The sequence below is a fragment of the Lactuca serriola genome, chromosome 2, assembly GCF_051521515.1.
Source record: "Lactuca serriola cultivar US96UC23 chromosome 2, Lser_US96UC23_V15, whole genome shotgun sequence".
Taxonomy (NCBI): domain Eukaryota; kingdom Viridiplantae; phylum Streptophyta; class Magnoliopsida; order Asterales; family Asteraceae; genus Lactuca; species Lactuca serriola.
The window spans coordinates 234,972,087-235,116,265 of NC_136409.1; positions in this window are offsets into that span (position 1 = coordinate 234,972,087).

The following is a 144,179-nucleotide window of genomic DNA, read 5'->3' on the forward strand; positions in this document are numbered from 1 at the left end:
TGTGAAGAATTGTATCAAAAAGAACCCAAACTTTTTGATCAATATTTTAGAATGACTAAAATAAATGAACCCGATACTGAATCAGAACAAGAAGATAATTTTAAAACAAATACAAAGACTGTTAAGTTCGAATATTCAGATATGGAAGATGATGAAGCAGAATCTTCTTATACAGCCACAAGAAGAGGCAATAAAAAGAAATACGAGTTCAAAATGCCTGTCCACAATGGAATTCCAAATAGTGGCCAAGGACCCAATACGATCAATGTACTCAATATTGATTGTATCCAAGATTTAAAACTCAGAGAAAGAGTTGTAGAAAAATGGGTTACTGAGATTTCACTAATCTTACAAACAAATCCAGATGAATTTGAAAAAGCAAAAAATGTTCTACTACTTTTAGAACACAAAACTGATGGAATCGTGCAGAAATTCCTAAGAAACAATAATTGGAATGAAGAACTACATGGCTCAGATCTTTTTGATAATCTCATAAATGTCATATACACTACTTTCTTAGGTCTTGATTATATTTCTAATAAAGACTTCACCATTAATAAGAAGGTTGACATAGCAAGAGTTTCAATGACTAAACTCCAATTACATGATATTAGTCTTCTCGACAAATACACATGTATGTATGAATCATATTTGTATGATATTCCACAGAGAAGTGAATATGCGCAATGGATATCTGCTTATCTCATGAAAATTCCAATTATTGGAGAAACCTGTACAGACAGATGGAAAAAAGAAGCTACTGGAGAAATCCAGCAAACCAGTCTTTCTTACGCAACAAAAATTGCAAAAGAAGAAATTGATAGAATCTGTCAAGACAGATATAAACAACAAAAGCTTAAAACTATAAGCAAAGATTGTTGTAGCATTCTCTCTGATTTCAAAAACTTTGATATTGGAAAGAAAAATTATACTAAGAAAAAGCATAAAAACAAAAAGAAATACAAATCTTTTTGGAAAAAGAAAAGAAGAAAATTTTCACCAGGAAAATACTTCAAGAAACCATCAAAAGAAACACCTAAGAAAACTACTTCTTGTCCGCAAGGAAAGAAAAAATGTAGGTGTTGGATCTGCAATGAAGAAGGACACTACGCAAACGAATGTCCAAATAGAAAAAAATACCCTGACAAAGTCAAGGTTTTACAAACCGCTAACAATGGAGGCTATGAAGCTCTTGAAGAAGAGTATGATGGTACGCAACATGTTTTTATATATCATGTTGAAACAGAATCTTCATCAGACACTGAAGAATACGAATCAACAACGGATGACTCAGACTAGTCCCATACATACCTCGCTTTTCAGGGAGGAGGAGATTAACCATTTTTGCGTAAACCTCCAGAAGATTGATGATTCCCTTATCATGAATCTTACTAATCCAAACTCTATTTATGTTTCTGCCTTCCTTAACTTTAAAGGATATAAAAAATTTAGAGTACATTGTTTTGTAGACACAGGTGCATCTTTATGTCTTGCAAGCAAATTCATCATTCCGGATGAACTCTGGGAAAACGCTCCCAAAGAAATTAGTGCCACTATTGCAAATGGTGAAACCATAAAAATTAATAAAGTTTGTAGAAATATTAATCTCGAACTTTCAGGAGAACATTTCAATGTTCCCACTATTTACCAACAAAATTCAGGAATTGATATCATAATTGGTAACAACTTCTGTCAAGTCTATGGACCATTCATACAATGGATAGATAGAATTGCCTTTCATCTTAATAATGATATGGTAATTATAAAAAAGGTTACAGAGGCCTATAGCAAAGGAAAACCAGGTTTTCTTGAAACTCAAGAAAAAGGTTCTAAAGAAAAACAAATTCCAGGTACTAATATAACTCATGAAGAGATTAATAAAGAAAGGATTATTTCTATTCAAACTACCAGGTTCAAACAGATTGAAGATCTTCTTGAAAAAGTTTGTTCTGAAAATCCTATTGATCCAAATAAAACCAAAGGATGGATGAAAGCTTCAATCAAGCTTATTGATCCCAAAACGGTTATTAGAGAAAAACCTATGGTTTACTCTCTACAAGATAGAGAAGAATTTTCCAAACAAATCAAAGAATTACTTGATATGAGACTAATTATAGAATCAAAATCCCCTCATATGTCTCCTGCCTTTCTTGTCAATAAAGAAGCAGAGAAAAGAAGAGGAAAGAAGCGAATGGTTGTTAACTACAAAGCAATCAATGATGCAACTATTGGAGACTCACATAATCTCCCCAATATGCACGAACTCTTGACTCTTCTACGAGGAAAAAACATTTATTCAAGTTTCGACTGCAAGTCAGGTTTCTGGCAAGTTCTACTTGATGAAGAATCGCAGCTTCTCACTGCCTTCACATGTCCTGATGGACTCTTTCAATGGAAAGTACTACCCTTTGGGCTTAAACAAGCTCCTAGTATTTTTCAAAGACACATGCAGAATGCTCTTCGAGGCCTTGAAGGTTTCTGCACTGTATACGTTGATGACATCATGATCTTCAGCAAAAATGAACAAGAACACTATGTTCATGTCACACAGGTTCTCAGAACTATTTTAAAATATGGTATAATACTTTCAAAAAAGAAAGCTCATCTTTTCAAAACAAAAATCAATTTTTTAGGTTTAGAAATAAATGAAGGTACCCATTGTCCTCAAAAACATATTCTTGAACATTTACATGACTTTCCAAATGTTTTAGAAGACAAAAAGCAACTACAAAGATTTCTTGGTGTTTTAACTTATGCTGAAACATATATTGAAAAACTTGCAGCCATGAGAAAACCTTTACAGGCAAAATTAAAAAAAGATGTCATTTGGAATTGGTCAAATGCTGATACAGACTACATCAAAAAGATAAAGAAAGTTTTAATCAATTTTCCAAAACTTTATCTTCCAAACATTGAAGACAGTTTAATTATTGAAACTGATGCTTCTGATGAATTTTGGGGAGGTGTTTTAAAAGCTAAAAACCCCAAAAACGAAGAACAAATTTGCAGGTACACCTCTGGCAGTTTCAAAGCAGCTGAGAAAAACTACCATAGCAATGAAAAAGAATTACTCGCTGTAAAAAGAGTTATTACAAAATTCTCTGTATATTTAACACCAGTAAATTTCCTGGTTCGTACAGATAATAAAAATTTTACTTATTTCCTCCGAACTAAGATTGCAGGAGATAACAAATTAGGCCGGCTAATACGTTGGCAAGAGTGGTTTTCACGATATACTTTCACTGTTGAACATCTCGCAGGAAACAAAAACGTACTGGCAGACTGCCTCACCCGTGACTTCAGGTATACCTTACATCATCCATGATCTCACTCGCTCCTCTCGAGCCCTATAAAAGGATATGATCCTCAAGACATATTTCCTCACAAAAACTTCACCTACAAAAAAGAGAGGGGGAGATTAGAGAAAAAAGTAAACAAAAATTTGAGTTTACAAAAATGGAAGACCTCAACACTTTGAGGATGAAGAAACAAATGCTCCTCATAGAGCTATCTGCAATTGAGCAGAAAATCAACTTGTATGAACAAGTAACAACGGTCACCAATGTACCGGAAAGCGAAAGCTCAAAAACAAAGGCTATTCCAGTGCAAACGGCACCTGGTAAAGAATCAACAAATCCGTTGAAAGCTGATGCTTTGCTAAAAAGCATAATAAAGGAGACAGCTACTCCTCTTCCTGATGGAAAAACTAGCTTGTTGGTTGATACCAATCCTTGTACTGAAGGAATCAGTAAAATGACAACCTTGTCACCCATTAACAAATCTGTGCAGGAGTTTACACCAGATTACAAAAAAGCTCTTAACAAAGAAGCTGAAAGATTTTATGTAATCTACAAAGGACCTCATGCCGGTGTTCATACTGACTGGGGAATTACAGAAACATTCTGTAAAGTTGATAAAGTTACTTGCAAAAAATTCAGAAATGAAGCATCTGCAAGATTAAGCCTTGCCACTTATCAAGACGATACAAGCAAGACTAACCAACCACTTCTTCGACCAAAAATTCATAAAGTCAAAGAAGCTCACAGAGACCAAAGGTTTGACGTTCCAAATAACGCTCAACAAATGGTTAACTATCCTGAAATCTCTTTCGAAGACTTCAGAACAATCTGGAAGAAAGCAAGAGCTGCATGCCCAGAAGACCTTGTTCATGAAAAGTTTTTCACTACGGACAAGAAAACAAAAAGTCTGTTCAACTTCCTCGAAGGATCAGATGCAAAATTAGTATACCAAGCCTTTCAAGCTGGACTAATCGACAATATCTACCCAAGTTGCAACCTTCAAGAACTCATTTTCTTCCCAAGCAACATGGTAGAATCCATTAAAAACTTTCGAAAGAAAGTACTTAAAGCAAAAGATAATCCGATCTACATCAGATGCATCTCTTCACTCCCAGAATGGATTCAAGAATCAACTCTTTCTCCATACCACTTTCTGGAAATTGGTCTTTCTAAAGCCAATAGAGATATTGAACAATCTCAACCAATGGAAGACAAAGATCTACCTTTTACAGAGATTCTTCATCCCAATCGCATCAATGGTTTAAGAAGAATATCAGAAAAAATCATCGAGATTATCTCTGGTTCAAAAAAGAAGATTAATTATACCGACTCGCATTGTATAATTACAAGCTGGAGTTACAACAACACCAGCCAAGAAGATCTTCGTCAAGCCTCCAAGTTTGGCGAAAAATTCATGAACAATAGCATGGAAGTATCCAATGCTACACGCCAACACTTCTGCCGACATGCAGAACAACTTTTTGAAGAACATCTTTGTCACTTTTGCGAAAGCAAAGATTCGGAGACAATGGAGGGACCCCCCTCTGAAGATGACAAATCATCATCATCTTAAAGAAAGATGCTTCACGTGTCAAATGGCCCCAGCCACTCGAAATAATAATGCCCTTCTTCATTATTAGAAGCTTTCTAGCTGTCCACAATAATGTAATCTTTAGTGGATAAAAACGTCATGCCTGACATTTTAGGCAAGGATCAGACCCTCTCAATGTATCTATAAATTGAGAGTTATGTTTTGTTTTAGGGACATCGGAATAACGAGTGCAAGAAAAAAAAAAAAAAAAAAAAAAAAAAACACTCTCTATCTAGTAAATTTTCAGTTCAATGTCTAGTGAGTAATTCCTCCCTTAGAAGGGGAAAAATGTAAAATATTGTAAGAGTCTTCCCTTTTTGGGAACTCTGTTATCAATAAATCTTTGTTTTGTTATTTTTGAGTGTTCATACAATTTAGAGTGATGAAACTTGTAAGTGACAGAGTGTCAGGTCGACGATGATTAACAGTACCACAGGCACCATGCCAACAGGGAAAGCAACCACACAGACCAATGAACGACACAGGCTGGCTTGAATAGTTTCTATCTATGTAAGTATAACACTCACTACATCACAATTACACATTTATTGATACAAGAGTCTTCTTTTCACAATTTTTATATTTATTCCCTTCTTTGTTAAAACATAAATTCCGTACACATCCACACACCCAAACTGCAAAAACATATTCTTGAACATTTACATGACTTTCCAAATGTTTTAGAAGACAAAAAGCAACTACAAAGATTTCTTGGTGTTTTAACTTATGCTGAAACATATATTGAAAAACTTGCAGCCATGAGAAAACCTTTACAGGCAAAATTAAAAAAAGATGTCATTTGGAATTGGTCAAATGCTGATACAGACTACATCAAAAAGATAAAGAAAGTTTTAATCAATTTTCCAAAACTTTATCTTCCAAACATTGAAGACAGTTTAATTATTGAAACTGATGCTTCTGATGAATTTTGGGGAGGTGTTTTAAAAGCTAAAAACCCCAAAAACGAAGAACAAATTTGCAGGTACACCTCTGGCAGTTTCAAAGCAGCTGAGAAAAACTACCATAGCAATGAAAAAGAATTACTCGCTGTAAAAAGAGTTATTACAAAATTCTCTGTATATTTAACACCAGTAAATTTCCTGGTTCGTACAGATAATAAAAATTTTACTTATTTCCTCCGAACTAAGATTGCAGGAGATAACAAATTAGGCCGGCTAATACGTTGGCAAGAGTGGTTTTCACGATATACTTTCACTGTTGAACATCTCGCAGGAAACAAAAACGTACTGGCAGACTGCCTCACCCGTGACTTCAGGTATACCTTACATCATCCATGATCTCACTCGCTCCTCTCGAGCCCTATAAAAGGATATGATCCTCAAGACATATTTCCTCACAAAAACTTCACCTACAAAAAAGAGAGGGGGAGATTAGAGAAAAAAGTAAACAAAAATTTGAGTTTACAAAAATGGAAGACCTCAACACTTTGAGGATGAAGAAACAAATGCTCCTCATAGAGCTATCTGCAATTGAGCAGAAAATCAACTTGTATGAACAAGTAACAACGGTCACCAATGTACCGGAAAGCGAAAGCTCAAAAACAAAGGCTATTCCAGTGCAAACGGCACCTGGTAAAGAATCAACAAATCCGTTGAAAGCTGATGCTTTGCTAAAAAGCATAATAAAGGAGACAGCTACTCCTCTTCCTGATGGAAAAACTAGCTTGTTGGTTGATACCAATCCTTGTACTGAAGGAATCAGTAAAATGACAACCTTGTCACCCATTAACAAATCTGTGCAGGAGTTTACACCAGATTACAAAAAAGCTCTTAACAAAGAAGCTGAAAGATTTTATGTAATCTACAAAGGACCTCATGCCGGTGTTCATACTGACTGGGGAATTACAGAAACATTCTGTAAAGTTGATAAAGTTACTTGCAAAAAATTCAGAAATGAAGCATCTGCAAGATTAAGCCTTGCCACTTATCAAGACGATACAAGCAAGACTAACCAACCACTTCTTCGACCAAAAATTCATAAAGTCAAAGAAGCTCACAGAGACCAAAGGTTTGACGTTCCAAATAACGCTCAACAAATGGTTAACTATCCTGAAATCTCTTTCGAAGACTTCAGAACAATCTGGAAGAAAGCAAGAGCTGCATGCCCAGAAGACCTTGTTCATGAAAAGTTTTTCACTACGGACAAGAAAACAAAAAGTCTGTTCAACTTCCTCGAAGGATCAGATGCAAAATTAGTATACCAAGCCTTTCAAGCTGGACTAATCGACAATATCTACCCAAGTTGCAACCTTCAAGAACTCATTTTCTTCCCAAGCAACATGGTAGAATCCATTAAAAACTTTCGAAAGAAAGTACTTAAAGCAAAAGATAATCCGATCTACATCAGATGCATCTCTTCACTCCCAGAATGGATTCAAGAATCAACTCTTTCTCCATACCACTTTCTGGAAATTGGTCTTTCTAAAGCCAATAGAGATATTGAACAATCTCAACCAATGGAAGACAAAGATCTACCTTTTACAGAGATTCTTCATCCCAATCGCATCAATGGTTTAAGAAGAATATCAGAAAAAATCATCGAGATTATCTCTGGTTCAAAAAAGAAGATTAATTATACCGACTCGCATTGTATAATTACAAGCTGGAGTTACAACAACACCAGCCAAGAAGATCTTCGTCAAGCCTCCAAGTTTGGCGAAAAATTCATGAACAATAGCATGGAAGTATCCAATGCTACACGCCAACACTTCTGCCGACATGCAGAACAACTTTTTGAAGAACATCTTTGTCACTTTTGCGAAAGCAAAGATTCGGAGACAATGGAGGGACCCCCCTCTGAAGATGACAAATCATCATCATCTTAAAGAAAGATGCTTCACGTGTCAAATGGCCCCAGCCACTCGAAATAATAATGCCCTTCTTCATTATTAGAAGCTTTCTAGCTGTCCACAATAATGTAATCTTTAGTGGATAAAAACGTCATGCCTGACATTTTAGGCAAGGATCAGACCCTCTCAATGTATCTATAAATTGAGAGTTATGTTTTGTTTTAGGGACATCGGAATAACGAGTGCAAGAAAAAAAAAAAAAAAAAAAAAAAAAAAACACTCTCTATCTAGTAAATTTTCAGTTCAATGTCTAGTGAGTAATTCCTCCCTTAGAAGGGGAAAAATGTAAAATATTGTAAGAGTCTTCCCTTTTTGGGAACTCTGTTATCAATAAATCTTTGTTTTGTTATTTTTGAGTGTTCATACAATTTAGAGTGATGAAACTTGTAAGTGACAGAGTGTCAGGTCGACGATGATTAACAGTACCACAGGCACCATGCCAACAGGGAAAGCAACCACACAGACCAATGAACGACACAGGCTGGCTTGAATAGTTTCTATCTATGTAAGTATAACACTCACTACATCACAATTACACATTTATTGATACAAGAGTCTTCTTTTCACAATTTTTATATTTATTCCCTTCTTTGTTAAAACATAAATTCCGTACACATCCACACACCCAAACTGGTATCAAATATTGAGGGCACTCTTAAGGAAACCAACATTAAGATCACTAATATACATGATCAGTTAAAACAACTAATAGGATGACCTCGATACCCGAGCCCAGTTTGGGTGTGTGGATGTGTACGGAATTTATGTTTTAACAAAGAAGGGAATAAATATAAAAATTGTGAAAAGAAGACTCTTGTATCAATAAATGTGTAATTGTGATGTAGTGAGTGTTATACTTACATAGATAGAAACTATTCAAGCCAGCCTGTGTCGTTCATTGGTCTGTGTGGTTGCTTTCCCTGTTGGCATGGTGCCTGTGGTACTGTTAATCATCGTCGACCTGACACTCTGTCACTTACAAGTTTCATCACTCTAAATTGTATGAACACTCAAAAATAACAAAACAAAGATTTATTGATAACAGAGTTCCCAAAAAGGGAAGACTCTTACAATATTTTACATTTTTCCCCTTCTAAGGGAGGAATTACTCACTAGACATTGAACTGAAAATTTACTAGATAGAGAGTGTTTTTTTTTTTTTTTTTTTTTTTTTTTTCTTGCACTCGTTATTCCGATGTCCCTAAAACAAAACATAACTCTCAATTTATAGATACATTGAGAGGGTCTGATCCTTGCCTAAAATGTCAGGCATGACGTTTTTATCCACTAAAGATTACATTATTGTGGACAGCTAGAAAGCTTCTAATAATGAAGAAGGGCATTATTATTTCGAGTGGCTGGGGCCATTTGACACGTGAAGCATCTTTCTTTAAGATGATGATGATTTGTCATCTTCAGAGGGGGGTCCCTCCATTGTCTCCGAATCTTTGCTTTCGCAAAAGTGACAAAGATGTTCTTCAAAAAGTTGTTCTGCATGTCGGCAGAAGTGTTGGCGTGTAGCATTGGATACTTCCATGCTATTGTTCATGAATTTTTCGCCAAACTTGGAGGCTTGACGAAGATCTTCTTGGCTGGTGTTGTTGTAACTCCAGCTTGTAATTATACAATGCGAGTCGGTATAATTAATCTTCTTTTTTGAACCAGAGATAATCTCGATGATTTTTTCTGATATTCTTCTTAAACCATTGATGCGATTGGGATGAAGAATCTCTGTAAAAGGTAGATCTTTGTCTTCCATTGGTTGAGATTGTTCAATATCTCTATTGGCTTTAGAAAGACCAATTTCCAGAAAGTGGTATGGAGAAAGAGTTGATTCTTGAATCCATTCTGGGAGTGAAGAGATGCATCTGATGTAGATCGGATTATCTTTTGCTTTAAGTACTTTCTTTCGAAAGTTTTTAATGGATTCTACCATGTTGCTTGGGAAGAAAATGAGTTCTTGAAGGTTGCAACTTGGGTAGATATTGTCGATTAGTCCAGCTTGAAAGGCTTGGTATACTAATTTTGCATCTGATCCTTCGAGGAAGTTGAACAGACTTTTTGTTTTCTTGTCCGTAGTGAAAAACTTTTCATGAACAAGGTCTTCTGGGCATGCAGCTCTTGCTTTCTTCCAGATTGTTCTGAAGTCTTCGAAAGAGATTTCAGGATAGTTAACCATTTGTTGAGCGTTATTTGGAACGTCAAACCTTTGGTCTCTGTGAGCTTCTTTGACTTTATGAATTTTTGGTCGAAGAAGTGGTTGGTTAGTCTTGCTTGTATCGTCTTGATAAGTGGCAAGGCTTAATCTTGCAGATGCTTCATTTCTGAATTTTTTGCAAGTAACTTTATCAACTTTACAGAATGTTTCTGTAATTCCCCAGTCAGTATGAACACCGGCATGAGGTCCTTTGTAGATTACATAAAATCTTTCAGCTTCTTTGTTAAGAGCTTTTTTGTAATCTGGTGTAAACTCCTGCACAGATTTGTTAATGGGTGACAAGGTTGTCATTTTACTGATTCCTTCAGTACAAGGATTGGTATCAACCAACAAGCTAGTTTTTCCATCAGGAAGAGGAGTAGCTGTCTCCTTTATTATGCTTTTTAGCAAAGCATCAGCTTTCAACGGATTTGTTGATTCTTTACCAGGTGCCGTTTGCACTGGAATAGCCTTTGTTTTTGAGCTTTCGCTTTCCGGTACATTGGTGACCGTTGTTACTTGTTCATACAAGTTGATTTTCTGCTCAATTGCAGATAGCTCTATGAGGAGCATTTGTTTCTTCATCCTCAAAGTGTTGAGGTCTTCCATTTTTGTAAACTCAAATTTTTGTTTACTTTTTTCTCTAATCTCCCCCTCTCTTTTTTGTAGGTGAAGTTTTTGTGAGGAAATATGTCTTGAGGATCATATCCTTTTATAGGGCTCGAGAGGAGCGAGTGAGATCATGGATGATGTAAGGTATACCTGAAGTCACGGGTGAGGCAGTCTGCCAGTACGTTTTTGTTTCCTGCGAGATGTTCAACAGTGAAAGTATATCGTGAAAACCACTCTTGCCAACGTATTAGCCGGCCTAATTTGTTATCTCCTGCAATCTTAGTTCGGAGGAAATAAGTAAAATTTTTATTATCTGTACGAACCAGGAAATTTACTGGTGTTAAATATACAGAGAATTTTGTAATAACTCTTTTTACAGCGAGTAATTCTTTTTCATTGCTATGGTAGTTTTTCTCAGCTGCTTTGAAACTGCCAGAGGTGTACCTGCAAATTTGTTCTTCGTTTTTGGGGTTTTTAGCTTTTAAAACACCTCCCCAAAATTCATCAGAAGCATCAGTTTCAATAATTAAACTGTCTTCAATGTTTGGAAGATAAAGTTTTGGAAAATTGATTAAAACTTTCTTTATCTTTTTGATGTAGTCTGTATCAGCATTTGACCAATTCCAAATGACATCTTTTTTTAATTTTGCCTGTAAAGGTTTTCTCATGGCTGCAAGTTTTTCAATATATGTTTCAGCATAAGTTAAAACACCAAGAAATCTTTGTAGTTGCTTTTTGTCTTCTAAAACATTTGGAAAGTCATGTAAATGTTCAAGAATATGTTTTTGAGGACAATGGGTACCTTCATTTATTTCTAAACCTAAAAAATTGATTTTTGTTTTGAAAAGATGAGCTTTCTTTTTTGAAAGTATTATACCATATTTTAAAATAGTTCTGAGAACCTGTGTGACATGAACATAGTGTTCTTGTTCATTTTTGCTGAAGATCATGATGTCATCAACGTATACAGTGCAGAAACCTTCAAGGCCTCGAAGAGCATTCTGCATGTGTCTTTGAAAAATACTAGGAGCTTGTTTAAGCCCAAAGGGTAGTACTTTCCATTGAAAGAGTCCATCAGGACATGTGAAGGCAGTGAGAAGCTGCGATTCTTCATCAAGTAGAACTTGCCAGAAACCTGACTTGCAGTCGAAACTTGAATAAATGTTTTTTCCTCGTAGAAGAGTCAAGAGTTCGTGCATATTGGGGAGATTATGTGAGTCTCCAATAGTTGCATCATTGATTGCTTTGTAGTTAACAACCATTCGCTTCTTTCCTCTTCTTTTCTCTGCTTCTTTATTGACAAGAAAGGCAGGAGACATATGAGGGGATTTTGATTCTATAATTAGTCTCATATCAAGTAATTCTTTGATTTGTTTGGAAAATTCTTCTCTATCTTGTAGAGAGTAAACCATAGGTTTTTCTCTAATAACCGTTTTGGGATCAATAAGCTTGATTGAAGCTTTCATCCATCCTTTGGTTTTATTTGGATCAATAGGATTTTCAGAACAAACTTTTTCAAGAAGATCTTCAATCTGTTTGAACCTGGTAGTTTGAATAGAAATAATCCTTTCTTTATTAATCTCTTCATGAGTTATATTAGTACCTGGAATTTGTTTTTCTTTAGAACCTTTTTCTTGAGTTTCAAGAAAACCTGGTTTTCCTTTGCTATAGGCCTCTGTAACCTTTTTTATAATTACCATATCATTATTAAGATGAAAGGCAATTCTATCTATCCATTGTATGAATGGTCCATAGACTTGACAGAAGTTGTTACCAATTATGATATCAATTCCTGAATTTTGTTGGTAAATAGTGGGAACATTGAAATGTTCTCCTGAAAGTTCGAGATTAATATTTCTACAAACTTTATTAATTTTTATGGTTTCACCATTTGCAATAGTGGCACTAATTTCTTTGGGAGCGTTTTCCCAGAGTTCATCCGGAATGATGAATTTGCTTGCAAGACATAAAGATGCACCTGTGTCTACAAAACAATGTACTCTAAATTTTTTATATCCTTTAAAGTTAAGGAAGGCAGAAACATAAATAGAGTTTGGATTAGTAAGATTCATGATAAGGGAATCATCAATCTTCTGGAGGTTTACGCAAAAATGGTTAATCTCCTCCTCCCTGAAAAGCGAGGTATGTATGGGACTAGTCTGAGTCATCCGTTGTTGATTCGTATTCTTCAGTGTCTGATGAAGATTCTGTTTCAACATGATATATAAAAACATGTTGCGTACCATCATACTCTTCTTCAAGAGCTTCATAGCCTCCATTGTTAGCGGTTTGTAAAACCTTGACTTTGTCAGGGTATTTTTTTCTATTTGGACATTCGTTTGCGTAGTGTCCTTCTTCATTGCAGATCCAACACCTACATTTTTTCTTTCCTTGCGGACAAGAAGTAGTTTTCTTAGGTGTTTCTTTTGATGGTTTCTTGAAGTATTTTCCTGGTGAAAATTTTCTTCTTTTCTTTTTCCAAAAAGATTTGTATTTCTTTTTGTTTTTATGCTTTTTCTTAGTATAATTTTTCTTTCCAATATCAAAGTTTTTGAAATCAGAGAGAATGCTACAACAATCTTTGCTTATAGTTTTAAGCTTTTGTTGTTTATATCTGTCTTGACAGATTCTATCAATTTCTTCTTTTGCAATTTTTGTTGCGTAAGAAAGACTGGTTTGCTGGATTTCTCCAGTAGCTTCTTTTTTCCATCTGTCTGTACAGGTTTCTCCAATAATTGGAATTTTCATGAGATAAGCAGATATCCATTGCGCATATTCACTTCTCTGTGGAATATCATACAAATATGATTCATACATACATGTGTATTTGTCGAGAAGACTAATATCATGTAATTGGAGTTTAGTCATTGAAACTCTTGCTATGTCAACCTTCTTATTAATGGTGAAGTCTTTATTAGAAATATAATCAAGACCTAAGAAAGTAGTGTATATGACATTTATGAGATTATCAAAAAGATCTGAGCCATGTAGTTCTTCATTCCAATTATTGTTTCTTAGGAATTTCTGCACGATTCCATCAGTTTTGTGTTCTAAAAGTAGTAGAACATTTTTTGCTTTTTCAAATTCATCTGGATTTGTTTGTAAGATTAGTGAAATCTCAGTAACCCATTTTTCTACAACTCTTTCTCTGAGTTTTAAATCTTGGATACAATCAATATTGAGTACATTGATCGTATTGGGTCCTTGGCCACTATTTGGAATTCCATTGTGGACAGGCATTTTGAACTCGTATTTCTTTTTATTGCCTCTTCTTGTGGCTGTATAAGAAGATTCTGCTTCATCATCTTCCATATCTGAATATTCGAACTTAACAGTCTTTGTATTTGTTTTAAAATTATCTTCTTGTTCTGATTCAGTATCGGGTTCATTTATTTTAGTCATTCTAAAATATTGATCAAAAAGTTTGGGTTCTTTTTGATACAATTCTTCACATTCTTCAGTTTCTAAAGATAAAAGCTGAATAAGCTTTTGGTCAGTTTTATCATAATCTTCATATTGAAGGTTAAAGAAATATTTCTCGAGACGTTCAGAGATTGTTTCTTTCATTTTTATTCTTTCTTGAAAATGTTAATTTTCTGGGAATCTTTTGAGCTTCCTAAGTCAGGGTTTCCAACACTAGGATTGGGAGGTGAGTATTTCTTAAGACCTGAATATTTTCCAGGCTTGGTTTTTTGTTCTATGATGGAGATATTCTTGATGTGCTCAAGTATGTCTTTATTACATGGGCAAGAGTCAATCTTTTCAGATAACTCTTTAGTAATGTCTGCAATAATTTTTGCAGATGCTACTTCCAACTGGGTAATGGTTACGTATTTATTGAATGTTAAGTCCATGTTTATAATCAGCCCATCAATTTTTTCATTAAGGAGATTGATTGATCTATTTATCTCGGGTATCGAGGTGATTGATTTATTGAGCTCGGGTATCGAGGTCATCCTATTAGTTGTTTTAACTGATCATGTATATTAGTGATCTTAATGTTGGTTTCCTTAAGAGTGCCCTCAATATTTGCCTTTTTGGCGACTTCTTCAACAAATTGGTTGTTTTTTAAAGAGTTTTCTAAAAGAATTGAATGTTTGTCAATAGACTGGGTTAACTTGATAGTTAATTTATTTTGTCTTTCAATAACTTCGAAGAATTTTTCAAAATCTTTTTTATCAAGATTGTTTTTAACCATAAAGGCTAAATCGTTTTTAAATTGGTTAAAAGGTATTTTATTTTTTGAAATATCTTTAGAAATATCTTTTGAAATACCAAGATAATGGCTTATTTTTGAAGTTTTTAAAAGACATCTTGCAATGATTTGGTTGAGATTATTGCAATGATTTACGATTGTTTGAACACCAGCTTTACCAGAAGTAGAGAAAACGTATTCTTTCTTTTCAGTATTATCGTCAAGAGTTTTAATTTTGACTGTTTTACCTTTTTTATAGAAATGAGGAAAATCAATTTTATTATTCATTTATAATGTCAGTGATTTGTTTGATATTCTGGCGTAGACTATCAATTTTTAAAGACATGTTTCTTATTAGGTTATTATCTTTTCTCTCCGAGCTTTCTCCTATGTGGAGTGAATCCATAGAAATTCTTGGTCTAAGAGTTTCTCCTAGAGCTTTTTTATTTCTAGCTATATTTAAAACCCAAGAGTTTTCTTGAGGATTTATGTCGCAGAATTGTTTATCTTTGACATGGCCTATTTCTGAAAAGACATCATCAAGTTCGATGTACTCGTCTTTCTTATAGTCTATGCTATGGTGACTGTTGGTCAGGGCATATCCTATGAGATATGTTATGGTGAAAGGTTTATCACCTGGACTCATTAGGTCACTTCTTTCAAAGTGATGTATAAAAGATAAGGTTTTATCTATATTTGCAGATTTTAAATCCAGAGCAAACTTTGGATAGACTGAAAACATAAACTTTTGGTAAGCAAGGTTTCCCTTTGCAGCACCTAAGATGCAGTCCTGTCTGTCAGTAATTCTGTTGTCAATTAAGGCCATTTTTATGGGAGAATTTATTCCTGCTTGGAATTGGGATTTTAACAAAATTTTTACAGCTCCGATATGGACCATTCTAATTTTTGATCTAATCTCAACTGGAATACTTTTTAAGTTATTATGTATTTGCTCCTTAGTTAAAAGGGGTAGAAAGACAGCTCCTATTGTATCTTTTATGTCTACGGACATTTCTTTAGTACTAACAAAGTAGAAAATTTCATTTTTCCTTTTAAGGGGATTTAGAATACTAAGTTTAGAAGGAACATTTTTGAAAATGTTTTCTTTCTTTATTTTTAAATCAATTTTCTTAACTCTAGAGAGAAGGTCTTGTTTTATTAAAAGATTTGCATGAAAGCCGTCTTCATCTTCAACATAAGTTAAGATTTGTTTTTCTTCTGAATTATTTTCTTCAGTGTTGTTGAAAATTTCATTATTCATTTTAAGAAAAGCTAACAGGTTAAAATAAACTTTCTGAGTTTTGAAACTAATTTTTTATTTCTATCAAGATGTTCTTGATGTACTTTTTGCTTATGCAGGAGATACATACGTATATTAACCAAGTTTGGTATATATTCGTTAGTATGTTTATTTTGTGCTTGTAGAATTCTGAAATCTATATGCACCAAGTCTTTTTTATTATTGAAAAGTATTTCTTTATGTTGAGAGATTTCAATCTCTTTATTATGAATATGTTCAAACTTTACTCTGTAAAGTGTTTTATTATAATGTAATGCCATATTTATCAAGGCTCTGATACCAGTTTGGGTGTGTGGATGTGTACGGAATTTATGTTTTAACAAAGAAGGGAATAAATATAAAAATTGTGAAAAGAAGACTCTTGTATCAATAAATGTGTAATTGTGATGTAGTGAGTGTTATACTTACATAGATAGAAACTATTCAAGCCAGCCTGTGTCGTTCATTGGTCTGTGTGGTTGCTTTCCCTGTTGGCATGGTGCCTGTGGTACTGTTAATCATCGTCGACCTGACACTCTGTCACTTACAAGTTTCATCACTCTAAATTGTATGAACACTCAAAAATAACAAAACAAAGATTTATTGATAACAGAGTTCCCAAAAAGGGAAGACTCTTACAATATTTTACATTTTTCCCCTTCTAAGGGAGGAATTACTCACTAGACATTGAACTGAAAATTTACTAGATAGAGAGTGTTTTTTTTTTTTTTTTTTTTTTTTTTTCTTGCACTCGTTATTCCGATGTCCCTAAAACAAAACATAACTCTCAATTTATAGATACATTGAGAGGGTCTGATCCTTGCCTAAAATGTCAGGCATGACGTTTTTATCCACTAAAGATTACATTATTGTGGACAGCTAGAAAGCTTCTAATAATGAAGAAGGGCATTATTATTTCGAGTGGCTGGGGCCATTTGACACGTGAAGCATCTTTCTTTAAGATGATGATGATTTGTCATCTTCAGAGGGGGGTCCCTCCATTGTCTCCGAATCTTTGCTTTCGCAAAAGTGACAAAGATGTTCTTCAAAAAGTTGTTCTGCATGTCGGCAGAAGTGTTGGCGTGTAGCATTGGATACTTCCATGCTATTGTTCATGAATTTTTCGCCAAACTTGGAGGCTTGACGAAGATCTTCTTGGCTGGTGTTGTTGTAACTCCAGCTTGTAATTATACAATGCGAGTCGGTATAATTAATCTTCTTTTTTGAACCAGAGATAATCTCGATGATTTTTTCTGATATTCTTCTTAAACCATTGATGCGATTGGGATGAAGAATCTCTGTAAAAGGTAGATCTTTGTCTTCCATTGGTTGAGATTGTTCAATATCTCTATTGGCTTTAGAAAGACCAATTTCCAGAAAGTGGTATGGAGAAAGAGTTGATTCTTGAATCCATTCTGGGAGTGAAGAGATGCATCTGATGTAGATCGGATTATCTTTTGCTTTAAGTACTTTCTTTCGAAAGTTTTTAATGGATTCTACCATGTTGCTTGGGAAGAAAATGAGTTCTTGAAGGTTGCAACTTGGGTAGATATTGTCGATTAGTCCAGCTTGAAAGGCTTGGTATACTAATTTTGCATCTGATCCTTCGAGGAAGTTGAACAGACTTTTTGTTTTCTTGTCCGTAGTGAAAAACTTTTCATGAACAAGGTCTTCTGGGCATGCAGCTCTTGCTTTCTTCCAGATTGTTCTGAAGTCTTCGAAAGAGATTTCAGGATAGTTAACCATTTGTTGAGCGTTATTTGGAACGTCAAACCTTTGGTCTCTGTGAGCTTCTTTGACTTTATGAATTTTTGGTCGAAGAAGTGGTTGGTTAGTCTTGCTTGTATCGTCTTGATAAGTGGCAAGGCTTAATCTTGCAGATGCTTCATTTCTGAATTTTTTGCAAGTAACTTTATCAACTTTACAGAATGTTTCTGTAATTCCCCAGTCAGTATGAACACCGGCATGAGGTCCTTTGTAGATTACATAAAATCTTTCAGCTTCTTTGTTAAGAGCTTTTTTGTAATCTGGTGTAAACTCCTGCACAGATTTGTTAATGGGTGACAAGGTTGTCATTTTACTGATTCCTTCAGTACAAGGATTGGTATCAACCAACAAGCTAGTTTTTCCATCAGGAAGAGGAGTAGCTGTCTCCTTTATTATGCTTTTTAGCAAAGCATCAGCTTTCAACGGATTTGTTGATTCTTTACCAGGTGCCGTTTGCACTGGAATAGCCTTTGTTTTTGAGCTTTCGCTTTCCGGTACATTGGTGACCGTTGTTACTTGTTCATACAAGTTGATTTTCTGCTCAATTGCAGATAGCTCTATGAGGAGCATTTGTTTCTTCATCCTCAAAGTGTTGAGGTCTTCCATTTTTGTAAACTCAAATTTTTGTTTACTTTTTTCTCTAATCTCCCCCTCTCTTTTTTGTAGGTGAAGTTTTTGTGAGGAAATATGTCTTGAGGATCATATCCTTTTATAGGGCTCGAGAGGAGCGAGTGAGATCATGGATGATGTAAGGTATACCTGAAGTCACGGGTGAGGCAGTCTGCCAGTACGTTTTTGTTTCCTGCGAGATGTTCAACAGTGAAAGTATATCGTGAAAACCACTCTTGCCAACGTATTAGCCGGCCTAATTTGTTATCTCCTGCAATCTTAGTTCGGAGGAAATAAGTAAAATTTTTATTATCTGTACGAACCAGGAAATTTACTGGTGTTAAATATACAGAGAATTTTGTAATAACTCTTTTTACAGCGAGTAATTCTTTTTCATTGCTATGGTAGTTTTTCTCAGCTGCTTTGAAACTGCCAGAGGTGTACCTGCAAATTTGTTCTTCGTTTTTGGGGTTTTTAGCTTTTAAAACACCTCCCCAAAATTCATCAGAAGCATCAGTTTCAATAATTAAACTGTCTTCAATGTTTGGAAGATAAAGTTTTGGAAAATTGATTAAAACTTTCTTTATCTTTTTGATGTAGTCTGTATCAGCATTTGACCAATTCCAAATGACATCTTTTTTTAATTTTGCCTGTAAAGGTTTTCTCATGGCTGCAAGTTTTTCAATATATGTTTCAGCATAAGTTAAAACACCAAGAAATCTTTGTAGTTGCTTTTTGTCTTCTAAAACATTTGGAAAGTCATGTAAATGTTCAAGAATATGTTTTTGAGGACAATGGGTACCTTCATTTATTTCTAAACCTAAAAAATTGATTTTTGTTTTGAAAAGATGAGCTTTCTTTTTTGAAAGTATTATACCATATTTTAAAATAGTTCTGAGAACCTGTGTGACATGAACATAGTGTTCTTGTTCATTTTTGCTGAAGATCATGATGTCATCAACGTATACCGTGCAGAAACCTTCAAGGCCTCGAAGAGCATTCTGCATGTGTCTTTGAAAAATACTAGGAGCTTGTTTAAGCCCAAAGGGTAGTACTTTCCATTGAAAGAGTCCATCAGGACATGTGAAGGCAGTGAGAAGCTGCGATTCTTCATCAAGTAGAACTTGCCAGAAACCTGACTTGCAGTCGAAACTTGAATAAATGTTTTTTCCTCGTAGAAGAGTCAAGAGTTCGTGCATATTGGGGAGATTATGTGAGTCTCCAATAGTTGCATCATTGATTGCTTTGTAGTTAACAACCATTCGCTTCTTTCCTCTTCTTTTCTCTGCTTCTTTATTGACAAGAAAGGCAGGAGACATATGAGGGGATTTTGATTCTATAATTAGTCTCATATCAAGTAATTCTTTGATTTGTTTGGAAAATTCTTCTCTATCTTGTAGAGAGTAAACCATAGGTTTTTCTCTAATAACCGTTTTGGGATCAATAAGCTTGATTGAAGCTTTCATCCATCCTTTGGTTTTATTTGGATCAATAGGATTTTCAGAACAAACTTTTTCAAGAAGATCTTCAATCTGTTTGAACCTGGTAGTTTGAATAGAAATAATCCTTTCTTTATTAATCTCTTCATGAGTTATATTAGTACCTGGAATTTGTTTTTCTTTAGAACCTTTTTCTTGAGTTTCAAGAAAACCTGGTTTTCCTTTGCTATAGGCCTCTGTAACCTTTTTTATAATTACCATATCATTATTAAGATGAAAGGCAATTCTATCTATCCATTGTATGAATGGTCCATAGACTTGACAGAAGTTGTTACCAATTATGATATCAATTCCTGAATTTTGTTGGTAAATAGTGGGAACATTGAAATGTTCTCCTGAAAGTTCGAGATTAATATTTCTACAAACTTTATTAATTTTTATGGTTTCACCATTTGCAATAGTGGCACTAATTTCTTTGGGAGCGTTTTCCCAGAGTTCATCCGGAATGATGAATTTGCTTGCAAGACATAAAGATGCACCTGTGTCTACAAAACAATGTACTCTAAATTTTTTATATCCTTTAAAGTTAAGGAAGGCAGAAACATAAATAGAGTTTGGATTAGTAAGATTCATGATAAGGGAATCATCAATCTTCTGGAGGTTTACGCAAAAATGGTTAATCTCCTCCTCCCTGAAAAGCGAGGTATGTATGGGACTAGTCTGAGTCATCCGTTGTTGATTCGTATTCTTCAGTGTCTGATGAAGATTCTGTTTCAACATGATATATAAAAACATGTTGCGTACCATCATACTCTTCTTCAAGAGCTTCATAGCCTCCATTGTTAGCGGTTTGTAAAACCTTGACTTTGTCAGGGTATTTTTTTCTATTTGGACATTCGTTTGCGTAGTGTCCTTCTTCATTGCAGATCCAACACCTACATTTTTTCTTTCCTTGCGGACAAGAAGTAGTTTTCTTAGGTGTTTCTTTTGATGGTTTCTTGAAGTATTTTCCTGGTGAAAATTTTCTTCTTTTCTTTTTCCAAAAAGATTTGTATTTCTTTTTGTTTTTATGCTTTTTCTTAGTATAATTTTTCTTTCCAATATCAAAGTTTTTGAAATCAGAGAGAATGCTACAACAATCTTTGCTTATAGTTTTAAGCTTTTGTTGTTTATATCTGTCTTGACAGATTCTATCAATTTCTTCTTTTGCAATTTTTGTTGCGTAAGAAAGACTGGTTTGCTGGATTTCTCCAGTAGCTTCTTTTTTCCATCTGTCTGTACAGGTTTCTCCAATAATTGGAATTTTCATGAGATAAGCAGATATCCATTGCGCATATTCACTTCTCTGTGGAATATCATACAAATATGATTCATACATACATGTGTATTTGTCGAGAAGACTAATATCATGTAATTGGAGTTTAGTCATTGAAACTCTTGCTATGTCAACCTTCTTATTAATGGTGAAGTCTTTATTAGAAATATAATCAAGACCTAAGAAAGTAGTGTATATGACATTTATGAGATTATCAAAAAGATCTGAGCCATGTAGTTCTTCATTCCAATTATTGTTTCTTAGGAATTTCTGCACGATTCCATCAGTTTTGTGTTCTAAAAGTAGTAGAACATTTTTTGCTTTTTCAAATTCATCTGGATTTGTTTGTAAGATTAGTGAAATCTCAGTAACCCATTTTTCTACAACTCTTTCTCTGAGTTTTAAATCTTGGATACAATCAATATTGAGTACATTGATCGTATTGGGTCCTTGGCCACTATTTGGAATTCCATTGTGGACAGGCATTTTGAACTCGTATTTCTTTTTATTGCCTCTTCTTGTGGCTGTATAAGAAGATTCTGCTTCATCATCTTCCATATCTGAATATTCGAACTTAACAGTCTTTGTATTTGTTTTAAAATTATCTTCTTGTTCTGATTCAGTATCGGGTTCATTTATTTTAGTCATTCTAAAATATTGATCAAAAAGTTTGGGTTCTTTTTGATACAATTCTTCACATTCTTCAGTTTCTAAAGATAAAAGCTGAATAAGCTTTTGGTCAGTTTTATCATAATCTTCATATTGAAGGTTAAAGAAATATTTCTCGAGACGTTCAGAGATTGTTTCTTTCATTTTTATTCTTTCTTGAAAATGTTAATTTTCTGGGAATCTTTTGAGCTTCCTAAGTCAGGGTTTCCAACACTAGGATTGGGAGGTGAGTATTTCTTAAGACCTGAATATTTTCCAGGCTTGGTTTTTTGTTCTATGATGGAGATATTCTTGATGTGCTCAAGTATGTCTTTATTACATGGGCAAGAGTCAATCTTTTCAGATAACTCTTTAGTAATGTCTGCAATAATTTTTGCAGATGCTACTTCCAACTGGGTAATGGTTACGTATTTATTGAATGTTAAGTCCATGTTTATAATCAGCCCATCAATTTTTTCATTAAGGAGATTGATTGATCTATTTATCTCGGGTATCGAGGTGATTGATTTATTGAGCTCGGGTATCGAGGTCATCCTATTAGTTGTTTTAACTGATCATGTATATTAGTGATCTTAATGTTGGTTTCCTTAAGAGTGCCCTCAATATTTGCCTTTTTGGCGACTTCTTCAACAAATTGGTTGTTTTTTAAAGAGTTTTCTAAAAGAATTGAATGTTTGTCAATAGACTGGGTTAACTTGATAGTTAATTTATTTTGTCTTTCAATAACTTCGAAGAATTTTTCAAAATCTTTTTTATCAAGATTGTTTTTAACCATAAAGGCTAAATCGTTTTTAAATTGGTTAAAAGGTATTTTATTTTTTGAAATATCTTTAGAAATATCTTTTGAAATACCAAGATAATGGCTTATTTTTGAAGTTTTTAAAAGACATCTTGCAATGATTTGGTTGAGATTATTGCAATGATTTACGATTGTTTGAACACCAGCTTTACCAGAAGTAGAGAAAACGTATTCTTTCTTTTCAGTATTATCGTCAAGAGTTTTAATTTTGACTGTTTTACCTTTTTTATAGAAATGAGGAAAATCAATTTTATTATTCATTTATAATGTCAGTGATTTGTTTGATATTCTGGCGTAGACTATCAATTTTTAAAGACATGTTTCTTATTAGGTTATTATCTTTTCTCTCCGAGCTTTCTCCTATGTGGAGTGAATCCATAGAAATTCTTGGTCTAAGAGTTTCTCCTAGAGCTTTTTTATTTCTAGCTATATTTAAAACCCAAGAGTTTTCTTGAGGATTTATGTCGCAGAATTGTTTATCTTTGACATGGCCTATTTCTGAAAAGACATCATCAAGTTCGATGTACTCGTCTTTCTTATAGTCTATGCTATGGTGACTGTTGGTCAGGGCATATCCTATGAGATATGTTATGGTGAAAGGTTTATCACCTGGACTCATTAGGTCACTTCTTTCAAAGTGATGTATAAAAGATAAGGTTTTATCTATATTTGCAGATTTTAAATCCAGAGCAAACTTTGGATAGACTGAAAACATAAACTTTTGGTAAGCAAGGTTTCCCTTTGCAGCACCTAAGATGCAGTCCTGTCTGTCAGTAATTCTGTTGTCAATTAAGGCCATTTTTATGGGAGAATTTATTCCTGCTTGGAATTGGGATTTTAACAAAATTTTTACAGCTCCGATATGGACCATTCTAATTTTTGATCTAATCTCAACTGGAATACTTTTTAAGTTATTATGTATTTGCTCCTTAGTTAAAAGGGGTAGAAAGACAGCTCCTATTGTATCTTTTATGTCTACGGACATTTCTTTAGTACTAACAAAGTAGAAAATTTCATTTTTCCTTTTAAGGGGATTTAGAATACTAAGTTTAGAAGGAACATTTTTGAAAATGTTTTCTTTCTTTATTTTTAAATCAATTTTCTTAACTCTAGAGAGAAGGTCTTGTTTTATTAAAAGATTTGCATGAAAGCCGTCTTCATCTTCAACATAAGTTAAGATTTGTTTTTCTTCTGAATTATTTTCTTCAGTGTTGTTGAAAATTTCATTATTCATTTTAAGAAAAGCTAACAGGTTAAAATAAACTTTCTGAGTTTTGAAACTAATTTTTTATTTCTATCAAGATGTTCTTGATGTACTTTTTGCTTATGCAGGAGATACATACGTATATTAACCAAGTTTGGTATATATTCGTTAGTATGTTTATTTTGTGCTTGTAGAATTCTGAAATCTATATGCACCAAGTCTTTTTTATTATTGAAAAGTATTTCTTTATGTTGAGAGATTTCAATCTCTTTATTATGAATATGTTCAAACTTTACTCTGTAAAGTGTTTTATTATAATGTAATGCCATATGATGGTACGCAACATGTTTTTATATATCATGTTGAAACAACTAATAGGATGACCTCGATACCCGAGCTCAATAAATCAATCACCTCGGGTATCGAGGTGATTGATTTATTGAGCTCGGGTATCGAGGTCATCCTATTAGTTGTTTTAACTGATCATGTATATTAGTGATCTTAATGTTGGTTTCCTTAAGAGTGCCCTCAATATTTGCCTTTTTGGCGACTTCTTCAACAAATTGGTTGTTTTTTAAAGAGTTTTCTAAAAGAATTGAATGTTTGTCAATAGACTGGGTTAACTTGATAGTTAATTTATTTTGTCTTTCAATAACTTCGAAGAATTTTTCAAAATCTTTTTTATCAAGATTGTTTTTAACCATAAAGGCTAAATCGTTTTTAAATTGGTTAAAAGGTATTTTATTTTTTGAAATATCTTTAGAAATATCTTTTGAAATACCAAGATAATGGCTTATTTTTGAAGTTTTTAAAAGACATCTTGCAATGATTTGGTTGAGATTATTGCAATGATTTACGATTGTTTGAACACCAGCTTTACCAGAAGTAGAGAAAACGTATTCTTTCTTTTCAGTATTATCGTCAAGAGTTTTAATTTTGACTGTTTTACCTTTTTTATAGAAATGAGGAAAATCAATTTTATTATTCATTTATAATGTCAGTGATTTGTTTGATATTCTGGCGTAGACTATCAATTTTTAAAGACATGTTTCTTATTAGGTTATTATCTTTTCTCTCCGAGCTTTCTCCTATGTGGAGTGAATCCATAGAAATTCTTGGTCTAAGAGTTTCTCCTAGAGCTTTTTTATTTCTAGCTATATTTAAAACCCAAGAGTTTTCTTGAGGATTTATGTCGCAGAATTGTTTATCTTTGACATGGCCTATTTCTGAAAAGACATCATCAAGTTCGATGTACTCGTCTTTCTTATAGTCTATGCTATGGTGACTGTTGGTCAGGGCATATCCTATGAGATATGTTATGGTGAAAGGTTTATCACCTGGACTCATTAGGTCACTTCTTTCAAAGTGATGTATAAAAGATAAGGTTTTATCTATATTTGCAGATTTTAAATCCAGAGCAAACTTTGGATAGACTGAAAACATAAACTTTTGGTAAGCAAGGTTTCCCTTTGCAGCACCTAAGATGCAGTCCTGTCTGTCAGTAATTCTGTTGTCAATTAAGGCCATTTTTATGGGAGAATTTATTCCTGCTTGGAATTGGGATTTTAACAAAATTTTTACAGCTCCGATATGGACCATTCTAATTTTTGATCTAATCTCAACTGGAATACTTTTTAAGTTATTATGTATTTGCTCCTTAGTTAAAAGGGGTAGAAAGACAGCTCCTATTGTATCTTTTATGTCTACGGACATTTCTTTAGTACTAACAAAGTAGAAAATTTCATTTTTCCTTTTAAGGGGATTTAGAATACTAAGTTTAGAAGGAACATTTTTGAAAATGTTTTCTTTCTTTATTTTTAAATCAATTTTCTTAACTCTAGAGAGAAGGTCTTGTTTTATTAAAAGATTTGCATGAAAGCCGTCTTCATCTTCAACATAAGTTAAGATTTGTTTTTCTTCTGAATTATTTTCTTCAGTGTTGTTGAAAATTTCATTATTCATTTTAAGAAAAGCTAACAGGTTAAAATAAACTTTCTGAGTTTTGAAACTAATTTTTTATTTCTATCAAGATGTTCTTGATGTACTTTTTGCTTATGCAGGAGATACATACGTATATTAACCAAGTTTGGTATATATTCGTTAGTATGTTTATTTTGTGCTTGTAGAATTCTGAAATCTATATGCACCAAGTCTTTTTTATTATTGAAAAGTATTTCTTTATGTTGAGAGATTTCAATCTCTTTATTATGAATATGTTCAAACTTTACTCTGTAAAGTGTTTTATTATAATGTAATGCCATATTTATCAAGGCTCTGATACCAGTTTGGGTGTGTGGATGTGTACGGTATCAGAGCCTTGATAAATATGGCATTACATTATAATAAAACACTTTACAGAGTAAAGTTTGAACATATTCATAATAAAGAGATTGAAATCTCTCAACATAAAGAAATACTTTTCAATAATAAAAAAGACTTGGTGCATATAGATTTCAGAATTCTACAAGCACAAAATAAACATACTAACGAATATATACCAAACTTGGTTAATATACGTATGTATCTCCTGCATAAGCAAAAAGTACATCAAGAACATCTTGATAGAAATAAAAAATTAGTTTCAAAACTCAGAAAGTTTATTTTAACCTGTTAGCTTTTCTTAAAATGAATAATGAAATTTTCAACAACACTGAAGAAAATAATTCAGAAGAAAAACAAATCTTAACTTATGTTGAAGATGAAGACGGCTTTCATGCAAATCTTTTAATAAAACAAGACCTTCTCTCTAGAGTTAAGAAAATTGATTTAAAAATAAAGAAAGAAAACATTTTCAAAAATGTTCCTTCTAAACTTAGTATTCTAAATCCCCTTAAAAGGAAAAATGAAATTTTCTACTTTGTTAGTACTAAAGAAATGTCCGTAGACATAAAAGATACAATAGGAGCTGTCTTTCTACCCCTTTTAACTAAGGAGCAAATACATAATAACTTAAAAAGTATTCCAGTTGAGATTAGATCAAAAATTAGAATGGTCCATATCGGAGCTGTAAAAATTTTGTTAAAATCCCAATTCCAAGCAGGAATAAATTCTCCCATAAAAATGGCCTTAATTGACAACAGAATTACTGACAGACAGGACTGCATCTTAGGTGCTGCAAAGGGAAACCTTGCTTACCAAAAGTTTATGTTTTCAGTCTATCCAAAGTTTGCTCTGGATTTAAAATCTGCAAATATAGATAAAACCTTATCTTTTATACATCACTTTGAAAGAAGTGACCTAATGAGTCCAGGTGATAAACCTTTCACCATAACATATCTCATAGGATATGCCCTGACCAACAGTCACCATAGCATAGACTATAAGAAAGACGAGTACATCGAACTTGATGATGTCTTTTCAGAAATAGGCCATGTCAAAGATAAACAATTCTGCGACATAAATCCTCAAGAAAACTCTTGGGTTTTAAATATAGCTAGAAATAAAAAAGCTCTAGGAGAAACTCTTAGACCAAGAATTTCTATGGATTCACTCCACATAGGAGAAAGCTCGGAGAGAAAAGATAATAACCTAATAAGAAACATGTCTTTAAAAATTGATAGTCTACGCCAGAATATCAAACAAATCACTGACATTATAAATGAATAATAAAATTGATTTTCCTCATTTCTATAAAAAAGGTAAAACAGTCAAAATTAAAACTCTTGACGATAATACTGAAAAGAAAGAATACGTTTTCTCTACTTCTGGTAAAGCTGGTGTTCAAACAATCGTAAATCATTGCAATAATCTCAACCAAATCATTGCAAGATGTCTTTTAAAAACTTCAAAAATAAGCCATTATCTTGGTATTTCAAAAGATATTTCTAAAGATATTTCAAAAAATAAAATACCTTTTAACCAATTTAAAAACGATTTAGCCTTTATGGTTAAAAACAATCTTGATAAAAAAGATTTTGAAAAATTCTTCGAAGTTATTGAAAGACAAAATAAATTAACTATCAAGTTAACCCAGTCTATTGACAAACATTCAATTCTTTTAGAAAACTCTTTAAAAAACAACCAATTTGTTGAAGAAGTCGCCAAAAAGGCAAATATTGAGGGCACTCTTAAGGAAACCAACATTAAGATCACTAATATACATGATCAGTTAAAACAACTAATAGGATGACCTCGATACCCGAGCTCAATAAATCAATCACCTCGATACCCGAGATAAATAGATCAATCAATCTCCTTAATGAAAAAATTGATGGGCTGATTATAAACATGGACTTAACATTCAATAAATACGTAACCATTACCCAGTTGGAAGTAGCATCTGCAAAAATTATTGCAGACATTACTAAAGAGTTATCTGAAAAGATTGACTCTTGCCCATGTAATAAAGACATACTTGAGCACATCAAGAATATCTCCATCATAGAACAAAAAACCAAGCCTGGAAAATATTCAGGTCTTAAGAAATACTCACCTCCCAATCCTAGTGTTGGAAACCCTGACTTAGGAAGCTCAAAAGATTCCCAGAAAATTAACATTTTCAAGAAAGAATAAAAATGAAAGAAACAATCTCTGAACGTCTCGAGAAATATTTCTTTAACCTTCAATATGAAGATTATGATAAAACTGACCAAAAGCTTATTCAGCTTTTATCTTTAGAAACTGAAGAATGTGAAGAATTGTATCAAAAAGAACCCAAACTTTTTGATCAATATTTTAGAATGACTAAAATAAATGAACCCGATACTGAATCAGAACAAGAAGATAATTTTAAAACAAATACAAAGACTGTTAAGTTCGAATATTCAGATATGGAAGATGATGAAGCAGAATCTTCTTATACAGCCACAAGAAGAGGCAATAAAAAGAAATACGAGTTCAAAATGCCTGTCCACAATGGAATTCCAAATAGTGGCCAAGGACCCAATACGATCAATGTACTCAATATTGATTGTATCCAAGATTTAAAACTCAGAGAAAGAGTTGTAGAAAAATGGGTTACTGAGATTTCACTAATCTTACAAACAAATCCAGATGAATTTGAAAAAGCAAAAAATGTTCTACTACTTTTAGAACACAAAACTGATGGAATCGTGCAGAAATTCCTAAGAAACAATAATTGGAATGAAGAACTACATGGCTCAGATCTTTTTGATAATCTCATAAATGTCATATACACTACTTTCTTAGGTCTTGATTATATTTCTAATAAAGACTTCACCATTAATAAGAAGGTTGACATAGCAAGAGTTTCAATGACTAAACTCCAATTACATGATATTAGTCTTCTCGACAAATACACATGTATGTATGAATCATATTTGTATGATATTCCACAGAGAAGTGAATATGCGCAATGGATATCTGCTTATCTCATGAAAATTCCAATTATTGGAGAAACCTGTACAGACAGATGGAAAAAAGAAGCTACTGGAGAAATCCAGCAAACCAGTCTTTCTTACGCAACAAAAATTGCAAAAGAAGAAATTGATAGAATCTGTCAAGACAGATATAAACAACAAAAGCTTAAAACTATAAGCAAAGATTGTTGTAGCATTCTCTCTGATTTCAAAAACTTTGATATTGGAAAGAAAAATTATACTAAGAAAAAGCATAAAAACAAAAAGAAATACAAATCTTTTTGGAAAAAGAAAAGAAGAAAATTTTCACCAGGAAAATACTTCAAGAAACCATCAAAAGAAACACCTAAGAAAACTACTTCTTGTCCGCAAGGAAAGAAAAAATGTAGGTGTTGGATCTGCAATGAAGAAGGACACTACGCAAACGAATGTCCAAATAGAAAAAAATACCCTGACAAAGTCAAGGTTTTACAAACCGCTAACAATGGAGGCTATGAAGCTCTTGAAGAAGAGTATGATGGTACGCAACATGTTTTTATATATCATGTTGAAACAGAATCTTCATCAGACACTGAAGAATACGAATCAACAACGGATGACTCAGACTAGTCCCATACATACCTCGCTTTTCAGGGAGGAGGAGATTAACCATTTTTGCGTAAACCTCCAGAAGATTGATGATTCCCTTATCATGAATCTTACTAATCCAAACTCTATTTATGTTTCTGCCTTCCTTAACTTTAAAGGATATAAAAAATTTAGAGTACATTGTTTTGTAGACACAGGTGCATCTTTATGTCTTGCAAGCAAATTCATCATTCCGGATGAACTCTGGGAAAACGCTCCCAAAGAAATTAGTGCCACTATTGCAAATGGTGAAACCATAAAAATTAATAAAGTTTGTAGAAATATTAATCTCGAACTTTCAGGAGAACATTTCAATGTTCCCACTATTTACCAACAAAATTCAGGAATTGATATCATAATTGGTAACAACTTCTGTCAAGTCTATGGACCATTCATACAATGGATAGATAGAATTGCCTTTCATCTTAATAATGATATGGTAATTATAAAAAAGGTTACAGAGGCCTATAGCAAAGGAAAACCAGGTTTTCTTGAAACTCAAGAAAAAGGTTCTAAAGAAAAACAAATTCCAGGTACTAATATAACTCATGAAGAGATTAATAAAGAAAGGATTATTTCTATTCAAACTACCAGGTTCAAACAGATTGAAGATCTTCTTGAAAAAGTTTGTTCTGAAAATCCTATTGATCCAAATAAAACCAAAGGATGGATGAAAGCTTCAATCAAGCTTATTGATCCCAAAACGGTTATTAGAGAAAAACCTATGGTTTACTCTCTACAAGATAGAGAAGAATTTTCCAAACAAATCAAAGAATTACTTGATATGAGACTAATTATAGAATCAAAATCCCCTCATATGTCTCCTGCCTTTCTTGTCAATAAAGAAGCAGAGAAAAGAAGAGGAAAGAAGCGAATGGTTGTTAACTACAAAGCAATCAATGATGCAACTATTGGAGACTCACATAATCTCCCCAATATGCACGAACTCTTGACTCTTCTACGAGGAAAAAACATTTATTCAAGTTTCGACTGCAAGTCAGGTTTCTGGCAAGTTCTACTTGATGAAGAATCGCAGCTTCTCACTGCCTTCACATGTCCTGATGGACTCTTTCAATGGAAAGTACTACCCTTTGGGCTTAAACAAGCTCCTAGTATTTTTCAAAGACACATGCAGAATGCTCTTCGAGGCCTTGAAGGTTTCTGCACTGTATACGTTGATGACATCATGATCTTCAGCAAAAATGAACAAGAACACTATGTTCATGTCACACAGGTTCTCAGAACTATTTTAAAATATGGTATAATACTTTCAAAAAAGAAAGCTCATCTTTTCAAAACAAAAATCAATTTTTTAGGTTTAGAAATAAATGAAGGTACCCATTGTCCTCAAAAACATATTCTTGAACATTTACATGACTTTCCAAATGTTTTAGAAGACAAAAAGCAACTACAAAGATTTCTTGGTGTTTTAACTTATGCTGAAACATATATTGAAAAACTTGCAGCCATGAGAAAACCTTTACAGGCAAAATTAAAAAAAGATGTCATTTGGAATTGGTCAAATGCTGATACAGACTACATCAAAAAGATAAAGAAAGTTTTAATCAATTTTCCAAAACTTTATCTTCCAAACATTGAAGACAGTTTAATTATTGAAACTGATGCTTCTGATGAATTTTGGGGAGGTGTTTTAAAAGCTAAAAACCCCAAAAACGAAGAACAAATTTGCAGGTACACCTCTGGCAGTTTCAAAGCAGCTGAGAAAAACTACCATAGCAATGAAAAAGAATTACTCGCTGTAAAAAGAGTTATTACAAAATTCTCTGTATATTTAACACCAGTAAATTTCCTGGTTCGTACAGATAATAAAAATTTTACTTATTTCCTCCGAACTAAGATTGCAGGAGATAACAAATTAGGCCGGCTAATACGTTGGCAAGAGTGGTTTTCACGATATACTTTCACTGTTGAACATCTCGCAGGAAACAAAAACGTACTGGCAGACTGCCTCACCCGTGACTTCAGGTATACCTTACATCATCCATGATCTCACTCGCTCCTCTCGAGCCCTATAAAAGGATATGATCCTCAAGACATATTTCCTCACAAAAACTTCACCTACAAAAAAGAGAGGGGGAGATTAGAGAAAAAAGTAAACAAAAATTTGAGTTTACAAAAATGGAAGACCTCAACACTTTGAGGATGAAGAAACAAATGCTCCTCATAGAGCTATCTGCAATTGAGCAGAAAATCAACTTGTATGAACAAGTAACAACGGTCACCAATGTACCGGAAAGCGAAAGCTCAAAAACAAAGGCTATTCCAGTGCAAACGGCACCTGGTAAAGAATCAACAAATCCGTTGAAAGCTGATGCTTTGCTAAAAAGCATAATAAAGGAGACAGCTACTCCTCTTCCTGATGGAAAAACTAGCTTGTTGGTTGATACCAATCCTTGTACTGAAGGAATCAGTAAAATGACAACCTTGTCACCCATTAACAAATCTGTGCAGGAGTTTACACCAGATTACAAAAAAGCTCTTAACAAAGAAGCTGAAAGATTTTATGTAATCTACAAAGGACCTCATGCCGGTGTTCATACTGACTGGGGAATTACAGAAACATTCTGTAAAGTTGATAAAGTTACTTGCAAAAAATTCAGAAATGAAGCATCTGCAAGATTAAGCCTTGCCACTTATCAAGACGATACAAGCAAGACTAACCAACCACTTCTTCGACCAAAAATTCATAAAGTCAAAGAAGCTCACAGAGACCAAAGGTTTGACGTTCCAAATAACGCTCAACAAATGGTTAACTATCCTGAAATCTCTTTCGAAGACTTCAGAACAATCTGGAAGAAAGCAAGAGCTGCATGCCCAGAAGACCTTGTTCATGAAAAGTTTTTCACTACGGACAAGAAAACAAAAAGTCTGTTCAACTTCCTCGAAGGATCAGATGCAAAATTAGTATACCAAGCCTTTCAAGCTGGACTAATCGACAATATCTACCCAAGTTGCAACCTTCAAGAACTCATTTTCTTCCCAAGCAACATGGTAGAATCCATTAAAAACTTTCGAAAGAAAGTACTTAAAGCAAAAGATAATCCGATCTACATCAGATGCATCTCTTCACTCCCAGAATGGATTCAAGAATCAACTCTTTCTCCATACCACTTTCTGGAAATTGGTCTTTCTAAAGCCAATAGAGATATTGAACAATCTCAACCAATGGAAGACAAAGATCTACCTTTTACAGAGATTCTTCATCCCAATCGCATCAATGGTTTAAGAAGAATATCAGAAAAAATCATCGAGATTATCTCTGGTTCAAAAAAGAAGATTAATTATACCGACTCGCATTGTATAATTACAAGCTGGAGTTACAACAACACCAGCCAAGAAGATCTTCGTCAAGCCTCCAAGTTTGGCGAAAAATTCATGAACAATAGCATGGAAGTATCCAATGCTACACGCCAACACTTCTGCCGACATGCAGAACAACTTTTTGAAGAACATCTTTGTCACTTTTGCGAAAGCAAAGATTCGGAGACAATGGAGGGACCCCCCTCTGAAGATGACAAATCATCATCATCTTAAAGAAAGATGCTTCACGTGTCAAATGGCCCCAGCCACTCGAAATAATAATGCCCTTCTTCATTATTAGAAGCTTTCTAGCTGTCCACAATAATGTAATCTTTAGTGGATAAAAACGTCATGCCTGACATTTTAGGCAAGGATCAGACCCTCTCAATGTATCTATAAATTGAGAGTTATGTTTTGTTTTAGGGACATCGGAATAACGAGTGCAAGAAAAAAAAAAAAAAAAAAAAAAAAAACACTCTCTATCTAGTAAATTTTCAGTTCAATGTCTAGTGAGTAATTCCTCCCTTAGAAGGGGAAAAATGTAAAATATTGTAAGAGTCTTCCCTTTTTGGGAACTCTGTTATCAATAAATCTTTGTTTTGTTATTTTTGAGTGTTCATACAATTTAGAGTGATGAAACTTGTAAGTGACAGAGTGTCAGGTCGACGATGATTAACAGTACCACAGGCACCATGCCAACAGGGAAAGCAACCACACAGACCAATGAACGACACAGGCTGGCTTGAATAGTTTCTATCTATGTAAGTATAACACTCACTACATCACAATTACACATTTATTGATACAAGAGTCTTCTTTTCACAATTTTTATATTTATTCCCTTCTTTGTTAAAACATAAATTCCGTACACATCCACACACCCAAACTGGTATCAGAGCCTTGATAAATATGGCATTACATTATAATAAAACACTTTACAGAGTAAAGTTTGAACATATTCATAATAAAGAGATTGAAATCTCTCAACATAAAGAAATACTTTTCAATAATAAAAAAGACTTGGTGCATATAGATTTCAGAATTCTACAAGCACAAAATAAACATACTAACGAATATATACCAAACTTGGTTAATATACGTATGTATCTCCTGCATAAGCAAAAAGTACATCAAGAACATCTTGATAGAAATAAAAAATTAGTTTCAAAACTCAGAAAGTTTATTTTAACCTGTTAGCTTTTCTTAAAATGAATAATGAAATTTTCAACAACACTGAAGAAAATAATTCAGAAGAAAAACAAATCTTAACTTATGTTGAAGATGAAGACGGCTTTCATGCAAATCTTTTAATAAAACAAGACCTTCTCTCTAGAGTTAAGAAAATTGATTTAAAAATAAAGAAAGAAAACATTTTCAAAAATGTTCCTTCTAAACTTAGTATTCTAAATCCCCTTAAAAGGAAAAATGAAATTTTCTACTTTGTTAGTACTAAAGAAATGTCCGTAGACATAAAAGATACAATAGGAGCTGTCTTTCTACCCCTTTTAACTAAGGAGCAAATACATAATAACTTAAAAAGTATTCCAGTTGAGATTAGATCAAAAATTAGAATGGTCCATATCGGAGCTGTAAAAATTTTGTTAAAATCCCAATTCCAAGCAGGAATAAATTCTCCCATAAAAATGGCCTTAATTGACAACAGAATTACTGACAGACAGGACTGCATCTTAGGTGCTGCAAAGGGAAACCTTGCTTACCAAAAGTTTATGTTTTCAGTCTATCCAAAGTTTGCTCTGGATTTAAAATCTGCAAATATAGATAAAACCTTATCTTTTATACATCACTTTGAAAGAAGTGACCTAATGAGTCCAGGTGATAAACCTTTCACCATAACATATCTCATAGGATATGCCCTGACCAACAGTCACCATAGCATAGACTATAAGAAAGACGAGTACATCGAACTTGATGATGTCTTTTCAGAAATAGGCCATGTCAAAGATAAACAATTCTGCGACATAAATCCTCAAGAAAACTCTTGGGTTTTAAATATAGCTAGAAATAAAAAAGCTCTAGGAGAAACTCTTAGACCAAGAATTTCTATGGATTCACTCCACATAGGAGAAAGCTCGGAGAGAAAAGATAATAACCTAATAAGAAACATGTCTTTAAAAATTGATAGTCTACGCCAGAATATCAAACAAATCACTGACATTATAAATGAATAATAAAATTGATTTTCCTCATTTCTATAAAAAAGGTAAAACAGTCAAAATTAAAACTCTTGACGATAATACTGAAAAGAAAGAATACGTTTTCTCTACTTCTGGTAAAGCTGGTGTTCAAACAATCGTAAATCATTGCAATAATCTCAACCAAATCATTGCAAGATGTCTTTTAAAAACTTCAAAAATAAGCCATTATCTTGGTATTTCAAAAGATATTTCTAAAGATATTTCAAAAAATAAAATACCTTTTAACCAATTTAAAAACGATTTAGCCTTTATGGTTAAAAACAATCTTGATAAAAAAGATTTTGAAAAATTCTTCGAAGTTATTGAAAGACAAAATAAATTAACTATCAAGTTAACCCAGTCTATTGACAAACATTCAATTCTTTTAGAAAACTCTTTAAAAAACAACCAATTTGTTGAAGAAGTCGCCAAAAAGGCAAATATTGAGGGCACTCTTAAGGAAACCAACATTAAGATCACTAATATACATGATCAGTTAAAACAACTAATAGGATGACCTCGATACCCGAGCTCAATAAATCAATCACCTCGATACCCGAGATAAATAGATCAATCAATCTCCTTAATGAAAAAATTGATGGGCTGATTATAAACATGGACTTAACATTCAATAAATACGTAACCATTACCCAGTTGGAAGTAGCATCTGCAAAAATTATTGCAGACATTACTAAAGAGTTATCTGAAAAGATTGACTCTTGCCCATGTAATAAAGACATACTTGAGCACATCAAGAATATCTCCATCATAGAACAAAAAACCAAGCCTGGAAAATATTCAGGTCTTAAGAAATACTCACCTCCCAATCCTAGTGTTGGAAACCCTGACTTAGGAAGCTCAAAAGATTCCCAGAAAATTAACATTTTCAAGAAAGAATAAAAATGAAAGAAACAATCTCTGAACGTCTCGAGAAATATTTCTTTAACCTTCAATATGAAGATTATGATAAAACTGACCAAAAGCTTATTCAGCTTTTATCTTTAGAAACTGAAGAATGTGAAGAATTGTATCAAAAAGAACCCAAACTTTTTGATCAATATTTTAGAATGACTAAAATAAATGAACCCGATACTGAATCAGAACAAGAAGATAATTTTAAAACAAATACAAAGACTGTTAAGTTCGAATATTCAGATATGGAAGATGATGAAGCAGAATCTTCTTATACAGCCACAAGAAGAGGCAATAAAAAGAAATACGAGTTCAAAATGCCTGTCCACAATGGAATTCCAAATAGTGGCCAAGGACCCAATACGATCAATGTACTCAATATTGATTGTATCCAAGATTTAAAACTCAGAGAAAGAGTTGTAGAAAAATGGGTTACTGAGATTTCACTAATCTTACAAACAAATCCAGATGAATTTGAAAAAGCAAAAAATGTTCTACTACTTTTAGAACACAAAACTGATGGAATCGTGCAGAAATTCCTAAGAAACAATAATTGGAATGAAGAACTACATGGCTCAGATCTTTTTGATAATCTCATAAATGTCATATACACTACTTTCTTAGGTCTTGATTATATTTCTAATAAAGACTTCACCATTAATAAGAAGGTTGACATAGCAAGAGTTTCAATGACTAAACTCCAATTACATGATATTAGTCTTCTCGACAAATACACATGTATGTATGAATCATATTTGTATGATATTCCACAGAGAAGTGAATATGCGCAATGGATATCTGCTTATCTCATGAAAATTCCAATTATTGGAGAAACCTGTACAGACAGATGGAAAAAAGAAGCTACTGGAGAAATCCAGCAAACCAGTCTTTCTTACGCAACAAAAATTGCAAAAGAAGAAATTGATAGAATCTGTCAAGACAGATATAAACAACAAAAGCTTAAAACTATAAGCAAAGATTGTTGTAGCATTCTCTCTGATTTCAAAAACTTTGATATTGGAAAGAAAAATTATACTAAGAAAAAGCATAAAAACAAAAAGAAATACAAATCTTTTTGGAAAAAGAAAAGAAGAAAATTTTCACCAGGAAAATACTTCAAGAAACCATCAAAAGAAACACCTAAGAAAACTACTTCTTGTCCGCAAGGAAAGAAAAAATGTAGGTGTTGGATCTGCAATGAAGAAGGACACTACGCAAACGAATGTCCAAATAGAAAAAAATACCCTGACAAAGTCAAGGTTTTACAAACCGCTAACAATGGAGGCTATGAAGCTCTTGAAGAAGAGTATGATGGTACGCAACATGTTTTTATATATCATGTTGAAACAGAATCTTCATCAGACACTGAAGAATACGAATCAACAACGGATGACTCAGACTAGTCCCATACATACCTCGCTTTTCAGGGAGGAGGAGATTAACCATTTTTGCGTAAACCTCCAGAAGATTGATGATTCCCTTATCATGAATCTTACTAATCCAAACTCTATTTATGTTTCTGCCTTCCTTAACTTTAAAGGATATAAAAAATTTAGAGTACATTGTTTTGTAGACACAGGTGCATCTTTATGTCTTGCAAGCAAATTCATCATTCCGGATGAACTCTGGGAAAACGCTCCCAAAGAAATTAGTGCCACTATTGCAAATGGTGAAACCATAAAAATTAATAAAGTTTGTAGAAATATTAATCTCGAACTTTCAGGAGAACATTTCAATGTTCCCACTATTTACCAACAAAATTCAGGAATTGATATCATAATTGGTAACAACTTCTGTCAAGTCTATGGACCATTCATACAATGGATAGATAGAATTGCCTTTCATCTTAATAATGATATGGTAATTATAAAAAAGGTTACAGAGGCCTATAGCAAAGGAAAACCAGGTTTTCTTGAAACTCAAGAAAAAGGTTCTAAAGAAAAACAAATTCCAGGTACTAATATAACTCATGAAGAGATTAATAAAGAAAGGATTATTTCTATTCAAACTACCAGGTTCAAACAGATTGAAGATCTTCTTGAAAAAGTTTGTTCTGAAAATCCTATTGATCCAAATAAAACCAAAGGATGGATGAAAGCTTCAATCAAGCTTATTGATCCCAAAACGGTTATTAGAGAAAAACCTATGGTTTACTCTCTACAAGATAGAGAAGAATTTTCCAAACAAATCAAAGAATTACTTGATATGAGACTAATTATAGAATCAAAATCCCCTCATATGTCTCCTGCCTTTCTTGTCAATAAAGAAGCAGAGAAAAGAAGAGGAAAGAAGCGAATGGTTGTTAACTACAAAGCAATCAATGATGCAACTATTGGAGACTCACATAATCTCCCCAATATGCACGAACTCTTGACTCTTCTACGAGGAAAAAACATTTATTCAAGTTTCGACTGCAAGTCAGGTTTCTGGCAAGTTCTACTTGATGAAGAATCGCAGCTTCTCACTGCCTTCACATGTCCTGATGGACTCTTTCAATGGAAAGTACTACCCTTTGGGCTTAAACAAGCTCCTAGTATTTTTCAAAGACACATGCAGAATGCTCTTCGAGGCCTTGAAGGTTTCTGCACTGTATACGTTGATGACATCATGATCTTCAGCAAAAATGAACAAGAACACTATGTTCATGTCACACAGGTTCTCAGAACTATTTTAAAATATGGTATAATACTTTCAAAAAAGAAAGCTCATCTTTTCAAAACAAAAATCAATTTTTTAGGTTTAGAAATAAATGAAGGTACCCATTGTCCTCAAAAACATATTCTTGAACATTTACATGACTTTCCAAATGTTTTAGAAGACAAAAAGCAACTACAAAGATTTCTTGGTGTTTTAACTTATGCTGAAACATATATTGAAAAACTTGCAGCCATGAGAAAACCTTTACAGGCAAAATTAAAAAAAGATGTCATTTGGAATTGGTCAAATGCTGATACAGACTACATCAAAAAGATAAAGAAAGTTTTAATCAATTTTCCAAAACTTTATCTTCCAAACATTGAAGACAGTTTAATTATTGAAACTGATGCTTCTGATGAATTTTGGGGAGGTGTTTTAAAAGCTAAAAACCCCAAAAACGAAGAACAAATTTGCAGGTACACCTCTGGCAGTTTCAAAGCAGCTGAGAAAAACTACCATAGCAATGAAAAAGAATTACTCGCTGTAAAAAGAGTTATTACAAAATTCTCTGTATATTTAACACCAGTAAATTTCCTGGTTCGTACAGATAATAAAAATTTTACTTATTTCCTCCGAACTAAGATTGCAGGAGATAACAAATTAGGCCGGCTAATACGTTGGCAAGAGTGGTTTTCACGATATACTTTCACTGTTGAACATCTCGCAGGAAACAAAAACGTACTGGCAGACTGCCTCACCCGTGACTTCAGGTATACCTTACATCATCCATGATCTCACTCGCTCCTCTCGAGCCCTATAAAAGGATATGATCCTCAAGACATATTTCCTCACAAAAACTTCACCTACAAAAAAGAGAGGGGGAGATTAGAGAAAAAAGTAAACAAAAATTTGAGTTTACAAAAATGGAAGACCTCAACACTTTGAGGATGAAGAAACAAATGCTCCTCATAGAGCTATCTGCAATTGAGCAGAAAATCAACTTGTATGAACAAGTAACAACGGTCACCAATGTACCGGAAAGCGAAAGCTCAAAAACAAAGGCTATTCCAGTGCAAACGGCACCTGGTAAAGAATCAACAAATCCGTTGAAAGCTGATGCTTTGCTAAAAAGCATAATAAAGGAGACAGCTACTCCTCTTCCTGATGGAAAAACTAGCTTGTTGGTTGATACCAATCCTTGTACTGAAGGAATCAGTAAAATGACAACCTTGTCACCCATTAACAAATCTGTGCAGGAGTTTACACCAGATTACAAAAAAGCTCTTAACAAAGAAGCTGAAAGATTTTATGTAATCTACAAAGGACCTCATGCCGGTGTTCATACTGACTGGGGAATTACAGAAACATTCTGTAAAGTTGATAAAGTTACTTGCAAAAAATTCAGAAATGAAGCATCTGCAAGATTAAGCCTTGCCACTTATCAAGACGATACAAGCAAGACTAACCAACCACTTCTTCGACCAAAAATTCATAAAGTCAAAGAAGCTCACAGAGACCAAAGGTTTGACGTTCCAAATAACGCTCAACAAATGGTTAACTATCCTGAAATCTCTTTCGAAGACTTCAGAACAATCTGGAAGAAAGCAAGAGCTGCATGCCCAGAAGACCTTGTTCATGAAAAGTTTTTCACTACGGACAAGAAAACAAAAAGTCTGTTCAACTTCCTCGAAGGATCAGATGCAAAATTAGTATACCAAGCCTTTCAAGCTGGACTAATCGACAATATCTACCCAAGTTGCAACCTTCAAGAACTCATTTTCTTCCCAAGCAACATGGTAGAATCCATTAAAAACTTTCGAAAGAAAGTACTTAAAGCAAAAGATAATCCGATCTACATCAGATGCATCTCTTCACTCCCAGAATGGATTCAAGAATCAACTCTTTCTCCATACCACTTTCTGGAAATTGGTCTTTCTAAAGCCAATAGAGATATTGAACAATCTCAACCAATGGAAGACAAAGATCTACCTTTTACAGAGATTCTTCATCCCAATCGCATCAATGGTTTAAGAAGAATATCAGAAAAAATCATCGAGATTATCTCTGGTTCAAAAAAGAAGATTAATTATACCGACTCGCATTGTATAATTACAAGCTGGAGTTACAACAACACCAGCCAAGAAGATCTTCGTCAAGCCTCCAAGTTTGGCGAAAAATTCATGAACAATAGCATGGAAGTATCCAATGCTACACGCCAACACTTCTGCCGACATGCAGAACAACTTTTTGAAGAACATCTTTGTCACTTTTGCGAAAGCAAAGATTCGGAGACAATGGAGGGACCCCCCTCTGAAGATGACAAATCATCATCATCTTAAAGAAAGATGCTTCACGTGTCAAATGGCCCCAGCCACTCGAAATAATAATGCCCTTCTTCATTATTAGAAGCTTTCTAGCTGTCCACAATAATGTAATCTTTAGTGGATAAAAACGTCATGCCTGACATTTTAGGCAAGGATCAGACCCTCTCAATGTATCTATAAATTGAGAGTTATGTTTTGTTTTAGGGACAGCGGAATAACGAGTGCAAGAAAAAAAAAAAAAAAAAAAAAAAACACTCTCTATCTAGTAAATTTTCAGTTCAATGTCTAGTGAGTAATTCCTCCCTTAGAAGGGGAAAAATGTAAAATATTGTAAGAGTCTTCCCTTTTTGGGAACTCTGTTATCAATAAATCTTTGTTTTGTTATTTTTGAGTGTTCATACAATTTAGAGTGATGAAACTTGTAAGTGACAGAGTGTCAGGTCGACGATGATTAACAGTACCACAGGCACCATGCCAACAGGGAAAGCAACCACACAGACCAATGAACGACACAGGCTGGCTTGAATAGTTTCTATCTATGTAAGTATAACACTCACTACATCACAATTACACATTTATTGATACAAGAGTCTTCTTTTCACAATTTTTATATTTATTCCCTTCTTTGTTAAAACATAAATTCCGTACACATCCACACACCCAAACTGGTATCAGAGCCTTGATAAATATGGCATTACATTATAATAAAACACTTTACAGAGTAAAGTTTGAACATATTCATAATAAAGAGATTGAAATCTCTCAACATAAAGAAATACTTTTCAATAATAAAAAAGACTTGGTGCATATAGATTTCAGAATTCTACAAGCACAAAATAAACATACTAACGAATATATACCAAACTTGGTTAATATACGTATGTATCTCCTGCATAAGCAAAAAGTACATCAAGAACATCTTGATAGAAATAAAAAATTAGTTTCAAAACTCAGAAAGTTTATTTTAACCTGTTAGCTTTTCTTAAAATGAATAATGAAATTTTCAACAACACTGAAGAAAATAATTCAGAAGAAAAACAAATCTTAACTTATGTTGAAGATGAAGACGGCTTTCATGCAAATCTTTTAATAAAACAAGACCTTCTCTCTAGAGTTAAGAAAATTGATTTAAAAATAAAGAAAGAAAACATTTTCAAAAATGTTCCTTCTAAACTTAGTATTCTAAATCCCCTTAAAAGGAAAAATGAAATTTTCTACTTTGTTAGTACTAAAGAAATGTCCGTAGACATAAAAGATACAATAGGAGCTGTCTTTCTACCCCTTTTAACTAAGGAGCAAATACATAATAACTTAAAAAGTATTCCAGTTGAGATTAGATCAAAAATTAGAATGGTCCATATCGGAGCTGTAAAAATTTTGTTAAAATCCCAATTCCAAGCAGGAATAAATTCTCCCATAAAAATGGCCTTAATTGACAACAGAATTACTGACAGACAGGACTGCATCTTAGGTGCTGCAAAGGGAAACCTTGCTTACCAAAAGTTTATGTTTTCAGTCTATCCAAAGTTTGCTCTGGATTTAAAATCTGCAAATATAGATAAAACCTTATCTTTTATACATCACTTTGAAAGAAGTGACCTAATGAGTCCAGGTGATAAACCTTTCACCATAACATATCTCATAGGATATGCCCTGACCAACAGTCACCATAGCATAGACTATAAGAAAGACGAGTACATCGAACTTGATGATGTCTTTTCAGAAATAGGCCATGTCAAAGATAAACAATTCTGCGACATAAATCCTCAAGAAAACTCTTGGGTTTTAAATATAGCTAGAAATAAAAAAGCTCTAGGAGAAACTCTTAGACCAAGAATTTCTATGGATTCACTCCACATAGGAGAAAGCTCGGAGAGAAAAGATAATAACCTAATAAGAAACATGTCTTTAAAAATTGATAGTCTACGCCAGAATATCAAACAAATCACTGACATTATAAATGAATAATAAAATTGATTTTCCTCATTTCTATAAAAAAGGTAAAACAGTCAAAATTAAAACTCTTGACGATAATACTGAAAAGAAAGAATACGTTTTCTCTACTTCTGGTAAAGCTGGTGTTCAAACAATCGTAAATCATTGCAATAATCTCAACCAAATCATTGCAAGATGTCTTTTAAAAACTTCAAAAATAAGCCATTATCTTGGTATTTCAAAAGATATTTCTAAAGATATTTCAAAAAATAAAATACCTTTTAACCAATTTAAAAACGATTTAGCCTTTATGGTTAAAAACAATCTTGATAAAAAAGATTTTGAAAAATTCTTCGAAGTTATTGAAAGACAAAATAAATTAACTATCAAGTTAACCCAGTCTATTGACAAACATTCAATTCTTTTAGAAAACTCTTTAAAAAACAACCAATTTGTTGAAGAAGTCGCCAAAAAGGCAAATATTGAGGGCACTCTTAAGGAAACCAACATTAAGATCACTAATATACATGATCAGTTAAAACAACTAATAGGATGACCTCGATACCCGAGCTCAATAAATCAATCACCTCGATACCCGAGATAAATAGATCAATCAATCTCCTTAATGAAAAAATTGATGGGCTGATTATAAACATGGACTTAACATTCAATAAATACGTAACCATTACCCAGTTGGAAGTAGCATCTGCAAAAATTATTGCAGACATTACTAAAGAGTTATCTGAAAAGATTGACTCTTGCCCATGTAATAAAGACATACTTGAGCACATCAAGAATATCTCCATCATAGAACAAAAAACCAAGCCTGGAAAATATTCAGGTCTTAAGAAATACTCACCTCCCAATCCTAGTGTTGGAAACCCTGACTTAGGAAGCTCAAAAGATTCCCAGAAAATTAACATTTTCAAGAAAGAATAAAAATGAAAGAAACAATCTCTGAACGTCTCGAGAAATATTTCTTTAACCTTCAATATGAAGATTATGATAAAACTGACCAAAAGCTTATTCAGCTTTTATCTTTAGAAACTGAAGAATGTGAAGAATTGTATCAAAAAGAACCCAAACTTTTTGATCAATATTTTAGAATGACTAAAATAAATGAACCCGATACTGAATCAGAACAAGAAGATAATTTTAAAACAAATACAAAGACTGTTAAGTTCGAATATTCAGATATGGAAGATGATGAAGCAGAATCTTCTTATACAGCCACAAGAAGAGGCAATAAAAAGAAATACGAGTTCAAAATGCCTGTCCACAATGGAATTCCAAATAGTGGCCAAGGACCCAATACGATCAATGTACTCAATATTGATTGTATCCAAGATTTAAAACTCAGAGAAAGAGTTGTAGAAAAATGGGTTACTGAGATTTCACTAATCTTACAAACAAATCCAGATGAATTTGAAAAAGCAAAAAATGTTCTACTACTTTTAGAACACAAAACTGATGGAATCGTGCAGAAATTCCTAAGAAACAATAATTGGAATGAAGAACTACATGGCTCAGATCTTTTTGATAATCTCATAAATGTCATATACACTACTTTCTTAGGTCTTGATTATATTTCTAATAAAGACTTCACCATTAATAAGAAGGTTGACATAGCAAGAGTTTCAATGACTAAACTCCAATTACATGATATTAGTCTTCTCGACAAATACACATGTATGTATGAATCATATTTGTATGATATTCCACAGAGAAGTGAATATGCGCAATGGATATCTGCTTATCTCATGAAAATTCCAATTATTGGAGAAACCTGTACAGACAGATGGAAAAAAGAAGCTACTGGAGAAATCCAGCAAACCAGTCTTTCTTACGCAACAAAAATTGCAAAAGAAGAAATTGATAGAATCTGTCAAGACAGATATAAACAACAAAAGCTTAAAACTATAAGCAAAGATTGTTGTAGCATTCTCTCTGATTTCAAAAACTTTGATATTGGAAAGAAAAATTATACTAAGAAAAAGCATAAAAACAAAAAGAAATACAAATCTTTTTGGAAAAAGAAAAGAAGAAAATTTTCACCAGGAAAATACTTCAAGAAACCATCAAAAGAAACACCTAAGAAAACTACTTCTTGTCCGCAAGGAAAGAAAAAATGTAGGTGTTGGATCTGCAATGAAGAAGGACACTACGCAAACGAATGTCCAAATAGAAAAAAATACCCTGACAAAGTCAAGGTTTTACAAACCGCTAACAATGGAGGCTATGAAGCTCTTGAAGAAGAGTATGATGGTACGCAACATGTTTTTATATATCATGTTGAAACAGAATCTTCATCAGACACTGAAGAATACGAATCAACAACGGATGACTCAGACTAGTCCCATACATACCTCGCTTTTCAGGGAGGAGGAGATTAACCATTTTTGCGTAAACCTCCAGAAGATTGATGATTCCCTTATCATGAATCTTACTAATCCAAACTCTATTTATGTTTCTGCCTTCCTTAACTTTAAAGGATATAAAAAATTTAGAGTACATTGTTTTGTAGACACAGGTGCATCTTTATGTCTTGCAAGCAAATTCATCATTCCGGATGAACTCTGGGAAAACGCTCCCAAAGAAATTAGTGCCACTATTGCAAATGGTGAAACCATAAAAATTAATAAAGTTTGTAGAAATATTAATCTCGAACTTTCAGGAGAACATTTCAATGTTCCCACTATTTACCAACAAAATTCAGGAATTGATATCATAATTGGTAACAACTTCTGTCAAGTCTATGGACCATTCATACAATGGATAGATAGAATTGCCTTTCATCTTAATAATGATATGGTAATTATAAAAAAGGTTACAGAGGCCTATAGCAAAGGAAAACCAGGTTTTCTTGAAACTCAAGAAAAAGGTTCTAAAGAAAAACAAATTCCAGGTACTAATATAACTCATGAAGAGATTAATAAAGAAAGGATTATTTCTATTCAAACTACCAGGTTCAAACAGATTGAAGATCTTCTTGAAAAAGTTTGTTCTGAAAATCCTATTGATCCAAATAAAACCAAAGGATGGATGAAAGCTTCAATCAAGCTTATTGATCCCAAAACGGTTATTAGAGAAAAACCTATGGTTTACTCTCTACAAGATAGAGAAGAATTTTCCAAACAAATCAAAGAATTACTTGATATGAGACTAATTATAGAATCAAAATCCCCTCATATGTCTCCTGCCTTTCTTGTCAATAAAGAAGCAGAGAAAAGAAGAGGAAAGAAGCGAATGGTTGTTAACTACAAAGCAATCAATGATGCAACTATTGGAGACTCACATAATCTCCCCAATATGCACGAACTCTTGACTCTTCTACGAGGAAAAAACATTTATTCAAGTTTCGACTGCAAGTCAGGTTTCTGGCAAGTTCTACTTGATGAAGAATCGCAGCTTCTCACTGCCTTCACATGTCCTGATGGACTCTTTCAATGGAAAGTACTACCCTTTGGGCTTAAACAAGCTCCTAGTATTTTTCAAAGACACATGCAGAATGCTCTTCGAGGCCTTGAAGGTTTCTGCACTGTATACGTTGATGACATCATGATCTTCAGCAAAAATGAACAAGAACACTATGTTCATGTCACACAGGTTCTCAGAACTATTTTAAAATATGGTATAATACTTTCAAAAAAGAAAGCTCATCTTTTCAAAACAAAAATCAATTTTTTAGGTTTAGAAATAAATGAAGGTACCCATTGTCCTCAAAAACATATTCTTGAACATTTACATGACTTTCCAAATGTTTTAGAAGACAAAAAGCAACTACAAAGATTTCTTGGTGTTTTAACTTATGCTGAAACATATATTGAAAAACTTGCAGCCATGAGAAAACCTTTACAGGCAAAATTAAAAAAAGATGTCATTTGGAATTGGTCAAATGCTGATACAGACTACATCAAAAAGATAAAGAAAGTTTTAATCAATTTTCCAAAACTTTATCTTCCAAACATTGAAGACAGTTTAATTATTGAAACTGATGCTTCTGATGAATTTTGGGGAGGTGTTTTAAAAGCTAAAAACCCCAAAAACGAAGAACAAATTTGCAGGTACACCTCTGGCAGTTTCAAAGCAGCTGAGAAAAACTACCATAGCAATGAAAAAGAATTACTCGCTGTAAAAAGAGTTATTACAAAATTCTCTGTATATTTAACACCAGTAAATTTCCTGGTTCGTACAGATAATAAAAATTTTACTTATTTCCTCCGAACTAAGATTGCAGGAGATAACAAATTAGGCCGGCTAATACGTTGGCAAGAGTGGTTTTCACGATATACTTTCACTGTTGAACATCTCGCAGGAAACAAAAACGTACTGGCAGACTGCCTCACCCGTGACTTCAGGTATACCTTACATCATCCATGATCTCACTCGCTCCTCTCGAGCCCTATAAAAGGATATGATCCTCAAGACATATTTCCTCACAAAAACTTCACCTACAAAAAAGAGAGGGGGAGATTAGAGAAAAAAGTAAACAAAAATTTGAGTTTACAAAAATGGAAGACCTCAACACTTTGAGGATGAAGAAACAAATGCTCCTCATAGAGCTATCTGCAATTGAGCAGAAAATCAACTTGTATGAACAAGTAACAACGGTCACCAATGTACCGGAAAGCGAAAGCTCAAAAACAAAGGCTATTCCAGTGCAAACGGCACCTGGTAAAGAATCAACAAATCCGTTGAAAGCTGATGCTTTGCTAAAAAGCATAATAAAGGAGACAGCTACTCCTCTTCCTGATGGAAAAACTAGCTTGTTGGTTGATACCAATCCTTGTACTGAAGGAATCAGTAAAATGACAACCTTGTCACCCATTAACAAATCTGTGCAGGAGTTTACACCAGATTACAAAAAAGCTCTTAACAAAGAAGCTGAAAGATTTTATGTAATCTACAAAGGACCTCATGCCGGTGTTCATACTGACTGGGGAATTACAGAAACATTCTGTAAAGTTGATAAAGTTACTTGCAAAAAATTCAGAAATGAAGCATCTGCAAGATTAAGCCTTGCCACTTATCAAGACGATACAAGCAAGACTAACCAACCACTTCTTCGACCAAAAATTCATAAAGTCAAAGAAGCTCACAGAGACCAAAGGTTTGACGTTCCAAATAACGCTCAACAAATGGTTAACTATCCTGAAATCTCTTTCGAAGACTTCAGAACAATCTGGAAGAAAGCAAGAGCTGCATGCCCAGAAGACCTTGTTCATGAAAAGTTTTTCACTACGGACAAGAAAACAAAAAGTCTGTTCAACTTCCTCGAAGGATCAGATGCAAAATTAGTATACCAAGCCTTTCAAGCTGGACTAATCGACAATATCTACCCAAGTTGCAACCTTCAAGAACTCATTTTCTTCCCAAGCAACATGGTAGAATCCATTAAAAACTTTCGAAAGAAAGTACTTAAAGCAAAAGATAATCCGATCTACATCAGATGCATCTCTTCACTCCCAGAATGGATTCAAGAATCAACTCTTTCTCCATACCACTTTCTGGAAATTGGTCTTTCTAAAGCCAATAGAGATATTGAACAATCTCAACCAATGGAAGACAAAGATCTACCTTTTACAGAGATTCTTCATCCCAATCGCATCAATGGTTTAAGAAGAATATCAGAAAAAATCATCGAGATTATCTCTGGTTCAAAAAAGAAGATTAATTATACCGACTCGCATTGTATAATTACAAGCTGGAGTTACAACAACACCAGCCAAGAAGATCTTCGTCAAGCCTCCAAGTTTGGCGAAAAATTCATGAACAATAGCATGGAAGTATCCAATGCTACACGCCAACACTTCTGCCGACATGCAGAACAACTTTTTGAAGAACATCTTTGTCACTTTTGCGAAAGCAAAGATTCGGAGACAATGGAGGGACCCCCCTCTGAAGATGACAAATCATCATCATCTTAAAGAAAGATGCTTCACGTGTCAAATGGCCCCAGCCACTCGAAATAATAATGCCCTTCTTCATTATTAGAAGCTTTCTAGCTGTCCACAATAATGTAATCTTTAGTGGATAAAAACGTCATGCCTGACATTTTAGGCAAGGATCAGACCCTCTCAATGTATCTATAAATTGAGAGTTATGTTTTGTTTTAGGGACATCGGAATAACGAGTGCAAGAAAAAAAAAAAAAAAAAAAAAAAAACACTCTCTATCTAGTAAATTTTCAGTTCAATGTCTAGTGAGTAATTCCTCCCTTAGAAGGGGAAAAATGTAAAATATTGTAAGAGTCTTCCCTTTTTGGGAACTCTGTTATCAATAAATCTTTGTTTTGTTATTTTTGAGTGTTCATACAATTTAGAGTGATGAAACTTGTAAGTGACAGAGTGTCAGGTCGACGATGATTAACAGTACCACAGGCACCATGCCAACAGGGAAAGCAACCACACAGACCAATGAACGACACAGGCTGGCTTGAATAGTTTCTATCTATGTAAGTATAACACTCACTACATCACAATTACACATTTATTGATACAAGAGTCTTCTTTTCACAATTTTTATATTTATTCCCTTCTTTGTTAAAACATAAATTCCGTACACATCCACACACCCAAACTGGAATACTTTTTAAGCCAGTTTGGGTGTGTGGATGTGTACGGAATTTATGTTTTAACAAAGAAGGGAATAAATATAAAAATTGTGAAAAGAAGACTCTTGTATCAATAAATGTGTAATTGTGATGTAGTGAGTGTTATACTTACATAGATAGAAACTATTCAAGCCAGCCTGTGTCGTTCATTGGTCTGTGTGGTTGCTTTCCCTGTTGGCATGGTGCCTGTGGTACTGTTAATCATCGTCGACCTGACACTCTGTCACTTACAAGTTTCATCACTCTAAATTGTATGAACACTCAAAAATAACAAAACAAAGATTTATTGATAACAGAGTTCCCAAAAAGGGAAGACTCTTACAATATTTTACATTTTTCCCCTTCTAAGGGAGGAATTACTCACTAGACATTGAACTGAAAATTTACTAGATAGAGAGTGTTTTTTTTTTTTTTTTTTTTTTTTTTTTTTCTTGCACTCGTTATTCCGATGTCCCTAAAACAAAACATAACTCTCAATTTATAGATACATTGAGAGGGTCTGATCCTTGCCTAAAATGTCAGGCATGACGTTTTTATCCACTAAAGATTACATTATTGTGGACAGCTAGAAAGCTTCTAATAATGAAGAAGGGCATTATTATTTCGAGTGGCTGGGGCCATTTGACACGTGAAGCATCTTTCTTTAAGATGATGATGATTTGTCATCTTCAGAGGGGGGTCCCTCCATTGTCTCCGAATCTTTGCTTTCGCAAAAGTGACAAAGATGTTCTTCAAAAAGTTGTTCTGCATGTCGGCAGAAGTGTTGGCGTGTAGCATTGGATACTTCCATGCTATTGTTCATGAATTTTTCGCCAAACTTGGAGGCTTGACGAAGATCTTCTTGGCTGGTGTTGTTGTAACTCCAGCTTGTAATTATACAATGCGAGTCGGTATAATTAATCTTCTTTTTTGAACCAGAGATAATCTCGATGATTTTTTCTGATATTCTTCTTAAACCATTGATGCGATTGGGATGAAGAATCTCTGTAAAAGGTAGATCTTTGTCTTCCATTGGTTGAGATTGTTCAATATCTCTATTGGCTTTAGAAAGACCAATTTCCAGAAAGTGGTATGGAGAAAGAGTTGATTCTTGAATCCATTCTGGGAGTGAAGAGATGCATCTGATGTAGATCGGATTATCTTTTGCTTTAAGTACTTTCTTTCGAAAGTTTTTAATGGATTCTACCATGTTGCTTGGGAAGAAAATGAGTTCTTGAAGGTTGCAACTTGGGTAGATATTGTCGATTAGTCCAGCTTGAAAGGCTTGGTATACTAATTTTGCATCTGATCCTTCGAGGAAGTTGAACAGACTTTTTGTTTTCTTGTCCGTAGTGAAAAACTTTTCATGAACAAGGTCTTCTGGGCATGCAGCTCTTGCTTTCTTCCAGATTGTTCTGAAGTCTTCGAAAGAGATTTCAGGATAGTTAACCATTTGTTGAGCGTTATTTGGAACGTCAAACCTTTGGTCTCTGTGAGCTTCTTTGACTTTATGAATTTTTGGTCGAAGAAGTGGTTGGTTAGTCTTGCTTGTATCGTCTTGATAAGTGGCAAGGCTTAATCTTGCAGATGCTTCATTTCTGAATTTTTTGCAAGTAACTTTATCAACTTTACAGAATGTTTCTGTAATTCCCCAGTCAGTATGAACACCGGCATGAGGTCCTTTGTAGATTACATAAAATCTTTCAGCTTCTTTGTTAAGAGCTTTTTTGTAATCTGGTGTAAACTCCTGCACAGATTTGTTAATGGGTGACAAGGTTGTCATTTTACTGATTCCTTCAGTACAAGGATTGGTATCAACCAACAAGCTAGTTTTTCCATCAGGAAGAGGAGTAGCTGTCTCCTTTATTATGCTTTTTAGCAAAGCATCAGCTTTCAACGGATTTGTTGATTCTTTACCAGGTGCCGTTTGCACTGGAATAGCCTTTGTTTTTGAGCTTTCGCTTTCCGGTACATTGGTGACCGTTGTTACTTGTTCATACAAGTTGATTTTCTGCTCAATTGCAGATAGCTCTATGAGGAGCATTTGTTTCTTCATCCTCAAAGTGTTGAGGTCTTCCATTTTTGTAAACTCAAATTTTTGTTTACTTTTTTCTCTAATCTCCCCCTCTCTTTTTTGTAGGTGAAGTTTTTGTGAGGAAATATGTCTTGAGGATCATATCCTTTTATAGGGCTCGAGAGGAGCGAGTGAGATCATGGATGATGTAAGGTATACCTGAAGTCACGGGTGAGGCAGTCTGCCAGTACGTTTTTGTTTCCTGCGAGATGTTCAACAGTGAAAGTATATCGTGAAAACCACTCTTGCCAACGTATTAGCCGGCCTAATTTGTTATCTCCTGCAATCTTAGTTCGGAGGAAATAAGTAAAATTTTTATTATCTGTACGAACCAGGAAATTTACTGGTGTTAAATATACAGAGAATTTTGTAATAACTCTTTTTACAGCGAGTAATTCTTTTTCATTGCTATGGTAGTTTTTCTCAGCTGCTTTGAAACTGCCAGAGGTGTACCTGCAAATTTGTTCTTCGTTTTTGGGGTTTTTAGCTTTTAAAACACCTCCCCAAAATTCATCAGAAGCATCAGTTTCAATAATTAAACTGTCTTCAATGTTTGGAAGATAAAGTTTTGGAAAATTGATTAAAACTTTCTTTATCTTTTTGATGTAGTCTGTATCAGCATTTGACCAATTCCAAATGACATCTTTTTTTAATTTTGCCTGTAAAGGTTTTCTCATGGCTGCAAGTTTTTCAATATATGTTTCAGCATAAGTTAAAACACCAAGAAATCTTTGTAGTTGCTTTTTGTCTTCTAAAACATTTGGAAAGTCATGTAAATGTTCAAGAATATGTTTTTGAGGACAATGGGTACCTTCATTTATTTCTAAACCTAAAAAATTGATTTTTGTTTTGAAAAGATGAGCTTTCTTTTTTGAAAGTATTATACCATATTTTAAAATAGTTCTGAGAACCTGTGTGACATGAACATAGTGTTCTTGTTCATTTTTGCTGAAGATCATGATGTCATCAACGTATACAGTGCAGAAACCTTCAAGGCCTCGAAGAGCATTCTGCATGTGTCTTTGAAAAATACTAGGAGCTTGTTTAAGCCCAAAGGGTAGTACTTTCCATTGAAAGAGTCCATCAGGACATGTGAAGGCAGTGAGAAGCTGCGATTCTTCATCAAGTAGAACTTGCCAGAAACCTGACTTGCAGTCGAAACTTGAATAAATGTTTTTTCCTCGTAGAAGAGTCAAGAGTTCGTGCATATTGGGGAGATTATGTGAGTCTCCAATAGTTGCATCATTGATTGCTTTGTAGTTAACAACCATTCGCTTCTTTCCTCTTCTTTTCTCTGCTTCTTTATTGACAAGAAAGGCAGGAGACATATGAGGGGATTTTGATTCTATAATTAGTCTCATATCAAGTAATTCTTTGATTTGTTTGGAAAATTCTTCTCTATCTTGTAGAGAGTAAACCATAGGTTTTTCTCTAATAACCGTTTTGGGATCAATAAGCTTGATTGAAGCTTTCATCCATCCTTTGGTTTTATTTGGATCAATAGGATTTTCAGAACAAACTTTTTCAAGAAGATCTTCAATCTGTTTGAACCTGGTAGTTTGAATAGAAATAATCCTTTCTTTATTAATCTCTTCATGAGTTATATTAGTACCTGGAATTTGTTTTTCTTTAGAACCTTTTTCTTGAGTTTCAAGAAAACCTGGTTTTCCTTTGCTATAGGCCTCTGTAACCTTTTTTATAATTACCATATCATTATTAAGATGAAAGGCAATTCTATCTATCCATTGTATGAATGGTCCATAGACTTGACAGAAGTTGTTACCAATTATGATATCAATTCCTGAATTTTGTTGGTAAATAGTGGGAACATTGAAATGTTCTCCTGAAAGTTCGAGATTAATATTTCTACAAACTTTATTAATTTTTATGGTTTCACCATTTGCAATAGTGGCACTAATTTCTTTGGGAGCGTTTTCCCAGAGTTCATCCGGAATGATGAATTTGCTTGCAAGACATAAAGATGCACCTGTGTCTACAAAACAATGTACTCTAAATTTTTTATATCCTTTAAAGTTAAGGAAGGCAGAAACATAAATAGAGTTTGGATTAGTAAGATTCATGATAAGGGAATCATCAATCTTCTGGAGGTTTACGCAAAAATGGTTAATCTCCTCCTCCCTGAAAAGCGAGGTATGTATGGGACTAGTCTGAGTCATCCGTTGTTGATTCGTATTCTTCAGTGTCTGATGAAGATTCTGTTTCAACATGATATATAAAAACATGTTGCGTACCATCATACTCTTCTTCAAGAGCTTCATAGCCTCCATTGTTAGCGGTTTGTAAAACCTTGACTTTGTCAGGGTATTTTTTTCTATTTGGACATTCGTTTGCGTAGTGTCCTTCTTCATTGCAGATCCAACACCTACATTTTTTCTTTCCTTGCGGACAAGAAGTAGTTTTCTTAGGTGTTTCTTTTGATGGTTTCTTGAAGTATTTTCCTGGTGAAAATTTTCTTCTTTTCTTTTTCCAAAAAGATTTGTATTTCTTTTTGTTTTTATGCTTTTTCTTAGTATAATTTTTCTTTCCAATATCAAAGTTTTTGAAATCAGAGAGAATGCTACAACAATCTTTGCTTATAGTTTTAAGCTTTTGTTGTTTATATCTGTCTTGACAGATTCTATCAATTTCTTCTTTTGCAATTTTTGTTGCGTAAGAAAGACTGGTTTGCTGGATTTCTCCAGTAGCTTCTTTTTTCCATCTGTCTGTACAGGTTTCTCCAATAATTGGAATTTTCATGAGATAAGCAGATATCCATTGCGCATATTCACTTCTCTGTGGAATATCATACAAATATGATTCATACATACATGTGTATTTGTCGAGAAGACTAATATCATGTAATTGGAGTTTAGTCATTGAAACTCTTGCTATGTCAACCTTCTTATTAATGGTGAAGTCTTTATTAGAAATATAATCAAGACCTAAGAAAGTAGTGTATATGACATTTATGAGATTATCAAAAAGATCTGAGCCATGTAGTTCTTCATTCCAATTATTGTTTCTTAGGAATTTCTGCACGATTCCATCAGTTTTGTGTTCTAAAAGTAGTAGAACATTTTTTGCTTTTTCAAATTCATCTGGATTTGTTTGTAAGATTAGTGAAATCTCAGTAACCCATTTTTCTACAACTCTTTCTCTGAGTTTTAAATCTTGGATACAATCAATATTGAGTACATTGATCGTATTGGGTCCTTGGCCACTATTTGGAATTCCATTGTGGACAGGCATTTTGAACTCGTATTTCTTTTTATTGCCTCTTCTTGTGGCTGTATAAGAAGATTCTGCTTCATCATCTTCCATATCTGAATATTCGAACTTAACAGTCTTTGTATTTGTTTTAAAATTATCTTCTTGTTCTGATTCAGTATCGGGTTCATTTATTTTAGTCATTCTAAAATATTGATCAAAAAGTTTGGGTTCTTTTTGATACAATTCTTCACATTCTTCAGTTTCTAAAGATAAAAGCTGAATAAGCTTTTGGTCAGTTTTATCATAATCTTCATATTGAAGGTTAAAGAAATATTTCTCGAGACGTTCAGAGATTGTTTCTTTCATTTTTATTCTTTCTTGAAAATGTTAATTTTCTGGGAATCTTTTGAGCTTCCTAAGTCAGGGTTTCCAACACTAGGATTGGGAGGTGAGTATTTCTTAAGACCTGAATATTTTCCAGGCTTGGTTTTTTGTTCTATGATGGAGATATTCTTGATGTGCTCAAGTATGTCTTTATTACATGGGCAAGAGTCAATCTTTTCAGATAACTCTTTAGTAATGTCTGCAATAATTTTTGCAGATGCTACTTCCAACTGGGTAATGGTTACGTATTTATTGAATGTTAAGTCCATGTTTATAATCAGCCCATCAATTTTTTCATTAAGGAGATTGATTGATCTATTTATCTCGGGTATCGAGGTGATTGATTTATTGAGCTCGGGTATCGAGGTCATCCTATTAGTTGTTTTAACTGATCATGTATATTAGTGATCTTAATGTTGGTTTCCTTAAGAGTGCCCTCAATATTTGCCTTTTTGGCGACTTCTTCAACAAATTGGTTGTTTTTTAAAGAGTTTTCTAAAAGAATTGAATGTTTGTCAATAGACTGGGTTAACTTGATAGTTAATTTATTTTGTCTTTCAATAACTTCGAAGAATTTTTCAAAATCTTTTTTATCAAGATTGTTTTTAACCATAAAGGCTAAATCGTTTTTAAATTGGTTAAAAGGTATTTTATTTTTTGAAATATCTTTAGAAATATCTTTTGAAATACCAAGATAATGGCTTATTTTTGAAGTTTTTAAAAGACATCTTGCAATGATTTGGTTGAGATTATTGCAATGATTTACGATTGTTTGAACACCAGCTTTACCAGAAGTAGAGAAAACGTATTCTTTCTTTTCAGTATTATCGTCAAGAGTTTTAATTTTGACTGTTTTACCTTTTTTATAGAAATGAGGAAAATCAATTTTATTATTCATTTATAATGTCAGTGATTTGTTTGATATTCTGGCGTAGACTATCAATTTTTAAAGACATGTTTCTTATTAGGTTATTATCTTTTCTCTCCGAGCTTTCTCCTATGTGGAGTGAATCCATAGAAATTCTTGGTCTAAGAGTTTCTCCTAGAGCTTTTTTATTTCTAGCTATATTTAAAACCCAAGAGTTTTCTTGAGGATTTATGTCGCAGAATTGTTTATCTTTGACATGGCCTATTTCTGAAAAGACATCATCAAGTTCGATGTACTCGTCTTTCTTATAGTCTATGCTATGGTGACTGTTGGTCAGGGCATATCCTATGAGATATGTTATGGTGAAAGGTTTATCACCTGGACTCATTAGGTCACTTCTTTCAAAGTGATGTATAAAAGATAAGGTTTTATCTATATTTGCAGATTTTAAATCCAGAGCAAACTTTGGATAGACTGAAAACATAAACTTTTGGTAAGCAAGGTTTCCCTTTGCAGCACCTAAGATGCAGTCCTGTCTGTCAGTAATTCTGTTGTCAATTAAGGCCATTTTTATGGGAGAATTTATTCCTGCTTGGAATTGGGATTTTAACAAAATTTTTACAGCTCCGATATGGACCATTCTAATTTTTGATCTAATCTCAACTGGAATACTTTTTAAGTTATTATGTATTTGCTCCTTAGTTAAAAGGGGTAGAAAGACAGCTCCTATTGTATCTTTTATGTCTACGGACATTTCTTTAGTACTAACAAAGTAGAAAATTTCATTTTTCCTTTTAAGGGGATTTAGAATACTAAGTTTAGAAGGAACATTTTTGAAAATGTTTTCTTTCTTTATTTTTAAATCAATTTTCTTAACTCTAGAGAGAAGGTCTTGTTTTATTAAAAGATTTGCATGAAAGCCGTCTTCATCTTCAACATAAGTTAAGATTTGTTTTTCTTCTGAATTATTTTCTTCAGTGTTGTTGAAAATTTCATTATTCATTTTAAGAAAAGCTAACAGGTTAAAATAAACTTTCTGAGTTTTGAAACTAATTTTTTATTTCTATCAAGATGTTCTTGATGTACTTTTTGCTTATGCAGGAGATACATACGTATATTAACCAAGTTTGGTATATATTCGTTAGTATGTTTATTTTGTGCTTGTAGAATTCTGAAATCTATATGCACCAAGTCTTTTTTATTATTGAAAAGTATTTCTTTATGTTGAGAGATTTCAATCTCTTTATTATGAATATGTTCAAACTTTACTCTGTAAAGTGTTTTATTATAATGTAATGCCATAATTTTTCTTTCCAATATCAAAGTTTTTGAAATCAGAGAGAATGCTACAACAATCTTTGCTTATAGTTTTAAGCTTTTGTTGTTTATATCTGTCTTGACAGATTCTATCAATTTCTTCTTTTGCAATTTTTGTTGCGTAAGAAAGACTGGTTTGCTGGATTTCTCCAGTAGCTTCTTTTTTCCATCTGTCTGTACAGGTTTCTCCAATAATTGGAATTTTCATGAGATAAGCAGATATCCATTGCGCATATTCACTTCTCTGTGGAATATCATACAAATATGATTCATACATACATGTGTATTTGTCGAGAAGACTAATATCATGTAATTGGAGTTTAGTCATTGAAACTCTTGCTATGTCAACCTTCTTATTAATGGTGAAGTCTTTATTAGAAATATAATCAAGACCTAAGAAAGTAGTGTATATGACATTTATGAGATTATCAAAAAGATCTGAGCCATGTAGTTCTTCATTCCAATTATTGTTTCTTAGGAATTTCTGCACGATTCCATCAGTTTTGTGTTCTAAAAGTAGTAGAACATTTTTTGCTTTTTCAAATTCATCTGGATTTGTTTGTAAGATTAGTGAAATCTCAGTAACCCATTTTTCTACAACTCTTTCTCTGAGTTTTAAATCTTGGATACAATCAATATTGAGTACATTGATCGTATTGGGTCCTTGGCCACTATTTGGAATTCCATTGTGGACAGGCATTTTGAACTCGTATTTCTTTTTATTGCCTCTTCTTGTGGCTGTATAAGAAGATTCTGCTTCATCATCTTCCATATCTGAATATTCGAACTTAACAGTCTTTGTATTTGTTTTAAAATTATCTTCTTGTTCTGATTCAGTATCGGGTTCATTTATTTTAGTCATTCTAAAATATTGATCAAAAAGTTTGGGTTCTTTTTGATACAATTCTTCACATTCTTCAGTTTCTAAAGATAAAAGCTGAATAAGCTTTTGGTCAGTTTTATCATAATCTTCATATTGAAGGTTAAAGAAATATTTCTCGAGACGTTCAGAGATTGTTTCTTTCATTTTTATTCTTTCTTGAAAATGTTAATTTTCTGGGAATCTTTTGAGCTTCCTAAGTCAGGGTTTCCAACACTAGGATTGGGAGGTGAGTATTTCTTAAGACCTGAATATTTTCCAGGCTTGGTTTTTTGTTCTATGATGGAGATATTCTTGATGTGCTCAAGTATGTCTTTATTACATGGGCAAGAGTCAATCTTTTCAGATAACTCTTTAGTAATGTCTGCAATAATTTTTGCAGATGCTACTTCCAACTGGGTAATGGTTACGTATTTATTGAATGTTAAGTCCATGTTTATAATCAGCCCATCAATTTTTTCATTAAGGAGATTGATTGATCTATTTATCTCCTACTTTCTTAGGTCTTGATTATATTTCTAATAAAGACTTCACCATTAATAAGAAGGTTGACATAGCAAGAGTTTCAATGACTAAACTCCAATTACATGATATTAGTCTTCTCGACAAATACACATGTATGTATGAATCATATTTGTATGATATTCCACAGAGAAGTGAATATGCGCAATGGATATCTGCTTATCTCATGAAAATTCCAATTATTGGAGAAACCTGTACAGACAGATGGAAAAAAGAAGCTACTGGAGAAATCCAGCAAACCAGTCTTTCTTACGCAACAAAATTTGCAAAAGAAGAAATTGATAGAATCTGTCAAGACAGATATAAACAACAAAAGCTTAAAACTATAAGCAAAGATTGTTGTAGCATTCTCTCTGATTTCAAAAACTTTGATATTGGAAAGAAAAATTATACTAAGAAAAAGCATAAAAACAAAAAGAAATACAAATCTTTTTGGAAAAAGAAAAGAAGAAAATTTTCACCAGGAAAATACTTCAAGAAACCATCAAAAGAAACACCTAAGAAAACTACCAACTGGGTAATGGTTACGTATTTATTGAATGTTAAGTCCATGTTTATAATCAGCCCATCAATTTTTTCATTAAGGAGATTGATTGATCTATTTATCTCGGGTATCGAGGTGATTGATTTATTGAGCTCGGGTATCGAGGTCATCCTATTAGTTGTTTTAACTGATCATGTATATTAGTGATCTTAATGTTGGTTTCCTTAAGAGTGCCCTCAATATTTGCCTTTTTGGCGACTTCTTCAACAAATTGGTTGTTTTTTAAAGAGTTTTCTAAAAGAATTGAATGTTTGTCAATAGACTGGGTTAACTTGATAGTTAATTTATTTTGTCTTTCAATAACTTCGAAGAATTTTTCAAAATCTTTTTTATCAAGATTGTTTTTAACCATAAAGGCTAAATCGTTTTTAAATTGGTTAAAAGGTATTTTATTTTTTGAAATATCTTTAGAAATATCTTTTGAAATACCAAGATAATGGCTTATTTTTGAAGTTTTTAAAAGACATCTTGCAATGATTTGGTTGAGATTATTGCAATGATTTACGATTGTTTGAACACCAGCTTTACCAGAAGTAGAGAAAACGTATTCTTTCTTTTCAGTATTATCGTCAAGAGTTTTAATTTTGACTGTTTTACCTTTTTTATAGAAATGAGGAAAATCAATTTTATTATTCATTTATAATGTCAGTGATTTGTTTGATATTCTGGCGTAGACTATCAATTTTTAAAGACATGTTTCTTATTAGGTTATTATCTTTTCTCTCCGAGCTTTCTCCTATGTGGAGTGAATCCATAGAAATTCTTGGTCTAAGAGTTTCTCCTAGAGCTTTTTTATTTCTAGCTATATTTAAAACCCAAGAGTTTTCTTGAGGATTTATGTCGCAGAATTGTTTATCTTTGACATGGCCTATTTCTGAAAAGACATCATCAAGTTCGATGTACTCGTCTTTCTTATAGTCTATGCTATGGTGACTGTTGGTCAGGGCATATCCTATGAGATATGTTATGGTGAAAGGTTTATCACCTGGACTCATTAGGTCACTTCTTTCAAAGTGATGTATAAAAGATAAGGTTTTATCTATATTTGCAGATTTTAAATCCAGAGCAAACTTTGGATAGACTGAAAACATAAACTTTTGGTAAGCAAGGTTTCCCTTTGCAGCACCTAAGATGCAGTCCTGTCTGTCAGTAATTCTGTTGTCAATTAAGGCCATTTTTATGGGAGAATTTATTCCTGCTTGGAATTGGGATTTTAACAAAATTTTTACAGCTCCGATATGGACCATTCTAATTTTTGATCTAATCTCAACTGGAATACTTTTTAAGTTATTATGTATTTGCTCCTTAGTTAAAAGGGGTAGAAAGACAGCTCCTATTGTATCTTTTATGTCTACGGACATTTCTTTAGTACTAACAAAGTAGAAAATTTCATTTTTCCTTTTAAGGGGATTTAGAATACTAAGTTTAGAAGGAACATTTTTGAAAATGTTTTCTTTCTTTATTTTTAAATCAATTTTCTTAACTCTAGAGAGAAGGTCTTGTTTTATTAAAAGATTTGCATGAAAGCCGTCTTCATCTTCAACATAAGTTAAGATTTGTTTTTCTTCTGAATTATTTTCTTCAGTGTTGTTGAAAATTTCATTATTCATTTTAAGAAAAGCTAACAGGTTAAAATAAACTTTCTGAGTTTTGAAACTAATTTTTTATTTCTATCAAGATGTTCTTGATGTACTTTTTGCTTATGCAGGAGATACATACGTATATTAACCAAGTTTGGTATATATTCGTTAGTATGTTTATTTTGTGCTTGTAGAATTCTGAAATCTATATGCACCAAGTCTTTTTTATTATTGAAAAGTATTTCTTTATGTTGAGAGATTTCAATCTCTTTATTATGAATATGTTCAAACTTTACTCTGTAAAGTGTTTTATTATAATGTAATGCCATATTTATCAAGGCTCTGATACCAGTTTGGGTGTGTGGATGTGTACGGAATTTATGTTTTAACAAAGAAGGGAATAAATATAAAAATTGTGAAAAGAAGACTCTTGTATCAATAAATGTGTAATTGTGATGTAGTGAGTGTTATACTTACATAGATAGAAACTATTCAAGCCAGCCTGTGTCGTTCATTGGTCTGTGTGGTTGCTTTCCCTGTTGGCATGGTGCCTGTGGTACTGTTAATCATCGTCGACCTGACACTCTGTCACTTACAAGTTTCATCACTCTAAATTGTATGAACACTCAAAAATAACAAAACAAAGATTTATTGATAACAGAGTTCCCAAAAAGGGAAGACTCTTACAATATTTTACATTTTTCCCCTTCTAAGGGAGGAATTACTCACTAGACATTGAACTGAAAATTTACTAGATAGAGAGTGTTTTTTTTTTTTTTTTTTTTTTTTTTTCTTGCACTCGTTATTCCGATCTCCCTAAAACAAAACATAACTCTCAATTTATAGATACATTGAGAGGGTCTGATCCTTGCCTAAAATGTCAGGCATGACGTTTTTATCCACTAAAGATTACATTATTGTGGACAGCTAGAAAGCTTCTAATAATGAAGAAGGGCATTATTATTTCGAGTGGCTGGGGCCATTTGACACGTGAAGCATCTTTCTTTAAGATGATGATGATTTGTCATCTTCAGAGGGGGGTCCCTCCATTGTCTCCGAATCTTTGCTTTCGCAAAAGTGACAAAGATGTTCTTCAAAAAGTTGTTCTGCATGTCGGCAGAAGTGTTGGCGTGTAGCATTGGATACTTCCATGCTATTGTTCATGAATTTTTCGCCAAACTTGGAGGCTTGACGAAGATCTTCTTGGCTGGTGTTGTTGTAACTCCAGCTTGTAATTATACAATGCGAGTCGGTATAATTAATCTTCTTTTTTGAACCAGAGATAATCTCGATGATTTTTTCTGATATTCTTCTTAAACCATTGATGCGATTGGGATGAAGAATCTCTGTAAAAGGTAGATCTTTGTCTTCCATTGGTTGAGATTGTTCAATATCTCTATTGGCTTTAGAAAGACCAATTTCCAGAAAGTGGTATGGAGAAAGAGTTGATTCTTGAATCCATTCTGGGAGTGAAGAGATGCATCTGATGTAGATCGGATTATCTTTTGCTTTAAGTACTTTCTTTCGAAAGTTTTTAATGGATTCTACCATGTTGCTTGGGAAGAAAATGAGTTCTTGAAGGTTGCAACTTGGGTAGATATTGTCGATTAGTCCAGCTTGAAAGGCTTGGTATACTAATTTTGCATCTGATCCTTCGAGGAAGTTGAACAGACTTTTTGTTTTCTTGTCCGTAGTGAAAAACTTTTCATGAACAAGGTCTTCTGGGCATGCAGCTCTTGCTTTCTTCCAGATTGTTCTGAAGTCTTCGAAAGAGATTTCAGGATAGTTAACCATTTGTTGAGCGTTATTTGGAACGTCAAACCTTTGGTCTCTGTGAGCTTCTTTGACTTTATGAATTTTTGGTCGAAGAAGTGGTTGGTTAGTCTTGCTTGTATCGTCTTGATAAGTGGCAAGGCTTAATCTTGCAGATGCTTCATTTCTGAATTTTTTGCAAGTAACTTTATCAACTTTACAGAATGTTTCTGTAATTCCCCAGTCAGTATGAACACCGGCATGAGGTCCTTTGTAGATTACATAAAATCTTTCAGCTTCTTTGTTAAGAGCTTTTTTGTAATCTGGTGTAAACTCCTGCACAGATTTGTTAATGGGTGACAAGGTTGTCATTTTACTGATTCCTTCAGTACAAGGATTGGTATCAACCAACAAGCTAGTTTTTCCATCAGGAAGAGGAGTAGCTGTCTCCTTTATTATGCTTTTTAGCAAAGCATCAGCTTTCAACGGATTTGTTGATTCTTTACCAGGTGCCGTTTGCACTGGAATAGCCTTTGTTTTTGAGCTTTCGCTTTCCGGTACATTGGTGACCGTTGTTACTTGTTCATACAAGTTGATTTTCTGCTCAATTGCAGATAGCTCTATGAGGAGCATTTGTTTCTTCATCCTCAAAGTGTTGAGGTCTTCCATTTTTGTAAACTCAAATTTTTGTTTACTTTTTTCTCTAATCTCCCCCTCTCTTTTTTGTAGGTGAAGTTTTTGTGAGGAAATATGTCTTGAGGATCATATCCTTTTATAGGGCTCGAGAGGAGCGAGTGAGATCATGGATGATGTAAGGTATACCTGAAGTCACGGGTGAGGCAGTCTGCCAGTACGTTTTTGTTTCCTGCGAGATGTTCAACAGTGAAAGTATATCGTGAAAACCACTCTTGCCAACGTATTAGCCGGCCTAATTTGTTATCTCCTGCAATCTTAGTTCGGAGGAAATAAGTAAAATTTTTATTATCTGTACGAACCAGGAAATTTACTGGTGTTAAATATACAGAGAATTTTGTAATAACTCTTTTTACAGCGAGTAATTCTTTTTCATTGCTATGGTAGTTTTTCTCAGCTGCTTTGAAACTGCCAGAGGTGTACCTGCAAATTTGTTCTTCGTTTTTGGGGTTTTTAGCTTTTAAAACACCTCCCCAAAATTCATCAGAAGCATCAGTTTCAATAATTAAACTGTCTTCAATGTTTGGAAGATAAAGTTTTGGAAAATTGATTAAAACTTTCTTTATCTTTTTGATGTAGTCTGTATCAGCATTTGACCAATTCCAAATGACATCTTTTTTTAATTTTGCCTGTAAAGGTTTTCTCATGGCTGCAAGTTTTTCAATATATGTTTCAGCATAAGTTAAAACACCAAGAAATCTTTGTAGTTGCTTTTTGTCTTCTAAAACATTTGGAAAGTCATGTAAATGTTCAAGAATATGTTTTTGAGGACAATGGGTACCTTCATTTATTTCTAAACCTAAAAAATTGATTTTTGTTTTGAAAAGATGAGCTTTCTTTTTTGAAAGTATTATACCATATTTTAAAATAGTTCTGAGAACCTGTGTGACATGAACATAGTGTTCTTGTTCATTTTTGCTGAAGATCATGATGTCATCAACGTATACAGTGCAGAAACCTTCAAGGCCTCGAAGAGCATTCTGCATGTGTCTTTGAAAAATACTAGGAGCTTGTTTAAGCCCAAAGGGTAGTACTTTCCATTGAAAGAGTCCATCAGGACATGTGAAGGCAGTGAGAAGCTGCGATTCTTCATCAAGTAGAACTTGCCAGAAACCTGACTTGCAGTCGAAACTTGAATAAATGTTTTTTCCTCGTAGAAGAGTCAAGAGTTCGTGCATATTGGGGAGATTATGTGAGTCTCCAATAGTTGCATCATTGATTGCTTTGTAGTTAACAACCATTCGCTTCTTTCCTCTTCTTTTCTCTGCTTCTTTATTGACAAGAAAGGCAGGAGACATATGAGGGGATTTTGATTCTATAATTAGTCTCATATCAAGTAATTCTTTGATTTGTTTGGAAAATTCTTCTCTATCTTGTAGAGAGTAAACCATAGGTTTTTCTCTAATAACCGTTTTGGGATCAATAAGCTTGATTGAAGCTTTCATCCATCCTTTGGTTTTATTTGGATCAATAGGATTTTCAGAACAAACTTTTTCAAGAAGATCTTCAATCTGTTTGAACCTGGTAGTTTGAATAGAAATAATCCTTTCTTTATTAATCTCTTCATGAGTTATATTAGTACCTGGAATTTGTTTTTCTTTAGAACCTTTTTCTTGAGTTTCAAGAAAACCTGGTTTTCCTTTGCTATAGGCCTCTGTAACCTTTTTTATAATTACCATATCATTATTAAGATGAAAGGCAATTCTATCTATCCATTGTATGAATGGTCCATAGACTTGACAGAAGTTGTTACCAATTATGATATCAATTCCTGAATTTTGTTGGTAAATAGTGGGAACATTGAAATGTTCTCCTGAAAGTTCGAGATTAATATTTCTACAAACTTTATTAATTTTTATGGTTTCACCATTTGCAATAGTGGCACTAATTTCTTTGGGAGCGTTTTCCCAGAGTTCATCCGGAATGATGAATTTGCTTGCAAGACATAAAGATGCACCTGTGTCTACAAAACAATGTACTCTAAATTTTTTATATCCTTTAAAGTTAAGGAAGGCAGAAACATAAATAGAGTTTGATACCAGTTTGGGTGTGTGGATGTGTACGGAATTTATGTTTTAACAAAGAAGGGAATAAATATAAAAATTGTGAAAAGAAGACTCTTGTATCAATAAATGTGTAATTGTGATGTAGTGAGTGTTATACTTACATAGATAGAAACTATTCAAGCCAGCCTGTGTCGTTCATTGGTCTGTGTGGTTGCTTTCCCTGTTGGCATGGTGCCTGTGGTACTGTTAATCATCGTCGACCTGACACTCTGTCACTTACAAGTTTCATCACTCTAAATTGTATGAACACTCAAAAATAACAAAACAAAGATTTATTGATAACAGAGTTCCCAAAAAGGGAAGACTCTTACAATATTTTACATTTTTCCCCTTCTAAGGGAGGAATTACTCACTAGACATTGAACTGAAAATTTACTAGATAGAGAGTGTTTTTTTTTTTTTTTTTTTTTTTTTCTTGCACTCGTTATTCCGATGTCCCTAAAACAAAACATAACTCTCAATTTATAGATACATTGAGAGGGTCTGATCCTTGCCTAAAATGTCAGGCATGACGTTTTTATCCACTAAAGATTACATTATTGTGGACAGCTAGAAAGCTTCTAATAATGAAGAAGGGCATTATTATTTCGAGTGGCTGGGGCCATTTGACACGTGAAGCATCTTTCTTTAAGATGATGATGATTTGTCATCTTCAGAGGGGGGTCCCTCCATTGTCTCCGAATCTTTGCTTTCGCAAAAGTGACAAAGATGTTCTTCAAAAAGTTGTTCTGCATGTCGGCAGAAGTGTTGGCGTGTAGCATTGGATACTTCCATGCTATTGTTCATGAATTTTTCGCCAAACTTGGAGGCTTGACGAAGATCTTCTTGGCTGGTGTTGTTGTAACTCCAGCTTGTAATTATACAATGCGAGTCGGTATAATTAATCTTCTTTTTTGAACCAGAGATAATCTCGATGATTTTTTCTGATATTCTTCTTAAACCATTGATGCGATTGGGATGAAGAATCTCTGTAAAAGGTAGATCTTTGTCTTCCATTGGTTGAGATTGTTCAATATCTCTATTGGCTTTAGAAAGACCAATTTCCAGAAAGTGGTATGGAGAAAGAGTTGATTCTTGAATCCATTCTGGGAGTGAAGAGATGCATCTGATGTAGATCGGATTATCTTTTGCTTTAAGTACTTTCTTTCGAAAGTTTTTAATGGATTCTACCATGTTGCTTGGGAAGAAAATGAGTTCTTGAAGGTTGCAACTTGGGTAGATATTGTCGATTAGTCCAGCTTGAAAGGCTTGGTATACTAATTTTGCATCTGATCCTTCGAGGAAGTTGAACAGACTTTTTGTTTTCTTGTCCGTAGTGAAAAACTTTTCATGAACAAGGTCTTCTGGGCATGCAGCTCTTGCTTTCTTCCAGATTGTTCTGAAGTCTTCGAAAGAGATTTCAGGATAGTTAACCATTTGTTGAGCGTTATTTGGAACGTCAAACCTTTGGTCTCTGTGAGCTTCTTTGACTTTATGAATTTTTGGTCGAAGAAGTGGTTGGTTAGTCTTGCTTGTATCGTCTTGATAAGTGGCAAGGCTTAATCTTGCAGATGCTTCATTTCTGAATTTTTTGCAAGTAACTTTATCAACTTTACAGAATGTTTCTGTAATTCCCCAGTCAGTATGAACACCGGCATGAGGTCCTTTGTAGATTACATAAAATCTTTCAGCTTCTTTGTTAAGAGCTTTTTTGTAATCTGGTGTAAACTCCTGCACAGATTTGTTAATGGGTGACAAGGTTGTCATTTTACTGATTCCTTCAGTACAAGGATTGGTATCAACCAACAAGCTAGTTTTTCCATCAGGAAGAGGAGTAGCTGTCTCCTTTATTATGCTTTTTAGCAAAGCATCAGCTTTCAACGGATTTGTTGATTCTTTACCAGGTGCCGTTTGCACTGGAATAGCCTTTGTTTTTGAGCTTTCGCTTTCCGGTACATTGGTGACCGTTGTTACTTGTTCATACAAGTTGATTTTCTGCTCAATTGCAGATAGCTCTATGAGGAGCATTTGTTTCTTCATCCTCAAAGTGTTGAGGTCTTCCATTTTTGTAAACTCAAATTTTTGTTTACTTTTTTCTCTAATCTCCCCCTCTCTTTTTTGTAGGTGAAGTTTTTGTGAGGAAATATGTCTTGAGGATCATATCCTTTTATAGGGCTCGAGAGGAGCGAGTGAGATCATGGATGATGTAAGGTATACCTGAAGTCACGGGTGAGGCAGTCTGCCAGTACGTTTTTGTTTCCTGCGAGATGTTCAACAGTGAAAGTATATCGTGAAAACCACTCTTGCCAACGTATTAGCCGGCCTAATTTGTTATCTCCTGCAATCTTAGTTCGGAGGAAATAAGTAAAATTTTTATTATCTGTACGAACCAGGAAATTTACTGGTGTTAAATATACAGAGAATTTTGTAATAACTCTTTTTACAGCGAGTAATTCTTTTTCATTGCTATGGTAGTTTTTCTCAGCTGCTTTGAAACTGCCAGAGGTGTACCTGCAAATTTGTTCTTCGTTTTTGGGGTTTTTAGCTTTTAAAACACCTCCCCAAAATTCATCAGAAGCATCAGTTTCAATAATTAAACTGTCTTCAATGTTTGGAAGATAAAGTTTTGGAAAATTGATTAAAACTTTCTTTATCTTTTTGATGTAGTCTGTATCAGCATTTGACCAATTCCAAATGACATCTTTTTTTAATTTTGCCTGTAAAGGTTTTCTCATGGCTGCAAGTTTTTCAATATATGTTTCAGCATAAGTTAAAACACCAAGAAATCTTTGTAGTTGCTTTTTGTCTTCTAAAACATTTGGAAAGTCATGTAAATGTTCAAGAATATGTTTTTGAGGACAATGGGTACCTTCATTTATTTCTAAACCTAAAAAATTGATTTTTGTTTTGAAAAGATGAGCTTTCTTTTTTGAAAGTATTATACCATATTTTAAAATAGTTCTGAGAACCTGTGTGACATGAACATAGTGTTCTTGTTCATTTTTGCTGAAGATCATGATGTCATCAACGTATACAGTGCAGAAACCTTCAAGGCCTCGAAGAGCATTCTGCATGTGTCTTTGAAAAATACTAGGAGCTTGTTTAAGCCCAAAGGGTAGTACTTTCCATTGAAAGAGTCCATCAGGACATGTGAAGGCAGTGAGAAGCTGCGATTCTTCATCAAGTAGAACTTGCCAGAAACCTGACTTGCAGTCGAAACTTGAATAAATGTTTTTTCCTCGTAGAAGAGTCAAGAGTTCGTGCATATTGGGGAGATTATGTGAGTCTCCAATAGTTGCATCATTGATTGCTTTGTAGTTAACAACCATTCGCTTCTTTCCTCTTCTTTTCTCTGCTTCTTTATTGACAAGAAAGGCAGGAGACATATGAGGGGATTTTGATTCTATAATTAGTCTCATATCAAGTAATTCTTTGATTTGTTTGGAAAATTCTTCTCTATCTTGTAGAGAGTAAACCATAGGTTTTTCTCTAATAACCGTTTTGGGATCAATAAGCTTGATTGAAGCTTTCATCCATCCTTTGGTTTTATTTGGATCAATAGGATTTTCAGAACAAACTTTTTCAAGAAGATCTTCAATCTGTTTGAACCTGGTAGTTTGAATAGAAATAATCCTTTCTTTATTAATCTCTTCATGAGTTATATTAGTACCTGGAATTTGTTTTTCTTTAGAACCTTTTTCTTGAGTTTCAAGAAAACCTGGTTTTCCTTTGCTATAGGCCTCTGTAACCTTTTTTATAATTACCATATCATTATTAAGATGAAAGGCAATTCTATCTATCCATTGTATGAATGGTCCATAGACTTGACAGAAGTTGTTACCAATTATGATATCAATTCCTGAATTTTGTTGGTAAATAGTGGGAACATTGAAATGTTCTCCTGAAAGTTCGAGATTAATATTTCTACAAACTTTATTAATTTTTATGGTTTCACCATTTGCAATAGTGGCACTAATTTCTTTGGGAGCGTTTTCCCAGAGTTCATCCGGAATGATGAATTTGCTTGCAAGACATAAAGATGCACCTGTGTCTACAAAACAATGTACTCTAAATTTTTTATATCCTTTAAAGTTAAGGAAGGCAGAAACATAAATAGAGTTTGGATTAGTAAGATTCATGATAAGGGAATCATCAATCTTCTGGAGGTTTACGCAAAAATGGTTAATCTCCTCCTCCCTGAAAAGCGAGGTATGTATGGGACTAGTCTGAGTCATCCGTTGTTGATTCGTATTCTTCAGTGTCTGATGAAGATTCTGTTTCAACATGATATATAAAAACATGTTGCGTACCATCATACTCTTCTTCAAGAGCTTCATAGCCTCCATTGTTAGCGGTTTGTAAAACCTTGACTTTGTCAGGGTATTTTTTTCTATTTGGACATTCGTTTGCGTAGTGTCCTTCTTCATTGCAGATCCAACACCTACATTTTTTCTTTCCTTGCGGACAAGAAGTAGTTTTCTTAGGTGTTTCTTTTGATGGTTTCTTGAAGTATTTTCCTGGTGAAAATTTTCTTCTTTTCTTTTTCCAAAAAGATTTGTATTTCTTTTTGTTTTTATGCTTTTTCTTAGTATAATTTTTCTTTCCAATATCAAAGTTTTTGAAATCAGAGAGAATGCTACAACAATCTTTGCTTATAGTTTTAAGCTTTTGTTGTTTATATCTGTCTTGACAGATTCTATCAATTTCTTCTTTTGCAATTTTTGTTGCGTAAGAAAGACTGGTTTGCTGGATTTCTCCAGTAGCTTCTTTTTTCCATCTGTCTGTACAGGTTTCTCCAATAATTGGAATTTTCATGAGATAAGCAGATATCCATTGCGCATATTCACTTCTCTGTGGAATATCATACAAATATGATTCATACATACATGTGTATTTGTCGAGAAGACTAATATCATGTAATTGGAGTTTAGTCATTGAAACTCTTGCTATGTCAACCTTCTTATTAATGGTGAAGTCTTTATTAGAAATATAATCAAGACCTAAGAAAGTAGTGTATATGACATTTATGAGATTATCAAAAAGATCTGAGCCATGTAGTTCTTCATTCCAATTATTGTTTCTTAGGAATTTCTGCACGATTCCATCAGTTTTGTGTTCTAAAAGTAGTAGAACATTTTTTGCTTTTTCAAATTCATCTGGATTTGTTTGTAAGATTAGTGAAATCTCAGTAACCCATTTTTCTACAACTCTTTCTCTGAGTTTTAAATCTTGGATACAATCAATATTGAGTACATTGATCGTATTGGGTCCTTGGCCACTATTTGGAATTCCATTGTGGACAGGCATTTTGAACTCGTATTTCTTTTTATTGCCTCTTCTTGTGGCTGTATAAGAAGATTCTGCTTCATCATCTTCCATATCTGAATATTCGAACTTAACAGTCTTTGTATTTGTTTTAAAATTATCTTCTTGTTCTGATTCAGTATCGGGTTCATTTATTTTAGTCATTCTAAAATATTGATCAAAAAGTTTGGGTTCTTTTTGATACAATTCTTCACATTCTTCAGTTTCTAAAGATAAAAGCTGAATAAGCTTTTGGTCAGTTTTATCATAATCTTCATATTGAAGGTTAAAGAAATATTTCTCGAGACGTTCAGAGATTGTTTCTTTCATTTTTATTCTTTCTTGAAAATGTTAATTTTCTGGGAATCTTTTGAGCTTCCTAAGTCAGGGTTTCCAACACTAGGATTGGGAGGTGAGTATTTCTTAAGACCTGAATATTTTCCAGGCTTGGTTTTTTGTTCTATGATGGAGATATTCTTGATGTGCTCAAGTATGTCTTTATTACATGGGCAAGAGTCAATCTTTTCAGATAACTCTTTAGTAATGTCTGCAATAATTTTTGCAGATGCTACTTCCAACTGGGTAATGGTTACGTATTTATTGAATGTTAAGTCCATGTTTATAATCAGCCCATCAATTTTTTCATTAAGGAGATTGATTGATCTATTTATCTCGGGTATCGAGGTGATTGATTTATTGAGCTCGGGTATCGAGGTCATCCTATTAGTTGTTTTAACTGATCATGTATATTAGTGATCTTAATGTTGGTTTCCTTAAGAGTGCCCTCAATATTTGCCTTTTTGGCGACTTCTTCAACAAATTGGTTGTTTTTTAAAGAGTTTTCTAAAAGAATTGAATGTTTGTCAATAGACTGGGTTAACTTGATAGTTAATTTATTTTGTCTTTCAATAACTTCGAAGAATTTTTCAAAATCTTTTTTATCAAGATTGTTTTTAACCATAAAGGCTAAATCGTTTTTAAATTGGTTAAAAGGTATTTTATTTTTTGAAATATCTTTAGAAATATCTTTTGAAATACCAAGATAATGGCTTATTTTTGAAGTTTTTAAAAGACATCTTGCAATGATTTGGTTGAGATTATTGCAATGATTTACGATTGTTTGAACACCAGCTTTACCAGAAGTAGAGAAAACGTATTCTTTCTTTTCAGTATTATCGTCAAGAGTTTTAATTTTGACTGTTTTACCTTTTTTATAGAAATGAGGAAAATCAATTTTATTATTCATTTATAATGTCAGTGATTTGTTTGATATTCTGGCGTAGACTATCAATTTTTAAAGACATGTTTCTTATTAGGTTATTATCTTTTCTCTCCGAGCTTTCTCCTATGTGGAGTGAATCCATAGAAATTCTTGGTCTAAGAGTTTCTCCTAGAGCTTTTTTATTTCTAGCTATATTTAAAACCCAAGAGTTTTCTTGAGGATTTATGTCGCAGAATTGTTTATCTTTGACATGGCCTATTTCTGAAAAGACATCATCAAGTTCGATGTACTCGTCTTTCTTATAGTCTATGCTATGGTGACTGTTGGTCAGGGCATATCCTATGAGATATGTTATGGTGAAAGGTTTATCACCTGGACTCATTAGGTCACTTCTTTCAAAGTGATGTATAAAAGATAAGGTTTTATCTATATTTGCAGATTTTAAATCCAGAGCAAACTTTGGATAGACTGAAAACATAAACTTTTGGTAAGCAAGGTTTCCCTTTGCAGCACCTAAGATGCAGTCCTGTCTGTCAGTAATTCTGTTGTCAATTAAGGCCATTTTTATGGGAGAATTTATTCCTGCTTGGAATTGGGATTTTAACAAAATTTTTACAGCTCCGATATGGACCATTCTAATTTTTGATCTAATCTCAACTGGAATACTTTTTAAGTTATTATGTATTTGCTCCTTAGTTAAAAGGGGTAGAAAGACAGCTCCTATTGTATCTTTTATGTCTACGGACATTTCTTTAGTACTAACAAAGTAGAAAATTTCATTTTTCCTTTTAAGGGGATTTAGAATACTAAGTTTAGAAGGAACATTTTTGAAAATGTTTTCTTTCTTTATTTTTAAATCAATTTTCTTAACTCTAGAGAGAAGGTCTTGTTTTATTAAAAGATTTGCATGAAAGCCGTCTTCATCTTCAACATAAGTTAAGATTTGTTTTTCTTCTGAATTATTTTCTTCAGTGTTGTTGAAAATTTCATTATTCATTTTAAGAAAAGCTAACAGGTTAAAATAAACTTTCTGAGTTTTGAAACTAATTTTTTATTTCTATCAAGATGTTCTTGATGTACTTTTTGCTTATGCAGGAGATACATACGTATATTAACCAAGTTTGGTATATATTCGTTAGTATGTTTATTTTGTGCTTGTAGAATTCTGAAATCTATATGCACCAAGTCTTTTTTATTATTGAAAAGTATTTCTTTATGTTGAGAGATTTCAATCTCTTTATTATGAATATGTTCAAACTTTACTCTGTAAAGTGTTTTATTATAATGTAATGCCATCTTGATAAAAAAGATTTTGAAAAATTCTTCGAAGTTATTGAAAGACAAAATAAATTAACTATCAAGTTAACCCAGTCTATTGACAAACATTCAATTCTTTTAGAAAACTCTTTAAAAAACAACCAATTTGTTGAAGAAGTCGCCAAAAAGGCAAATATTGAGGGCACTCTTAAGGAAACCAACATTAAGATCACTAATATACATGATCAGTTAAAACAACTAATAGGATGACCTCGATACCCGAGCTCAATAAATCAATCACCTCGATACCCGAGATAAATAGATCAATCAATCTCCTTAATGAAAAAATTGATGGGCTGATTATAAACATGGACTTAACATTCAATAAATACGTAACCATTACCCAGTTGGAAGTAGCATCTGCAAAAATTATTGCAGACATTACTAAAGAGTTATCTGAAAAGATTGACTCTTGCCCATGTAATAAAGACATACTTGAGCACATCAAGAATATCTCCATCATAGAACAAAAAACCAAGCCTGGAAAATATTCAGGTCTTAAGAAATACTCACCTCCCAATCCTAGTGTTGGAAACCCTGACTTAGGAAGCTCAAAAGATTCCCAGAAAATTAACATTTTCAAGAAAGAATAAAAATGAAAGAAACAATCTCTGAACGTCTCGAGAAATATTTCTTTAACCTTCAATATGAAGATTATGATAAAACTGACCAAAAGCTTATTCAGCTTTTATCTTTAGAAACTGAAGAATGTGAAGAATTGTATCAAAAAGAACCCAAACTTTTTGATCAATATTTTAGAATGACTAAAATAAATGAACCCGATACTGAATCAGAACAAGAAGATAATTTTAAAACAAATACAAAGACTGTTAAGTTCGAATATTCAGATATGGAAGATGATGAAGCAGAATCTTCTTATACAGCCACAAGAAGAGGCAATAAAAAGAAATACGAGTTCAAAATGCCTGTCCACAATGGAATTCCAAATAGTGGCCAAGGACCCAATACGATCAATGTACTCAATATTGATTGTATCCAAGATTTAAAACTCAGAGAAAGAGTTGTAGAAAAATGGGTTACTGAGATTTCACTAATCTTACAAACAAATCCAGATGAATTTGAAAAAGCAAAAAATGTTCTACTACTTTTAGAACACAAAACTGATGGAATCGTGCAGAAATTCCTAAGAAACAATAATTGGAATGAAGAACTACATGGCTCAGATCTTTTTGATAATCTCATAAATGTCATATACACTACTTTCTTAGGTCTTGATTATATTTCTAATAAAGACTTCACCATTAATAAGAAGGTTGACATAGCAAGAGTTTCAATGACTAAACTCCAATTACATGATATTAGTCTTCTCGACAAATACACATGTATGTATGAATCATATTTGTATGATATTCCACAGAGAAGTGAATATGCGCAATGGATATCTGCTTATCTCATGAAAATTCCAATTATTGGAGAAACCTGTACAGACAGATGGAAAAAAGAAGCTACTGGAGAAATCCAGCAAACCAGTCTTTCTTACGCAACAAAAATTGCAAAAGAAGAAATTGATAGAATCTGTCAAGACAGATATAAACAACAAAAGCTTAAAACTATAAGCAAAGATTGTTGTAGCATTCTCTCTGATTTCAAAAACTTTGATATTGGAAAGAAAAATTATACTAAGAAAAAGCATAAAAACAAAAAGAAATACAAATCTTTTTGGAAAAAGAAAAGAAGAAAATTTTCACCAGGAAAATACTTCAAGAAACCATCAAAAGAAACACCTAAGAAAACTACTTCTTGTCCGCAAGGAAAGAAAAAATGTAGGTGTTGGATCTGCAATGAAGAAGGACACTACGCAAACGAATGTCCAAATAGAAAAAAATACCCTGACAAAGTCAAGGTTTTACAAACCGCTAACAATGGAGGCTATGAAGCTCTTGAAGAAGAGTATGATGGTACGCAACATGTTTTTATATATCATGTTGAAACAGAATCTTCATCAGACACTGAAGAATACGAATCAACAACGGATGACTCAGACTAGTCCCATACATACCTCGCTTTTCAGGGAGGAGGAGATTAACCATTTTTGCGTAAACCTCCAGAAGATTGATGATTCCCTTATCATGAATCTTACTAATCCAAACTCTATTTATGTTTCTGCCTTCCTTAACTTTAAAGGATATAAAAAATTTAGAGTACATTGTTTTGTAGACACAGGTGCATCTTTATGTCTTGCAAGCAAATTCATCATTCCGGATGAACTCTGGGAAAACGCTCCCAAAGAAATTAGTGCCACTATTGCAAATGGTGAAACCATAAAAATTAATAAAGTTTGTAGAAATATTAATCTCGAACTTTCAGGAGAACATTTCAATGTTCCCACTATTTACCAACAAAATTCAGGAATTGATATCATAATTGGTAACAACTTCTGTCAAGTCTATGGACCATTCATACAATGGATAGATAGAATTGCCTTTCATCTTAATAATGATATGGTAATTATAAAAAAGGTTACAGAGGCCTATAGCAAAGGAAAACCAGGTTTTCTTGAAACTCAAGAAAAAGGTTCTAAAGAAAAACAAATTCCAGGTACTAATATAACTCATGAAGAGATTAATAAAGAAAGGATTATTTCTATTCAAACTACCAGGTTCAAACAGATTGAAGATCTTCTTGAAAAAGTTTGTTCTGAAAATCCTATTGATCCAAATAAAACCAAAGGATGGATGAAAGCTTCAATCAAGCTTATTGATCCCAAAACGGTTATTAGAGAAAAACCTATGGTTTACTCTCTACAAGATAGAGAAGAATTTTCCAAACAAATCAAAGAATTACTTGATATGAGACTAATTATAGAATCAAAATCCCCTCATATGTCTCCTGCCTTTCTTGTCAATAAAGAAGCAGAGAAAAGAAGAGGAAAGAAGCGAATGGTTGTTAACTACAAAGCAATCAATGATGCAACTATTGGAGACTCACATAATCTCCCCAATATGCACGAACTCTTGACTCTTCTACGAGGAAAAAACATTTATTCAAGTTTCGACTGCAAGTCAGGTTTCTGGCAAGTTCTACTTGATGAAGAATCGCAGCTTCTCACTGCCTTCACATGTCCTGATGGACTCTTTCAATGGAAAGTACTACCCTTTGGGCTTAAACAAGCTCCTAGTATTTTTCAAAGACACATGCAGAATGCTCTTCGAGGCCTTGAAGGTTTCTGCACTGTATACGTTGATGACATCATGATCTTCAGCAAAAATGAACAAGAACACTATGTTCATGTCACACAGGTTCTCAGAACTATTTTAAAATATGGTATAATACTTTCAAAAAAGAAAGCTCATCTTTTCAAAACAAAAATCAATTTTTTAGGTTTAGAAATAAATGAAGGTACCCATTGTCCTCAAAAACATATTCTTGAACATTTACATGACTTTCCAAATGTTTTAGAAGACAAAAAGCAACTACAAAGATTTCTTGGTGTTTTAACTTATGCTGAAACATATATTGAAAAACTTGCAGCCATGAGAAAACCTTTACAGGCAAAATTAAAAAAAGATGTCATTTGGAATTGGTCAAATGCTGATACAGACTACATCAAAAAGATAAAGAAAGTTTTAATCAATTTTCCAAAACTTTATCTTCCAAACATTGAAGACAGTTTAATTATTGAAACTGATGCTTCTGATGAATTTTGGGGAGGTGTTTTAAAAGCTAAAAACCCCAAAAACGAAGAACAAATTTGCAGGTACACCTCTGGCAGTTTCAAAGCAGCTGAGAAAAACTACCATAGCAATGAAAAAGAATTACTCGCTGTAAAAAGAGTTATTACAAAATTCTCTGTATATTTAACACCAGTAAATTTCCTGGTTCGTACAGATAATAAAAATTTTACTTATTTCCTCCGAACTAAGATTGCAGGAGATAACAAATTAGGCCGGCTAATACGTTGGCAAGAGTGGTTTTCACGATATACTTTCACTGTTGAACATCTCGCAGGAAACAAAAACGTACTGGCAGACTGCCTCACCCGTGACTTCAGGTATACCTTACATCATCCATGATCTCACTCGCTCCTCTCGAGCCCTATAAAAGGATATGATCCTCAAGACATATTTCCTCACAAAAACTTCACCTACAAAAAAGAGAGGGGGAGATTAGAGAAAAAAGTAAACAAAAATTTGAGTTTACAAAAATGGAAGACCTCAACACTTTGAGGATGAAGAAACAAATGCTCCTCATAGAGCTATCTGCAATTGAGCAGAAAATCAACTTGTATGAACAAGTAACAACGGTCACCAATGTACCGGAAAGCGAAAGCTCAAAAACAAAGGCTATTCCAGTGCAAACGGCACCTGGTAAAGAATCAACAAATCCGTTGAAAGCTGATGCTTTGCTAAAAAGCATAATAAAGGAGACAGCTACTCCTCTTCCTGATGGAAAAACTAGCTTGTTGGTTGATACCAATCCTTGTACTGAAGGAATCAGTAAAATGACAACCTTGTCACCCATTAACAAATCTGTGCAGGAGTTTACACCAGATTACAAAAAAGCTCTTAACAAAGAAGCTGAAAGATTTTATGTAATCTACAAAGGACCTCATGCCGGTGTTCATACTGACTGGGGAATTACAGAAACATTCTGTAAAGTTGATAAAGTTACTTGCAAAAAATTCAGAAATGAAGCATCTGCAAGATTAAGCCTTGCCACTTATCAAGACGATACAAGCAAGACTAACCAACCACTTCTTCGACCAAAAATTCATAAAGTCAAAGAAGCTCACAGAGACCAAAGGTTTGACGTTCCAAATAACGCTCAACAAATGGTTAACTATCCTGAAATCTCTTTCGAAGACTTCAGAACAATCTGGAAGAAAGCAAGAGCTGCATGCCCAGAAGACCTTGTTCATGAAAAGTTTTTCACTACGGACAAGAAAACAAAAAGTCTGTTCAACTTCCTCGAAGGATCAGATGCAAAATTAGTATACCAAGCCTTTCAAGCTGGACTAATCGACAATATCTACCCAAGTTGCAACCTTCAAGAACTCATTTTCTTCCCAAGCAACATGGTAGAATCCATTAAAAACTTTCGAAAGAAAGTACTTAAAGCAAAAGATAATCCGATCTACATCAGATGCATCTCTTCACTCCCAGAATGGATTCAAGAATCAACTCTTTCTCCATACCACTTTCTGGAAATTGGTCTTTCTAAAGCCAATAGAGATATTGAACAATCTCAACCAATGGAAGACAAAGATCTACCTTTTACAGAGATTCTTCATCCCAATCGCATCAATGGTTTAAGAAGAATATCAGAAAAAATCATCGAGATTATCTCTGGTTCAAAAAAGAAGATTAATTATACCGACTCGCATTGTATAATTACAAGCTGGAGTTACAACAACACCAGCCAAGAAGATCTTCGTCAAGCCTCCAAGTTTGGCGAAAAATTCATGAACAATAGCATGGAAGTATCCAATGCTACACGCCAACACTTCTGCCGACATGCAGAACAACTTTTTGAAGAACATCTTTGTCACTTTTGCGAAAGCAAAGATTCGGAGACAATGGAGGGACCCCCCTCTGAAGATGACAAATCATCATCATCTTAAAGAAAGATGCTTCACGTGTCAAATGGCCCCAGCCACTCGAAATAATAATGCCCTTCTTCATTATTAGAAGCTTTCTAGCTGTCCACAATAATGTAATCTTTAGTGGATAAAAACGTCATGCCTGACATTTTAGGCAAGGATCAGACCCTCTCAATGTATCTATAAATTGAGAGTTATGTTTTGTTTTAGGGACATCGGAATAACGAGTGCAAGAAAAAAAAAAAAAAAAAAAAAAAAAAACACTCTCTATCTAGTAAATTTTCAGTTCAATGTCTAGTGAGTAATTCCTCCCTTAGAAGGGGAAAAATGTAAAATATTGTAAGAGTCTTCCCTTTTTGGGAACTCTGTTATCAATAAATCTTTGTTTTGTTATTTTTGAGTGTTCATACAATTTAGAGTGATGAAACTTGTAAGTGACAGAGTGTCAGGTCGACGATGATTAACAGTACCACAGGCACCATGCCAACAGGGAAAGCAACCACACAGACCAATGAACGACACAGGCTGGCTTGAATAGTTTCTATCTATGTAAGTATAACACTCACTACATCACAATTACACATTTATTGATACAAGAGTCTTCTTTTCACAATTTTTATATTTATTCCCTTCTTTGTTAAAACATAAATTCCGTACACATCCACACACCCAAATCATGTAAACATAAGTTCGAATATTCAGATATGGAAGATGATGAAGCAGAATCTTCTTATACAGCCACAAGAAGAGGCAATAAAAAGAAATACGAGTTCAAAATGCCTGTCCACAATGGAATTCCAAATAGTGGCCAAGGACCCAATACGATCAATGTACTCAATATTGATTGTATCCAAGATTTAAAACTCAGAGAAAGAGTTGTAGAAAAATGGGTTACTGAGATTTCACTAATCTTACAAACAAATCCAGATGAATTTGAAAAAGCAAAAAATGTTCTACTACTTTTAGAACACAAAACTGATGGAATCGTGCAGAAATTCCTAAGAAACAATAATTGGAATGAAGAACTACATGGCTCAGATCTTTTTGATAATCTCATAAATGTCATATACACTACTTTCTTAGGTCTTGATTATATTTCTAATAAAGACTTCACCATTAATAAGAAGGTTGACATAGCAAGAGTTTCAATGACTAAACTCCAATTACATGATATTAGTCTTCTCGACAAATACACATGTATGTATGAATCATATTTGTATGATATTCCACAGAGAAGTGAATATGCGCAATGGATATCTGCTTATCTCATGAAAATTCCAATTATTGGAGAAACCTGTACAGACAGATGGAAAAAAGAAGCTACTGGAGAAATCCAGCAAACCAGTCTTTCTTACGCAACAAAAATTGCAAAAGAAGAAATTGATAGAATCTGTCAAGACAGATATAAACAACAAAAGCTTAAAACTATAAGCAAAGATTGTTGTAGCATTCTCTCTGATTTCAAAAACTTTGATATTGGAAAGAAAAATTATACTAAGAAAAAGCATAAAAACAAAAAGAAATACAAATCTTTTTGGAAAAAGAAAAGAAGAAAATTTTCACCAGGAAAATACTTCAAGAAACCATCAAAAGAAACACCTAAGAAAACTACTTCTTGTCCGCAAGGAAAGAAAAAATGTAGGTGTTGGATCTGCAATGAAGAAGGACACTACGCAAACGAATGTCCAAATAGAAAAAAATACCCTGACAAAGTCAAGGTTTTACAAACCGCTAACAATGGAGGCTATGAAGCTCTTGAAGAAGAGTATGATGGTACGCAACATGTTTTTATATATCATGTTGAAACAGAATCTTCATCAGACACTGAAGAATACGAATCAACAACGGATGACTCAGACTAGTCCCATACATACCTCGCTTTTCAGGGAGGAGGAGATTAACCATTTTTGCGTAAACCTCCAGAAGATTGATGATTCCCTTATCATGAATCTTACTAATCCAAACTCTATTTATGTTTCTGCCTTCCTTAACTTTAAAGGATATAAAAAATTTAGAGTACATTGTTTTGTAGACACAGGTGCATCTTTATGTCTTGCAAGCAAATTCATCATTCCGGATGAACTCTGGGAAAACGCTCCCAAAGAAATTAGTGCCACTATTGCAAATGGTGAAACCATAAAAATTAATAAAGTTTGTAGAAATATTAATCTCGAACTTTCAGGAGAACATTTCAATGTTCCCACTATTTACCAACAAAATTCAGGAATTGATATCATAATTGGTAACAACTTCTGTCAAGTCTATGGACCATTCATACAATGGATAGATAGAATTGCCTTTCATCTTAATAATGATATGGTAATTATAAAAAAGGTTACAGAGGCCTATAGCAAAGGAAAACCAGGTTTTCTTGAAACTCAAGAAAAAGGTTCTAAAGAAAAACAAATTCCAGGTACTAATATAACTCATGAAGAGATTAATAAAGAAAGGATTATTTCTATTCAAACTACCAGGTTCAAACAGATTGAAGATCTTCTTGAAAAAGTTTGTTCTGAAAATCCTATTGATCCAAATAAAACCAAAGGATGGATGAAAGCTTCAATCAAGCTTATTGATCCCAAAACGGTTATTAGAGAAAAACCTATGGTTTACTCTCTACAAGATAGAGAAGAATTTTCCAAACAAATCAAAGAATTACTTGATATGAGACTAATTATAGAATCAAAATCCCCTCATATGTCTCCTGCCTTTCTTGTCAATAAAGAAGCAGAGAAAAGAAGAGGAAAGAAGCGAATGGTTGTTAACTACAAAGCAATCAATGATGCAACTATTGGAGACTCACATAATCTCCCCAATATGCACGAACTCTTGACTCTTCTACGAGGAAAAAACATTTATTCAAGTTTCGACTGCAAGTCAGGTTTCTGGCAAGTTCTACTTGATGAAGAATCGCAGCTTCTCACTGCCTTCACATGTCCTGATGGACTCTTTCAATGGAAAGTACTACCCTTTGGGCTTAAACAAGCTCCTAGTATTTTTCAAAGACACATGCAGAATGCTCTTCGAGGCCTTGAAGGTTTCTGCACTGTATACGTTGATGACATCATGATCTTCAGCAAAAATGAACAAGAACACTATGTTCATGTCACACAGGTTCTCAGAACTATTTTAAAATATGGTATAATACTTTCAAAAAAGAAAGCTCATCTTTTCAAAACAAAAATCAATTTTTTAGGTTTAGAAATAAATGAAGGTACCCATTGTCCTCAAAAACATATTCTTGAACATTTACATGACTTTCCAAATGTTTTAGAAGACAAAAAGCAACTACAAAGATTTCTTGGTGTTTTAACTTATGCTGAAACATATATTGAAAAACTTGCAGCCATGAGAAAACCTTTACAGGCAAAATTAAAAAAAGATGTCATTTGGAATTGGTCAAATGCTGATGTCTTCAACATAAGAGCCGGCTATTTATGAACATAAGTTAAGATTTGTCTTCAATCTTCTGGAGGTTTACGCAAAAATGGTTAATCTCCTCCTCCCTGAAAAGCGAGGTATGTATGGGACTAGTCTGAGTCATCCGTTGTTGATTCGTATTCTTCAGTGTCTGATGAAGATTCTGTTTCAACATGATATATAAAAACATGTTGCGTACCATCATACTCTTCTTCAAGAGCTTCATAGCCTCCATTGTTAGCGGTTTGTAAAACCTTGACTTTGTCAGGGTATTTTTTTCTATTTGGACATTCGTTTGCGTAGTGTCCTTCTTCATTGCAGATCCAACACCTACATTTTTTCTTTCCTTGCGGACAAGAAGTAGTTTTCTTAGGTGTTTCTTTTGATGGTTTCTTGAAGTATTTTCCTGGTGAAAATTTTCTTCTTTTCTTTTTCCAAAAAGATTTGTATTTCTTTTTGTTTTTATGCTTTTTCTTAGTATAATTTTTCTTTCCAATATCAAAGTTTTTGAAATCAGAGAGAATGCTACAACAATCTTTGCTTATAGTTTTAAGCTTTTGTTGTTTATATCTGTCTTGACAGATTCTATCAATTTCTTCTTTTGCAATTTTTGTTGCGTAAGAAAGACTGGTTTGCTGGATTTCTCCAGTAGCTTCTTTTTTCCATCTGTCTGTACAGGTTTCTCCAATAATTGGAATTTTCATGAGATAAGCAGATATCCATTGCGCATATTCACTTCTCTGTGGAATATCATACAAATATGATTCATACATACATGTGTATTTGTCGAGAAGACTAATATCATGTAATTGGAGTTTAGTCATTGAAACTCTTGCTATGTCAACCTTCTTATTAATGGTGAAGTCTTTATTAGAAATATAATCAAGACCTAAGAAAGTAGTGTATATGACATTTATGAGATTATCAAAAAGATCTGAGCCATGTAGTTCTTCATTCCAATTATTGTTTCTTAGGAATTTCTGCACGATTCCATCAGTTTTGTGTTCTAAAAGTAGTAGAACATTTTTTGCTTTTTCAAATTCATCTGGATTTGTTTGTAAGATTAGTGAAATCTCAGTAACCCATTTTTCTACAACTCTTTCTCTGAGTTTTAAATCTTGGATACAATCAATATTGAGTACATTGATCGTATTGGGTCCTTGGCCACTATTTGGAATTCCATTGTGGACAGGCATTTTGAACTCGTATTTCTTTTTATTGCCTCTTCTTGTGGCTGTATAAGAAGATTCTGCTTCATCATCTTCCATATCTGAATATTCGAACTTAACAGTCTTTGTATTTGTTTTAAAATTATCTTCTTGTTCTGATTCAGTATCGGGTTCATTTATTTTAGTCATTCTAAAATATTGATCAAAAAGTTTGGGTTCTTTTTGATACAATTCTTCACATTCTTCAGTTTCTAAAGATAAAAGCTGAATAAGCTTTTGGTCAGTTTTATCATAATCTTCATATTGAAGGTTAAAGAAATATTTCTCGAGACGTTCAGAGATTGTTTCTTTCATTTTTATTCTTTCTTGAAAATGTTAATTTTCTGGGAATCTTTTGAGCTTCCTAAGTCAGGGTTTCCAACACTAGGATTGGGAGGTGAGTATTTCTTAAGACCTGAATATTTTCCAGGCTTGGTTTTTTGTTCTATGATGGAGATATTCTTGATGTGCTCAAGTATGTCTTTATTACATGGGCAAGAGTCAATCTTTTCAGATAACTCTTTAGTAATGTCTGCAATAATTTTTGCAGATGCTACTTCCAACTGGGTAATGGTTACGTATTTATTGAATGTTAAGTCCATGTTTATAATCAGCCCATCAATTTTTTCATTAAGGAGATTGATTGATCTATTTATCTCGGGTATCGAGGTGATTGATTTATTGAGCTCGGGTATCGAGGTCATCCTATTAGTTGTTTTAACTGATCATGTATATTAGTGATCTTAATGTTGGTTTCCTTAAGAGTGCCCTCAATATTTGCCTTTTTGGCGACTTCTTCAACAAATTGGTTGTTTTTTAAAGAGTTTTCTAAAAGAATTGAATGTTTGTCAATAGACTGGGTTAACTTGATAGTTAATTTATTTTGTCTTTCAATAACTTCGAAGAATTTTTCAAAATCTTTTTTATCAAGATTGTTTTTAACCATAAAGGCTAAATCGTTTTTAAATTGGTTAAAAGGTATTTTATTTTTTGAAATATCTTTAGAAATATCTTTTGAAATACCAAGATAATGGCTTATTTTTGAAGTTTTTAAAAGACATCTTGCAATGATTTGGTTGAGATTATTGCAATGATTTACGATTGTTTGAACACCAGCTTTACCAGAAGTAGAGAAAACGTATTCTTTCTTTTCAGTATTATCGTCAAGAGTTTTAATTTTGACTGTTTTACCTTTTTTATAGAAATGAGGAAAATCAATTTTATTATTCATTTATAATGTCAGTGATTTGTTTGATATTCTGGCGTAGACTATCAATTTTTAAAGACATGTTTCTTATTAGGTTATTATCTTTTCTCTCCGAGCTTTCTCCTATGTGGAGTGAATCCATAGAAATTCTTGGTCTAAGAGTTTCTCCTAGAGCTTTTTTATTTCTAGCTATATTTAAAACCCAAGAGTTTTCTTGAGGATTTATGTCGCAGAATTGTTTATCTTTGACATGGCCTATTTCTGAAAAGACATCATCAAGTTCGATGTACTCGTCTTTCTTATAGTCTATGCTATGGTGACTGTTGGTCAGGGCATATCCTATGAGATATGTTATGGTGAAAGGTTTATCACCTGGACTCATTAGGTCACTTCTTTCAAAGTGATGTATAAAAGATAAGGTTTTATCTATATTTGCAGATTTTAAATCCAGAGCAAACTTTGGATAGACTGAAAACATAAACTTTTGGTAAGCAAGGTTTCCCTTTGCAGCACCTAAGATGCAGTCCTGTCTGTCAGTAATTCTGTTGTCAATTAAGGCCATTTTTATGGGAGAATTTATTCCTGCTTGGAATTGGGATTTTAACAAAATTTTTACAGCTCCGATATGGACCATTCTAATTTTTGATCTAATCTCAACTGGAATACTTTTTAAGTTATTATGTATTTGCTCCTTAGTTAAAAGGGGTAGAAAGACAGCTCCTATTGTATCTTTTATGTCTACGGACATTTCTTTAGTACTAACAAAGTAGAAAATTTCATTTTTCCTTTTAAGGGGATTTAGAATACTAAGTTTAGAAGGAACATTTTTGAAAATGTTTTCTTTCTTTATTTTTAAATCAATTTTCTTAACTCTAGAGAGAAGGTCTTGTTTTATTAAAAGATTTGCATGAAAGCCGTCTTCATCTTCAACATAAGTTAAGATTTGTTTTTCTTCTGAATTATTTTCTTCAGTGTTGTTGAAAATTTCATTATTCATTTTAAGAAAAGCTAACAGGTTAAAATAAACTTTCTGAGTTTTGAAACTAATTTTTTATTTCTATCAAGATGTTCTTGATGTACTTTTTGCTTATGCAGGAGATACATACGTATATTAACCAAGTTTGGTATATATTCGTTAGTATGTTTATTTTGTGCTTGTAGAATTCTGAAATCTATATGCACCAAGTCTTTTTTATTATTGAAAAGTATTTCTTTATGTTGAGAGATTTCAATCTCTTTATTATGAATATGTTCAAACTTTACTCTGTAAAGTGTTTTATTATAATGTAATGCCATATTTATTAGAAAGCCGTCTTTATTAGAAATATGTCATCCACACACCCTTCTTTGGAATGAAGAACTACATGGCTCAGATCTTTTTACTTATGTGGACAGCTAGAAAGCTTCTAATAATGAAGAAGGGCATTATTATTTCGAGTGGCTGGGGCCATTTGACACGTGAAGCATCTTTCTTTAAGATGATGATGATTTGTCATCTTCAGAGGGGGGTCCCTCCATTGTCTCCGAATCTTTGCTTTCGCAAAAGTGACAAAGATGTTCTTCAAAAAGTTGTTCTGCATGTCGGCAGAAGTGTTGGCGTGTAGCATTGGATACTTCCATGCTATTGTTCATGAATTTTTCGCCAAACTTGGAGGCTTGACGAAGATCTTCTTGGCTGGTGTTGTTGTAACTCCAGCTTGTAATTATACAATGCGAGTCGGTATAATTAATCTTCTTTTTTGAACCAGAGATAATCTCGATGATTTTTTCTGATATTCTTCTTAAACCATTGATGCGATTGGGATGAAGAATCTCTGTAAAAGGTAGATCTTTGTCTTCCATTGGTTGAGATTGTTCAATATCTCTATTGGCTTTAGAAAGACCAATTTCCAGAAAGTGGTATGGAGAAAGAGTTGATTCTTGAATCCATTCTGGGAGTGAAGAGATGCATCTGATGTAGATCGGATTATCTTTTGCTTTAAGTACTTTCTTTCGAAAGTTTTTAATGGATTCTACCATGTTGCTTGGGAAGAAAATGAGTTCTTGAAGGTTGCAACTTGGGTAGATATTGTCGATTAGTCCAGCTTGAAAGGCTTGGTATACTAATTTTGCATCTGATCCTTCGAGGAAGTTGAACAGACTTTTTGTTTTCTTGTCCGTAGTGAAAAACTTTTCATGAACAAGGTCTTCTGGGCATGCAGCTCTTGCTTTCTTCCAGATTGTTCTGAAGTCTTCGAAAGAGATTTCAGGATAGTTAACCATTTGTTGAGCGTTATTTGGAACGTCAAACCTTTGGTCTCTGTGAGCTTCTTTGACTTTATGAATTTTTGGTCGAAGAAGTGGTTGGTTAGTCTTGCTTGTATCGTCTTGATAAGTGGCAAGGCTTAATCTTGCAGATGCTTCATTTCTGAATTTTTTGCAAGTAACTTTATCAACTTTACAGAATGTTTCTGTAATTCCCCAGTCAGTATGAACACCGGCATGAGGTCCTTTGTAGATTACATAAAATCTTTCAGCTTCTTTGTTAAGAGCTTTTTTGTAATCTGGTGTAAACTCCTGCACAGATTTGTTAATGGGTGACAAGGTTGTCATTTTACTGATTCCTTCAGTACAAGGATTGGTATCAACCAACAAGCTAGTTTTTCCATCAGGAAGAGGAGTAGCTGTCTCCTTTATTATGCTTTTTAGCAAAGCATCAGCTTTCAACGGATTTGTTGATTCTTTACCAGGTGCCGTTTGCACTGGAATAGCCTTTGTTTTTGAGCTTTCGCTTTCCGGTACATTGGTGACCGTTGTTACTTGTTCATACAAGTTGATTTTCTGCTCAATTGCAGATAGCTCTATGAGGAGCATTTGTTTCTTCATCCTCAAAGTGTTGAGGTCTTCCATTTTTGTAAACTCAAATTTTTGTTTACTTTTTTCTCTAATCTCCCCCTCTCTTTTTTGTAGGTGAAGTTTTTGTGAGGAAATATGTCTTGAGGATCATATCCTTTTATAGGGCTCGAGAGGAGCGAGTGAGATCATGGATGATGTAAGGTATACCTGAAGTCACGGGTGAGGCAGTCTGCCAGTACGTTTTTGTTTCCTGCGAGATGTTCAACAGTGAAAGTATATCGTGAAAACCACTCTTGCCAACGTATTAGCCGGCCTAATTTGTTATCTCCTGCAATCTTAGTTCGGAGGAAATAAGTAAAATTTTTATTATCTGTACGAACCAGGAAATTTACTGGTGTTAAATATACAGAGAATTTTGTAATAACTCTTTTTACAGCGAGTAATTCTTTTTCATTGCTATGGTAGTTTTTCTCAGCTGCTTTGAAACTGCCAGAGGTGTACCTGCAAATTTGTTCTTCGTTTTTGGGGTTTTTAGCTTTTAAAACACCTCCCCAAAATTCATCAGAAGCATCAGTTTCAATAATTAAACTGTCTTCAATGTTTGGAAGATAAAGTTTTGGAAAATTGATTAAAACTTTCTTTATCTTTTTGATGTAGTCTGTATCAGCATTTGACCAATTCCAAATGACATCTTTTTTTAATTTTGCCTGTAAAGGTTTTCTCATGGCTGCAAGTTTTTCAATATATGTTTCAGCATAAGTTAAAACACCAAGAAATCTTTGTAGTTGCTTTTTGTCTTCTAAAACATTTGGAAAGTCATGTAAATGTTCAAGAATATGTTTTTGAGGACAATGGGTACCTTCATTTATTTCTAAACCTAAAAAATTGATTTTTGTTTTGAAAAGATGAGCTTTCTTTTTTGAAAGTATTATACCATATTTTAAAATAGTTCTGAGAACCTGTGTGACATGAACATAGTGTTCTTGTTCATTTTTGCTGAAGATCATGATGTCATCAACGTATACAGTGCAGAAACCTTCAAGGCCTCGAAGAGCATTCTGCATGTGTCTTTGAAAAATACTAGGAGCTTGTTTAAGCCCAAAGGGTAGTACTTTCCATTGAAAGAGTCCATCAGGACATGTGAAGGCAGTGAGAAGCTGCGATTCTTCATCAAGTAGAACTTGCCAGAAACCTGACTTGCAGTCGAAACTTGAATAAATGTTTTTTCCTCGTAGAAGAGTCAAGAGTTCGTGCATATTGGGGAGATTATGTGAGTCTCCAATAGTTGCATCATTGATTGCTTTGTAGTTAACAACCATTCGCTTCTTTCCTCTTCTTTTCTCTGCTTCTTTATTGACAAGAAAGGCAGGAGACATATGAGGGGATTTTGATTCTATAATTAGTCTCATATCAAGTAATTCTTTGATTTGTTTGGAAAATTCTTCTCTATCTTGTAGAGAGTAAACCATAGGTTTTTCTCTAATAACCGTTTTGGGATCAATAAGCTTGATTGAAGCTTTCATCCATCCTTTGGTTTTATTTGGATCAATAGGATTTTCAGAACAAACTTTTTCAAGAAGATCTTCAATCTGTTTGAACCTGGTAGTTTGAATAGAAATAATCCTTTCTTTATTAATCTCTTCATGAGTTATATTAGTACCTGGAATTTGTTTTTCTTTAGAACCTTTTTCTTGAGTTTCAAGAAAACCTGGTTTTCCTTTGCTATAGGCCTCTGTAACCTTTTTTATAATTACCATATCATTATTAAGATGAAAGGCAATTCTATCTATCCATTGTATGAATGGTCCATAGACTTGACAGAAGTTGTTACCAATTATGATATCAATTCCTGAATTTTGTTGGTAAATAGTGGGAACATTGAAATGTTCTCCTGAAAGTTCGAGATTAATATTTCTACAAACTTTATTAATTTTTATGGTTTCACCATTTGCAATAGTGGCACTAATTTCTTTGGGAGCGTTTTCCCAGAGTTCATCCGGAATGATGAATTTGCTTGCAAGACATAAAGATGCACCTGTGTCTACAAAACAATGTACTCTAAATTTTTTATATCCTTTAAAGTTAAGGAAGGCAGAAACATAAATAGAGTTTGGATTAGTAAGATTCATGATAAGGGAATCATCAATCTTCTGGAGGTTTACGCAAAAATGGTTAATCTCCTCCTCCCTGAAAAGCGAGGTATGTATGGGACTAGTCTGAGTCATCCGTTGTTGATTCGTATTCTTCAGTGTCTGATGAAGATTCTGTTTCAACATGATATATAAAAACATGTTGCGTACCATCATACTCTTCTTCAAGAGCTTCATAGCCTCCATTGTTAGCGGTTTGTAAAACCTTGACTTTGTCAGGGTATTTTTTTCTATTTGGACATTCGTTTGCGTAGTGTCCTTCTTCATTGCAGATCCAACACCTACATTTTTTCTTTCCTTGCGGACAAGAAGTAGTTTTCTTAGGTGTTTCTTTTGATGGTTTCTTGAAGTATTTTCCTGGTGAAAATTTTCTTCTTTTCTTTTTCCAAAAAGATTTGTATTTCTTTTTGTTTTTATGCTTTTTCTTAGTATAATTTTTCTTTCCAATATCAAAGTTTTTGAAATCAGAGAGAATGCTACAACAATCTTTGCTTATAGTTTTAAGCTTTTGTTGTTTATATCTGTCTTGACAGATTCTATCAATTTCTTCTTTTGCAATTTTTGTTGCGTAAGAAAGACTGGTTTGCTGGATTTCTCCAGTAGCTTCTTTTTTCCATCTGTCTGTACAGGTTTCTCCAATAATTGGAATTTTCATGAGATAAGCAGATATCCATTGCGCATATTCACTTCTCTGTGGAATATCATACAAATATGATTCATACATACATGTGTATTTGTCGAGAAGACTAATATCATGTAATTGGAGTTTAGTCATTGAAACTCTTGCTATGTCAACCTTCTTATTAATGGTGAAGTCTTTATTAGAAATATAATCAAGACCTAAGAAAGTAGTGTATATGACATTTATGAGATTATCAAAAAGATCTGAGCCATGTAGTTCTTCATTCCAATTATTGTTTCTTAGGAATTTCTGCACGATTCCATCAGTTTTGTGTTCTAAAAGTAGTAGAACATTTTTTGCTTTTTCAAATTCATCTGGATTTGTTTGTAAGATTAGTGAAATCTCAGTAACCCATTTTTCTACAACTCTTTCTCTGAGTTTTAAATCTTGGATACAATCAATATTGAGTACATTGATCGTATTGGGTCCTTGGCCACTATTTGGAATTCCATTGTGGACAGGCATTTTGAACTCGTATTTCTTTTTATTGCCTCTTCTTGTGGCTGTATAAGAAGATTCTGCTTCATCATCTTCCATATCTGAATATTCGAACTTAACAGTCTTTGTATTTGTTTTAAAATTATCTTCTTGTTCTGATTCAGTATCGGGTTCATTTATTTTAGTCATTCTAAAATATTGATCAAAAAGTTTGGGTTCTTTTTGATACAATTCTTCACATTCTTCAGTTTCTAAAGATAAAAGCTGAATAAGCTTTTGGTCAGTTTTATCATAATCTTCATATTGAAGGTTAAAGAAATATTTCTCGAGACGTTCAGAGATTGTTTCTTTCATTTTTATTCTTTCTTGAAAATGTTAATTTTCTGGGAATCTTTTGAGCTTCCTAAGTCAGGGTTTCCAACACTAGGATTGGGAGGTGAGTATTTCTTAAGACCTGAATATTTTCCAGGCTTGGTTTTTTGTTCTATGATGGAGATATTCTTGATGTGCTCAAGTATGTCTTTATTACATGGGCAAGAGTCAATCTTTTCAGATAACTCTTTAGTAATGTCTGCAATAATTTTTGCAGATGCTACTTCCAACTGGGTAATGGTTACGTATTTATTGAATGTTAAGTCCATGTTTATAATCAGCCCATCAATTTTTTCATTAAGGAGATTGATTGATCTATTTATCTCGGGTATCGAGGTGATTGATTTATTGAGCTCGGGTATCGAGGTCATCCTATTAGTTGTTTTAACTGATCATGTATATTAGTGATCTTAATGTTGGTTTCCTTAAGAGTGCCCTCAATATTTGCCTTTTTGGCGACTTCTTCAACAAATTGGTTGTTTTTTAAAGAGTTTTCTAAAAGAATTGAATGTTTGTCAATAGACTGGGTTAACTTGATAGTTAATTTATTTTGTCTTTCAATAACTTCGAAGAATTTTTCAAAATCTTTTTTATCAAGATTGTTTTTAACCATAAAGGCTAAATCGTTTTTAAATTGGTTAAAAGGTATTTTATTTTTTGAAATATCTTTAGAAATATCTTTTGAAATACCAAGATAATGGCTTATTTTTGAAGTTTTTAAAAGACATCTTGCAATGATTTGGTTGAGATTATTGCAATGATTTACGATTGTTTGAACACCAGCTTTACCAGAAGTAGAGAAAACGTATTCTTTCTTTTCAGTATTATCGTCAAGAGTTTTAATTTTGACTGTTTTACCTTTTTTATAGAAATGAGGAAAATCAATTTTATTATTCATTTATAATGTCAGTGATTTGTTTGATATTCTGGCGTAGACTATCAATTTTTAAAGACATGTTTCTTATTAGGTTATTATCTTTTCTCTCCGAGCTTTCTCCTATGTGGAGTGAATCCATAGAAATTCTTGGTCTAAGAGTTTCTCCTAGAGCTTTTTTATTTCTAGCTATATTTAAAACCCAAGAGTTTTCTTGAGGATTTATGTCGCAGAATTGTTTATCTTTGACATGGCCTATTTCTGAAAAGACATCATCAAGTTCGATGTACTCGTCTTTCTTATAGTCTATGCTATGGTGACTGTTGGTCAGGGCATATCCTATGAGATATGTTATGGTGAAAGGTTTATCACCTGGACTCATTAGGTCACTTCTTTCAAAGTGATGTATAAAAGATAAGGTTTTATCTATATTTGCAGATTTTAAATCCAGAGCAAACTTTGGATAGACTGAAAACATAAACTTTTGGTAAGCAAGGTTTCCCTTTGCAGCACCTAAGATGCAGTCCTGTCTGTCAGTAATTCTGTTGTCAATTAAGGCCATTTTTATGGGAGAATTTATTCCTGCTTGGAATTGGGATTTTAACAAAATTTTTACAGCTCCGATATGGACCATTCTAATTTTTGATCTAATCTCAACTGGAATACTTTTTAAGTTATTATGTATTTGCTCCTTAGTTAAAAGGGGTAGAAAGACAGCTCCTATTGTATCTTTTATGTCTACGGACATTTCTTTAGTACTAACAAAGTAGAAAATTTCATTTTTCCTTTTAAGGGGATTTAGAATACTAAGTTTAGAAGGAACATTTTTGAAAATGTTTTCTTTCTTTATTTTTAAATCAATTTTCTTAACTCTAGAGAGAAGGTCTTGTTTTATTAAAAGATTTGCATGAAAGCCGTCTTCATCTTCAACATAAGTTAAGATTTGTTTTTCTTCTGAATTATTTTCTTCAGTGTTGTTGAAAATTTCATTATTCATTTTAAGAAAAGCTAACAGGTTAAAATAAACTTTCTGAGTTTTGAAACTAATTTTTTATTTCTATCAAGATGTTCTTGATGTACTTTTTGCTTATGCAGGAGATACATACGTATATTAACCAAGTTTGGTATATATTCGTTAGTATGTTTATTTTGTGCTTGTAGAATTCTGAAATCTATATGCACCAAGTCTTTTTTATTATTGAAAAGTATTTCTTTATGTTGAGAGATTTCAATCTCTTTATTATGAATATGTTCAAGACGATACAAGCAAGACTAACCAACCACTTCTTCGACCAAAAATTCATAAAGTCAAAGAAGCTCACAGAGACCAAAGGTTTTTGAAAATAAACCTTGGTGCATATAGATTTCAGAATTCTACAAGCACAAAATAAACATACTAACGAATATATACCAAACTTGGTTAATATACGTATGTATCTCCTGCATAAGCAAAAAGTACATCAAGAACATCTTGATAGAAATAAAAAATTAGTTTCAAAACTCAGAAAGTTTATTTTAACCTGTTAGCTTTTCTTAAAATGAATAATGAAAATTTCATTATTCATTTTAAGAAAAGCTAACAGGTTAAAATAAACTTTCTGAGTTTTGAAACTAATTTTTTATTTCTATCAAGATGTTCTTGATGTACTTTTTGCTTATGCAGGAGATACATACGTATATTAACCAAGTTTGGTATATATTCGTTAGTATGTTTATTTTGTGCTTGTAGAATTCTGAAATCTATATGCACCAAGTCTTTTTTATTATTGAAAAGTATTTCTTTATGTTGAGAGATTTCAATCTCTTTATTATGAATATGTTCAAACTTTACTCTGTAAAGTGTTTTATTATAATGTAATGCCATATTTATCAAGGCTCTGATACCAGTTTGGGTGTGTGGATGTGTACGGAATTTATGTTTTAACAAAGAAGGGAATAAATATAAAAATTGTGAAAAGAAGACTCTTGTATCAATAAATGTGTAATTGTGATGTAGTGAGTGTTATACTTACATAGATAGAAACTATTCAAGCCAGCCTGTGTCGTTCATTGGTCTGTGTGGTTGCTTTCCCTGTTGGCATGGTGCCTGTGGTACTGTTAATCATCGTCGACCTGACACTCTGTCACTTACAAGTTTCATCACTCTAAATTGTATGAACACTCAAAAATAACAAAACAAAGATTTATTGATAACAGAGTTCCCAAAAAGGGAAGACTCTTACAATATTTTACATTTTTCCCCTTCTAAGGGAGGAATTACTCACTAGACATTGAACTGAAAATTTACTAGATAGAGAGTGTTTTTTTTTTTTTTTTTTTTTTTTTTTCTTGCACTCGTTATTCCGATGTCCCTAAAACAAAACATAACTCTCAATTTATAGATACATTGAGAGGGTCTGATCCTTGCCTAAAATGTCAGGCATGACGTTTTTATCCACTAAAGATTACATTATTGTGGACAGCTAGAAAGCTTCTAATAATGAAGAAGGGCATTATTATTTCGAGTGGCTGGGGCCATTTGACACGTGAAGCATCTTTCTTTAAGATGATGATGATTTGTCATCTTCAGAGGGGGGTCCCTCCATTGTCTCCGAATCTTTGCTTTCGCAAAAGTGACAAAGATGTTCTTCAAAAAGTTGTTCTGCATGTCGGCAGAAGTGTTGGCGTGTAGCATTGGATACTTCCATGCTATTGTTCATGAATTTTTCGCCAAACTTGGAGGCTTGACGAAGATCTTCTTGGCTGGTGTTGTTGTAACTCCAGCTTGTAATTATACAATGCGAGTCGGTATAATTAATCTTCTTTTTTGAACCAGAGATAATCTCGATGATTTTTTCTGATATTCTTCTTAAACCATTGATGCGATTGGGATGAAGAATCTCTGTAAAAGGTAGATCTTTGTCTTCCATTGGTTGAGATTGTTCAATATCTCTATTGGCTTTAGAAAGACCAATTTCCAGAAAGTGGTATGGAGAAAGAGTTGATTCTTGAATCCATTCTGGGAGTGAAGAGATGCATCTGATGTAGATCGGATTATCTTTTGCTTTAAGTACTTTCTTTCGAAAGTTTTTAATGGATTCTACCATGTTGCTTGGGAAGAAAATGAGTTCTTGAAGGTTGCAACTTGGGTAGATATTGTCGATTAGTCCAGCTTGAAAGGCTTGGTATACTAATTTTGCATCTGATCCTTCGAGGAAGTTGAACAGACTTTTTGTTTTCTTGTCCGTAGTGAAAAACTTTTCATGAACAAGGTCTTCTGGGCATGCAGCTCTTGCTTTCTTCCAGATTGTTCTGAAGTCTTCGAAAGAGATTTCAGGATAGTTAACCATTTGTTGAGCGTTATTTGGAACGTCAAACCTTTGGTCTCTGTGAGCTTCTTTGACTTTATGAATTTTTGGTCGAAGAAGTGGTTGGTTAGTCTTGCTTGTATCGTCTTGATAAGTGGCAAGGCTTAATCTTGCAGATGCTTCATTTCTGAATTTTTTGCAAGTAACTTTATCAACTTTACAGAATGTTTCTGTAATTCCCCAGTCAGTATGAACACCGGCATGAGGTCCTTTGTAGATTACATAAAATCTTTCAGCTTCTTTGTTAAGAGCTTTTTTGTAATCTGGTGTAAACTCCTGCACAGATTTGTTAATGGGTGACAAGGTTGTCATTTTACTGATTCCTTCAGTACAAGGATTGGTATCAACCAACAAGCTAGTTTTTCCATCAGGAAGAGGAGTAGCTGTCTCCTTTATTATGCTTTTTAGCAAAGCATCAGCTTTCAACGGATTTGTTGATTCTTTACCAGGTGCCGTTTGCACTGGAATAGCCTTTGTTTTTGAGCTTTCGCTTTCCGGTACATTGGTGACCGTTGTTACTTGTTCATACAAGTTGATTTTCTGCTCAATTGCAGATAGCTCTATGAGGAGCATTTGTTTCTTCATCCTCAAAGTGTTGAGGTCTTCCATTTTTGTAAACTCAAATTTTTGTTTACTTTTTTCTCTAATCTCCCCCTCTCTTTTTTGTAGGTGAAGTTTTTGTGAGGAAATATGTCTTGAGGATCATATCCTTTTATAGGGCTCGAGAGGAGCGAGTGAGATCATGGATGATGTAAGGTATACCTGAAGTCACGGGTGAGGCAGTCTGCCAGTACGTTTTTGTTTCCTGCGAGATGTTCAACAGTGAAAGTATATCGTGAAAACCACTCTTGCCAACGTATTAGCCGGCCTAATTTGTTATCTCCTGCAATCTTAGTTCGGAGGAAATAAGTAAAATTTTTATTATCTGTACGAACCAGGAAATTTACTGGTGTTAAATATACAGAGAATTTTGTAATAACTCTTTTTACAGCGAGTAATTCTTTTTCATTGCTATGGTAGTTTTTCTCAGCTGCTTTGAAACTGCCAGAGGTGTACCTGCAAATTTGTTCTTCGTTTTTGGGGTTTTTAGCTTTTAAAACACCTCCCCAAAATTCATCAGAAGCATCAGTTTCAATAATTAAACTGTCTTCAATGTTTGGAAGATAAAGTTTTGGAAAATTGATTAAAACTTTCTTTATCTTTTTGATGTAGTCTGTATCAGCATTTGACCAATTCCAAATGACATCTTTTTTTTAATTTTGCCTGTAAAGGTTTTCTCATGGCTGCAAGTTTTTCAATATATGTTTCAGCATAAGTTAAAACACCAAGAAATCTTTGTAGTTGCTTTTTGTCTTCTAAAACATTTGGAAAGTCATGTAAATGTTCAAGAATATGTTTTTGAGGACAATGGGTACCTTCATTTATTTCTAAACCTAAAAAATTGATTTTTGTTTTGAAAAGATGAGCTTTCTTTTTTGAAAGTATTATACCATATTTTAAAATAGTTCTGAGAACCTGTGTGACATGAACATAGTGTTCTTGTTCATTTTTGCTGAAGATCATGATGTCATCAACGTATACAGTGCAGAAACCTTCAAGGCCTCGAAGAGCATTCTGCATGTGTCTTTGAAAAATACTAGGAGCTTGTTTAAGCCCAAAGGGTAGTACTTTCCATTGAAAGAGTCCATCAGGACATGTGAAGGCAGTGAGAAGCTGCGATTCTTCATCAAGTAGAACTTGCCAGAAACCTGACTTGCAGTCGAAACTTGAATAAATGTTTTTTCCTCGTAGAAGAGTCAAGAGTTCGTGCATATTGGGGAGATTATGTGAGTCTCCAATAGTTGCATCATTGATTGCTTTGTAGTTAACAACCATTCGCTTCTTTCCTCTTCTTTTCTCTGCTTCTTTATTGACAAGAAAGGCAGGAGACATATGAGGGGATTTTGATTCTATAATTAGTCTCATATCAAGTAATTCTTTGATTTGTTTGGAAAATTCTTCTCTATCTTGTAGAGAGTAAACCATAGGTTTTTCTCTAATAACCGTTTTGGGATCAATAAGCTTGATTGAAGCTTTCATCCATCCTTTGGTTTTATTTGGATCAATAGGATTTTCAGAACAAACTTTTTCAAGAAGATCTTCAATCTGTTTGAACCTGGTAGTTTGAATAGAAATAATCCTTTCTTTATTAATCTCTTCATGAGTTATATTAGTACCTGGAATTTGTTTTTCTTTAGAACCTTTTTCTTGAGTTTCAAGAAAACCTGGTTTTCCTTTGCTATAGGCCTCTGTAACCTTTTTTATAATTACCATATCATTATTAAGATGAAAGGCAATTCTATCTATCCATTGTATGAATGGTCCATAGACTTGACAGAAGTTGTTACCAATTATGATATCAATTCCTGAATTTTGTTGGTAAATAGTGGGAACATTGAAATGTTCTCCTGAAAGTTCGAGATTAATATTTCTACAAACTTTATTAATTTTTATGGTTTCACCATTTGCAATAGTGGCACTAATTTCTTTGGGAGCGTTTTCCCAGAGTTCATCCGGAATGATGAATTTGCTTGCAAGACATAAAGATGCACCTGTGTCTACAAAACAATGTACTCTAAATTTTTTATATCCTTTAAAGTTAAGGAAGGCAGAAACATAAATAGAGTTTGGATTAGTAAGATTCATGATAAGGGAATCATCAATCTTCTGGAGGTTTACGCAAAAATGGTTAATCTCCTCCTCCCTGAAAAGCGAGGTATGTATGGGACTAGTCTGAGTCATCCGTTGTTGATTCGTATTCTTCAGTGTCTGATGAAGATTCTGTTTCAACATGATATATAAAAACATGTTGCGTACCATCATACTCTTCTTCAAGAGCTTCATAGCCTCCATTGTTAGCGGTTTGTAAAACCTTGACTTTGTCAGGGTATTTTTTTTCTATTTGGACATTCGTTTGCGTAGTGTCCTTCTTCATTGCAGATCCAACACCTACATTTTTTCTTTCCTTGCGGACAAGAAGTAGTTTTCTTAGGTGTTTCTTTTGATGGTTTCTTGAAGTATTTTCCTGGTGAAAATTTTCTTCTTTTCTTTTTCCAAAAAGATTTGTATTTCTTTTTGTTTTTATGCTTTTTCTTAGTATAATTTTTCTTTCCAATATCAAAGTTTTTGAAATCAGAGAGAATGCTACAACAATCTTTGCTTATAGTTTTAAGCTTTTGTTGTTTATATCTGTCTTGACAGATTCTATCAATTTCTTCTTTTGCAATTTTTGTTGCGTAAGAAAGACTGGTTTGCTGGATTTCTCCAGTAGCTTCTTTTTTCCATCTGTCTGTACAGGTTTCTCCAATAATTGGAATTTTCATGAGATAAGCAGATATCCATTGCGCATATTCACTTCTCTGTGGAATATCATACAAATATGATTCATGCATACATGTGTATTTGTCGAGAAGACTAATATCATGTAATTGGAGTTTAGTCATTGAAACTCTTGCTATGTCAACCTTCTTATTAATGGTGAAGTCTTTATTAGAAATATAATCAAGACCTAAGAAAGTAGTGTATATGACATTTATGAGATTATCAAAAAGATCTGAGCCATGTAGTTCTTCATTCCAATTATTGTTTCTTAGGAATTTCTGCACGATTCCATCAGTTTTGTGTTCTAAAAGTAGTAGAACATTTTTTGCTTTTTCAAATTCATCTGGATTTGTTTGTAAGATTAGTGAAATCTCAGTAACCCATTTTTCTACAACTCTTTCTCTGAGTTTTAAATCTTGGATACAATCAATATTGAGTACATTGATCGTATTGGGTCCTTGGCCACTATTTGGAATTCCATTGTGGACAGGCATTTTGAACTCGTATTTCTTTTTATTGCCTCTTCTTGTGGCTGTATAAGAAGATTCTGCTTCATCATCTTCCATATCTGAATATTCGAACTTAACAGTCTTTGTATTTGTTTTAAAATTATCTTCTTGTTCTGATTCAGTATCGGGTTCATTTATTTTAGTCATTCTAAAATATTGATCAAAAAGTTTGGGTTCTTTTTGATACAATTCTTCACATTCTTCAGTTTCTAAAGATAAAAGCTGAATAAGCTTTTGGTCAGTTTTATCATAATCTTCATATTGAAGGTTAAAGAAATATTTCTCGAGACGTTCAGAGATTGTTTCTTTCATTTTTATTCTTTCTTGAAAATGTTAATTTTCTGGGAATCTTTTGAGCTTCCTAAGTCAGGGTTTCCAACACTAGGATTGGGAGGTGAGTATTTCTTAAGACCTGAATATTTTCCAGGCTTGGTTTTTTGTTCTATGATGGAGATATTCTTGATGTGCTCAAGTATGTCTTTATTACATGGGCAAGAGTCAATCTTTTCAGATAACTCTTTAGTAATGTCTGCAATAATTTTTGCAGATGCTACTTCCAACTGGGTAATGGTTACGTATTTATTGAATGTTAAGTCCATGTTTATAATCAGCCCATCAATTTTTTCATTAAGGAGATTGATTGATCTATTTATCTCGGGTATCGAGGTGATTGATTTATTGAGCTCGGGTATCGAGGTCATCCTATTAGTTGTTTTAACTGATCATGTATATTAGTGATCTTAATGTTGGTTTCCTTAAGAGTGCCCTCAATATTTGCCTTTTTGGCGACTTCTTCAACAAATTGGTTGTTTTTTAAAGAGTTTTCTAAAAGAATTGAATGTTTGTCAATAGACTGGGTTAACTTGATAGTTAATTTATTTTGTCTTTCAATAACTTCGAAGAATTTTTCAAAATCTTTTTTATCAAGATTGTTTTTAACCATAAAGGCTAAATCGTTTTTAAATTGGTTAAAAGGTATTTTATTTTTTGAAATATCTTTAGAAATATCTTTTGAAATACCAAGATAATGGCTTATTTTTGAAGTTTTTAAAAGACATCTTGCAATGATTTGGTTGAGATTATTGCAATGATTTACGATTGTTTGAACACCAGCTTTACCAGAAGTAGAGAAAACGTATTCTTTCTTTTCAGTATTATCGTCAAGAGTTTTAATTTTGACTGTTTTACCTTTTTTATAGAAATGAGGAAAATCAATTTTATTATTCATTTATAATGTCAGTGATTTGTTTGATATTCTGGCGTAGACTATCAATTTTTAAAGACATGTTTCTTATTAGGTTATTATCTTTTCTCTCCGAGCTTTCTCCTATGTGGAGTGAATCCATAGAAATTCTTGGTCTAAGAGTTTCTCCTAGAGCTTTTTTATTTCTAGCTATATTTAAAACCCAAGAGTTTTCTTGAGGATTTATGTCGCAGAATTGTTTATCTTTGACATGGCCTATTTCTGAAAAGACATCATCAAGTTCGATGTACTCGTCTTTCTTATAGTCTATGCTATGGTGACTGTTGGTCAGGGCATATCCTATGAGATATGTTATGGTGAAAGGTTTATCACCTGGACTCATTAGGTCACTTCTTTCAAAGTGATGTATAAAAGATAAGGTTTTATCTATATTTGCAGATTTTAAATCCAGAGCAAACTTTGGATAGACTGAAAACATAAACTTTTGGTAAGCAAGGTTTCCCTTTGCAGCACCTAAGATGCAGTCCTGTCTGTCAGTAATTCTGTTGTCAATTAAGGCCATTTTTATGGGAGAATTTATTCCTGCTTGGAATTGGGATTTTAACAAAATTTTTACAGCTCCGATATGGACCATTCTAATTTTTGATCTAATCTCAACTGGAATACTTTTTAAGTTATTATGTATTTGCTCCTTAGTTAAAAGGGGTAGAAAGACAGCTCCTATTGTATCTTTTATGTCTACGGACATTTCTTTAGTACTAACAAAGTAGAAAATTTCATTTTTCCTTTTAAGGGGATTTAGAATACTAAGTTTAGAAGGAACATTTTTGAAAATGTTTTCTTTCTTTATTTTTAAATCAATTTTCTTAACTCTAGAGAGAAGGTCTTGTTTTATTAAAAGATTTGCATGAAAGCCGTCTTCATCTTCAACATAAGTTAAGATTTGTTTTTCTTCTGAATTATTTTCTTCAGTGTTGTTGAAAACACTTTACAGAGTAAAGTTTGAACATATTCATAATAAAGAGATTGAAATCTCTCAACATAAAGAAATACTTTTCAATAATAAAAAAGACTTGGTGCATATAGATTTCAGAATTCTACAAGCACAAAATAAACATACTAACGAATATATACCAAACTTGGTTAATATACGTATGTATCTCCTGCATAAGCAAAAAGTACATCAAGAACATCTTGATAGAAATAAAAAATTAGTTTCAAAACTCAGAAAGTTTATTTTAACCTGTTAGCTTTTCTTAAAATGAATAATGAAATTTTCAACAACACTGAAGAAAATAATTCAGAAGAAAAACAAATCTTAACTTATGTTGAAGATGAAGACGGCTTTCATGCAAATCTTTTAATAAAACAAGACCTTCTCTCTAGAGTTAAGAAAATTGATTTAAAAATAAAGAAAGAAAACATTTTCAAAAATGTTCCTTCTAAACTTAGTATTCTAAATCCCCTTAAAAGGAAAAATGAAATTTTCTACTTTGTTAGTACTAAAGAAATGTCCGTAGACATAAAAGATACAATAGGAGCTGTCTTTCTACCCCTTTTAACTAAGGAGCAAATACATAATAACTTAAAAAGTATTCCAGTTGAGATTAGATCAAAAATTAGAATGGTCCATATCGGAGCTGTAAAAATTTTGTTAAAATCCCAATTCCAAGCAGGAATAAATTCTCCCATAAAAATGGCCTTAATTGACAACAGAATTACTGACAGACAGGACTGCATCTTAGGTGCTGCAAAGGGAAACCTTGCTTACCAAAAGTTTATGTTTTCAGTCTATCCAAAGTTTGCTCTGGATTTAAAATCTGCAAATATAGATAAAACCTTATCTTTTATACATCACTTTGAAAGAAGTGACCTAATGAGTCCAGGTGATAAACCTTTCACCATAACATATCTCATAGGATATGCCCTGACCAACAGTCACCATAGCATAGACTATAAGAAAGACGAGTACATCGAACTTGATGATGTCTTTTCAGAAATAGGCCATGTCAAAGATAAACAATTCTGCGACATAAATCCTCAAGAAAACTCTTGGGTTTTAAATATAGCTAGAAATAAAAAAGCTCTAGGAGAAACTCTTAGACCAAGAATTTCTATGGATTCACTCCACATAGGAGAAAGCTCGGAGAGAAAAGATAATAACCTAATAAGAAACATGTCTTTAAAAATTGATAGTCTACGCCAGAATATCAAACAAATCACTGACATTATAAATGAATAATAAAATTGATTTTCCTCATTTCTATAAAAAAGGTAAAACAGTCAAAATTAAAACTCTTGACGATAATACTGAAAAGAAAGAATACGTTTTCTCTACTTCTGGTAAAGCTGGTGTTCAAACAATCGTAAATCATTGCAATAATCTCAACCAAATCATTGCAAGATGTCTTTTAAAAACTTCAAAAATAAGCCATTATCTTGGTATTTCAAAAGATATTTCTAAAGATATTTCAAAAAATAAAATACCTTTTAACCAATTTAAAAACGATTTAGCCTTTATGGTTAAAAACAATCTTGATAAAAAAGATTTTGAAAAATTCTTCGAAGTTATTGAAAGACAAAATAAATTAACTATCAAGTTAACCCAGTCTATTGACAAACATTCAATTCTTTTAGAAAACTCTTTAAAAAACAACCAATTTGTTGAAGAAGTCGCCAAAAAGGCAAATATTGAGGGCACTCTTAAGGAAACCAACATTAAGATCACTAATATACATGATCAGTTAAAACAACTAATAGGATGACCTCGATACCCGAGCTCAATAAATCAATCACCTCGATACCCGAGATAAATAGATCAATCAATCTCCTTAATGAAAAAATTGATGGGCTGATTATAAACATGGACTTAACATTCAATAAATACGTAACCATTACCCAGTTGGAAGTAGCATCTGCAAAAATTATTGCAGACATTACTAAAGAGTTATCTGAAAAGATTGACTCTTGCCCATGTAATAAAGACATACTTGAGCACATCAAGAATATCTCCATCATAGAACAAAAAACCAAGCCTGGAAAATATTCAGGTCTTAAGAAATACTCACCTCCCAATCCTAGTGTTGGAAACCCTGACTTAGGAAGCTCAAAAGATTCCCAGAAAATTAACATTTTCAAGAAAGAATAAAAATGAAAGAAACAATCTCTGAACGTCTCGAGAAATATTTCTTTAACCTTCAATATGAAGATTATGATAAAACTGACCAAAAGCTTATTCAGCTTTTATCTTTAGAAACTGAAGAATGTGAAGAATTGTATCAAAAAGAACCCAAACTTTTTGATCAATATTTTAGAATGACTAAAATAAATGAACCCGATACTGAATCAGAACAAGAAGATAATTTTAAAACAAATACAAAGACTGTTAAGTTCGAATATTCAGATATGGAAGATGATGAAGCAGAATCTTCTTATACAGCCACAAGAAGAGGCAATAAAAAGAAATACGAGTTCAAAATGCCTGTCCACAATGGAATTCCAAATAGTGGCCAAGGACCCAATACGATCAATGTACTCAATATTGATTGTATCCAAGATTTAAAACTCAGAGAAAGAGTTGTAGAAAAATGGGTTACTGAGATTTCACTAATCTTACAAACAAATCCAGATGAATTTGAAAAAGCAAAAAATGTTCTACTACTTTTAGAACACAAAACTGATGGAATCGTGCAGAAATTCCTAAGAAACAATAATTGGAATGAAGAACTACATGGCTCAGATCTTTTTGATAATCTCATAAATGTCATATACACTACTTTCTTAGGTCTTGATTATATTTCTAATAAAGACTTCACCATTAATAAGAAGGTTGACATAGCAAGAGTTTCAATGACTAAACTCCAATTACATGATATTAGTCTTCTCGACAAATACACATGTATGTATGAATCATATTTGTATGATATTCCACAGAGAAGTGAATATGCGCAATGGATATCTGCTTATCTCATGAAAATTCCAATTATTGGAGAAACCTGTACAGACAGATGGAAAAAAGAAGCTACTGGAGAAATCCAGCAAACCAGTCTTTCTTACGCAACAAAAATTGCAAAAGAAGAAATTGATAGAATCTGTCAAGACAGATATAAACAACAAAAGCTTAAAACTATAAGCAAAGATTGTTGTAGCATTCTCTCTGATTTCAAAAACTTTGATATTGGAAAGAAAAATTATACTAAGAAAAAGCATAAAAACAAAAAGAAATACAAATCTTTTTGGAAAAAGAAAAGAAGAAAATTTTCACCAGGAAAATACTTCAAGAAACCATCAAAAGAAACACCTAAGAAAACTACTTCTTGTCCGCAAGGAAAGAAAAAATGTAGGTGTTGGATCTGCAATGAAGAAGGACACTACGCAAACGAATGTCCAAATAGAAAAAAATACCCTGACAAAGTCAAGGTTTTACAAACCGCTAACAATGGAGGCTATGAAGCTCTTGAAGAAGAGTATGATGGTACGCAACATGTTTTTATATATCATGTTGAAACAGAATCTTCATCAGACACTGAAGAATACGAATCAACAACGGATGACTCAGACTAGTCCCATACATACCTCGCTTTTCAGGGAGGAGGAGATTAACCATTTTTGCGTAAACCTCCAGAAGATTGATGATTCCCTTATCATGAATCTTACTAATCCAAACTCTATTTATGTTTCTGCCTTCCTTAACTTTAAAGGATATAAAAAATTTAGAGTACATTGTTTTGTAGACACAGGTGCATCTTTATGTCTTGCAAGCAAATTCATCATTCCGGATGAACTCTGGGAAAACGCTCCCAAAGAAATTAGTGCCACTATTGCAAATGGTGAAACCATAAAAATTAATAAAGTTTGTAGAAATATTAATCTCGAACTTTCAGGAGAACATTTCAATGTTCCCACTATTTACCAACAAAATTCAGGAATTGATATCATAATTGGTAACAACTTCTGTCAAGTCTATGGACCATTCATACAATGGATAGATAGAATTGCCTTTCATCTTAATAATGATATGGTAATTATAAAAAAGGTTACAGAGGCCTATAGCAAAGGAAAACCAGGTTTTCTTGAAACTCAAGAAAAAGGTTCTAAAGAAAAACAAATTCCAGGTACTAATATAACTCATGAAGAGATTAATAAAGAAAGGATTATTTCTATTCAAACTACCAGGTTCAAACAGATTGAAGATCTTCTTGAAAAAGTTTGTTCTGAAAATCCTATTGATCCAAATAAAACCAAAGGATGGATGAAAGCTTCAATCAAGCTTATTGATCCCAAAACGGTTATTAGAGAAAAACCTATGGTTTACTCTCTACAAGATAGAGAAGAATTTTCCAAACAAATCAAAGAATTACTTGATATGAGACTAATTATAGAATCAAAATCCCCTCATATGTCTCCTGCCTTTCTTGTCAATAAAGAAGCAGAGAAAAGAAGAGGAAAGAAGCGAATGGTTGTTAACTACAAAGCAATCAATGATGCAACTATTGGAGACTCACATAATCTCCCCAATATGCACGAACTCTTGACTCTTCTACGAGGAAAAAACATTTATTCAAGTTTCGACTGCAAGTCAGGTTTCTGGCAAGTTCTACTTGATGAAGAATCGCAGCTTCTCACTGCCTTCACATGTCCTGATGGACTCTTTCAATGGAAAGTACTACCCTTTGGGCTTAAACAAGCTCCTAGTATTTTTCAAAGACACATGCAGAATGCTCTTCGAGGCCTTGAAGGTTTCTGCACTGTATACGTTGATGACATCATGATCTTCAGCAAAAATGAACAAGAACACTATGTTCATGTCACACAGGTTCTCAGAACTATTTTAAAATATGGTATAATACTTTCAAAAAAGAAAGCTCATCTTTTCAAAACAAAAATCAATTTTTTAGGTTTAGAAATAAATGAAGGTACCCATTGTCCTCAAAAACATATTCTTGAACATTTACATGACTTTCCAAATGTTTTAGAAGACAAAAAGCAACTACAAAGATTTCTTGGTGTTTTAACTTATGCTGAAACATATATTGAAAAACTTGCAGCCATGAGAAAACCTTTACAGGCAAAATTAAAAAAAGATGTCATTTGGAATTGGTCAAATGCTGATACAGACTACATCAAAAAGATAAAGAAAGTTTTAATCAATTTTCCAAAACTTTATCTTCCAAACATTGAAGACAGTTTAATTATTGAAACTGATGCTTCTGATGAATTTTGGGGAGGTGTTTTAAAAGCTAAAAACCCCAAAAACGAAGAACAAATTTGCAGGTACACCTCTGGCAGTTTCAAAGCAGCTGAGAAAAACTACCATAGCAATGAAAAAGAATTACTCGCTGTAAAAAGAGTTATTACAAAATTCTCTGTATATTTAACACCAGTAAATTTCCTGGTTCGTACAGATAATAAAAATTTTACTTATTTCCTCCGAACTAAGATTGCAGGAGATAACAAATTAGGCCGGCTAATACGTTGGCAAGAGTGGTTTTCACGATATACTTTCACTGTTGAACATCTCGCAGGAAACAAAAACGTACTGGCAGACTGCCTCACCCGTGACTTCAGGTATACCTTACATCATCCATGATCTCACTCGCTCCTCTCGAGCCCTATAAAAGGATATGATCCTCAAGACATATTTCCTCACAAAAACTTCACCTACAAAAAAGAGAGGGGGAGATTAGAGAAAAAAGTAAACAAAAATTTGAGTTTACAAAAATGGAAGACCTCAACACTTTGAGGATGAAGAAACAAATGCTCCTCATAGAGCTATCTGCAATTGAGCAGAAAATCAACTTGTATGAACAAGTAACAACGGTCACCAATGTACCGGAAAGCGAAAGCTCAAAAACAAAGGCTATTCCAGTGCAAACGGCACCTGGTAAAGAATCAACAAATCCGTTGAAAGCTGATGCTTTGCTAAAAAGCATAATAAAGGAGACAGCTACTCCTCTTCCTGATGGAAAAACTAGCTTGTTGGTTGATACCAATCCTTGTACTGAAGGAATCAGTAAAATGACAACCTTGTCACCCATTAACAAATCTGTGCAGGAGTTTACACCAGATTACAAAAAAGCTCTTAACAAAGAAGCTGAAAGATTTTATGTAATCTACAAAGGACCTCATGCCGGTGTTCATACTGACTGGGGAATTACAGAAACATTCTGTAAAGTTGATAAAGTTACTTGCAAAAAATTCAGAAATGAAGCATCTGCAAGATTAAGCCTTGCCACTTATCAAGACGATACAAGCAAGACTAACCAACCACTTCTTCGACCAAAAATTCATAAAGTCAAAGAAGCTCACAGAGACCAAAGGTTTGACGTTCCAAATAACGCTCAACAAATGGTTAACTATCCTGAAATCTCTTTCGAAGACTTCAGAACAATCTGGAAGAAAGCAAGAGCTGCATGCCCAGAAGACCTTGTTCATGAAAAGTTTTTCACTACGGACAAGAAAACAAAAAGTCTGTTCAACTTCCTCGAAGGATCAGATGCAAAATTAGTATACCAAGCCTTTCAAGCTGGACTAATCGACAATATCTACCCAAGTTGCAACCTTCAAGAACTCATTTTCTTCCCAAGCAACATGGTAGAATCCATTAAAAACTTTCGAAAGAAAGTACTTAAAGCAAAAGATAATCCGATCTACATCAGATGCATCTCTTCACTCCCAGAATGGATTCAAGAATCAACTCTTTCTCCATACCACTTTCTGGAAATTGGTCTTTCTAAAGCCAATAGAGATATTGAACAATCTCAACCAATGGAAGACAAAGATCTACCTTTTACAGAGATTCTTCATCCCAATCGCATCAATGGTTTAAGAAGAATATCAGAAAAAATCATCGAGATTATCTCTGGTTCAAAAAAGAAGATTAATTATACCGACTCGCATTGTATAATTACAAGCTGGAGTTACAACAACACCAGCCAAGAAGATCTTCGTCAAGCCTCCAAGTTTGGCGAAAAATTCATGAACAATAGCATGGAAGTATCCAATGCTACACGCCAACACTTCTGCCGACATGCAGAACAACTTTTTGAAGAACATCTTTGTCACTTTTGCGAAAGCAAAGATTCGGAGACAATGGAGGGACCCCCCTCTGAAGATGACAAATCATCATCATCTTAAAGAAAGATGCTTCACGTGTCAAATGGCCCCAGCCACTCGAAATAATAATGCCCTTCTTCATTATTAGAAGCTTTCTAGCTGTCCACAATAATGTAATCTTTAGTGGATAAAAACGTCATGCCTGACATTTTAGGCAAGGATCAGACCCTCTCAATGTATCTATAAATTGAGAGTTATGTTTTGTTTTAGGGACATCGGAATAACGAGTGCAAGAAAAAAAAAAAAAAAAAAAAAAAAAACACTCTCTATCTAGTAAATTTTCAGTTCAATGTCTAGTGAGTAATTCCTCCCTTAGAAGGGGAAAAATGTAAAATATTGTAAGAGTCTTCCCTTTTTGGGAACTCTGTTATCAATAAATCTTTGTTTTGTTATTTTTGAGTGTTCATACAATTTAGAGTGATGAAACTTGTAAGTGACAGAGTGTCAGGTCGACGATGATTAACAGTACCACAGGCACCATGCCAACAGGGAAAGCAACCACACAGACCAATGAACGACACAGGCTGGCTTGAATAGTTTCTATCTATGTAAGTATAACACTCACTACATCACAATTACACATTTATTGATACAAGAGTCTTCTTTTCACAATTTTTATATTTATTCCCTTCTTTGTTAAAACATAAATTCCGTACACATCCACACACCCAAACTGTTTTGGGTGTGTGGATGTGTACGGAATTTATGTTTTAACAAAGAAGGGAATAAATATAAAAATTGTGAAAAGAAGACTCTTGTATCAATAAATGTGTAATTGTGATGTAGTGAGTGTTATACTTACATAGATAGAAACTATTCAAGCCAGCCTGTGTCGTTCATTGGTCTGTGTGGTTGCTTTCCCTGTTGGCATGGTGCCTGTGGTACTGTTAATCATCGTCGACCTGACACTCTGTCACTTACAAGTTTCATCACTCTAAATTGTATGAACACTCAAAAATAACAAAACAAAGATTTATTGATAACAGAGTTCCCAAAAAGGGAAGACTCTTACAATATTTTACATTTTTCCCCTTCTAAGGGAGGAATTACTCACTAGACATTGAACTGAAAATTTACTAGATAGAGAGTGTTTTTTTTTTTTTTTTTTTTTTTTTTCTTGCACTCGTTATTCCGATGTCCCTAAAACAAAACATAACTCTCAATTTATAGATACATTGAGAGGGTCTGATCCTTGCCTAAAATGTCAGGCATGACGTTTTTATCCACTAAAGATTACATTATTGTGGACAGCTAGAAAGCTTCTAATAATGAAGAAGGGCATTATTATTTCGAGTGGCTGGGGCCATTTGACACGTGAAGCATCTTTCTTTAAGATGATGATGATTTGTCATCTTCAGAGGGGGGTCCCTCCATTGTCTCCGAATCTTTGCTTTCGCAAAAGTGACAAAGATGTTCTTCAAAAAGTTGTTCTGCATGTCGGCAGAAGTGTTGGCGTGTAGCATTGGATACTTCCATGCTATTGTTCATGAATTTTTCGCCAAACTTGGAGGCTTGACGAAGATCTTCTTGGCTGGTGTTGTTGTAACTCCAGCTTGTAATTATACAATGCGAGTCGGTATAATTAATCTTCTTTTTTGAACCAGAGATAATCTCGATGATTTTTTCTGATATTCTTCTTAAACCATTGATGCGATTGGGATGAAGAATCTCTGTAAAAGGTAGATCTTTGTCTTCCATTGGTTGAGATTGTTCAATATCTCTATTGGCTTTAGAAAGACCAATTTCCAGAAAGTGGTATGGAGAAAGAGTTGATTCTTGAATCCATTCTGGGAGTGAAGAGATGCATCTGATGTAGATCGGATTATCTTTTGCTTTAAGTACTTTCTTTCGAAAGTTTTTAATGGATTCTACCATGTTGCTTGGGAAGAAAATGAGTTCTTGAAGGTTGCAACTTGGGTAGATATTGTCGATTAGTCCAGCTTGAAAGGCTTGGTATACTAATTTTGCATCTGATCCTTCGAGGAAGTTGAACAGACTTTTTGTTTTCTTGTCCGTAGTGAAAAACTTTTCATGAACAAGGTCTTCTGGGCATGCAGCTCTTGCTTTCTTCCAGATTGTTCTGAAGTCTTCGAAAGAGATTTCAGGATAGTTAACCATTTGTTGAGCGTTATTTGGAACGTCAAACCTTTGGTCTCTGTGAGCTTCTTTGACTTTATGAATTTTTGGTCGAAGAAGTGGTTGGTTAGTCTTGCTTGTATCGTCTTGATAAGTGGCAAGGCTTAATCTTGCAGATGCTTCATTTCTGAATTTTTTGCAAGTAACTTTATCAACTTTACAGAATGTTTCTGTAATTCCCCAGTCAGTATGAACACCGGCATGAGGTCCTTTGTAGATTACATAAAATCTTTCAGCTTCTTTGTTAAGAGCTTTTTTGTAATCTGGTGTAAACTCCTGCACAGATTTGTTAATGGGTGACAAGGTTGTCATTTTACTGATTCCTTCAGTACAAGGATTGGTATCAACCAACAAGCTAGTTTTTCCATCAGGAAGAGGAGTAGCTGTCTCCTTTATTATGCTTTTTAGCAAAGCATCAGCTTTCAACGGATTTGTTGATTCTTTACCAGGTGCCGTTTGCACTGGAATAGCCTTTGTTTTTGAGCTTTCGCTTTCCGGTACATTGGTGACCGTTGTTACTTGTTCATACAAGTTGATTTTCTGCTCAATTGCAGATAGCTCTATGAGGAGCATTTGTTTCTTCATCCTCAAAGTGTTGAGGTCTTCCATTTTTGTAAACTCAAATTTTTGTTTACTTTTTTCTCTAATCTCCCCCTCTCTTTTTTGTAGGTGAAGTTTTTGTGAGGAAATATGTCTTGAGGATCATATCCTTTTATAGGGCTCGAGAGGAGCGAGTGAGATCATGGATGATGTAAGGTATACCTGAAGTCACGGGTGAGGCAGTCTGCCAGTACGTTTTTGTTTCCTGCGAGATGTTCAACAGTGAAAGTATATCGTGAAAACCACTCTTGCCAACGTATTAGCCGGCCTAATTTGTTATCTCCTGCAATCTTAGTTCGGAGGAAATAAGTAAAATTTTTATTATCTGTACGAACCAGGAAATTTACTGGTGTTAAATATACAGAGAATTTTGTAATAACTCTTTTTACAGCGAGTAATTCTTTTTCATTGCTATGGTAGTTTTTCTCAGCTGCTTTGAAACTGCCAGAGGTGTACCTGCAAATTTGTTCTTCGTTTTTGGGGTTTTTAGCTTTTAAAACACCTCCCCAAAATTCATCAGAAGCATCAGTTTCAATAATTAAACTGTCTTCAATGTTTGGAAGATAAAGTTTTGGAAAATTGATTAAAACTTTCTTTATCTTTTTGATGTAGTCTGTATCAGCATTTGACCAATTCCAAATGACATCTTTTTTTAATTTTGCCTGTAAAGGTTTTCTCATGGCTGCAAGTTTTTCAATATATGTTTCAGCATAAGTTAAAACACCAAGAAATCTTTGTAGTTGCTTTTTGTCTTCTAAAACATTTGGAAAGTCATGTAAATGTTCAAGAATATGTTTTTGAGGACAATGGGTACCTTCATTTATTTCTAAACCTAAAAAATTGATTTTTGTTTTGAAAAGATGAGCTTTCTTTTTTGAAAGTATTATACCATATTTTAAAATAGTTCTGAGAACCTGTGTGACATGAACATAGTGTTCTTGTTCATTTTTGCTGAAGATCATGATGTCATCAACGTATACAGTGCAGAAACCTTCAAGGCCTCGAAGAGCATTCTGCATGTGTCTTTGAAAAATACTAGGAGCTTGTTTAAGCCCAAAGGGTAGTACTTTCCATTGAAAGAGTCCATCAGGACATGTGAAGGCAGTGAGAAGCTGCGATTCTTCATCAAGTAGAACTTGCCAGAAACCTGACTTGCAGTCGAAACTTGAATAAATGTTTTTTCCTCGTAGAAGAGTCAAGAGTTCGTGCATATTGGGGAGATTATGTGAGTCTCCAATAGTTGCATCATTGATTGCTTTGTAGTTAACAACCATTCGCTTCTTTCCTCTTCTTTTCTCTGCTTCTTTATTGACAAGAAAGGCAGGAGACATATGAGGGGATTTTGATTCTATAATTAGTCTCATATCAAGTAATTCTTTGATTTGTTTGGAAAATTCTTCTCTATCTTGTAGAGAGTAAACCATAGGTTTTTCTCTAATAACCGTTTTGGGATCAATAAGCTTGATTGAAGCTTTCATCCATCCTTTGGTTTTATTTGGATCAATAGGATTTTCAGAACAAACTTTTTCAAGAAGATCTTCAATCTGTTTGAACCTGGTAGTTTGAATAGAAATAATCCTTTCTTTATTAATCTCTTCATGAGTTATATTAGTACCTGGAATTTGTTTTTCTTTAGAACCTTTTTCTTGAGTTTCAAGAAAACCTGGTTTTCCTTTGCTATAGGCCTCTGTAACCTTTTTTATAATTACCATATCATTATTAAGATGAAAGGCAATTCTATCTATCCATTGTATGAATGGTCCATAGACTTGACAGAAGTTGTTACCAATTATGATATCAATTCCTGAATTTTGTTGGTAAATAGTGGGAACATTGAAATGTTCTCCTGAAAGTTCGAGATTAATATTTCTACAAACTTTATTAATTTTTATGGTTTCACCATTTGCAATAGTGGCACTAATTTCTTTGGGAGCGTTTTCCCAGAGTTCATCCGGAATGATGAATTTGCTTGCAAGACATAAAGATGCACCTGTGTCTACAAAACAATGTACTCTAAATTTTTTATATCCTTTAAAGTTAAGGAAGGCAGAAACATAAATAGAGTTTGGATTAGTAAGATTCATGATAAGGGAATCATCAATCTTCTGGAGGTTTACGCAAAAATGGTTAATCTCCTCCTCCCTGAAAAGCGAGGTATGTATGGGACTAGTCTGAGTCATCCGTTGTTGATTCGTATTCTTCAGTGTCTGATGAAGATTCTGTTTCAACATGATATATAAAAACATGTTGCGTACCATCATACTCTTCTTCAAGAGCTTCATAGCCTCCATTGTTAGCGGTTTGTAAAACCTTGACTTTGTCAGGGTATTTTTTTCTATTTGGACATTCGTTTGCGTAGTGTCCTTCTTCATTGCAGATCCAACACCTACATTTTTTCTTTCCTTGCGGACAAGAAGTAGTTTTCTTAGGTGTTTCTTTTGATGGTTTCTTGAAGTATTTTCCTGGTGAAAATTTTCTTCTTTTCTTTTTCCAAAAAGATTTGTATTTCTTTTTGTTTTTATGCTTTTTCTTAGTATAATTTTTCTTTCCAATATCAAAGTTTTTGAAATCAGAGAGAATGCTACAACAATCTTTGCTTATAGTTTTAAGCTTTTGTTGTTTATATCTGTCTTGACAGATTCTATCAATTTCTTCTTTTGCAATTTTTGTTGCGTAAGAAAGACTGGTTTGCTGGATTTCTCCAGTAGCTTCTTTTTTCCATCTGTCTGTACAGGTTTCTCCAATAATTGGAATTTTCATGAGATAAGCAGATATCCATTGCGCATATTCACTTCTCTGTGGAATATCATACAAATATGATTCATACATACATGTGTATTTGTCGAGAAGACTAATATCATGTAATTGGAGTTTAGTCATTGAAACTCTTGCTATGTCAACCTTCTTATTAATGGTGAAGTCTTTATTAGAAATATAATCAAGACCTAAGAAAGTAGTGTATATGACATTTATGAGATTATCAAAAAGATCTGAGCCATGTAGTTCTTCATTCCAATTATTGTTTCTTAGGAATTTCTGCACGATTCCATCAGTTTTGTGTTCTAAAAGTAGTAGAACATTTTTTGCTTTTTCAAATTCATCTGGATTTGTTTGTAAGATTAGTGAAATCTCAGTAACCCATTTTTCTACAACTCTTTCTCTGAGTTTTAAATCTTGGATACAATCAATATTGAGTACATTGATCGTATTGGGTCCTTGGCCACTATTTGGAATTCCATTGTGGACAGGCATTTTGAACTCGTATTTCTTTTTATTGCCTCTTCTTGTGGCTGTATAAGAAGATTCTGCTTCATCATCTTCCATATCTGAATATTCGAACTTAACAGTCTTTGTATTTGTTTTAAAATTATCTTCTTGTTCTGATTCAGTATCGGGTTCATTTATTTTAGTCATTCTAAAATATTGATCAAAAAGTTTGGGTTCTTTTTGATACAATTCTTCACATTCTTCAGTTTCTAAAGATAAAAGCTGAATAAGCTTTTGGTCAGTTTTATCATAATCTTCATATTGAAGGTTAAAGAAATATTTCTCGAGACGTTCAGAGATTGTTTCTTTCATTTTTATTCTTTCTTGAAAATGTTAATTTTCTGGGAATCTTTTGAGCTTCCTAAGTCAGGGTTTCCAACACTAGGATTGGGAGGTGAGTATTTCTTAAGACCTGAATATTTTCCAGGCTTGGTTTTTTGTTCTATGATGGAGATATTCTTGATGTGCTCAAGTATGTCTTTATTACATGGGCAAGAGTCAATCTTTTCAGATAACTCTTTAGTAATGTCTGCAATAATTTTTGCAGATGCTACTTCCAACTGGGTAATGGTTACGTATTTATTGAATGTTAAGTCCATGTTTATAATCAGCCCATCAATTTTTTCATTAAGGAGATTGATTGATCTATTTATCTCGGGTATCGAGGTGATTGATTTATTGAGCTCGGGTATCGAGGTCATCCTATTAGTTGTTTTAACTGATCATGTATATTAGTGATCTTAATGTTGGTTTCCTTAAGAGTGCCCTCAATATTTGCCTTTTTGGCGACTTCTTCAACAAATTGGTTGTTTTTTAAAGAGTTTTCTAAAAGAATTGAATGTTTGTCAATAGACTGGGTTAACTTGATAGTTAATTTATTTTGTCTTTCAATAACTTCGAAGAATTTTTCAAAATCTTTTTTATCAAGATTGTTTTTAACCATAAAGGCTAAATCGTTTTTAAATTGGTTAAAAGGTATTTTATTTTTTGAAATATCTTTAGAAATATCTTTTGAAATACCAAGATAATGGCTTATTTTTGAAGTTTTTAAAAGACATCTTGCAATGATTTGGTTGAGATTATTGCAATGATTTACGATTGTTTGAACACCAGCTTTACCAGAAGTAGAGAAAACGTATTCTTTCTTTTCAGTATTATCGTCAAGAGTTTTAATTTTGACTGTTTTACCTTTTTTATAGAAATGAGGAAAATCAATTTTATTATTCATTTATAATGTCAGTGATTTGTTTGATATTCTGGCGTAGACTATCAATTTTTAAAGACATGTTTCTTATTAGGTTATTATCTTTTCTCTCCGAGCTTTCTCCTATGTGGAGTGAATCCATAGAAATTCTTGGTCTAAGAGTTTCTCCTAGAGCTTTTTTATTTCTAGCTATATTTAAAACCCAAGAGTTTTCTTGAGGATTTATGTCGCAGAATTGTTTATCTTTGACATGGCCTATTTCTGAAAAGACATCATCAAGTTCGATGTACTCGTCTTTCTTATAGTCTATGCTATGGTGACTGTTGGTCAGGGCATATCCTATGAGATATGTTATGGTGAAAGGTTTATCACCTGGACTCATTAGGTCACTTCTTTCAAAGTGATGTATAAAAGATAAGGTTTTATCTATATTTGCAGATTTTAAATCCAGAGCAAACTTTGGATAGACTGAAAACATAAACTTTTGGTAAGCAAGGTTTCCCTTTGCAGCACCTAAGATGCAGTCCTGTCTGTCAGTAATTCTGTTGTCAATTAAGGCCATTTTTATGGGAGAATTTATTCCTGCTTGGAATTGGGATTTTAACAAAATTTTTACAGCTCCGATATGGACCATTCTAATTTTTGATCTAATCTCAACTGGAATACTTTTTAAGTTATTATGTATTTGCTCCTTAGTTAAAAGGGGTAGAAAGACAGCTCCTATTGTATCTTTTATGTCTACGGACATTTCTTTAGTACTAACAAAGTAGAAAATTTCATTTTTCCTTTTAAGGGGATTTAGAATACTAAGTTTAGAAGGAACATTTTTGAAAATGTTTTCTTTCTTTATTTTTAAATCAATTTTCTTAACTCTAGAGAGAAGGTCTTGTTTTATTAAAAGATTTGCATGAAAGCCGTCTTCATCTTCAACATAAGTTAAGATTTGTTTTTCTTCTGAATTATTTTCTTCAGTGTTGTTGAAAATTTCATTATTCATTTTAAGAAAAGCTAACAGGTTAAAATAAACTTTCTGAGTTTTGAAACTAATTTTTTATTTCTATCAAGATGTTCTTGATGTACTTTTTGCTTATGCAGGAGATACATACGTATATTAACCAAGTTTGGTATATATTCGTTAGTATGTTTATTTTGTGCTTGTAGAATTCTGAAATCTATATGCACCAAGTCTTTTTTATTATTGAAAAGTATTTCTTTATGTTGAGAGATTTCAATCTCTTTATTATGAATATGTTCAAACTTTACTCTGTAAAGTGTTTTATTATAATGTAACAGTTTGGGTGTTTCAATGACTAAACTCCAATTACATGATAAATAAAATACCTTTTAACCAATGCGAGTCGGTATAATTAATCTTCTTTTTTGAACCAGAGATAATCTCGATGATTTTTTCTGATATTCTTCTTAAACCATTGAAACTCTTGCTATGTCAACCTTCTTATTAATGGTGAAGTCTTTATTAGAAATATAATCAAGACCTAAGAAAGTAGTGTATATGACATTTATGAGATTATCAAAAAGATCTGAGCCATGTAGTTCTTCATTCCAATTATTGTTTCTTAGGAATTTCTGCACGATTCCATCAGTTTTGTGTTCTAAAAGTAGTAGAACATTTTTTGCTTTTTCAAATTCATCTGGATTTGTTTGTAAGATTAGTGAAATCTCAGTAACCCATTTTTCTACAACTCTTTCTCTGAGTTTTAAATCTTGGATACAATCAATATTGAGTACATTGATCGTATTGGGTCCTTGGCCACTATTTGGAATTCCATTGTGGACAGGCATTTTGAACTCGTATTTCTTTTTATTGCCTCTTCTTGTGGCTGTATAAGAAGATTCTGCTTCATCATCTTCCATATCTGAATATTCGAACTTAACAGTCTTTGTATTTGTTTTAAAATTATCTTCTTGTTCTGATTCAGTATCGGGTTCATTTATTTTAGTCATTCTAAAATATTGATCAAAAAGTTTGGGTTCTTTTTGATACAATTCTTCACATTCTTCAGTTTCTAAAGATAAAAGCTGAATAAGCTTTTGGTCAGTTTTATCATAATCTTCATATTGAAGGTTAAAGAAATATTTCTCGAGACGTTCAGAGATTGTTTCTTTCATTTTTATTCTTTCTTGAAAATGTTAATTTTCTGGGAATCTTTTGAGCTTCCTAAGTCAGGGTTTCCAACACTAGGATTGGGAGGTGAGTATTTCTTAAGACCTGAATATTTTCCAGGCTTGGTTTTTTGTTCTATGATGGAGATATTCTTGATGTGCTCAAGTATGTCTTTATTACATGGGCAAGAGTCAATCTTTTCAGATAACTCTTTAGTAATGTCTGCAATAATTTTTGCAGATGCTACTTCCAACTGGGTAATGGTTACGTATTTATTGAATGTTAAGTCCATGTTTATAATCAGCCCATCAATTTTTTCATTAAGGAGATTGATTGATCTATTTATCTCGGGTATCGAGGTGATTGATTTATTGAGCTCGGGTATCGAGGTCATCCTATTAGTTGTTTTAACTGATCATGTATATTAGTGATCTTAATGTTGGTTTCCTTAAGAGTGCCCTCAATATTTGCCTTTTTGGCGACTTCTTCAACAAATTGGTTGTTTTTTAAAGAGTTTTCTAAAAGAATTGAATGTTTGTCAATAGACTGGGTTAACTTGATAGTTAATTTATTTTGTCTTTCAATAACTTCGAAGAATTTTTCAAAATCTTTTTTATCAAGATTGTTTTTAACCATAAAGGCTAAATCGTTTTTAAATTGGTTAAAAGGTATTTTATTTTTTGAAATATCTTTAGAAATATCTTTTGAAATACCAAGATAATGGCTTATTTTTGAAGTTTTTAAAAGACATCTTGCAATGATTTGGTTGAGATTATTGCAATGATTTACGATTGTTTGAACACCAGCTTTACCAGAAGTAGAGAAAACGTATTCTTTCTTTTCAGTATTATCGTCAAGAGTTTTAATTTTGACTGTTTTACCTTTTTTATAGAAATGAGGAAAATCAATTTTATTATTCATTTATAATGTCAGTGATTTGTTTGATATTCTGGCGTAGACTATCAATTTTTAAAGACATGTTTCTTATTAGGTTATTATCTTTTCTCTCCGAGCTTTCTCCTATGTGGAGTGAATCCATAGAAATTCTTGGTCTAAGAGTTTCTCCTAGAGCTTTTTTATTTCTAGCTATATTTAAAACCCAAGAGTTTTCTTGAGGATTTATGTCGCAGAAGCTTGGGAAGAAAATGAGTTCTTGAAGGTTGCAACTTGGGTAGATATTGTCGATTAGTCCAGCTTGAAAGGCTTGGTATACTAATTTTGCATCTGATCCTTCGAGGAAGTTGAACAGACTTTTTGTTTTCTTGTCCGTAGTGAAAAACTTTTCATGAACAAGGTCTTCTGGGCATGCAGCTCTTGCTTTCTTCCAGATTGTTCTGAAGTCTTCGAAAGAGATTTCAGGATAGTTAACCATTTGTTGAGCGTTATTTGGAACGTCAAACCTTTGGTCTCTGTGAGCTTCTTTGACTTTATGAATTTTTGGTCGAAGAAGTGGTTGGTTAGTCTTGCTTGTATCGTCTTGATAAGTGGCAAGGCTTAATCTTGCAGATGCTTCATTTCTGAATTTTTTGCAAGTAACTTTATCAACTTTACAGAATGTTTCTGTAATTCCCCAGTCAGTATGAACACCGGCATGAGGTCCTTTGTAGATTACATAAAATCTTTCAGCTTCTTTGTTAAGAGCTTTTTTGTAATCTGGTGTAAACTCCTGCACAGATTTGTTAATGGGTGACAAGGTTGTCATTTTACTGATTCCTTCAGTACAAGGATTGGTATCAACCAACAAGCTAGTTTTTCCATCAGGAAGAGGAGTAGCTGTCTCCTTTATTATGCTTTTTAGCAAAGCATCAGCTTTCAACGGATTTGTTGATTCTTTACCAGGTGCCGTTTGCACTGGAATAGCCTTTGTTTTTGAGCTTTCGCTTTCCGGTACATTGGTGACCGTTGTTACTTGTTCATACAAGTTGATTTTCTGCTCAATTGCAGATAGCTCTATGAGGAGCATTTGTTTCTTCATCCTCAAAGTGTTGAGGTCTTCCATTTTTGTAAACTCAAATTTTTGTTTACTTTTTTCTCTAATCTCCCCCTCTCTTTTTTGTAGGTGAAGTTTTTGTGAGGAAATATGTCTTGAGGATCATATCCTTTTATAGGGCTCGAGAGGAGCGAGTGAGATCATGGATGATGTAAGGTATACCTGAAGTCACGGGTGAGGCAGTCTGCCAGTACGTTTTTGTTTCCTGCGAGATGTTCAACAGTGAAAGTATATCGTGAAAACCACTCTTGCCAACGTATTAGCCGGCCTAATTTGTTATCTCCTGCAATCTTAGTTCGGAGGAAATAAGTAAAATTTTTATTATCTGTACGAACCAGGAAATTTACTGGTGTTAAATATACAGAGAATTTTGTAATAACTCTTTTTACAGCGAGTAATTCTTTTTCATTGCTATGGTAGTTTTTCTCAGCTGCTTTGAAACTGCCAGAGGTGTACCTGCAAATTTGTTCTTCGTTTTTGGGGTTTTTAGCTTTTAAAACACCTCCCCAAAATTCATCAGAAGCATCAGTTTCAATAATTAAACTGTCTTCAATGTTTGGAAGATAAAGTTTTGGAAAATTGATTAAAACTTTCTTTATCTTTTTGATGTAGTCTGTATCAGCATTTGACCAATTCCAAATGACATCTTTTTTTAATTTTGCCTGTAAAGGTTTTCTCATGGCTGCAAGTTTTTCAATATATGTTTCAGCATAAGTTAAAACACCAAGAAATCTTTGTAGTTGCTTTTTGTCTTCTAAAACATTTGGAAAGTCATGTAAATGTTCAAGAATATGTTTTTGAGGACAATGGGTACCTTCATTTATTTCTAAACCTAAAAAATTGATTTTTGTTTTGAAAAGATGAGCTTTCTTTTTTGAAAGTATTATACCATATTTTAAAATAGTTCTGAGAACCTGTGTGACATGAACATAGTGTTCTTGTTCATTTTTGCTGAAGATCATGATGTCATCAACGTATACAGTGCAGAAACCTTCAAGGCCTCGAAGAGCATTCTGCATGTGTCTTTGAAAAATACTAGGAGCTTGTTTAAGCCCAAAGGGTAGTACTTTCCATTGAAAGAGTCCATCAGGACATGTGAAGGCAGTGAGAAGCTGCGATTCTTCATCAAGTAGAACTTGCCAGAAACCTGACTTGCAGTCGAAACTTGAATAAATGTTTTTTCCTCGTAGAAGAGTCAAGAGTTCGTGCATATTGGGGAGATTATGTGAGTCTCCAATAGTTGCATCATTGATTGCTTTGTAGTTAACAACCATTCGCTTCTTTCCTCTTCTTTTCTCTGCTTCTTTATTGACAAGAAAGGCAGGAGACATATGAGGGGATTTTGATTCTATAATTAGTCTCATATCAAGTAATTCTTTGATTTGTTTGGAAAATTCTTCTCTATCTTGTAGAGAGTAAACCATAGGTTTTTCTCTAATAACCGTTTTGGGATCAATAAGCTTGATTGAAGCTTTCATCCATCCTTTGGTTTTATTTGGATCAATAGGATTTTCAGAACAAACTTTTTCAAGAAGATCTTCAATCTGTTTGAACCTGGTAGTTTGAATAGAAATAATCCTTTCTTTATTAATCTCTTCATGAGTTATATTAGTACCTGGAATTTGTTTTTCTTTAGAACCTTTTTCTTGAGTTTCAAGAAAACCTGGTTTTCCTTTGCTATAGGCCTCTGTAACCTTTTTTATAATTACCATATCATTATTAAGATGAAAGGCAATTCTATCTATCCATTGTATGAATGGTCCATAGACTTGACAGAAGTTGTTACCAATTATGATATCAATTCCTGAATTTTGTTGGTAAATAGTGGGAACATTGAAATGTTCTCCTGAAAGTTCGAGATTAATATTTCTACAAACTTTATTAATTTTTATGGTTTCACCATTTGCAATAGTGGCACTAATTTCTTTGGGAGCGTTTTCCCAGAGTTCATCCGGAATGATGAATTTGCTTGCAAGACATAAAGATGCACCTGTGTCTACAAAACAATGTACTCTAAATTTTTTATATCCTTTAAAGTTAAGGAAGGCAGAAACATAAATAGAGTTTGGATTAGTAAGATTCATGATAAGGGAATCATCAATCTTCTGGAGGTTTACGCAAAAATGGTTAATCTCCTCCTCCCTGAAAAGCGAGGTATGTATGGGACTAGTCTGAGTCATCCGTTGTTGATTCGTATTCTTCAGTGTCTGATGAAGATTCTGTTTCAACATGATATATAAAAACATGTTGCGTACCATCATACTCTTCTTCAAGAGCTTCATAGCCTCCATTGTTAGCGGTTTGTAAAACCTTGACTTTGTCAGGGTATTTTTTTCTATTTGGACATTCGTTTGCGTAGTGTCCTTCTTCATTGCAGATCCAACACCTACATTTTTTCTTTCCTTGCGGACAAGAAGTAGTTTTCTTAGGTGTTTCTTTTGATGGTTTCTTGAAGTATTTTCCTGGTGAAAATTTTCTTCTTTTCTTTTTCCAAAAAGATTTGTATTTCTTTTTGTTTTTATGCTTTTTCTTAGTATAATTTTTCTTTCCAATATCAAAGTTTTTGAAATCAGAGAGAATGCTACAACAATCTTTGCTTATAGTTTTAAGCTTTTGTTGTTTATATCTGTCTTGACAGATTCTATCAATTTCTTCTTTTGCAATTTTTGTTGCGTAAGAAAGACTGGTTTGCTGGATTTCTCCAGTAGCTTCTTTTTTCCATCTGTCTGTACAGGTTTCTCCAATAATTGGAATTTTCATGAGATAAGCAGATATCCATTGCGCATATTCACTTCTCTGTGGAATATCATACAAATATGATTCATACATACATGTGTATTTGTCGAGAAGACTAATATCATGTAATTGGAGTTTAGTCATTGAAACTCTTGCTATGTCAACCTTCTTATTAATGGTGAAGTCTTTATTAGAAATATAATCAAGACCTAAGAAAGTAGTGTATATGACATTTATGAGATTATCAAAAAGATCTGAGCCATGTAGTTCTTCATTCCAATTATTGTTTCTTAGGAATTTCTGCACGATTCCATCAGTTTTGTGTTCTAAAAGTAGTAGAACATTTTTTGCTTTTTCAAATTCATCTGGATTTGTTTGTAAGATTAGTGAAATCTCAGTAACCCATTTTTCTACAACTCTTTCTCTGAGTTTTAAATCTTGGATACAATCAATATTGAGTACATTGATCGTATTGGGTCCTTGGCCACTATTTGGAATTCCATTGTGGACAGGCATTTTGAACTCGTATTTCTTTTTATTGCCTCTTCTTGTGGCTGTATAAGAAGATTCTGCTTCATCATCTTCCATATCTGAATATTCGAACTTAACAGTCTTTGTATTTGTTTTAAAATTATCTTCTTGTTCTGATTCAGTATCGGGTTCATTTATTTTAGTCATTCTAAAATATTGATCAAAAAGTTTGGGTTCTTTTTGATACAATTCTTCACATTCTTCAGTTTCTAAAGATAAAAGCTGAATAAGCTTTTGGTCAGTTTTATCATAATCTTCATATTGAAGGTTAAAGAAATATTTCTCGAGACGTTCAGAGATTGTTTCTTTCATTTTTATTCTTTCTTGAAAATGTTAATTTTCTGGGAATCTTTTGAGCTTCCTAAGTCAGGGTTTCCAACACTAGGATTGGGAGGTGAGTATTTCTTAAGACCTGAATATTTTCCAGGCTTGGTTTTTTGTTCTATGATGGAGATATTCTTGATGTGCTCAAGTATGTCTTTATTACATGGGCAAGAGTCAATCTTTTCAGATAACTCTTTAGTAATGTCTGCAATAATTTTTGCAGATGCTACTTCCAACTGGGTAATGGTTACGTATTTATTGAATGTTAAGTCCATGTTTATAATCAGCCCATCAATTTTTTCATTAAGGAGATTGATTGATCTATTTATCTCGGGTATCGAGGTGATTGATTTATTGAGCTCGGGTATCGAGGTCATCCTATTAGTTGTTTTAACTGATCATGTATATTAGTGATCTTAATGTTGGTTTCCTTAAGAGTGCCCTCAATATTTGCCTTTTTGGCGACTTCTTCAACAAATTGGTTGTTTTTTAAAGAGTTTTCTAAAAGAATTGAATGTTTGTCAATAGACTGGGTTAACTTGATAGTTAATTTATTTTGTCTTTCAATAACTTCGAAGAATTTTTCAAAATCTTTTTTATCAAGATTGTTTTTAACCATAAAGGCTAAATCGTTTTTAAATTGGTTAAAAGGTATTTTATTTTTTGAAATATCTTTAGAAATATCTTTTGAAATACCAAGATAATGGCTTATTTTTGAAGTTTTTAAAAGACATCTTGCAATGATTTGGTTGAGATTATTGCAATGATTTACGATTGTTTGAACACCAGCTTTACCAGAAGTAGAGAAAACGTATTCTTTCTTTTCAGTATTATCGTCAAGAGTTTTAATTTTGACTGTTTTACCTTTTTTATAGAAATGAGGAAAATCAATTTTATTATTCATTTATAATGTCAGTGATTTGTTTGATATTCTGGCGTAGACTATCAATTTTTAAAGACATGTTTCTTATTAGGTTATTATCTTTTCTCTCCGAGCTTTCTCCTATGTGGAGTGAATCCATAGAAATTCTTGGTCTAAGAGTTTCTCCTAGAGCTTTTTTATTTCTAGCTATATTTAAAACCCAAGAGTTTTCTTGAGGATTTATGTCGCAGAATTGTTTATCTTTGACATGGCCTATTTCTGAAAAGACATCATCAAGTTCGATGTACTCGTCTTTCTTATAGTCTATGCTATGGTGACTGTTGGTCAGGGCATATCCTATGAGATATGTTATGGTGAAAGGTTTATCACCTGGACTCATTAGGTCACTTCTTTCAAAGTGATGTATAAAAGATAAGGTTTTATCTATATTTGCAGATTTTAAATCCAGAGCAAACTTTGGATAGACTGAAAACATAAACTTTTGGTAAGCAAGGTTTCCCTTTGCAGCACCTAAGATGCAGTCCTGTCTGTCAGTAATTCTGTTGTCAATTAAGGCCATTTTTATGGGAGAATTTATTCCTGCTTGGAATTGGGATTTTAACAAAATTTTTACAGCTCCGATATGGACCATTCTAATTTTTGATCTAATCTCAACTGGAATACTTTTTAAGTTATTATGTATTTGCTCCTTAGTTAAAAGGGGTAGAAAGACAGCTCCTATTGTATCTTTTATGTCTACGGACATTTCTTTAGTACTAACAAAGTAGAAAATTTCATTTTTCCTTTTAAGGGGATTTAGAATACTAAGTTTAGAAGGAACATTTTTGAAAATGTTTTCTTTCTTTATTTTTAAATCAATTTTCTTAACTCTAGAGAGAAGGTCTTGTTTTATTAAAAGATTTGCATGAAAGCCGTCTTCATCTTCAACATAAGTTAAGATTTGTTTTTCTTCTGAATTATTTTCTTCAGTGTTGTTGAAAATTTCATTATTCATTTTAAGAAAAGCTAACAGGTTAAAATAAACTTTCTGAGTTTTGAAACTAATTTTTTATTTCTATCAAGATGTTCTTGATGTACTTTTTGCTTATGCAGGAGATACATACGTATATTAACCAAGTTTGGTATATATTCGTTAGTATGTTTATTTTGTGCTTGTAGAATTCTGAAATCTATATGCACCAAGTCTTTTTTATTATTGAAAAGTATTTCTTTATGTTGAGAGATTTCAATCTCTTTATTATGAATATGTTCAAACTTTACTCTGTAAAGTGTTTCTCTTTATTATGAATATGTTCAAACTTTACTCTGTAAAGTGTTTTATTATAATGTAATGCCATATTTATCAAGGCTCTGATACCAGTACCACAGGCACCATGCCAACAGGGAAAGCAACCACACAGACCAATGAACGACACAGGCTGGCTTGAATAGTTTCTATCTATGTAAGTATAACACTCACTACATCACAATTACACATTTATTGATACAAGAGTCTTCTTTTCACAATTTTTATATTTATTCCCTTCTTTGTTAAAACATAAATTCCGTACCAATTATGATATCAATTCCTGAATTTTGTTGGTAAATAGTGGGAACATTGAAATGTTCTCCTGAAAGTTCGAGATTAATATTTCTACAAACTTTATTAATTTTTATGGTTTCACCATTTGCAATAGTGGCACTAATTTCTTTGGGAGCGTTTTCCCAGAGTTCATCCGGAATGATGAATTTGCTTGCAAGACATAAAGATGCACCTGTGTCTACAAAACAATGTACTCTAAATTTTTTATATCCTTTAAAGTTAAGGAAGGCAGAAACATAAATAGAGTTTGGATTAGTAAGATTCATGATAAGGGAATCATCAATCTTCTGGAGGTTTACGCAAAAATGGTTAATCTCCTCCTCCCTGAAAAGCGAGGTATGTATGGGACTAGTCTGAGTCATCCGTTGTTGATTCGTATTCTTCAGTGTCTGATGAAGATTCTGTTTCAACATGATATATAAAAACATGTTGCGTACCATCATACTCTTCTTCAAGAGCTTCATAGCCTCCATTGTTAGCGGTTTGTAAAACCTTGACTTTGTCAGGGTATTTTTTTCTATTTGGACATTCGTTTGCGTAGTGTCCTTCTTCATTGCAGATCCAACACCTACATTTTTTCTTTCCTTGCGGACAAGAAGTAGTTTTCTTAGGTGTTTCTTTTGATGGTTTCTTGAAGTATTTTCCTGGTGAAAATTTTCTTCTTTTCTTTTTCCAAAAAGATTTGTATTTCTTTTTGTTTTTATGCTTTTTCTTAGTATAATTTTTCTTTCCAATATCAAAGTTTTTGAAATCAGAGAGAATGCTACAACAATCTTTGCTTATAGTTTTAAGCTTTTGTTGTTTATATCTGTCTTGACAGATTCTATCAATTTCTTCTTTTGCAATTTTTGTTGCGTAAGAAAGACTGGTTTGCTGGATTTCTCCAGTAGCTTCTTTTTTCCATCTGTCTGTACAGGTTTCTCCAATAATTGGAATTTTCATGAGATAAGCAGATATCCATTGCGCATATTCACTTCTCTGTGGAATATCATACAAATATGATTCATACATACATGTGTATTTGTCGAGAAGACTAATATCATGTAATTGGAGTTTAGTCATTGAAACTCTTGCTATGTCAACCTTCTTATTAATGGTGAAGTCTTTATTAGAAATATAATCAAGACCTAAGAAAGTAGTGTATATGACATTTATGAGATTATCAAAAAGATCTGAGCCATGTAGTTCTTCATTCCAATTATTGTTTCTTAGGAATTTCTGCACGATTCCATCAGTTTTGTGTTCTAAAAGTAGTAGAACATTTTTTGCTTTTTCAAATTCATCTGGATTTGTTTGTAAGATTAGTGAAATCTCAGTAACCCATTTTTCTACAACTCTTTCTCTGAGTTTTAAATCTTGGATACAATCAATATTGAGTACATTGATCGTATTGGGTCCTTGGCCACTATTTGGAATTCCATTGTGGACAGGCATTTTGAACTCGTATTTCTTTTTATTGCCTCTTCTTGTGGCTGTATAAGAAGATTCTGCTTCATCATCTTCCATATCTGAATATTCGAACTTAACAGTCTTTGTATTTGTTTTAAAATTATCTTCTTGTTCTGATTCAGTATCGGGTTCATTTATTTTAGTCATTCTAAAATATTGATCAAAAAGTTTGGGTTCTTTTTGATACAATTCTTCACATTCTTCAGTTTCTAAAGATAAAAGCTGAATAAGCTTTTGGTCAGTTTTATCATAATCTTCATATTGAAGGTTAAAGAAATATTTCTCGAGACGTTCAGAGATTGTTTCTTTCATTTTTATTCTTTCTTGAAAATGTTAATTTTCTGGGAATCTTTTGAGCTTCCTAAGTCAGGGTTTCCAACACTAGGATTGGGAGGTGAGTATTTCTTAAGACCTGAATATTTTCCAGGCTTGGTTTTTTGTTCTATGATGGAGATATTCTTGATGTGCTCAAGTATGTCTTTATTACATGGGCAAGAGTCAATCTTTTCAGATAACTCTTTAGTAATGTCTGCAATAATTTTTGCAGATGCTACTTCCAACTGGGTAATGGTTACGTATTTATTGAATGTTAAGTCCATGTTTATAATCAGCCCATCAATTTTTTCATTAAGGAGATTGATTGATCTATTTATCTCGGGTATCGAGGTGATTGATTTATTGAGCTCGGGTATCGAGGTCATCCTATTAGTTGTTTTAACTGATCATGTATATTAGTGATCTTAATGTTGGTTTCCTTAAGAGTGCCCTCAATATTTGCCTTTTTGGCGACTTCTTCAACAAATTGGTTGTTTTTTAAAGAGTTTTCTAAAAGAATTGAATGTTTGTCAATAGACTGGGTTAACTTGATAGTTAATTTATTTTGTCTTTCAATAACTTCGAAGAATTTTTCAAAATCTTTTTTATCAAGATTGTTTTTAACCATAAAGGCTAAATCGTTTTTAAATTGGTTAAAAGGTATTTTATTTTTTGAAATATCTTTAGAAATATCTTTTGAAATACCAAGATAATGGCTTATTTTTGAAGTTTTTAAAAGACATCTTGCAATGATTTGGTTGAGATTATTGCAATGATTTACGATTGTTTGAACACCAGCTTTACCAGAAGTAGAGAAAACGTATTCTTTCTTTTCAGTATTATCGTCAAGAGTTTTAATTTTGACTGTTTTACCTTTTTTATAGAAATGAGGAAAATCAATTTTATTATTCATTTATAATGTCAGTGATTTGTTTGATATTCTGGCGTAGACTATCAATTTTTAAAGACATGTTTCTTATTAGGTTATTATCTTTTCTCTCCGAGCTTTCTCCTATGTGGAGTGAATCCATAGAAATTCTTGGTCTAAGAGTTTCTCCTAGAGCTTTTTTATTTCTAGCTATATTTAAAACCCAAGAGTTTTCTTGAGGATTTATGTCGCAGAATTGTTTATCTTTGACATGGCCTATTTCTGAAAAGACATCATCAAGTTCGATGTACTCGTCTTTCTTATAGTCTATGCTATGGTGACTGTTGGTCAGGGCATATCCTATGAGATATGTTATGGTGAAAGGTTTATCACCTGGACTCATTAGGTCACTTCTTTCAAAGTGATGTATAAAAGATAAGGTTTTATCTATATTTGCAGATTTTAAATCCAGAGCAAACTTTGGATAGACTGAAAACATAAACTTTTGGTAAGCAAGGTTTCCCTTTGCAGCACCTAAGATGCAGTCCTGTCTGTCAGTAATTCTGTTGTCAATTAAGGCCATTTTTATGGGAGAATTTATTCCTGCTTGGAATTGGGATTTTAACAAAATTTTTACAGCTCCGATATGGACCATTCTAATTTTTGATCTAATCTCAACTGGAATACTTTTTAAGTTATTATGTATTTGCTCCTTAGTTAAAAGGGGTAGAAAGACAGCTCCTATTGTATCTTTTATGTCTACGGACATTTCTTTAGTACTAACAAAGTAGAAAATTTCATTTTTCCTTTTAAGGGGATTTAGAATACTAAGTTTAGAAGGAACATTTTTGAAAATGTTTTCTTTCTTTATTTTTAAATCAATTTTCTTAACTCTAGAGAGAAGGTCTTGTTTTATTAAAAGATTTGCATGAAAGCCGTCTTCATCTTCAACATAAGTTAAGATTTGTTTTTCTTCTGAATTATTTTCTTCAGTGTTGTTGAAAATTTCATTATTCATTTTAAGAAAAGCTAACAGGTTAAAATAAACTTTCTGAGTTTTGAAACTAATTTTTTATTTCTATCAAGATGTTCTTGATGTACTTTTTGCTTATGCAGGAGATACATACGTATATTAACCAAGTTTGGTATATATTCGTTAGTATGTTTATTTTGTGCTTGTAGAATTCTGAAATCTATATGCACCAAGTCTTTTTTATTATTGAAAAGTATTTCTTTATGTTGAGAGATTTCAATCTCTTTATTATGAATATGTTCAAACTTTACTCTGTAAAGTGTTTTATTATAATGTAATGCCATATTTATCAAGGCTCTGATACCAGTTTGGGTGTGTGGATGTGTACGGAATTTATGTTTTAACAAAGAAGGGAATAAATATAAAAATTGTGAAAAGAAGACTCTTGTATCAATAAATGTGTAATTGTGATGTAGTGAGTGTTATACTTACATAGATAGAAACTATTCAAGCCAGCCTGTGTCGTTCATTGGTCTGTGTGGTTGCTTTCCCTGTTGGCATGGTGCCTGTGGTACTGTTAATCATCGTCGACCTGACACTCTGTCACTTACAAGTTTCATCACTCTAAATTGTATGAACACTCAAAAATAACAAAACAAAGATTTATTGATAACAGAGTTCCCAAAAAGGGAAGACTCTTACAATATTTTACATTTTTCCCCTTCTAAGGGAGGAATTACTCACTAGACATTGAACTGAAAATTTACTAGATAGAGAGTGTTTTTTTTTTTTTTTTTTTTTTTTTTTTTTCTTGCACTCGTTATTCCGATGTCCCTAAAACAAAACATAACTCTCAATTTATAGATACATTGAGAGGGTCTGATCCTTGCCTAAAATGTCAGGCATGACGTTTTTATCCACTAAAGATTACATTATTGTGGACAGCTAGAAAGCTTCTAATAATGAAGAAGGGCATTATTATTTCGAGTGGCTGGGGCCATTTGACACGTGAAGCATCTTTCTTTAAGATGATGATGATTTGTCATCTTCAGAGGGGGGTCCCTCCATTGTCTCCGAATCTTTGCTTTCTCAAAAGTGACAAAGATGTTCTTCAAAAAGTTGTTCTGCATGTCGGCAGAAGTGTTGGCGTGTAGCATTGGATACTTCCATGCTATTGTTCATGAATTTTTCGCCAAACTTGGAGGCTTGACGAAGATCTTCTTGGCTGGTGTTGTTGTAACTCCAGCTTGTAATTATACAATGCGAGTCGGTATAATTAATCTTCTTTTTTGAACCAGAGATAATCTCGATGATTTTTTCTGATATTCTTCTTAAACCATTGATGCGATTGGGATGAAGAATCTCTGTAAAAGGTAGATCTTTGTCTTCCATTGGTTGAGATTGTTCAATATCTCTATTGGCTTTAGAAAGACCAATTTCCAGAAAGTGGTATGGAGAAAGAGTTGATTCTTGAATCCATTCTGGGAGTGAAGAGATGCATCTGATGTAGATCGGATTATCTTTTGCTTTAAGTACTTTCTTTCGAAAGTTTTTAATGGATTCTACCATGTTGCTTGGGAAGAAAATGAGTTCTTGAAGGTTGCAACTTGGGTAGATATTGTCGATTAGTCCAGCTTGAAAGGCTTGGTATACTAATTTTGCATCTGATCCTTCGAGGAAGTTGAACAGACTTTTTGTTTTCTTGTCCGTAGTGAAAAACTTTTCATGAACAAGGTCTTCTGGGCATGCAGCTCTTGCTTTCTTCCAGATTGTTCTGAAGTCTTCGAAAGAGATTTCAGGATAGTTAACCATTTGTTGAGCGTTATTTGGAACGTCAAACCTTTGGTCTCTGTGAGCTTCTTTGACTTTATGAATTTTTGGTCGAAGAAGTGGTTGGTTAGTCTTGCTTGTATCGTCTTGATAAGTGGCAAGGCTTAATCTTGCAGATGCTTCATTTCTGAATTTTTTGCAAGTAACTTTATCAACTTTACAGAATGTTTCTGTAATTCCCCAGTCAGTATGAACACCGGCATGAGGTCCTTTGTAGATTACATAAAATCTTTCAGCTTCTTTGTTAAGAGCTTTTTTGTAATCTGGTGTAAACTCCTGCACAGATTTGTTAATGGGTGACAAGGTTGTCATTTTACTGATTCCTTCAGTACAAGGATTGGTATCAACCAACAAGCTAGTTTTTCCATCAGGAAGAGGAGTAGCTGTCTCCTTTATTATGCTTTTTAGCAAAGCATCAGCTTTCAACGGATTTGTTGATTCTTTACCAGGTGCCGTTTGCACTGGAATAGCCTTTGTTTTTGAGCTTTCGCTTTCCGGTACATTGGTGACCGTTGTTACTTGTTCATACAAGTTGATTTTCTGCTCAATTGCAGATAGCTCTATGAGGAGCATTTGTTTCTTCATCCTCAAAGTGTTGAGGTCTTCCATTTTTGTAAACTCAAATTTTTGTTTACTTTTTTCTCTAATCTCCCCCTCTCTTTTTTGTAGGTGAAGTTTTTGTGAGGAAATATGTCTTGAGGATCATATCCTTTTATAGGGCTCGAGAGGAGCGAGTGAGATCATGGATGATGTAAGGTATACCTGAAGTCACGGGTGAGGCAGTCTGCCAGTACGTTTTTGTTTCCTGCGAGATGTTCAACAGTGAAAGTATATCGTGAAAACCACTCTTGCCAACGTATTAGCCGGCCTAATTTGTTATCTCCTGCAATCTTAGTTCGGAGGAAATAAGTAAAATTTTTATTATCTGTACGAACCAGGAAATTTACTGGTGTTAAATATACAGAGAATTTTGTAATAACTCTTTTTACAGCGAGTAATTCTTTTTCATTGCTATGGTAGTTTTTCTCAGCTGCTTTGAAACTGCCAGAGGTGTACCTGCAAATTTGTTCTTCGTTTTTGGGGTTTTTAGCTTTTAAAACACCTCCCCAAAATTCATCAGAAGCATCAGTTTCAATAATTAAACTGTCTTCAATGTTTGGAAGATAAAGTTTTGGAAAATTGATTAAAACTTTCTTTATCTTTTTGATGTAGTCTGTATCAGCATTTGACCAATTCCAAATGACATCTTTTTTTAATTTTGCCTGTAAAGGTTTTCTCATGGCTGCAAGTTTTTCAATATATGTTTCAGCATAAGTTAAAACACCAAGAAATCTTTGTAGTTGCTTTTTGTCTTCTAAAACATTTGGAAAGTCATGTAAATGTTCAAGAATATGTTTTTGAGGACAATGGGTACCTTCATTTATTTCTAAACCTAAAAAATTGATTTTTGTTTTGAAAAGATGAGCTTTCTTTTTTGAAAGTATTATACCATATTTTAAAATAGTTCTGAGAACCTGTGTGACATGAACATAGTGTTCTTGTTCATTTTTGCTGAAGATCATGATGTCATCAACGTATACAGTGCAGAAACCTTCAAGGCCTCGAAGAGCATTCTGCATGTGTCTTTGAAAAATACTAGGAGCTTGTTTAAGCCCAAAGGGTAGTACTTTCCATTGAAAGAGTCCATCAGGACATGTGAAGGCAGTGAGAAGCTGCGATTCTTCATCAAGTAGAACTTGCCAGAAACCTGACTTGCAGTCGAAACTTGAATAAATGTTTTTTCCTCGTAGAAGAGTCAAGAGTTCGTGCATATTGGGGAGATTATGTGAGTCTCCAATAGTTGCATCATTGATTGCTTTGTAGTTAACAACCATTCGCTTCTTTCCTCTTCTTTTCTCTGCTTCTTTATTGACAAGAAAGGCAGGAGACATATGAGGGGATTTTGATTCTATAATTAGTCTCATATCAAGTAATTCTTTGATTTGTTTGGAAAATTCTTCTCTATCTTGTAGAGAGTAAACCATAGGTTTTTCTCTAATAACCGTTTTGGGATCAATAAGCTTGATTGAAGCTTTCATCCATCCTTTGGTTTTATTTGGATCAATAGGATTTTCAGAACAAACTTTTTCAAGAAGATCTTCAATCTGTTTGAACCTGGTAGTTTGAATAGAAATAATCCTTTCTTTATTAATCTCTTCATGAGTTATATTAGTACCTGGAATTTGTTTTTCTTTAGAACCTTTTTCTTGAGTTTCAAGAAAACCTGGTTTTCCTTTGCTATAGGCCTCTGTAACCTTTTTTATAATTACCATATCATTATTAAGATGAAAGGCAATTCTATCTATCCATTGTATGAATGGTCCATAGACTTGACAGAAGTTGTTACCAATTATGATATCAATTCCTGAATTTTGTTGGTAAATAGTGGGAACATTGAAATGTTCTCCTGAAAGTTCGAGATTAATATTTCTACAAACTTTATTAATTTTTATGGTTTCACCATTTGCAATAGTGGCACTAATTTCTTTGGGAGCGTTTTCCCAGAGTTCATCCGGAATGATGAATTTGCTTGCAAGACATAAAGATGCACCTGTGTCTACAAAACAATGTACTCTAAATTTTTTATATCCTTTAAAGTTAAGGAAGGCAGAATATTCAGGTCTTAAGAAATACTCACCTCCCAATCCTAGTGTTGGAAACCCTGACTTAGGAAGCTCAAAAGATTCCCAGAAAATTAACATTTTCAAGAAAGAATAAAAATGAAAGAAACAATCTCTGAACGTCTCGAGAAATATTTCTTTAACCTTCAATATGAAGATTATGATAAAACTGACCAAAAGCTTATTCAGCTTTTATCTTTAGAAACTGAAGAATGTGAAGAATTGTATCAAAAAGAACCCAAACTTTTTGATCAATATTTTAGAATGACTAAAATAAATGAACCCGATACTGAATCAGAACAAGAAGATAATTTTAAAACAAATACAAAGACTGTTAAGTTCGAATATTCAGATATGGAAGATGATGAAGCAGAATCTTCTTATACAGCCACAAGAAGAGGCAATAAAAAGAAATACGAGTTCAAAATGCCTGTCCACAATGGAATTCCAAATAGTGGCCAAGGACCCAATACGATCAATGTACTCAATATTGATTGTATCCAAGATTTAAAACTCAGAGAAAGAGTTGTAGAAAAATGGGTTACTGAGATTTCACTAATCTTACAAACAAATCCAGATGAATTTGAAAAAGCAAAAAATGTTCTACTACTTTTAGAACACAAAACTGATGGAATCGTGCAGAAATTCCTAAGAAACAATAATTGGAATGAAGAACTACATGGCTCAGATCTTTTTGATAATCTCATAAATGTCATATACACTACTTTCTTAGGTCTTGATTATATTTCTAATAAAGACTTCACCATTAATAAGAAGGTTGACATAGCAAGAGTTTCAATGACTAAACTCCAATTACATGATATTAGTCTTCTCGACAAATACACATGTATGTATGAATCATATTTGTATGATATTCCACAGAGAAGTGAATATGCGCAATGGATATCTGCTTATCTCATGAAAATTCCAATTATTGGAGAAACCTGTACAGACAGATGGAAAAAAGAAGCTACTGGAGAAATCCAGCAAACCAGTCTTTCTTACGCAACAAAAATTGCAAAAGAAGAAATTGATAGAATCTGTCAAGACAGATATAAACAACAAAAGCTTAAAACTATAAGCAAAGATTGTTGTAGCATTCTCTCTGATTTCAAAAACTTTGATATTGGAAAGAAAAATTATACTAAGAAAAAGCATAAAAACAAAAAGAAATACAAATCTTTTTGGAAAAAGAAAAGAAGAAAATTTTCACCAGGAAAATACTTCAAGAAACCATCAAAAGAAACACCTAAGAAAACTACTTCTTGTCCGCAAGGAAAGAAAAAATGTAGGTGTTGGATCTGCAATGAAGAAGGACACTACGCAAACGAATGTCCAAATAGAAAAAAATACCCTGACAAAGTCAAGGTTTTACAAACCGCTAACAATGGAGGCTATGAAGCTCTTGAAGAAGAGTATGATGGTACGCAACATGTTTTTATATATCATGTTGAAACAGAATCTTCATCAGACACTGAAGAATACGAATCAACAACGGATGACTCAGACTAGTCCCATACATACCTCGCTTTTCAGGGAGGAGGAGATTAACCATTTTTGCGTAAACCTCCAGAAGATTGATGATTCCCTTATCATGAATCTTACTAATCCAAACTCTATTTATGTTTCTGCCTTCCTTAACTTTAAAGGATATAAAAAATTTAGAGTACATTGTTTTGTAGACACAGGTGCATCTTTATGTCTTGCAAGCAAATTCATCATTCCGGATGAACTCTGGGAAAACGCTCCCAAAGAAATTAGTGCCACTATTGCAAATGGTGAAACCATAAAAATTAATAAAGTTTGTAGAAATATTAATCTCGAACTTTCAGGAGAACATTTCAATGTTCCCACTATTTACCAACAAAATTCAGGAATTGATATCATAATTGGTAACAACTTCTGTCAAGTCTATGGACCATTCATACAATGGATAGATAGAATTGCCTTTCATCTTAATAATGATATGGTAATTATAAAAAAGGTTACAGAGGCCTATAGCAAAGGAAAACCAGGTTTTCTTGAAACTCAAGAAAAAGGTTCTAAAGAAAAACAAATTCCAGGTACTAATATAACTCATGAAGAGATTAATAAAGAAAGGATTATTTCTATTCAAACTACCAGGTTCAAACAGATTGAAGATCTTCTTGAAAAAGTTTGTTCTGAAAATCCTATTGATCCAAATAAAACCAAAGGATGGATGAAAGCTTCAATCAAGCTTATTGATCCCAAAACGGTTATTAGAGAAAAACCTATGGTTTACTCTCTACAAGATAGAGAAGAATTTTCCAAACAAATCAAAGAATTACTTGATATGAGACTAATTATAGAATCAAAATCCCCTCATATGTCTCCTGCCTTTCTTGTCAATAAAGAAGCAGAGAAAAGAAGAGGAAAGAAGCGAATGGTTGTTAACTACAAAGCAATCAATGATGCAACTATTGGAGACTCACATAATCTCCCCAATATGCACGAACTCTTGACTCTTCTACGAGGAAAAAACATTTATTCAAGTTTCGACTGCAAGTCAGGTTTCTGGCAAGTTCTACTTGATGAAGAATCGCAGCTTCTCACTGCCTTCACATGTCCTGATGGACTCTTTCAATGGAAAGTACTACCCTTTGGGCTTAAACAAGCTCCTAGTATTTTTCAAAGACACATGCAGAATGCTCTTCGAGGCCTTGAAGGTTTCTGCACTGTATACGTTGATGACATCATGATCTTCAGCAAAAATGAACAAGAACACTATGTTCATGTCACACAGGTTCTCAGAACTATTTTAAAATATGGTATAATACTTTCAAAAAAGAAAGCTCATCTTTTCAAAACAAAAATCAATTTTTTAGGTTTAGAAATAAATGAAGGTACCCATTGTCCTCAAAAACATATTCTTGAACATTTACATGACTTTCCAAATGTTTTAGAAGACAAAAAGCAACTACAAAGATTTCTTGGTGTTTTAACTTATGCTGAAACATATATTGAAAAACTTGCAGCCATGAGAAAACCTTTACAGGCAAAATTAAAAAAAGATGTCATTTGGAATTGGTCAAATGCTGATACAGACTACATCAAAAAGATAAAGAAAGTTTTAATCAATTTTCCAAAACTTTATCTTCCAAACATTGAAGACAGTTTAATTATTGAAACTGATGCTTCTGATGAATTTTGGGGAGGTGTTTTAAAAGCTAAAAACCCCAAAAACGAAGAACAAATTTGCAGGTACACCTCTGGCAGTTTCAAAGCAGCTGAGAAAAACTACCATAGCAATGAAAAAGAATTACTCGCTGTAAAAAGAGTTATTACAAAATTCTCTGTATATTTAACACCAGTAAATTTCCTGGTTCGTACAGATAATAAAAATTTTACTTATTTCCTCCGAACTAAGATTGCAGGAGATAACAAATTAGGCCGGCTAATACGTTGGCAAGAGTGGTTTTCACGATATACTTTCACTGTTGAACATCTCGCAGGAAACAAAAACGTACTGGCAGACTGCCTCACCCGTGACTTCAGGTATACCTTACATCATCCATGATCTCACTCGCTCCTCTCGAGCCCTATAAAAGGATATGATCCTCAAGACATATTTCCTCACAAAAACTTCACCTACAAAAAAGAGAGGGGGAGATTAGAGAAAAAAGTAAACAAAAATTTGAGTTTACAAAAATGGAAGACCTCAACACTTTGAGGATGAAGAAACAAATGCTCCTCATAGAGCTATCTGCAATTGAGCAGAAAATCAACTTGTATGAACAAGTAACAACGGTCACCAATGTACCGGAAAGCGAAAGCTCAAAAACAAAGGCTATTCCAGTGCAAACGGCACCTGGTAAAGAATCAACAAATCCGTTGAAAGCTGATGCTTTGCTAAAAAGCATAATAAAGGAGACAGCTACTCCTCTTCCTGATGGAAAAACTAGCTTGTTGGTTGATACCAATCCTTGTACTGAAGGAATCAGTAAAATGACAACCTTGTCACCCATTAACAAATCTGTGCAGGAGTTTACACCAGATTACAAAAAAGCTCTTAACAAAGAAGCTGAAAGATTTTATGTAATCTACAAAGGACCTCATGCCGGTGTTCATACTGACTGGGGAATTACAGAAACATTCTGTAAAGTTGATAAAGTTACTTGCAAAAAATTCAGAAATGAAGCATCTGCAAGATTAAGCCTTGCCACTTATCAAGACGATACAAGCAAGACTAACCAACCACTTCTTCGACCAAAAATTCATAAAGTCAAAGAAGCTCACAGAGACCAAAGGTTTGACGTTCCAAATAACGCTCAACAAATGGTTAACTATCCTGAAATCTCTTTCGAAGACTTCAGAACAATCTGGAAGAAAGCAAGAGCTGCATGCCCAGAAGACCTTGTTCATGAAAAGTTTTTCACTACGGACAAGAAAACAAAAAGTCTGTTCAACTTCCTCGAAGGATCAGATGCAAAATTAGTATACCAAGCCTTTCAAGCTGGACTAATCGACAATATCTACCCAAGTTGCAACCTTCAAGAACTCATTTTCTTCCCAAGCAACATGGTAGAATCCATTAAAAACTTTCGAAAGAAAGTACTTAAAGCAAAAGATAATCCGATCTACATCAGATGCATCTCTTCACTCCCAGAATGGATTCAAGAATCAACTCTTTCTCCATACCACTTTCTGGAAATTGGTCTTTCTAAAGCCAATAGAGATATTGAACAATCTCAACCAATGGAAGACAAAGATCTACCTTTTACAGAGATTCTTCATCCCAATCGCATCAATGGTTTAAGAAGAATATCAGAAAAAATCATCGAGATTATCTCTGGTTCAAAAAAGAAGATTAATTATACCGACTCGCATTGTATAATTACAAGCTGGAGTTACAACAACACCAGCCAAGAAGATCTTCGTCAAGCCTCCAAGTTTGGCGAAAAATTCATGAACAATAGCATGGAAGTATCCAATGCTACACGCCAACACTTCTGCCGACATGCAGAACAACTTTTTGAAGAACATCTTTGTCACTTTTGCGAAAGCAAAGATTCGGAGACAATGGAGGGACCCCCCTCTGAAGATGACAAATCATCATCATCTTAAAGAAAGATGCTTCACGTGTCAAATGGCCCCAGCCACTCGAAATAATAATGCCCTTCTTCATTATTAGAAGCTTTCTAGCTGTCCACAATAATGTAATCTTTAGTGGATAAAAACGTCATGCCTGACATTTTAGGCAAGGATCAGACCCTCTCAATGTATCTATAAATTGAGAGTTATGTTTTGTTTTAGGGACATCGGAATAACGAGTGCAAGAAAAAAAAAAAAAAAAAAAAAAAAAAAACACTCTCTATCTAGTAAATTTTCAGTTCAATGTCTAGTGAGTAATTCCTCCCTTAGAAGGGGAAAAATGTAAAATATTGTAAGAGTCTTCCCTTTTTGGGAACTCTGTTATCAATAAATCTTTGTTTTGTTATTTTTGAGTGTTCATACAATTTAGAGTGATGAAACTTGTAAGTGACAGAGTGTCAGGTCGACGATGATTAACAGTACCACAGGCACCATGCCAACAGGGAAAGCAACCACACAGACCAATGAACGACACAGGCTGGCTTGAATAGTTTCTATCTATGTAAGTATAACACTCACTACATCACAATTACACATTTATTGATACAAGAGTCTTCTTTTCACAATTTTTATATTTATTCCCTTCTTTGTTAAAACATAAATTCCGTACACATCCACACACCCAAACTAGTAAAATGGTCCATATCGGAGCTGTAAAAATTTTGTTAAAATCCCAATTCCAAGCAGGAATAAATTCTCCCATAAAAATGGCCTTAATTGACAACAGAATTACTGACAGACAGGACTGCATCTTAGGTGCTGCAAAGGGAAACCTTGCTTACCAAAAGTTTATGTTTTCAGTCTATCCAAAGTGACAGAGTGTCAGGTCGACGATGATTAACAGTACCACAGGCACCATGCCAACAGGGAAAGCAACCACACAGACCAATGAACGACACAGGCTGGCTTGAATAGTTTCTATCTATGTAAGTATAACACTCACTACATCACAATTACACATTTATTAGAGTGAATCCATTCTGGGATTAACCATTTTTGCGTAAACCTCCAGAAGATTGATGATTCCCTTATCATGAATCTTACTAATCCAAACTCTATTTATGTTTCTGCCTTCCTTAACTTTATATCCTTTAAAGTTAAGGAAGGCAGAAACATAAATAGAGTTTGGATTAGTAAGATTCATGATAAGGGAATCATCAACATGGTGCCTGTGGTACTGTTAATCATCGTCGACCTGACACTCTGTCACTTACAAGTTTCATCACTCTAAATTGTATGAACACTCAAAAATAACAAAACAAAGATTTATTGATAACAGAGTTCCCAAAAAGGGAAGACTCTTACAATATTTTACATTTTTCCCCTTCTAAGGGAGGAATTACTCACTAGACATTGAACTGAAAATTTACTAGATAGAGAGTGTTTTTTTTTTTTTTTTTTTTTTTTTTTTCTTGCACTCGTTATTCCGATGTAAAAAAAAACACTCTGTCACTTACAAGTTTCATCACTCTAAATTGTATGAACACTCAAAAATAACAAAACAAAGATTTATTGATAACAGAGTTCATCCGGAATAATGTAACAGTTTGGGTGTTTCAATGACTAATCCAAACTCTATTTATGTTTCTGCCTTCCATCTTTAGAAACTAATATCATGTAATTGGAGTTTAGTCATTGAAACTCTGATACCAAAAGCTTATTCAGCTTTTATCTTTAGAAACTGAAGAATGTGAAGAATTGTATCAAAAAGAACCCAAACTTTTTGATCAATATTTTAGAATGACTAAAATAAATGAACCCGATACTGAATCAGAACAAGAAGATAATTTTAAAACAAATACAAAGACTGTTAAGTTCGAATATTCAGATATGGAAGATGATGAAGCAGAATCTTCTTATACAGCCACAAGAAGAGGCAATAAAAAGAAATACGAGTTCAAAATGCCTGTCCACAATGGAATTCCAAATAGTGGCCAAGGACCCAATACGATCAATGTACTCAATATTGATTGTATCCAAGATTTAAAACTCAGAGAAAGAGTTGTAGAAAAATGGGTTACTGAGATTTCACTAATCTTACAAACAAATCCAGATGAATTTGAAAAAGCAAAAAATGTTCTACTACTTTTAGAACACAAAACTGATGGAATCGTGCAGAAATTCCTAAGAAACAATAATTGGAATGAAGAACTACATGGCTCAGATCTTTTTGATAATCTCATAAATGTCATATACACTACTTTCTTAGGTCTTGATTATATTTCTAATAAAGACTTCACCATTAATAAGAAGGTTGACATAGCAAGAGTTTCAATGACTAAACTCCAATTACATGATATTAGTCTTCTCGACAAATACACATGTATGTATGAATCATATTTGTATGATATTCCACAGAGAAGTGAATATGCGCAATGGATATCTGCTTATCTCATGAAAATTCCAATTATTGGAGAAACCTGTACAGACAGATGGAAAAAAGAAGCTACTGGAGAAATCCAGCAAACCAGTCTTTCTTACGCAACAAAAATTGCAAAAGAAGAAATTGATAGAATCTGTCAAGACAGATATAAACAACAAAAGCTTAAAACTATAAGCAAAGATTGTTGTAGCATTCTCTCTGATTTCAAAAACTTTGATATTGGAAAGAAAAATTATACTAAGAAAAAGCATAAAAACAAAAAGAAATACAAATCTTTTTGGAAAAAGAAAAGAAGAAAATTTTCACCAGGAAAATACTTCAAGAAACCATCAAAAGAAACACCTAAGAAAACTACTTCTTGTCCGCAAGGAAAGAAAAAATGTAGGTGTTGGATCTGCAATGAAGAAGGACACTACGCAAACGAATGTCCAAATAGAAAAAAATACCCTGACAAAGTCAAGGTTTTACAAACCGCTAACAATGGAGGCTATGAAGCTCTTGAAGAAGAGTATGATGGTACGCAACATGTTTTTATATATCATGTTGAAACAGAATCTTCATCAGACACTGAAGAATACGAATCAACAACGGATGACTCAGACTAGTCCCATACATACCTCGCTTTTCAGGGAGGAGGAGATTAACCATTTTTGCGTAAACCTCCAGAAGATTGATGATTCCCTTATCATGAATCTTACTAATCCAAACTCTATTTATGTTTCTGCCTTCCTTAACTTTAAAGGATATAAAAAATTTAGAGTACATTGTTTTGTAGACACAGGTGCATCTTTATGTCTTGCAAGCAAATTCATCATTCCGGATGAACTCTGGGAAAACGCTCCCAAAGAAATTAGTGCCACTATTGCAAATGGTGAAACCATAAAAATTAATAAAGTTTGTAGAAATATTAATCTCGAACTTTCAGGAGAACATTTCAATGTTCCCACTATTTACCAACAAAATTCAGGAATTGATATCATAATTGGTAACAACTTCTGTCAAGTCTATGGACCATTCATACAATGGATAGATAGAATTGCCTTTCATCTTAATAATGATATGGTAATTATAAAAAAGGTTACAGAGGCCTATAGCAAAGGAAAACCAGGTTTTCTTGAAACTCAAGAAAAAGGTTCTAAAGAAAAACAAATTCCAGGTACTAATATAACTCATGAAGAGATTAATAAAGAAAGGATTATTTCTATTCAAACTACCAGGTTCAAACAGATTGAAGATCTTCTTGAAAAAGTTTGTTCTGAAAATCCTATTGATCCAAATAAAACCAAAGGATGGATGAAAGCTTCAATCAAGCTTATTGATCCCAAAACGGTTATTAGAGAAAAACCTATGGTTTACTCTCTACAAGATAGAGAAGAATTTTCCAAACAAATCAAAGAATTACTTGATATGAGACTAATTATAGAATCAAAATCCCCTCATATGTCTCCTGCCTTTCTTGTCAATAAAGAAGCAGAGAAAAGAAGAGGAAAGAAGCGAATGGTTGTTAACTACAAAGCAATCAATGATGCAACTATTGGAGACTCACATAATCTCCCCAATATGCACGAACTCTTGACTCTTCTACGAGGAAAAAACATTTATTCAAGTTTCGACTGCAAGTCAGGTTTCTGGCAAGTTCTACTTGATGAAGAATCGCAGCTTCTCACTGCCTTCACATGTCCTGATGGACTCTTTCAATGGAAAGTACTACCCTTTGGGCTTAAACAAGCTCCTAGTATTTTTCAAAGACACATGCAGAATGCTCTTCGAGGCCTTGAAGGTTTCTGCACTGTATACGTTGATGACATCATGATCTTCAGCAAAAATGAACAAGAACACTATGTTCATGTCACACAGGTTCTCAGAACTATTTTAAAATATGGTATAATACTTTCAAAAAAGAAAGCTCATCTTTTCAAAACAAAAATCAATTTTTTAGGTTTAGAAATAAATGAAGGTACCCATTGTCCTCAAAAACATATTCTTGAACATTTACATGACTTTCCAAATGTTTTAGAAGACAAAAAGCAACTACAAAGATTTCTTGGTGTTTTAACTTATGCTGAAACATATATTGAAAAACTTGCAGCCATGAGAAAACCTTTACAGGCAAAATTAAAAAAAGATGTCATTTGGAATTGGTCAAATGCTGATACAGACTACATCAAAAAGATAAAGAAAGTTTTAATCAATTTTCCAAAACTTTATCTTCCAAACATTGAAGACAGTTTAATTATTGAAACTGATGCTTCTGATGAATTTTGGGGAGGTGTTTTAAAAGCTAAAAACCCCAAAAACGAAGAACAAATTTGCAGGTACACCTCTGGCAGTTTCAAAGCAGCTGAGAAAAACTACCATAGCAATGAAAAAGAATTACTCGCTGTAAAAAGAGTTATTACAAAATTCTCTGTATATTTAACACCAGTAAATTTCCTGGTTCGTACAGATAATAAAAATTTTACTTATTTCCTCCGAACTAAGATTGCAGGAGATAACAAATTAGGCCGGCTAATA